General features: G+C 38.5%; 12 protein-coding genes, 2 long non-coding RNA genes and 1 pseudogene across 17 annotated transcripts; 11 read left to right on the top strand and 4 right to left on the bottom strand.

Moving 5' to 3' along the window:
• Window positions 1-1,672: 1,672 nt before the first annotated feature.
• On the bottom strand, window positions 1,673-2,994 carry LOC133715769 (E3 ubiquitin-protein ligase ATL4). The gene has a single exon (XM_062142405.1). The coding sequence runs from the start codon at window positions 2,925-2,927 to the stop codon at window positions 1,926-1,928; it is 1,002 nt and encodes a 333-aa protein (XP_061998389.1). The 5' UTR covers window positions 2,928-2,994; the 3' UTR covers window positions 1,673-1,925.
• Window positions 2,995-10,326: 7,332 nt separating this feature from the next.
• On the bottom strand, window positions 10,327-12,631 carry LOC133715948 (uncharacterized). 2 transcript variants are annotated; one of them, XM_062142653.1, is made up of 2 exons: window positions 12,342-12,631; window positions 10,327-11,196 (listed from the first exon to the last, which is right to left on the bottom strand). In XM_062142653.1, the coding sequence occupies exon 2, from the start codon at window positions 11,184-11,186 to the stop codon at window positions 10,545-10,547; it is 642 nt and encodes a 213-aa protein (XP_061998637.1). In that variant the 5' UTR covers window positions 11,187-11,196; window positions 12,342-12,631; the 3' UTR covers window positions 10,327-10,544. The 2 variants fall into 2 exon arrangements, with proteins under 2 accessions (XP_061998637.1, XP_061998636.1); XM_062142652.1 differs by having other exon boundaries at window positions 10,336-11,152.
• A 1,206-nt stretch (window positions 12,632-13,837) lies between these two features.
• Window positions 13,838-17,602, top strand: LOC133718128 (10 kDa chaperonin 1, chloroplastic-like). The gene is made up of 7 exons (XM_062144941.1): window positions 13,838-14,000; window positions 14,103-14,161; window positions 14,245-14,295; window positions 15,904-15,969; window positions 16,068-16,115; window positions 16,293-16,322; window positions 17,365-17,602. The coding sequence occupies exons 1-7, from the start codon at window positions 13,916-13,918 to the stop codon at window positions 17,431-17,433; spliced, it is 408 nt and encodes a 135-aa protein (XP_062000925.1). The 5' UTR covers window positions 13,838-13,915; the 3' UTR covers window positions 17,434-17,602.
• An 814-nt stretch (window positions 17,603-18,416) lies between these two features.
• On the top strand, window positions 18,417-21,640 carry LOC133716508 (probable LRR receptor-like serine/threonine-protein kinase At3g47570). The gene is made up of 2 exons (XM_062143212.1): window positions 18,417-21,072; window positions 21,179-21,640. Exons 1-2 carry the CDS (start codon window positions 18,417-18,419, stop codon window positions 21,565-21,567), a joined length of 3,045 nt encoding a protein of 1,014 aa, XP_061999196.1. The 3' UTR covers window positions 21,568-21,640.
• A 1,309-nt stretch (window positions 21,641-22,949) lies between these two features.
• Window positions 22,950-28,496, top strand: LOC133716507 (probable LRR receptor-like serine/threonine-protein kinase At3g47570). The gene is made up of 5 exons (XM_062143211.1): window positions 22,950-25,506; window positions 25,604-25,928; window positions 26,891-27,077; window positions 28,036-28,073; window positions 28,433-28,496. The coding sequence occupies exons 1-5, from the start codon at window positions 22,950-22,952 to the stop codon at window positions 28,494-28,496; spliced, it is 3,171 nt and encodes a 1,056-aa protein (XP_061999195.1).
• Window positions 28,497-53,428: 24,932 nt separating this feature from the next.
• Window positions 53,429-60,142, top strand: LOC133715981 (uncharacterized). Of its 2 annotated transcripts, XM_062142706.1 has the most exons (9): window positions 54,445-54,695; window positions 55,178-55,267; window positions 57,055-57,315; window positions 57,430-57,686; window positions 57,830-58,003; window positions 58,104-58,211; window positions 58,693-58,762; window positions 58,856-58,954; window positions 59,812-60,142. In XM_062142706.1, the coding sequence occupies exons 3-9, from the start codon at window positions 57,274-57,276 to the stop codon at window positions 59,902-59,904; spliced, it is 843 nt and encodes a 280-aa protein (XP_061998690.1). In that variant the 5' UTR covers window positions 54,445-54,695; window positions 55,178-55,267; window positions 57,055-57,273; the 3' UTR covers window positions 59,905-60,142. The 2 variants fall into 2 exon arrangements, with proteins under 2 accessions (XP_061998689.1, XP_061998690.1); XM_062142705.1 differs by lacking the exons at window positions 54,445-54,695; window positions 55,178-55,267 and adding an exon at window positions 53,429-54,419.
• A 1,358-nt stretch (window positions 60,143-61,500) lies between these two features.
• Window positions 61,501-62,256, top strand: LOC133716506 (uncharacterized). The gene has a single exon (XM_062143210.1). It carries the CDS (start codon window positions 61,501-61,503, stop codon window positions 62,254-62,256), a length of 756 nt encoding a protein of 251 aa, XP_061999194.1.
• A 6,337-nt stretch (window positions 62,257-68,593) lies between these two features.
• LOC133716505 (probable F-box protein At1g44080) lies at window positions 68,594-76,542 on the top strand. Its single transcript, XM_062143209.1, has 3 exons — window positions 68,594-68,822; window positions 75,790-76,088; window positions 76,219-76,542. Exons 1-3 carry the CDS (start codon window positions 68,594-68,596, stop codon window positions 76,540-76,542), a joined length of 852 nt encoding a protein of 283 aa, XP_061999193.1.
• A 688-nt stretch (window positions 76,543-77,230) lies between these two features.
• On the top strand, window positions 77,231-80,758 carry LOC133716504 (putative disease resistance protein At1g50180). Its single transcript, XM_062143208.1, has 4 exons — window positions 77,231-77,802; window positions 77,847-78,330; window positions 78,749-80,572; window positions 80,691-80,758. The coding sequence occupies exons 1-4, from the start codon at window positions 77,266-77,268 to the stop codon at window positions 80,756-80,758; spliced, it is 2,913 nt and encodes a 970-aa protein (XP_061999192.1). The 5' UTR covers window positions 77,231-77,265.
• Window positions 80,759-81,444: 686 nt separating this feature from the next.
• On the top strand, window positions 81,445-82,384 carry LOC133714797 (uncharacterized). The gene is made up of 2 exons (XM_062141054.1): window positions 81,445-81,573; window positions 82,020-82,384. Exons 1-2 carry the CDS (start codon window positions 81,541-81,543, stop codon window positions 82,290-82,292), a joined length of 306 nt encoding a protein of 101 aa, XP_061997038.1. The 5' UTR covers window positions 81,445-81,540; the 3' UTR covers window positions 82,293-82,384.
• A 13,080-nt stretch (window positions 82,385-95,464) lies between these two features.
• LOC133714798 (uncharacterized) lies at window positions 95,465-98,242 on the top strand. Its single transcript, XR_009848819.1, has 2 exons — window positions 95,465-96,150; window positions 96,617-98,242. It is a non-coding gene; the product is annotated as an uncharacterized LOC133714798 (long non-coding RNA).
• A 530-nt stretch (window positions 98,243-98,772) lies between these two features.
• On the top strand, window positions 98,773-103,372 carry LOC133716503 (putative disease resistance protein At1g50180; annotated as a pseudogene).
• Window positions 103,373-104,648: 1,276 nt separating this feature from the next.
• On the top strand, window positions 104,649-109,876 carry LOC133714795 (putative disease resistance protein At1g50180). Of its 2 annotated transcripts, none has more exons than XM_062141053.1 (6): window positions 104,649-105,875; window positions 106,305-108,173; window positions 108,288-108,510; window positions 108,938-109,144; window positions 109,226-109,405; window positions 109,830-109,876. In XM_062141053.1, exons 1-3 carry the CDS (start codon window positions 104,774-104,776, stop codon window positions 108,353-108,355), a joined length of 3,039 nt encoding a protein of 1,012 aa, XP_061997037.1. In that variant the 5' UTR covers window positions 104,649-104,773; the 3' UTR covers window positions 108,356-108,510; window positions 108,938-109,144; window positions 109,226-109,405; window positions 109,830-109,876. The 2 variants fall into 2 exon arrangements, with proteins under 2 accessions (XP_061997037.1, XP_061997036.1); XM_062141052.1 differs by having other exon boundaries at window positions 108,938-109,149.
• Window positions 109,877-111,083: 1,207 nt separating this feature from the next.
• LOC133717846 (uncharacterized) lies at window positions 111,084-113,602 on the bottom strand. Its single transcript, XR_009849969.1, has 2 exons — window positions 111,366-113,602; window positions 111,084-111,250 (listed from the first exon to the last, which is right to left on the bottom strand). It is a non-coding gene; the product is annotated as an uncharacterized LOC133717846 (long non-coding RNA).
• Window positions 113,603-132,251: 18,649 nt separating this feature from the next.
• On the bottom strand, window positions 132,252-133,645 carry LOC133716502 (protein FAR1-RELATED SEQUENCE 5-like). The gene is made up of 2 exons (XM_062143206.1): window positions 133,396-133,645; window positions 132,252-133,234 (listed from the first exon to the last, which is right to left on the bottom strand). Exons 1-2 carry the CDS (start codon window positions 133,643-133,645, stop codon window positions 132,252-132,254), a joined length of 1,233 nt encoding a protein of 410 aa, XP_061999190.1.
• Window positions 133,646-142,024: the final 8,379 nt, after the last annotated feature.

Below are 142,024 nucleotides of genomic sequence, written 5' to 3'. Positions count from 1 at the left end.
ATATAATGTAAATTAAAGCAACAGCTATTGTCATTCAACCATAACATCTATGAATGAATAAAGATATGGGTTTCTAATTTGGTTATTCTCATCAAGGAAATCTTAGTGAGAGATTTCTTTCTAGCTAAGACGAAGTCTCCGGTATAATATCTAACTATATCCACGAGTTAGGACCATAAATGTGAATCATTTTGGAATTACTAAAATAGCATTAGATTTTGAAAATTAGGATTACGGATGAGTCAACATCATAGTTAAACTCTACTTAAGAGTAGGTCAATAGTCAAGATAAAATTACTGTGTCAAGTGTTGTAACTTATAACTGAAAATGTTATTAAAGTGACTAACATGAAGCTCTAAGTATGCGTTAAATTCTCAGCTTAGAAATACTCTCCAGTTTCTTTTATTGGAATGCAGAAATGTTTCCCACTTAGTAAGTGTGGATAGCAAAATCACTAAAAAAAAACTGAGAAATGGTAACAAACCTTGTTACCCACGATCATCTTTTGATGAAATTTGGATGCATTTTACTCTTAGCTTGCCACGAAATGATATCATGTTCTTGCAGTTCTAGAACTTGCATTGTCGTGAGGCTAAACTCGCTTTAGAGTTGTACTAAACTTCAAAACGTTGGAATGAATGCCACATCATTGTGTTTAAAGAACTTCATTATACACCAAAATTTCTCAAAGCTTGAGATGTAAATGCAAGAAGCTCTTTGGTGATAAAAGCTTCATCTCCATCATTATGTACTTTTTGCCCCCAAATTAGCCGAATAAAATTGCTACGTCTAACTACCATAAAGTTAAAGTTAAACACCAAAATGGATCCCTTATCACAAGTTTGAATATAAGGAAGGATTTGCTCCACTAAAATATAGCCTAGAGCTCTCACCATCAAAGCTTGGTTTTGTTTCATCACAGGATAAGACATTCACAACAAGACTAAAAGTTCAAGTCAAACTATAGTGTCTTATTACCCATTGGATCACACATTTTTGGACCACTCTACTTTCTTGTGCAACTAAACTACTGCTCTCAATAGTTTATCTCAAATGTTGCAAGCCAATCCAAACTGTACTCGTCATAATTGCCACTTGAAAATTGGGGGAAGCTAAATCAATGTTGCACATAAGAGGATAGAAAGAAGGAAACGAAGGAAAAGCTTTTAAAGCACTCGTAATCGCCTATCTTTGGAATATTGGAAAGCTCTAGCATACCCCGAATCTTGGTCTCTTTGTTGCATCATATTTTCCTTTCCCCCTTCCTTTGTTTCCTTCTTTTTTCGGTCACAATTGCAAGCAAAGCAAGGATTCCAAAACAACAACCAATCCACATTTGCATATTTGGATTTCGGCAGTCAAATTCGGAATAGAAGAATATCAGATTTATCTACCAACATGTAAGAAAATAAACAGAGCGGTGATCTAACTCTTAACTACACCATTTACTACCCCCAAAACAGGGCAAACTCCACATTCTGTTTTGTCATTTTTGGCTTTCGACTCCGAACAAAACGATGGCATATTGAACACTAGTAAGTAGTAAGTTGCAGAATTAGTACACTGACAGTCTTGGCTCTTGTATAGTTAGACACAGATGTGACTGAAAACTAATGAGGGCTGGATGAACTCAATAACTATGATTGATCTATCAAAATTCTACACCGAACCGATCACGAAAACAATTTTCTATTTCGACCAAGAACTAATTTCCCCGACATTTCAATCGCACAGTGTACATGAACTCTGCTTGAATAGTAGAACTCTAGCTCTAATTTTGATCCCACAGACATAGAACAGGTAAAAAATAAAAAATAAAAAATAAAAATTCTGAAATTCTGATTTGCTAGCCAAAATTAATCCAAAATGTTGATATTCTAATAAGAGTGGAGTATTTACGGTTCTTAATTACCTACTACTAAAATCATACCTCCGATAACCACCGGAAATACTCGGAGAACTCGACGCCGACTTGGCCGGACTCCGATATCCACTCTCCCGTGCCGCCTATCTCACTCCGACGGCTACTGCCGGTAAAGAATCTGCCGGAGCTTCGTAGAGAAGAGCTGGAGAGTCTATCCACGAATTCCTTGAGCCAGCTCCTTCCCGAGGCCACGTCAGCAGCTAGACTGGCCTCCGACGGCAACGGCGGCGGCGGGAGCTCGCCGAGAACGACAATCACCTCTTCTTTCCGATCAGACGAGCCGTTTCTGGCATTGGACAATTGGACCTCCGAGTCGTCGTCGACGAGGTAGTCGAAGGATCCGATGGAGTAGGAGCGGCGCGCGCTGGAGTTGGACGTCGTAGTTGTTTGGCGGCGGCTGACGTTGCCAATCTCGAGTCGGAAGCTATCGCCGCCGCCGCCGCGGGCGGAGGAGCCTGCATTCTCGACCAGAGTCATGAGCTCGGAGTCCGACGCGGAAATCGGCGACCGGCAGAGCGGGCAGGTCTGCTGGGAGTGGAGCCATGTGTCGATGCACGAGACGTGGAAGGCGTGACAGCAGAGAGGGAGCAACCGGAGCTGATCGTCGTGCTCGAACTTCGAGAGGCAGACGGCGCAGTCGGCGGCCACGACGGCGGTGGAGGAGGCTCGGCGGTTCTTGATGGCGGAGAAGGCGAAGACCGGGAGCGCGGCGACGGGATCGGCGGCAGCGGATTCGGCAGGAGAGACTCGCCGGCTGGAGGTGCGGGCGGGTGCGTCGTCGCCGGAGGAGGGAGTGACGTGGCGGAGGAAGCGGTTGTTGATGCAGCGGAGGATTCGGCAGAGGGAAAATGAAGCCACCACGGTGACGACGACGATGAGGAGGATGATGAGAATGCTCGGACTTAAGGTTTTCACGGTCAACGAGCGGTTGTTGTGAGGTGGCGAGGTGGTGGAGGTTGATAATGGCGGTGGCGGTGGCGGTGGTGGTGGTGCTCCGGACATGGTTGACGTCAGAGAGAGAAGAGAGGAGAGGGGAGAAGAGGAGGGGGAGTTATAAATGTGTTTGTTTGGTTTCGTATGTAATAGCAATCAGAAAGAAACAATGGGAAAGAAGAGGGAAATATGGGGGGAGGGACACGTGATAGAGGGGAGCCTCGCACGTGGGAATTAAGCGTGTGACTCGCACGTGTGGGGTTCTCTCTGTAGCGGTGATGGTGGTGGACGGGGTGGTGGTGATGCTGAGAAGACGTGAATGGGACTACTGCAGTTAATATGGCAATTGCTGGTGGTGGTACAGAGTCTGCAGAGACACCGAGGGTGGTGGTGTAAATGCGGAGGATTAAATGCGCTACTCTTGAAGAAAGGCTCGGTGTGAATTACTACTATATCCCTAGAGACATCAAAGTTTCATATCTCTGTCGGCAACCTAGACTTCACTTAACTCTTTGATTCGAACTGTTTCACTATAAAGCATTAAACTCTAGAGCATATAGTCATTGGATTAGCAGCTTATTATGTAAGACACACAGAAAAAATGACTAATTTAATAGTTCTCGTGCGGAAAGTATAAAACTTTTGCTTTAATTACTGCTATATCCCTAGAGACATCAAAGTTTCATATCTATTTCGGCAACCTAAACTTCACTTAACTCTTTGATTCGAACTGTTTCACTATAAAGCATTAAACTCTAGAGCATATAGTCATTGGATTAGCTTATTATGTAAGACACACAGAAAACAATGACTAATTTAATAGTTCTCGTGCGGAAAGTATAAAACTTTTGCTTTAATTAGTTCCCCCCCCCCTCTTACTGTGAGGTATTAGGTTATGGGGAAATTACGGTTTTGTTTGTGAATTTCTTGACTATAATAGCCGAACTCAAACTTCTTATATATAAAGGAGAGACTTATGCCGCTAAATTAAATAGTCGTGGACGTGAATTTGACAGTTTCTTTAAGTATGCAGTATACGACTACAAGAGCCGAACTCAAACTTCTCATTTATAGAGGAGAGACTTATGCCGCCAAATTAAATAGTCATGGATGTAATTTTGACAATTTTGGTTCATGTTTGTGAAATTAATAAACTCTGATTGGTTGTTGGAAACAAACTAATTCAAATTGGACTAAAAAATTATAATTCATGTTATGCAAATTATTTCCTAAACGCTTACTTGCAAACCCAGAATTGAATGAGAACAATTATTCTCTTTATTTGATTAGCAAGAAGTTTCAGAGACTTAATTTCTCCACATTAATGGAGCCCTCCCTAAGAAAATAAGAACCCTGTGAAAATGAGGTGGTGGATTAAGTATCACCAAGACGACGCCGTTTCCCACTCTCCCCAACTCCACAGGAACAGGTCAATGAGATCCAGATCAGTTTTTCAGGTAAACTGACTTAACTAAAGCAATGGATCGATCTAGTGGAGCAAGCATGTGATTAGTTAGTTGTTTAATCTATTGACTAACAAATTAAATTAGTATTTGACATTCTTTTTTGGGTACTTGAAGGTCATTAATAACAACAAAACATTATCACATTCTTTTGCAGATAACATGATCTGAAAATGGGAATGATGCAAATATTAGTGTACTATGTGCTATTATTGTAATGGCATAACCATAGCATTACCCTTTTGATTAATGCTACGATATCTTATACTATATAAACTATATAAAAAGTGTACCCAAATCTAAGTTATGTAAGTACAGCACTATCTGTTTAGGTCATTTTATTATTGTCACACTTCTGTTTCTCTCTGTCTTTCTGGCATGGAATTACTTCTTCCACACTCTTGGCTTGCAGGTTTTTTTAAGATGTAGAAGTGCATATAAATATTCGACCAAAAAAAAAAAGTGTATATAAATATGGGATGAAATCTGCTGTCCCCAAAAATACTGTGTCAAACCAGTCCCCATGCATTCATTGGTCCACAAAGAATAAAATATGGAACAAAAGATTAAGAAAATATTTTCTTAATCTTTATGGACCAATGAATGCATGGGGACAGATTTGGCACAGGGTATTAGGGACAGCAGATTTCTTCCCATATAAATATAACCTCTTCCCAAGGGAATTGCATTATTGTTTTGAATGAAGGTAGTTGGTTTTGTTGGGTGGATAAAAGAAGGTGGTTTGTTTTGTTAGCATTGGGCAGGAACATTGATCATCTTAATTTGTATTGGATTTATATTGTGTATATTTTGAATAACATTTGGTGTCCTCAGATGTTTGAATTTGGTGTGCTCATATGTGGTTTCCTCTTAAACTTGAACTACCCAGTGGTGTTGAGATCAAATTACCGAGGAGACGTCGATTTTCTTGTGCATTTTACTAGTCATGTTTTTGGTAACAATTTTGGGCACTATGATGGAGCATAAATTCCCATGATATTTTATAGGGGTGGATAGAAGCTAACCCGTACAATGAAAACCGACATACCCGACCTGAACATATATAAGATAGAAAATAAAGAACAACTACCTAATTTGAATAAAAGCGGTTTGAAATTGGGCAAGATTTTTAAACTGACCGAATTTATAGCCGTTTTTTCTTTGATGTACTTTTAGCCGCTTTTTCTCTTTCTCGTTGAGAAATAACCTCTCCTCTTTCACAAGGGAAATATCTCACCGCTCTAATGATAATCCGGTGTTCTTATTTGTGAATTCTTATTCAATTTGGGTAAGGTGTTGTCTATTTTGTTCAATTTATTTGCTTTTTGGATTGAGATTGGATAGGATTTATATCTATTATGATTCACATATAATTTATAATTTCTAAATTATATATATATATATATATATATATATATATATATATATATATATATATGCAATCCTAGATTTGGAGGGGTTGAGTGAACTCAGATCAATGGTGAAACGGCCCTGAGATTAGTGGAATTGTAGAATTTTACAAGGTGAAAGTCATATATCCGACATGCTAAGCACATAATATAGAAAGAGATAATGGGTTTAACGAAGACTTTACAAAGTGTGAAATTTGAAAATCACATAAGTGGAAGCATAAAAATTAATGTCACAGAGCGTCGATTAGTTGACCCTCCTCGGCCAACCCTAATTACACCATTGCCAATTAATTAATCATGCATGAAGTTTCTCTCGAATGTATTATCATAATAAACAAGATTTTCTCTTTATTCACGAGAAAAGCATGCCTTACCAAAATCCATCACTTCACATGAATGTATTATCATAATGGAAAAGCAGATCCTAGCTCTTAATTTCTTGCGGAATAAGTCAATTGACAGAAACAATTGGTAGAAAAATTAGAGAGAAGCTAGTATTATCGAAATCGATCACTCCATTTCCGACTAGGCTCCAAATATGCTCTTAATTTCTTGTGGAAGTCAATTGATAAAAACCAGTATAAAACAAAGTAGATACTCCTCAAAAAAAAAAAAACAAAGTAGATACAGATCCCCAAGACTTTCATAATGTGAACTCCATGGGGATAATATAGTTTTTCTTTTTCTTTTTCTTCTTCATCTTCTCCAAACTGCAGGTCTATTTACCCAAAACTTGCAGAGAAATTTACACAACGTCCTTTCGTTCCCATATATATGTAATCGCTGACATAACATTATATGCAGTTACGTGTAATTCTCATCCTAATTTTGTTTACTGAATTAGATTAATGAAGCATCGACGACCTTATAAATTATATAAGCAGTCAATTAAGCTCCTATTGTGTTTCTGAAGGTGATGATGGAGATGACTCAGATGAGTAAGAGAGCAACTATGTCTGCGCTTGACCTTGACCTAAACGACCCAAACACAACCACACACGACATGCGCATAGAGTCAGAAGATTTCCTAACAAAACAAAATAGATAAATAATGAGAGAAGAGACTAAGAGCAACTTTAAGTGCGGACAATTCTAGCTTTAATAAAAAAAATTTGTCGCATAAGGCACCAAATTAGTTCATATTTTATTCATTTTCTTATAGATATTTTCTTCTCTTCTTCCATCTACACTGGCCCTCGGCTCGATTTCACCCATTTTGAAAGTAATTTTGCTTTCCTTGTGATGGATATCACCTAATATATATGAAATGGCATGAAGATCGAAAACCAACAAAACTGGAGACATATGTCACTTAACATTTTTCTCATACGTCCTCAACTTTTTCCATCATTATTCTCCTCACTAATTTAGAATTGCTTAAAACTTGAATCGTCTTTTTTAGGTTACCAATGCCTAGTACTTATCAAATCAAAACTTTTATAGTCATCCAATTAATTTTATCAAAATTACGGTTTTGATTATGACAAGTACTCGACTACTTCTCTAATATGGCTGAATGATTAAATGGTTTTCGAGATGAATAATGATGATCAATATCTGCTTTGCTAACTATAATACATTAATACTACAGGCAGAGAAGAATAAGAAAGAGAAGGTCGGACAAAAACTTACTAGTATTCTTGATTGATGAATTTATTTAACAAACAGAACATTAAAGGGAACACAACAACACGGAAAGTACGTTTAGGGAAATTTTCAAGGGGATAAGATTCAAAATGAACTAGTAAGAAGAGAGACTATTACTTCAACCCTGTCATTCTCAAAAAAGAAAGAAAAAGAATACTTCAACCCTGTCGATATATCTAGAGATTACTTGGCAATAACAAACCCTTCTGAACTTCCACAAAGATTCTTATTAATCTATCAAAAGTCTTGACTCCTCCTAACTAATAGCGATATTTTTACTGTGAAGAGCTATATCAAATTTGATCGACAAGAGAATGCAACTCTACGTAGATACTAAACAATCACTATATACACTCTAGCTATTTGATGACATCAAAGTATATATATATATATAATTAATACGAAGAATACGAAGAAGAAATAATTAAGTAGGCTTTGAAATTAGAATATTATAATTCATTACTAAAGTAATTCTAAATTAAGTAGGCTTTGAAATTAGAATATTATAATTCATTACTAAAGTAATTCTAAAATAGAAAGCCAAAAATAACTTTCTCGTAAATTTTAATAAAATTGTGTTAATTTTGGCCACGAGATGCCACCAATAAATGGACTCTTTATCACTATGAACTCAACTTGAAGCATTAAGGTTGTCTTTCTGCTCCTACTTCTAATTTGGTGAGTGCTAAGTGAGCTTTATCGGTACTTTTCCAATGAACTAGAAATGCACTATTAGAGCTCATGTTAGCTGATCTGATCATAAATACTTAGGTGGTGGTTTACCAAAAAACATTAATATATATATGCTTGTTCTTAACCGGTTGCTCGGTGTTTAAGTTGCACTAACTCATTTCCTACTTTCCTATCCCTCAAGTCCTCTTTCCTCTTTCTTTACACATCTGCTAAGACATTATTATTAACAAACCAAACCTTGTCCTACATGTCTGCAAAGTTTAAGTTTCCGAGCTAGCATCGTTGCATTCATATATGAAAGGATCAAGGGATTAAATGACTATAACGTACTACTCGCCGAGAAAAGTTTCACAAGAAACAACCAGCTAAGCCAATATAGTTACATCGAAACTCTTTATTATAAACTTATGATTGTATAATTTATATTACTTGTAACGATTTTTCGATAATAATGAATTTAATTGATAAAATAATTATTATCTTTGGAGAAACAACCCATTCAAATCCATGTGCTTATAAAGTTATAAGGGATGCATGTATATAACCTTTGTAGTTTAAATGGCATATATATATATATATATATATATATATATATATATATATATATATATATATATATATACACACAGATATGAATACATTAGGATCTAAAAACTGAACGGCTAAGATGTAAAAATGTGATCGGAAAGTGGGTCAAAACTGGAAATCCGCACCTGAGCAAACTTCTATATATATATATATATATATATATATATATATATATTATTCTCACTCTCACCAAGTCGTCTTCTTCTTCGTCTTCTCCATAATTTACTAACCAGAAAGAAAATGGTCTATGTCGTTGTCCTTTTTGGGTCCTTGGGATCCTGAATCCTTGACCTCCGCTCATGCTGGCTTGGATTCACAGTCATCATATGCTAGCTACCATATACATTTACTATTAATATTTCAAAAAAAAACATGCATTAATCTATTACATACAAAATTTCCTGTGTCAATTCTTCATAACATAATTGCCTCTACAATAACCACGAAAATACATGCGGATAGGAACTTGTATATGACTTTCAGGACCCGAGGATAGCGATTGTAAATATAATGACCTGGCAATATGAATGTTCATCTCTAAGAACCTTGACCCATGACTTTTGCTGGGTTGCTTCTTTGGGAGGCCAAGTGTCTGACCTCTCGCCTGGTTTGTCTCTATTGCAGTTGGTTTGTTTGGACTTATTGCTTGTTCTTCTTTTCCGTTGGCCACTGTTGAGTTTTTGTTGTACTTCTTATTTCCTTGAAATTATGATTCATTTATCAAAAAAAAAAAAAAAAAAGAGTCAAGTAACTCCATCCCGATTTGTATACTAACATTTTAGTTTGAAGGAATTAACTCCACAGTATGAAACTAACGACGATATTTGATTACTTGATCTACATATTTAGGGACATGAATACAAGTGACTTTACCTCCATTAGAGAGTAGAGACGTAGTGAGCAGTCACACATGGCCAACTTTTTGTCTTAAAACGAAAAAAATAACTATATTAATTGTTGGGTGTTCTCTAATGTTTAATATATCAATTCAACAATATGTTTTAGGAGTTAAATTTTGTAGCTGATGTTTTTGTTCATATGAAACACTCAATCATTGATACTAAAAGTATGAGAGAACTCTCTCTCCTCAATATATTTGCTCAATGCTTTAAACTAAGATAATTCTCAGAATGATTAAGGTGTTTCAAGTTGTAAACTTGTAATTAGTGCTTGTACTCTACAAAAAAAAATAAAAATAAAAATAAAAAAAAGTTATAAGAAGCCCCAAGCACTAGAACAATGTCATAGTCTTTACTTGGAGCTTGGGTATCCCGCCCAAACCCAAAATAACGTGAACAATGCCATTGTCTTGGTTGAACTGATATTGATTGAATAGATTTCTGCTACCTTACAACCTTACAATACAAACACCATGCATAGTTACAAAATCAGAGGCCTCTTGACTCTTGTCTCAGTATAATGGTCGGTATAGTGCTCGAAATTAGAGTGAATGGTTTTTCAGGGGCTTAGGATCTCCTATTGATTGAGAAGAAAACATAAAACACACTTAAATGAGTGATATTCTTGTGACATGGGGACATTGGGTGCAGTTTGCAATATGTACTAGTTCCATAAGAAAGAGAAGTAATTTATCTATTTGGCAGCATATTAAAGAGAAATGAGATTATCTAAAGCAGATACGTGCTTTGCAAAGTTGCAGAATAAATAGATTGAAGCTAGGCATTTCGAACCTTTTAGGGTCTATACCTCGACAAACTGACATGAAGAAAATCCAAGAAGAAGATGAAGGATAAAAGCAGAAACATACATTGTAAATCAAAAACTTTTTGTCTGTCTAAGTGTCTAACTATCTCTCACTACCCTTTTCTTGGGTAAACTTGTAACAAACATTTGAGCATTGTCTAGTGAAACATTTCAAATTATCATAATAAGTTGAAGTACAACTTTTGCAGAAGATGAGCACAAAGAAAACCTATGATCATAACATTGTTGAAAATCACAGAACCAGCTTTAATCTTTTGTCCTGCACTGCAAGGGATGCTGCTTCCACTATAGCAACCTTTCTTCTGCTGAATCCCCGCACCCCGATTTTCTAGAACAAATGTAGAGTTTGTCTTCCCACTACTGAAGAGCACAGTCCAAAAGAAGGGCCCTTTGTGAACCCCAACCATACCTACTCCCACCTCATTATGTGACTTATTCCGAAGAATTGACAAAGCCATGTTGTTTCCAACAAGAACATTTATAAAAGCTAATGATGGCTCTAGATACTTGGAGTGACAACCCACCATGTATCCAGTTATGGTGCCGAAAGTGGGTAGCTCAACGCCACAATTTGGGGCAAACACTTCGGTGAAGTCGTCTTCAGATGGCGTACAGTTGATAGTGCCATTCCTACTACAGTTTCCCTTGCATGATTTAGCAAATTGCAGAGCCATACACCCAAGTCCAGGACTGTCATTTAGTTTGGAAAGTTTGTGAGACGTTCGATTGTTGTTGATAATCTCAACAAGATCATTTGCAGGGTTTCCTGAGGGACAAACCACCACCAAGTCACCCATCATATGTAACTATCTATAAGATAACATAGTATCACAGGGAATATAGTTATACAAACATGTAATCATTAATGTTGCAAAATACTAGAATCAGACATATACACTGAATAAGAATGTTAAGAACATGAATGTTGAATTTGCCAAGTTAATTTCAACCACATCTACTTTTCATCTTGCAGAATATATAATTATATTCTCATCAAGCACCAAGCAGGGTCAACTATAAAGGTAATACTCAGATATTGAGTTGGATGCCACTGTTTCCTACTATCACCAAGGAATCTGAGAAGTAAAAAACAAAAATGCCAAGGAAAAGTGTGACACAATGCTATAATTCCTACTGTAGAGAACCAAACTTGGCATCTCTAAAGGACCTGATATTCAATGTCGAAAACAAAATTTCTTTCGAGGCGTTTGAATTTAGATGGATTAGGATTTGGGCATACAGTGGAAAGTGAATGGAAACCATAGATATACTCTTTCTGTGCAAATGTTCGAAGGTGCAGAAAACACAGGCTCTTAAAGATCCAAAAGTAGCTCCCCATACAAAGGAGAAAAATGGGAGGAGAGGAGCCTACTTTTGACAATGTCTGATGTCATTCATACTTGAAAGCATTCAATGTAGGCATGGGACTCACCTGATGCTATTTCACACTTCAAAGCATTCAGTAGCAGGCATGAGACTCCTAATCTCTCTAGAACACTATTAGCAATTTAGCACCCTAGTCTGCCCACAATGGCAAAATGATAAATAAACTAGAGATATATGATAAGTCATCTCTTAATATTCTCATCTGAGAACAGTAATTTCTCTTAGCCCACCCATCTCTCCCCAAACTTATTTTTGCTACTTGAGAAGCCAATACAACAAAGTAGAAGGCAGGATTCAGCAAATTGATACTAATCTTCCACAGCTTTTAGACATCACCACAAAAAAGTCATCAAATCTACATATTATATGCACTATAATCTAGGCACGTACATAATATTGAAAGCTGCTACTAAAAGTGAAAATGTATATGCATATGTTTCTACAATAGTGAAATCTTAGTTAACAAAAAGATCAAAACGCTAAGAACTTGGGGGAATCTGCAGCAAATTGCAATAGCTTCAGAAACCACAAGTAGGGAAAGACTAAAAATTCAGAGTTACAGTAGTTACCATGGTGCTTGGAGGAAACAAGAGCTGCTAGCAGTAGACAGCTACTAAAAACCAACCACCCAGAGCAACAAAGTCGCTTCACCATTTTCACTTCTGAGAAGAGAAAAGGGTTTTGCTTTACAAGGAATCTGAGTAGGAAAAACCAAAGAAAAAGAGGTTGGAGAAAGAAAGCAAAGCTAGTTAGGAGAAAAGGGTAGTGATTAAACAATGGTGGGAATGGGAAATGGGATTGAAAGCAGGGATCTTTGCAGGAGGGAAAGAAATAATGTAGGGAGGTAAAGTGGGGAGACTGGAGAGTAGTGATGAAGTGTTGCAGAGTTTAAAGACAAAAAGATGAGAGGTGGTGGTGGACCCATTGAGCCGTTTTGTGTTTTGTGCCTTGGGTTTCTTTTTCTTAAGAAATGGTGCGGATTTTCAAAAGCTTTGGAATTTTGTGGGCCCATTTTGGCGGATTTTATGGACAGATTTACTCTCTACACCCATCAATCTTATTGGTATACCCAAGTACCCAACTTTATTTTTCCATATGTATTTGTAATCTTTTCTTACATTTTTTTTTATCAGATAAACAACTCAAATGCTACAACTAGTATTTCATGAGTCGAACTCACAACCTCCTACTTACGGATAAGAGACAATGCCACTAGACCAAATGGTGCTGAGTTTTTCTTAAATTTTTTGGCTTGATTATTTATTTATTTTATTTTATCAGAACTCATATATTTTGTTTATGTAGCTCGGCAAGTGGGATTTTTTAGTGACACCCCATATCAACTGTGGTTAGTAGGTCGCTTGTAGCTGACTACTTTACTCTTTTGTCAATATCGTCAATATGTTTGGCACCGTTGGTATGATCATTTTTATCAATTTAAAGTTAAATTGTGCAGGGTCGATTATTAAGAAAAATAAATAAAATGAGCAATCAGGTGAAGAGATGTACCTATCTAGGTCAAGGACAAAGTATTATGTACATCAGAGTCTAAACTTTTGAAACAACTCAAGTACTCAACTCATTGCACAAAGTCATCTATTTGTTTCATGAGAGAGTATTCAATGCACCGATGTCCGCTTGCACAAGCAGAAATGGACTGCTAGATAACATCAATTATATTTTCGATTATTAAAAATTATTTATAAATATCATAGGCTAAGATCTATTGGATCTGCTGGTTTTCTTACACCATCAATGCATAGAAGAATTTTTCTTGTTTCACCCATAAATTAGAATCCAATTTTTTAATCACTACTTGATAGCGACACAATAGAAAATCTTGACCATTTATTTTTTTTCAATGGTGGGTGTGTTGATCAAATTTTATGGGGAACAGTGTTCGAAGCTTTGGGTTTGGGCCACTCTTTGCAGACCAAACAGACCGAACCATTTCATTTCGTATCACACAACGCAACAACAGAAAACGTTGGTGAGGCGAACCCTCTAGAACTCAACTAGTTCCTTATCTCTCACAAGTCGCATAGGGTTTAAGATATCACTCCCACTTCTTCTTCTTCTTCTCAGCATAACATTCAATCTCCGCAGCTCTCTCTCTCTCTCTCTCTCTCTCTACTAAACCCACATGGCCTCCACTTTCCTCACACTCCCAAACCCTTTGGTGTGCAGACCCAACACTTCGTCTCTGTCCAGCCAGAAACTACTCCCAGGTATTGCACAAGTTCCCTCCTTTCTCAACCCCCTTCTCTCTATTCCTATCGTGAATTTCCAAATTCATCTTATCTTTGTTTTGCTTCATGGGTTTTATACAGGTCTGCGAAGAAACTCATTGAGAGTCAACGCAATTGCCAAGAAATGGGAACCCACCAAGGTTTATTTTTTTCTTATATTTTTTGGAATTATTTATCTGGGTATTGATTTTTATGCTCACTTGTGATAATTTGTGAATCACAGGTGGTTCCCCAAGCTGATAGAGTGCTTATTCGTCTTGAGCAACTCCCTGAGGTAATTTTTGCTGGGTTTTAGTAACACAAATTGTGTTTGGATGGTTTAAATTGGTATTATAAGCTGCTTGTTTCTTGTTAATCAGAATGCCAAAATAATATTAGTTCACTGTTTGGGCGTGTAGAATGCCAAACTTGTGAAAATCTATGACAGTGCCAACTGCCTTATTGTGTAGCAAATAGTATATTTGACTACAGTTCTCTGACAACTTAGCACTAGGACAAGGAGTGAATTTGAATTCTTTGTTGAATCTTTGCTTCAACATGTAGTCACTCTGCGTAAACCTAATAGTATGATTAGTTGCATTTGTTCTGTATTAGATGCTCACGGTGGTGTTGTATCATTGTGCATTGAAATGCGTAGTACTTGATGCAGAAATTTTTGGTTACATTAATCCATTTTGTGATGGCCTGCAAACGGATATAGTAATTACAACAGACTTTACATTGGCGCAGGTTCTTAGATCATAGTGGAGGGAGATAAGCATAACTATGTCTTTTTGCATGATTTTTCATGATTTGAAAGCAGAGTAGAACAGTTACTGTATTCACTGTCATTGCTTGAATATTATCTTTCATGGTTGGAGCGTGGGAAGGTTTCTGTTTTCAACTTTAATCAAAGGGCAGACCTAGGTACATCAGTCAAACCTTGGTCATCTAGTACAGCTGTACTTGCCAAAACTTGTGGCGGAATAATGGGTTTATTATTTGAATAGTATTGTCCTAACTCTTGATGAGTGAGATCTCTTAATTTGGTTGCCTATATCTGTCAGATTTCTGGTCAAGATTAGTGTAGAAAATTGTCTTGACAGGTCATTTGTCTTGGACTGGTTTCGTTTGAGTCAAACTAGTGACACTTGGACTACAAATAGTTTTTTATATGGGTGATTCCTAGATGTTGAAGTAGTTTGATAATGGATGCTGAAGTTGGATGTGTAAGAGTCAAGCACGTAGAGGCTAATCCAAACATGACCTCGCTCTATGAAGTTCAAGAGCCTTGGTCTGGTTCATGAGTTTTGATTAATTCAACTGGTTTTTTGTTGCGAGAATCATTGAAAGTTTCAGGGTCCATTGAGTTCTTTGCTTTGTACGTGTCATGTTGGAAACTTAGATGCATCTAATTCATAATTGATCAATAATAAGGAGGCGTGGAAAGTATATCCTCTGGGTATCTTCTGGTGGCTGTAATTTGAGATAGAGTGTACAGCTTTTGAAGAGGGGAGTATTTTTCTGGTCTTTGGTATTTAAATTGCTTTCAACTGTTGGTTTTTCTCGATGTAAATTCTCCCTAACTATAGGGAAAGAGAGAACGGGCAAACCCAGTATTATAGCAAGTGTTTCACTAGTATCATTGGACCTGAATGCGTGTCAAAGATACATATATGCTATATAAGATTATTTATAAAATGTTTAAGAGGATCCATGGTACCTTAAGAGGTTTGGAATTGATTGATCGCCATTAGTTGCTTTATAGTGGGGCTCACATGATTCATTTTCTACTCTTCTTTGTTATTAAATGGACCATTTGGAACTCTATATTGGTGAAATATACGTGTACATACTTATCTCTTATAAGAACTCAGCATGATAGTGAAATCCTATTCCACAGAAATCAGCTGGAGGAGTTTTGCTGCCCAAATCTGCCGTTAAATTTGAGCGGTATCTTATGGGAGAAGTATGCCAACTGTTTCTGTCTTGCTATTACATACTTTTTCTTTAGAGTAACAGGTTAAATATCAGGAAAATTAACAAGCATGATTGTGTTTATCTCAGGTTCTTTCTATTGGTTCCGAGGTTGGAGAAGTGCAGGCTGGAAAGAAGGTGAGTAACTAAAATCCTCCAAAATGATGGCGACTATTTTCTGGCATAAATTAATGTTGATTTGTGATACATGTTAGTACGTACATTATAGGTTTTTGGAGGAATAAGGTATCCCATTGTGTAGTTTTAGTTCCAAGTACTATTCAAGTGCTTATTGTCATCTAAAATTCTTTGCAGGTTCTTTTCTCGGACATCAATGCTTATGAGGTAAGTAAAACTAGTTCACACTGAGAGTATCATATTCCTGCTTTTTATTTCATTATCTAAATGATGAATATGCATTTGCTGTCAACACAATCATAAGTTTTGTTTTGTTTTTTTGTTTTGCTTGAATAGGAGCCACTTTTGTAGATCACAATGTGCAAAATAGAATAGATGTGGATTGTGACAAGAAAAATCCTTAGCCAAACAATAAAACAATAACAAGAAAAAAGAGAAAATCACTACGTCATGTGTAGCTAGACTGCTATAAAACCACTCTAGAATTTAGCAGCACATACTGGATTTGTCTGCTAAACTAATAATGTAGTGATGCTATGCCATAGAAAAAAATCAGCTTGAAAAGATGGCACGCTAAACTGGTGAAAAAAAGAAGACAGTTTTGGCTGTCGTTCTCTCACTTGGAGGATACCCATATCAGATCTGGTCGTGACCTAGGCACCAACTAGACACCCACAATGGTCCAAAGAGTACTAGCTCAACTGGGGAAATTCAGTGTAATTGGTTTGCATGATAAGTCTTCTATGTCTGCATGTTTGTAAGGCCAATAAATTTCCTCAAATCAAACCTTCTATTGGAGAAATGAGATTCCAAATTCATATCTTTTGGCAGCAATAGATTCTCAGAATGGGGTAGCATGAATTGTCTAGGGAAATTATAGTCTTCAAAATGTGAAGACAAAGAACCTAATTGCCATCGCTTTAACAAAGCCTTGGTCCATGAGGTAGGTCTGTGCATTTGAGTAAAAAAGGGGGAGCCAACAATGTATGGAGAGAATGATGGCTAAAAAAAAAAAAAAAAAGAGATACACCAGTGTAGCGTGTCATTTCCTTGGCGGTTAGCTTTCATTTTAATGAGCATTGATCCTAGCAGATGATTTTGAATTGCTAAACCCTCCTGTGTTTACTCCTATGAAATGAAATAAGAACCAAGAAGCAGATAGATTCTCTTCTGTCTAAACTGAAGTTTGTGAATACGGTTTTGCACATTGGTCCATATGGTTTATACTCGATGTATTTTGGTATCTCAGGTGGATTTGGGAACAGAGGGTAGACACTGCTTCTGCAAAGAGAGCGAATTGTTAGCCGTGGTTGAATAAGATGTCATCCCTCGACAGTAGGCAGGATCTCTTGAATTATTTTCTGAAATTTTAATTGTTGAGATGTTTTTCCTTGTATGTCTCCAACTCCCCAATTCATTGGATGAATTTTGTAATATTTAGTCATCATTGTACTTTGGAATGTAAGCTGTGTTATCTCTTGCGATGATTTATGGAAATTTGGTAGAAGATGCAGAGTGTAGAGATAAGGGGAAGGAATAAAGACTTTAATTCTTAATCCGAGATTCTTTTATCCTAATAAAAGTAAAAGTAGTACTAATCAGTAAGATGGAGCCATTCTCTTGTGATCAGGTTGGGGAGCTTTTACCTCTCGGAAAAAAATATGGCAGTGGGGAGACGATTCAATGATAATGTGCCAGTGAAGAGGGTAAAATGAGCGTAAATAGCATTACCCAAGGCCAGTAGGTTCTCCCACCATGTGTATGGAAGCATTTTAGGATCGACCTAGAATCATGTAGGGAGTTTTTCTGTTCTGAAACGGTCTTCTGTAGAGGCTGGTTATTGGTCCAGTGGTAATCTTCCCTACACTGAAAAAAGATATAACCCAACAGCACCGGCACCTTATACAACAATACAAGTCAACCAACGGAGTTGACACATTCAATAATAGACGTACATATAAATCATAATCCGATAAGAACCTGCTGCAGTATCTGCATTTCAATATGCTATCTTGTGTGAAAATCTCATATGCAGGAATTCATATTTCAACTCAGATGCTTTCTTTGTCAATTCATTATGCTTAACCAATAGGATTCAAACTTGTGTCTTTAACCAGTTCTAGAACTGCGGCCGGAGACGCATTCATAATGTTTTCTTAGGACGTCCTCAGATAACACCTTAATGTAATGAAGCCCGTGTTTTGTGTTCGAATAATTCAGCATGCTGCTTATAAATTGGATTATTATCAAGTTTCTAGACAACCACTACTTACCAGAATTAAGATTTACAAAACTGAGAGTATGGGGATTTACAGGTTCATTTCAGCTGCGTTTTTCTTGTTAGGTTTTCACTCTTGCCTTTGTTTGACCCTGAGTGGAAATGAGATGGATCGACTGGCCTTGCTTGACATCAAGGCCAGGATAACTGGTGATCCATTTGGAGCCCTGACTTCATGGAATGATTCCGTCCACTTTTGCCAGTGGTGTGGAGTTACTTGTGGTCTACGACACCAAAGGGTCATGAGGTTGGACCTGCAGTCCTTGCAACTTACAGGCTCCATATCACCACATGTTGGAAATTTGAGTTTTGTGAGAGTGCTGTATCTTCTCAACAACAGCTTCAGCCATGAAATCCCTCCAGAAATTGGCCGCCTGCGCAGGTTGCAAGATTTGCAGCTGCAGAACAATTCAATAAGTGGTGAAATTCCTTCTAACTTATCTGGTTGCTCTCAACTTGTTACAATTCGTCTTGGTTACAATTTTCTGGTAGGAAGAATTCCTGAGGAGCTCGGCAGCTTGTCCAAGCTACAAACACTTGTAGTTCCACACAATAATCTTACAGGAACTCTCCCTAACTCTTTTAGCAACTTATCTTCTGTTGAAAAGCTCTATGTATCTTCGAATAATCTGAAGGGAAGTATTCCAGATATTTTTGGTCAAATGACCAATCTTAGTTTCCTTGCACTCGAAGACAATAGCTTGTCTGGTATCATCCCTCCGTCGATCTTTAATCTCTCCTTCCTCACAGTCTTTTCTGTCATTATAAACCAACTCCAAGGGACTTTGCCCTCAGACCTAGGTGTTGCTCTTCCAAATCTCGAATTTTTTGGTATTGATTACAACCAAATTAGTGGACCTATTCCTGTTTCAATTTCTAATCTCTCAAATCTAGCTTCCCTTCAACTGATTGCAAACCAACTATCTGGAAAAGTTCCTTCTTTGAAAAATTTACATAAACTTGAGAGATTAAATCTCGGGGGCAATAATCATCTTGGAAGTGGGGGAATTGGTGACTTGAGCTTTCTCTGTGATTTGACTAATGCCACCCTTTTAGATGAACTGTTTATTAGTGAAAACAATTTTGGGGGTATATTACCTCAATGCATTGCTAACTTATCTTCTCATCTGGAATACTTCTATGTCAATATCAATAAAATAACAGGAAGCATTCCAAATGGGATTGGTAATCTGGTTAACTTGCAAGGCCTATTTCTTTCAGCAAACCAATTTTCAGGTCAAATTCCCTCTGAAATTGGGAAGCTTCAGAAGCTGGTTGAATTAAACTTATCTATGAACTCTTTCTCTGGGAATATTCCTTCCACTTTTGGAAATTTAAGTTACTTATCTAAATTGGATTTAGATGGAAATAAACTTCATGGCAGTATCCCCTCATCTCTAGCAGAGTGTCATGATTTGACATCCTTGTTTCTTGGTCAGAACAATCTCAGCGGTACAATTTCCCAAGAAGTCATTGGTCTGTCCTCCTATATTGAGTTTGATTTATCTCACAATCATTTCACTGGTTCTCTTCCAGAGAAAATAGGAAATTTGATTAATCTGGAGTACTTAGATGTTTCTGGAAACATGTTATTTGGTGAAATTCCGGCAAGTCTTGGTAGCTGTATAGAAGTTGAATACCTATACATGCAAGGAAATTTCTTCCAAGGGACAATTCCATCATCTTTGGGTTCTCTTAGGGGTCTTAAAGAGTTACATATTTCTAACAACAACTTGTCAGGCCTCATTCCAGAATTCTTGGAGCATTTTGAATTCCTGCAATCATTGGATTTATCTTATAACAATTTGGAAGGCATGGTACCAGTCAAAGGAGTTTTTCAGAATGCAACAGCCACATCAGTCAAAGGAAATAATAAGCTTTGTGGGGGCATAACTGAGTTTCAATTGCTGAAATGCGAATTTGGACATCCCAAGAAGAGAGGATTAAGCCGAACCTTGAAGCTGATAATCTGTCTCGTTTGTGGGCTTCTTGGAGTCTCCTGCGCTCTGTCATTTTGGTACCTTCTTTGCTCAAGGAGGAAAATAGTGAAGCACACTGCAAGCGATTCAGAAAATTTTCTTAAGGTGTCTTACCAAAATCTTCTAAAAGCTACTGATGGATTCTCCGCTGCTAACTTGCTAGGCATGGGCAGTTTTGGATCAGTTTATAAAGGAGTTCTTGAACAAGGTCAAACAACTGTTGCTGTCAAAGTACTTAACCTATTTCATCCTGGAGCTTCCAAAAGTTTCTCTGCTGAGTGTGAGGCATTGAGAAACATTAGACACCGTAATCTTTTGAAGGTACTCTCTGTGTGTTCAGGTTCTGATTTTGAAGGTTGGGATTTTAAGGCCTTAATCTATGAGTTCATGGTTAATGGGAGCTTGGAGGAATGGTTGCATCCAACTCAGACAGTTGCTGAGACAATCGAGAGACCAAGAAGCTTGAGTTTTTCTCAAAGGTTGGCCATATCAAGTGATGTTTCTTTGGCATTGGATTATCTCCATCATCATTGTGAGACGCTGATAGTTCACTGTGACCTCAAGCCGAGCAATATCCTTCTCAATGATGATATGGTTGCACATGTTGGTGATTTTGGGATGGTAAGGTTCCTTCCTAGAACTTCTGGTAATCAATCTAGCTTGCTTGGAGTAAAAGGAACTGTTGGTTATGCTCCTCCAGGTGAGTACGTTCTTAGATAATTTTTTTTCCTATACTTCCTTTGAAAGCTTGAGGGTAGAAATTATAATATGGTGTTATGATTGAATTGTTAATTGTGAAAATGCAGAATATGGTATGGGACATGAAGTTTGGACACAAGGTGATGTGTACAGTTATGGCATTCTCCTACTGGAAATGTTCACAGGAAAACGGCCAACAGATGACATGTTTCAAGGAACTTCAAACCTTCATAACTTTGTGAAGGCAGCTCTGGCTGAGGATGTTATTGAGATTGTGGATCCTGTTCTTGTTCACGAAAAAGCGGAAGGGAAGATCATTGCGGACAAATGTCTTAATGAGGATAGCATAAGGCCTCACATTAAAATAGAAGAAAGCTTGATTTCAATCCTAGAAATTGGTGTGGCTTGCTCTGCAGAACGTCCTAGAGAACGTCCAGACATTAGTGATGTTGTATGTGAGATGTACCGAATAAGAAACAAACTAGGTTTGAGCTAATAGGATATGTGAATTGAGGCATGCTGTTAATAATCAGTTATCCATATGTGTGCAGTACTATTTTGTTATATCGACGACTACATTGTTTACTTTTCATATGTCTAACATGTCTAAGCAATGGCGAAGCTTTCCTGTTTAAATTTTCTATTATTGGTTCAAGGGAGGCATTTTTTTTTATCTTACTAATCAAGTTCCATATGTGTGAGGTGCTATATTTGGGTAGACTTTATAAATTACCGAGCAGTCCTCATTGTTTTGTTTGTTTGTAGCATGGTAGCTGGGATTTCATATCTTACAGGTAGATGTCAGGTCTTGGATCAGGCGGCAGATATAGTGGCTTCTTCTTTTCATGGATGGTTGAACTTTGGGAGTATGGTGGGTGATGCTGCTTTGGTGTTCGCAGATATGTCGTAATGGCTTTCCAAGCAAAATTTGTAATAGGTAACATTTGGTTTTTGAAAGACAAATTTCTTGTCCCCTGCATAGTAGGTAGAGCCGTAGAGAATATGTTTGTATTTGTGTTTATAGTTGAGTGTTTGTGGATCTTTGAGATTACACACAATCAATATTAGGAGTAATATCTGCATAAAAAAAAAAATCAATTTGTTTGTATTATTTCATATTTATCTCTCAGCCTAGCTTTTGATGACGTTAATAATTTGTCCAATAACTTGTGTCCAAGTGAAAATTTCCCAGAGATTGACTATATATAAAATTTTAAATGTCCTTCTCAAATGTCTGGTTAGGTCATGCTGCCTAATTTCTTATGCCTGGATAGTATTATCAGAAACAGTCAATGCATCCACATAGAAGGGTTCAAATCTTAGACTAATGGTAGAATTATACCCAACAGATTACTAGGGTTCAACTTGAAGATTTTGTAATAGCAATCTCGTAAAAAGTAAAGGAAACTTGATGCAGCCGTGATGGAACATTTGAACTTTCTTTATCATTTTACTATATATGCTTCACTAGTTAGGATTCCAATACAGGAGAAAAGTCAGAAATTTTTTTTGGCTAGTTGCAGTGCAGGCTTTCTCTGCTCGATAAAATTATTTAATATTTTTTTTCACTTATGTACTTCCACCTGATGATGCCTACTTTTAGGAGACTAATTTTCATGTTATTTTCATAATTTTATCTGTTGGCTTGGTTCACATCCATTGCTGGATGCTGCTTATAAATTAGCATCTCAGTCAAGTTGCCAGCCAGTTAAAGCTAAGCAACCAAAGTTTCACAAAACTGAAGTTATGAGGATTTTCACCTTCATTTCTGCTGTTTTTTTCTCATATGTTTGCATGCATGCTCTTCTTCCTTTTCACTCATGCCGTGGTTTAAGACTTCAAGGAAATGAGACAGATAGACTGGCCTTACTTGAAATCATGGCTAGGATAACTGTTGACCCTTTTGGAGTCTTTGATTCCTGGAACGAAACCAACCACTTTTGCAAGTGGCATGGTGTTTTTTGTGGTCATCGTCACCAGAGGGTCACGATGTTAGACCTGCAGTCCTTGAATCTTGCAGGCTCTATAGCACCACATGTTGGAAATTTGAGTTTCCTGAGGGTCATTTATCTCCAAAACAACAGCTTCAGCCATCAAATTCCTACCGAAATTGGTCATCTCCGCAGACTTCAGGGTTTGCACTTGGAGAATAATTCACTCAGCGGTGAAATTCCCTCTAACTTGTCAGCTTGCTCTCAACTCATCATAGTTTCTCTTGGTTTCAATTTTCTGGTAGGAACAATTCCGGAGGAGCTTGGCACTTTGCTGAAGCTAAGAACAATTGCAATTTACCGCAACAACCTATCAGGAAGTCTCCCTCGGTCTTTTGGCAACTTATCATCTCTTGAAGTGCTTTCAGCGTCTACTAATAACTTGAATGGGAGTATTCCAGATATTTTTGGCCAACTAACAAATCTTACAACTCTTATATTGGATCTGAATAGCTTCTCCGGTATGCTTCCTCCCTCAGTTTTCAATCTCTCTTCTCTAATATTCTTCTCTGTGGTAGTAAACAGAGTCCATGGGTCTTTGCCCTCAAACTTAGGTGTGGTCTTTCCAAGGCTTGAGTACTTTGATATTGCTCGTAACCAATTTCATGGACCTATTCCTGTTTCGTTGTCTAATGCCTCAAACCTAGCTCACTTTGGAATTTCAGGAAACCAACTACATGGAGAAGTCCCTTCTTTGGAAAATTTACATAGGCTTGAGAGATTAATTCTGGGAATAAACCGTCTTGGAAGTGGGAAAATTGGTGACTTGAGCTTTATATGCGATTTGGTTAATGCCACTCGTTTAGAGTACCTGGAAATTAATTCAAACTACTTTGGGGGCATGTTACCTCCATGCATAGCTAACTTATCTTCTTCTCTTGTATCACTCTTTGTATCTTGGAATAAGATTTTTGGAAGAATGCCTAATGGGATAGGGAATCTGCATAACCTGGAGAAGCTTCGTCTGTCTTTTAACCAATTTTCAGGTCACATTCCCCCGGATCTGGGGAAGCTTAACAATCTATATGAATTAGACTTGGCTGAGAACTTACTATCCGGGAATGTACCATTCTCTTTTGGAAATTTGAGTGGATTAAATAGACTATATCTATCTTACAACAACCTTCAAGGAAATATCCCTTCCAGTTTAGGTCAGTGTCTCAACTTGATTCTCTTATCTCTTGCTTATAACAATTTAAGTGGTATTATTCCTGGAGGAATGATTGGGCCATCATATTCATATGTTGAATGGGATCTAGGGGACAATAACTTTTCTGGCTTCCTTCCTGAGGAAGTAGGAAATTTAATAAATCTGGGGACTCTAGATGTTTCTGGAAATATGTTATCTGGTGAAATTCCGACTAGGCTAAGTGGTTGTATAGCGTTAGAGTATCTATACCTGCAGAGGAACTTCTTTCAAGGGACAATTCCAGCATCTTTGGGTTCACTAAGAGGTATTAAATATTTATATCTTTCTCACAACAACTTGTCTGGAGCGATTCCAGAATTCTTGGAGGGCCTCGAAGTTCTGCAGTATCTGAATCTATCTTATAACCATTTGGAAGGCATAGTACCAGCCAAAGGAATTTTCATGAATGCAACTGCCACATCAGTCAAAGGAAATAGTGGACTTTGTGGGGGCATACCTGCATTTCAATTGCCAAAATGCAGATTTAGACATACCAAAAGGCCAAGATTGAGCCTCACCTTGAGACTAACAATCTCCCTTGTTTGTGGGCTTCTTGGAGTTACCTTTACACTGTTGTTTTTGTACTTCTGTTGCATGCAGAGGGAAAGAACAAGGCAAAGTATTTCAAGTAATTCAGAAAATTTTCTCAAGGTGTCCTACCATAGTCTTGTAAAAGCTACTGATGGATTCTCCTCAGCCAACTTGATCGGCATGGGCAGTTTTGGATCAGTTTATAAAGGAGTGCTCGAGCAAGGTGACACAACTATTGCTATCAAGGTACTTAACCTTGTTCATCCGGGAGCTTCCAAAAGTTTCACTGCTGAGTGTGAGGCCTTGAAAAATATCAGACACCGTAATCTTGTGAAGGTACTCTCTGCATGTTCGGGTACTGATTATCGTGGCTGTGATTTCAAGGCCTTAATTTATGAGTTCATGGTTAATGGGAGCTTAGAGGAATGGTTGCATCCTCAGGTTAATGGCGTGAAAGATGAGAGGCAGAGGATCCTAAAGTTTTCTCAGAGGTTGAACATTGCCATTGACATTGCTATGGCATTGGAATATCTCCATTATCATTGTGAGACCCCGATAGTTCACTGCGATCTCAAGCCAAGTAATGTTCTTCTTGATGATGATATGGTTGGCCATGTGGGTGACTTTGGGTTGGTAAAATTCCTTCACAGAGCTTCTGACACTGTTTCTGGAGATCAATCAAGCTCCTTGGGAGTAAGAGGAACAATTGGTTATACTCCTCCAGGTGAATACCATCTTTAATCATTTCAAATTATTTCTCCTTATCTTTATTTTAATAGTTTGAAGCTTGAAAATAGAAATAATGCAGTTTTTAAATGCAGAATATGGCATGGGACATGAAGTTTGGACACAAGGCGACGTGTACAGCTACGGCATCCTTCTGTTGCAAATGTTTACTGGAAGTAGACCAACCGATGACTTGTTTCAAGGAACTTCAAATATTCATAACTTTGTGAAGGCGGCTCTGCCTGCACAAGTTCTAGAGATTGTGGATCCTGTTCTTGTTCAAGAAAAAATGGAGGGAGAGATGAGAAGAAACAATAATCTTAATGATGATAGCACAAGGGTTTCCAACAAAGTTCAAGAATGCTTGGCTACAATTTTAGAAATTGGTGTTGCTTGCTCCACAGAACTGCCTACAGCGCGGTTAGACATTAGTGATGTTGTTGCTGAGATGTGTCGAATAAGAAATAAATATCTAGCAAATAGAACTTGTGAATAGAAAAGCATATATCTTTAAGTACTTGTGTGTGATATACAACCAGAAAGCAAGTAAATGAAGAAGAATCCTTTGACTCTGGGTTATTTCTATTCATACTCGAATTTCTATTGAAAACTCCCAAAATCCCACAAAGAAAAATGGTACTAACATCTAGTACTTCATTGTCATTCTGTTTTCTTCTCTGAAATTTCCTAATCAGCGCAGTGAGCTCCAAGAAAAATAATGTCACGAATATCAGATCGTGTGAGGGCCGATGTATTCAAATTTTAGTTCTTAATTGCATAGTCGTTGAGAATGAGATTCCTTAGAGAAACCTCAACCTCTATCCACTGAGCCTCAGAAAGAGAGGGCCAAATGTGGTCTGGCTTAGCTTTTGGGACAGCTGGCATTAATAACTCCGTTGCCTACTCATTGCTCACATCAAGCGCACGAAGGATCAGAGCAATCCGGTTGAAAGCTGTGTAGGATACAATTCTCTTCAACCAATCATCATAGATGTTGAAGCTGAAAAGATTAACGTCCAGTGGCTGATCAGTATTAATTCTTAGCCTTCAATTTCATCTGATCAATAAACTTCTCAATATTAAGGCAAGCCTGGAAGGGAAGCTTGAGCTCACTTCCTTCCATGACTATATCAGGAAAATCCTGATCAAGCATTCCCTTACTTACGTCCAGAAAGATTTTCTTTGGAGGTTCTCCAACTGGTAATATTTATTGCCATGTATAGAAAAGATGAGTGCTCGAGCTTGTTGAATCCTGACCAAGAAAAGGACCTAAAGTGGCACAAGGTAATTTTTATGGGATATAAATGTCAAGTTGACATAAGATATGAAAAACCAAGCAATAGATTAAAAGTCCATTATCTATTTTGTCTATTTTGATGCAGGTGCTTTGGGGCAGTTCAGGATCTGGATGTAGAGTGGCTAGAATTGCATAAGAGAAAAAGGGATTTGAACTCGAAGTACATGGAGCTCTGTCCATGTACTTCGAGTTCAATCCATTTTTCTCAAGCATATGATAAGTACATTGCTGATAAGCGCATTGAGATCACTGACACTTCGGAAAGAATGCATGTACTCTTTTTTTTTTGTTTCATTCTATCTTAAATTGATAACTAGATTCTTAAGATTTTAGTTCATGTTCATGTACGTTCTTTTTTTTTTTTTCCTAAATACAGCGCTAGAGAACTGGTACTCCTTTATTCGATGCAGATAACATCAATGATGAGAGTACCTGGATATACTATCAATTGCGTAGTAAACGTTGGGTTAAGAGATTAAAGAGTTCTCTACGTTGGGATCACATCCGAAATTTTTTAGAGTTACATCACATTCACATGCTTGAGGTTAGGATTATTTCAATATTGCCCTACTTCTGTTATTTATATATGTCTGATGCTTATTAAATTTATCTGTATTTCTTTGTATCTGATATATTTCTATATCAGATACCATTTATTGCCATGTATCGAAAAGATGAGTGCTCGATCTTGTTGAATCCTGAACAAGAAAAGCACCTAAAGTAGCACAAGGTAATTTTTATGGGATAAAAATGTCAAGTTGACATAAGATATGAAAAACCAAGCAATAGATTAAAAGTCCATTATCTATTTTGATGCAGGTGCTTTAGGCAGTTCAGGATCTGGATGTAGAGTGGCTAGAATTGCATAAGAGAAAAAGGGATTTGAACTCGAAGTACATGGAGCTCTGTCCATGTATATGGCAAGTACATTGCTGATAAGTGCATTGAGATCACTGACACTTCGGAAAGAATGCAGGTAGCCTTTTTTTTGTTTCCTTCTATCTTAAATTGATAACCAGATTCTTAAGATTTCAGTTCATGTTCATGTACGTCATGAGCATTTTTGCTGTATAATACTGTGCCTCTTCTGACTAATACTGTGCCTTCGGTGAGTCCCTGCTTTTTATTTCAATGATATAACTATGTTTCGAACACTGTGAAGAAGGTCCTATTTGTTAGGTGATGGGTATTGCATTTTGTTAATGTTGGTTGTGGCTTCTTGCTTTGCAGGTTTCATCTGGTTCCAATGTTCCATCTCATTCTGAAAGGTGAGTATGATCTGTTCTGATATTAGACTATGTTTCTTGTTGGTTTGTCTTATTGTATCCTTTGTCTCTCTTCTCAAAATTAATATACAGTAAAAATGCTCATGGTAAGTTTTGCATTCAGTTTAGAATAAGGAGGCATTTTTGTTCATTTGAGTTCCACTATTTAGAGAAGCGTTTAAGAAACTAAATTCACTTTTCACCAATTCTCAAGACTTTTTAAGATAGCTGCAGTTTTGTAGTACTTATGTTTTCATCTAAATCCAAATAAAGAAAGTATCGATCGAGTATTCCATCCTAGTATGATAATTTTCAGTAGCATCTGTAAATTATATAATTGTTATGGTTGATTTTGTTCTCAGGTCTCAGATTATTTGTTCTGCTTTAGGTTCTCCCCTTAGGTATATCACTCAATTGTTTGGTTGAATTTGTTACGGATTGTTTTCGTTTGCTTCTTGTATAATCCTTAGCACAAGGCTTTTAGTTCAGATTCAGTGAGCATTGTGCTAGTGTTGCCTTTCATGAGTTGATAAACGCATTGGTTAAACTCACCCTTTTTTTTTTTTTTTCAAGAAACGAACAATTATTTTCTTCTCCTCTTTGTGAAATTACATTTTCCTTTCTAAACAGTTTATAGAGTACACATGATGAACACATAAGTTGCCTTTCATGAGTTGATAAACGCATTGGTTAAACTCATCCATTTTTTTTTTCTTTCAAGAAACGAACAATTATTTTCATCTCGTCTTTGTGAAATTACATTTTCCTTTCTAAACAGTTTATAGAGTACACATGATGAACGCATGAGTTGCCTTTGTTGCTTTTCATGAGTTGATAAACGCATTGGTTAAACTCATCCTTTTTTTTTTTTTTTCAAGAAACGACCAAAGCTGCTACTACCTCTTGTGCTATGTTGGCAGTGTGGATGTTGATCTTCAAGAACAGCTTCCCGTGTTCGGATTGAACATGAAAATAGCACCACTAATGGGGTTTTGATGGATTTTAACAGGGTATACAAACCAAGTAGTTGTTTGAGAGAAGAAAATCTTCACATAGTTTTTGGATATTAAGTGTGGTTCTGGTTCTGTAGCCTTAGAAGAGAACAAGTCCAATGTTGTATTTTTTAACCACATAGTTTTCTTCTGCTTCTTAAGTTGCCTGCAAAGCTGTGTTGATAGCTAGACTTGTTTGAGCCCAAAAATTTGGAGCCAAACAAGACTAATTAAGAACTGTGTATAGAGGGAGGTTATGTTTGAAAATAAGGAAACAATATACATACTGTCCTTGAATCATCAAGAATAAGTTTCCTTATTCTATTGGTAGGATTCTCTAGAATTTATTAAGGGTGCGGCTATTGTCACTCTACCATTTTTTCTTAATTCACCTTACAAACATTTGAACTATTGAAAGACTATATTACCCAAGTGCAAAATGACTAATAAGTATATTAATTTTCTAAAATCTAAATTTGTAAGGAAAACTAAATACATAACCAATTAATTAAATACAAAGACTATTATTTTGACATAGATTAAAATAGACGAACATTGAAACTGAAATAAAAAATTTAAAAAATGAAACTAAATCAGATTGTAATTTTATTAGGAAACTTTAATATATTCTATTTTTTTATTGGTATAAATCAAATGAGAGATTTTTGTTATAAAAAATTTCTTTTTTAAATGGATATTCATATAAGGATATTTTTGAAAAGAGAAATGGGTTTGATAAGTAAATTCAATAATTGAAATTAAAATGTAGGGTGTAATGAGTAAGTAGGGTGAACAAAGAAAATGGTAGGGTGGCAATAGACGCACCCTTTATTAAACACCTTTTTTTTTTTTTTTGAAGAATAGATAATTTCATTACTTATCCATGGCTAGAAGACACGTACATCAGATGCTGTCTTATACCAAAATCATAAATGACACAAGCCGCCAAGCAAAAGACAGGTCCCTCATGGTTAACAAATGCGCTCCATTATTGAGCCTAAAAACAAGAAAACAAATCCTCACCACCTACCTCCCTTTAAGTAGTAACCTAGTCGCCTAGAGACCTCAATTGGTGTACAACTAGAGGAACTAAGATGCAAGTAGTAAAAGACCATACTTCTAGTGATAGGCAAGAAGGCTAGGGAAACTTAAAGCTTCCCTCTGCCCTTGTCTTTAGGGTTAGGATCAATACCAATAACTGCAGGGTAAGAGAGTCGCAAAGTAGCGACATTCGGCTTCTTGCTAGGGCGATGATTCTTGTTCCTACTCCCAAGTAGCTTGCCCGACTTCTTCTTCAACATCACTAGAGTGACATCCATCCAGGTACGAAGGAAGTGAGCCTTGAAGGTCGCAGGGTTGACCGGCCGGCGGGTCAGAGGCTTCCCAATCAGAAAAGATTTGGAAGACCGACGAACAGGGCCGCCACCAATTCTCCCCAGATCAGGAGCACTACCTCCCTCTGCAAGTGCAAGGGAGGCAACAAAGCTAGCGGTGATAGCATCAATGGAGGCCATGTGGCTGAGTGAGGATTGAGGATGAGAGACGTAGAGAAGAAAGCTAGGAGAAGAGGAGGCGAGGGGCCGTAGAGAGCTAGAGTGAGAGAGAAAATCTCTCCTAGGGTTTTGATTGAATTTATTGAACACCCTTGTTTATTTCGTGTATGTAAATATATTATATATGAATCTTTCTACTTTCTGATATATGTCTTTCTCGAGAGCCGCCGTATCCACATTTTCGTTATTTTTTGCATAGTCTGAGAGAATGAGATTATTCAGAGCAACCTCAACCTTCACCCATTGAACCTCATAAAAAGAAGGCCAGAAGTGTTCCGGTTCAGTTTTTGTGCCATCCAACTCTAATAACATCTTTGCCTCCTTAATGTTCACATCAAATGCGCGAAGGATCAGAACGATCCTGTTGAAAGCAGTGTAGGATACAATTCTGGTTTTAATTCTCTTTAACCAATCATCATAGATGTTGAAACTGAAGAGATTAACCTCCTGTGGCTGACCAGTACTATTAGCCTTTAATTTGATCAAATTAATGAATTCCTCAATCTTAAGGAAAGCCTGCAAAGGAAGCTTGAGCTCACTTCCTTTCATGACTATGGTAGGGAAACCCTTCGGTGGATGATCATGCATTCCCTTACACATGTTCACAAAGATTCTCTTTGGATGTTCCCCAACTGGAACTGAACGCAAAAGCGCAGCTACCTCTTGCCTTGTGTTAGCAGCATGGATATTGGTCTTCAAGAGCAGCTGCTCGGTGCGCGGATTGAATGCGAAAATAGCACGACTAAATGGACTTCCATTGATTGTAACTGGATACACATTGGCTGCCTCGTGCACAAACCAAGTCCTTATTGGATAGAAGAAATTCTCCGCATAGGTTTTTGGATGACAAGAACAGTTCCGTAGGCTCCGAAGAGGACGACTCCAACAGTCCTTTCTTTATGTACTCACTCAAGACGTTCAGAGCTGGGTTTAACATGAAGTCTCGCATCTGCAAAGCCAAGAGAGTGAAACCTGGGTTTGACTTCATTACTTTCCCTTCCTTGATTGCAAAGCTGTATTCGACTTCTTCATAGTTCACCCTAGCCAGTTGATCCACAACAAGCATGGAGTTAATAGCTAGACTAATTAATAAGAACTTATGCTAATAAGTGATGGATATATATTTGCACTGTTTATAGGAGGAGAAAGACCAAGAGAGACATGTTTCCTAGTGTGACACTGAAACCATCTAGAATAAGGAAATCTTTGTGCATTTTCTATACGGATTTGATGAGGATACCTTGACTTCTTGACTTTCCTTATACATTGATGAGGACAGCGTCGTTTAGCCACGAGCGAATATATGTTAAGGATCAGACGGTGGGCATTGAAGATACGGGGTAGTGACCCATGCAGTTTCGTCTTTTAATTTTCATTGTCTGCATTGACCCAAAACCTAACCAGGTACGACGCAATTGCAATCGGCCTCCGGCATTGTACGGGAAAGTCACTGAATATTCTCAGGTACATCTGCTAAATTACTTTGATGCCCTTGATTAAGTTTTTCTTCACATCACGGTTTGTGTAAACGAGTAGAAGTGAGGTGTTACCTGAAAACCTACAGACCCGGCCTTCTTTCATGATCAACTTTAAAACCCACCCACTTGCTCTATCCCTTTGTTGACTACATACTTAATTTACTTGATCGCAGCTCCTTCTTTGGCCAAGTGACCAAGTCATTAGTGGACATGAGACGGATAAACTGGCCTTGCTTGAAGTACAGGCTAGAATAATTCACGACACTTTTGGAGTCGTGAGCTGCTGGAATGGAACCAACTAATTCTATTTCTGCCATTGGCATTGAGTTACATGTGGTCACTGGCTGACGGCATTGGACCTTCAGTCATTGAAACTTACAGGCTGTATACCACCAAATATTGGGAATTTGAGTTTTCTGAGAGGCATTCATCTCCAAAACAACAGCTTCAGTCCACCAGATCGAAATCGGCCACCAGCATCTGCAGATTGCAAGATATACTTGTTTAATACTTCACTAAGCGGTGAGAATCCCTCCAACTTATCAGCTTGCTCAAGATCTTGGTTACAATTTTCTAATATGAAGACTTCCAAAAGAGCTTGGCCCCTTATCAAAGATAACAGTAGTAGTTCAAACAACAACCTTACAGGAAGTGCCCCTCACTCTTTTTTGCAACTTATGGTCTCTTGAAGCGCTTGCTTTAAATTTTAATAAGTTGAATACGAGTATTAATTCCAGTTACGTTTGGCCAAATGACCAATCTTTATTGGTTTAAAGCCGACGTACGTCAATAGGTTGTCTGGTAACATTCCTACCTCATTCTTCACTCTCTATTTTAATCACAGACTTCTCTGTGTATTAACAATATATAAGGGACTTGCCTTCAAACTTGGGTATGTCTTTCCAAGTCTTAATGGTTTGGTATTGATAAATAACCAATTTGGGGACATAATCTTATATCAGTGTCTTAATGCCTCCATATCTCATCACCTAGGAATGCACACTACATGGAAATGTCCCTGCTTTAGAAAATTTACATAAGCTGGAATGATTACTTCCCCCTTCTATGCTCCGTCGTTGGAATCAATGACATGAACTTTCATTGTGATTTGGCAAATACCACCAATTTTTTTTACTGTATAGTGAGGCTAACACTTATGTCAAACTTGTATCCCAAATGACATGGCATATGCCAACATATCTTTTCTTAAATGTCTAACATACACTGATTTATATTTATTATTTTCTTACTAAACACTAGGCTAAAATACAAGAAATTTAATTGTGATGGATATGAGGTGATTAGAACCAAGGATAGTGAATAACTGAATGTACAATAAAAACATGTAAATACAGAGCTAGCTTAACTTAATTATGTTAAAAAAAAAAACTAATTAAGAGCGAATCACATACCAAATCATTAATAGTCAAGCCTTTGATTAAGATATATATATATGCTTTCTGCAGTACCTAAGAAACAATGAAGGAAGAAAAATAGTAAATATTTTGATGCATTACTGCATCTCATGCAGGGCCGGTCCTGAGATTCTAACGGTCTGAGGCGAAGATTTAAAATGTGGCCTCCTATTGTGTGTGTGGGTGTCTATATATATATATATATATTTTGTGCCAAATAACAGTATAAAATCATGTATTTTGAATAAAAGTAAATATGAAATCAATAAGGAGAAGAAGGAAAGGAAAAGTTTATATGGAAAAGGAAAGGAAAAATAAAAAATAAAAAATGAGGCTGGGCCACGGGTCCAAGTTTAAGGGATTGAATGAAGAAAAAAAAAAAAAAACTGAAAGGGAAGCTGCTGCCTGCTGGGCCCCACACTGCCACTCAATTCACTTAATTGATTGAAAAAAATTCAAGAGAGAAGTGGAGCAGGACATGACTCGAACCTTGGTGGCCATGGATAGAGTCTGACTTCTCTTCCGCTGGAGCAACACGCAACCACATGGTTATGGCAACAAACTGTAATATATATATTATCTTTAACTTATATACATAAATTTCAAACTCCGGAGGCCCCGGGGAGCCGGTGGCCTGAGGCGGCTGCCTCAGGCGGCAGCCCTCAGGGCCGGCCCTGATCTCATGCTATCTGACTTATGAGAGTGCTTCCTTAGATATCATTTACCTTCAATCTGCAAGGTTATGCATAAAGACTACAGGCCTCGATCAGTTGCGCTCCGCTGCATCATATTTTTGATTTTTTGCTACTCTTTTATTTGTCCTCCTTGAATCTAAGCAAGAAACTTACAATCAAGGGGAGAATTCTTGAGTACCTTGGTGTTTGCCATACCCGCATTTTGTTAAATATTTTGGACCATTGGATTAGTAATATATCTAATGGTTCAAAATATTTAACAAAATGGTAACTTGTTTAGCCCTTAGCCTTTCTAATTTTTTTGGTAACACAAACTACTAATTGAATTGAAAACAATAAAGATAGTGAAAACAATAAAGCCAATTAATGTTTGATTATCAATTGACAATTGACAATTATGATTTTTCCTTTTTCAAAAAAAATTAAAAGAACCTTCTATCCCAGGTTCACCGAATTACTTTTAGTTAAATAGTCTATATTACTAACTAATTTTATTATGGGTGCGGCTATTGTCACCCTACCATTTTCTTAGTTCACCTTACAATCATTTAAATTATTAAAAGACGATATTACCTAAGTGCAAAATGACTAATATGTACACTAATTTTCTAAAATTCAAATATGTAAGGAAACATAAATACATAACTAATTAATTAAATACACATACTACTTAATTTCTCATTGGATAACATTAATCTTCATTTTCTCCACTCAAATGTGAATTTATTACTATTTTTCGTCTTTTTGTTGCATTCTCATCGTTAATTCATTATTCAATTCATAAAACCATTAGTGTGAACTTCATCAAAATATTTGCAGTACCCTTTGTGAACACCGAAAGTAAAAAACTTAAAAATAAAATAAAAAAATAAATCTCTTCTTCATTGCTCATAGTTATCAACTTACTAATATTTTGATATGAATTGAAACAGACGAACATTGAAATTGAAAGGAAAAAAAAATGGAAGTAAATCTGATTATGATTTTATTAGGAAACTTTACTATATTTTAGTTTTTTTATTGGTATAAATTAAATGAGAAATTTAAGTTTAAAAAAATCTTTTTTAATTGAATATATCTTATAAGGATATTTCTGGAAAGAAAAATGGGTTAGATAAGTAAATTTAATAATTGAAATTAAAATATAGGGTGTAATGAGCAAGTAGGGTGAACAAAGAAAATTGTAGGGTGGCAATAGCAGCACCATTTTATTATTAGTGAATTAATGCTTGTTATTAATGGACAATTACACAATTGAAAATTACGTTTTTTCCTTATTAAAAAAAAAAACCTTCTAACCTAAGTTCGCAAAATTAGTATTAGTTAAGTAATCTTTATTACCAATTAATTATATCATTATTAGTAAAACCCGAGAACTCTCTCCCTAGCGCTGCGAGAGAGCACCAAACCCACCAGCGTGTTCCCTGTCAGGCGGCGGCTGTCGATGTAATACCCCGGAAAATCCAAATTAAATTCCGTGGATTTTTAGAAATGATTTCACGATAGTAGGAGCGAGTACGAAGCTTGGAGAAGTGTGGAATTAGTTCGAACGATTTTATTTTCGAAAACGAACGTTTTTAGGGGGTCAACAAAGTTGACTTTTTATACGTTCAAAATTTGGGAATACTTCCTTCATGAAAGTTGTAGAGCTCGTCGATACGAGTTCGTGGACATGTGGAACGCAATATTCGGAGTTCGTATGAATAAGTTATGAACTTTTGAAATTTGGGAATTTTCTATAAATATCGAAAAAAAATCAGAAATTTCATTTAAGGACGAAACAATTTCTTTTTGCGGAACAGTCCCCCATTTTCTCCGTTCTCTCTCCTCTCCCACGCGGCCGACCCGACTGACCCGACCCGGACCCATCTTCGTCCTCCGGCGTCTTCCGGCCACGACCCGGCCCTCCTTGTGATCGCCGCAAGCCGCCCAGTCGCCTGGTGCCGCTGCCTTGCACCGCCGTTGCCCCCAGAGCTGGATCGAAGCGACCCCAGGCGGAGTAACCGACCCGACCGGATCTCAGCCGTGCCGGCGTTGCACGGGCCGATCCTCCCCATTTTCGTGATCTCCTCTTCCCCCTGATCATCCCCATATAGGCCTTGCTTGACGATTTGGAGTGTGGAGTGAAAGATCACGAGTTGAAGATTTCGACGTCCCTGATTCAATCTGGAATCTGATCAGACGCACGAGATTAATCCAACTTCAACGCTTGATCTAGGACGATCTAGGCCGAACCAGGCTTAGCTCCAGGTATGAAAGTCGACCACCCTTTCATTTTGAACCAGTTTGTAGTTGGTCACTTTGCCATCTGAGGTGGTTGACCGGCGTTGACCGCCGCGTTGACCGCCCACTGACCACCGCTTGTGGCGGCGCATCAGACCATATTTCGAGTTTTCATTATCTAGGCGATGATCTATGCATCCATACGAGCGTTTTGATATATAACATGGTCATGTTAGAAAAAGTTGATAAATAGTGGATTTACGTTTTGACGTTACTATTTAACGTTTTTACGTTTATCTTCGGTTTACGATCTGTGAAGATCTGACCATCGGTTTTGCTTCAATTTTGGATATGTTGATCGTATGACTGTCCCGGTGACCTTGTGAGGTCACGGGCGAAGATCCGACCGTTGGATCTTCGTATAATTGAGAAATAGTGATTCGGAAGGCGATTCGTGAGAATCTGACCGTCGGATTTTCATATAATTTTGTGGAGATGTTAGTAAAGGCGATTCAGGAAGATCTGACCGTTGGATCTTCGTGATAATTTTGGAGGATGATCCTAAAGGCGATCCGTGAGGATCCGACCGTTGGATCATCATTAAATTCAGATCCGACCGTTGGATCATCGTTTAATTTGAATCTGAGCGTTGGATCGTCGTTTAATTACATATTTGAGTTGTTGGCTAAGTCAAGATCATTATTGGACTAGGTGATTGACGGTTTGAGTTGGTGGACGATTGTGGATCGTATTTTGAGCTGAATTGAAGACGCAGCGGGATTATCGAGGTGAGTAAACCTCACGTGGTTCATATTACGAACCCAATACAATTAATTGCTTATTTTGTTGCAATCATATGAACTATTGTTGGTGTTACTAGACATTCCTGTGTGAATGTCTATATATATATTATTTACGTGAAATAATATGTATTGTTGGAGTTGTGTTGAGTTATTGTTGAGAAACAATACAGTGTGAGAGGTATTGAGTTTATTGTTGAGAAACAATATATTGTGAGAGGTGTTGAGTTTTATTGTTGAGGAACAATAAATTGTTGTGATCTGTGGAGATCACTAGGTCACGAGGTGACCATGGCATCTATTAGTGAATCACGCTCTCGTACCGGGCTGGTGGTTATTAATAGTATTAAATCGTAATCACGTCTGTGGCCGGACGAGTGGTTACGTTCAGTTAGAGCTCTAGTCTGTCTGCCAAATGTGGAGTGACCTTATGAGTGAAATTGAGAGTAACTCATAAGTGTCAATATATATATGGTAACCTTATGAGGGAAATTGAGAGTAACTCATAAGGGTCTATATATATATATGAGTCTGTCTACCAAATGTTGGGAAATCTTATGAGCGAATTTGAGAGTAACTCATAAGTGTCTATATATATATATGAGAGTGAGGGATCTTATGAGCTAAATTGAGAGTAACTCATAAGTGTCTACATATATATATGAGAGTGAGTGATCTTATGAGCTAAATTGAGAGTAACTCATAAGTGTCTATATATATATATGAGAGTGAGAAAGTAACGTGGGTTTGTGGTAGTCTTGAAATCTAATAAATCAACAGTTCTTTCTTGTTTACTCATACTGGCTGTAAAAAGCTTACCGGGTTTTGTGTTGTTGCAACTCCCGGTACACTATTCAAATTGTGTAGCGGGTAATCCTACAGGACAGGAGAACCAGGACGGTGATCGTGCGGTTAGAGCAATTGTTAGAGTTTTACAACAATTGTAAGTTGTGAGGTGTGTTATGCTCATTTGAGCTTTATAATATATTGTGAGAGTGAATTGTAATAATGAACTCGAAGTTTCGAGATTTGGTTTTTTTGTAATTGTAATTATTCAGGTTTCGGATTTGAATTTATCATTCAAAATCCGGGGCGTGACAGTTTGGTATCAAAGCGTAAGGTGCATATTTGGTGATGTGTCAATACCTTCCGAGTGATGGCCCGTCTGCAGCGGATCCCCATCGTGTGCTCTTCGGTATTGGCTAAGTCATTGGGTATGCGTGAGTGTTGGGAGTTGTTTAGGCCGCTAGGTCGTTTAGGGAACGTGAATACCTTCCCTATAGTATTGACTTGGTTAATATGAATTTGTATTTGACTTATACTGTGTTTTAAGTGTTATACATGTATTAGCCAAGCATACTATACTCCTTAGGTGATGGATATTCGAAGGGGTTGTACTTAGAACCTTACAGTTGTCTTGTAGGTTCGTATGGGAATAAGTTCAGTGGCCGCGAGTTACAATCCTTGAGGAATAGGAACCTCTTGATTCAACTCTGTTAAGTCAACGAGGATTGTTTTATGGAAATGAGGTTCTTTTGATTGTTGAAGTGTTTGGTTGAAGGCATGGTGTGGACCTATGCTCGTCTGTAATGTGGATACGAGTATTAATCGATGGTAATTTTGCCTTTTTAAGTTGAATATACTAATGTTCTTGAATAGATTCTTGACTCATGTGGAGTTGTGAGTAGTGTTGCGGTTAGGGAAGGAATTATTGCGGTTACTTCTTCCTTGTGCTTGTAAGTTGTTAAGCAGGGTTTAAGGTGCGAGACAAGAATTTTATTTTGTGCTCGATGGTTAGAGATGAGAGACCATTGTTTTGGGTTGTCGTTGAGTACTATAATTCCTTCAGAATCAAGATTGTTGGTAGAATTGGAATTAGTAGTAGTTTTGGTGATTCTGAATTTGAATTGAGTTCGCGAGATGTGTCTTATATACGTGGTTGATGTTGCTTGCATCATTTTGGAACGATACGTTACGATTCACAAGGAAAACTGGATTTGAAATTTATTCATTTGAACACCATGGGTTGATGACCTGACCGTGACTTGTGAATATAGTTTTGTTCAAGTGAATGAAATTGAATTTTGTGGCCTTTGTGTGGTGAACTAGTTTTCTTAAGTTTTGGATCGTAGTATGGAGATGGGCTGCAGTGAATTTGAAGTTGTTGTGTGTTTTAAGTTTAAGTAGGCGGGACACTTAAAGTTTTGCAATGGAGTTGATTTTGGTGTAATTAATTGGGAGAGTTAGAATCAGTTCTTGTGAATGATGTTGGATGAGAGTGTGTGCCTTTGGTGATTGATTTTAGGTGTTATAGTTAAACGCAATTTCGGATATTGATTTTAGTGATTTTGTTAGGTATCCATAGTGGTTCAAGTGAATTACTATGTGATATGGAGTTTGATTTGATTTCTGAATCGCTAAATGTTAGGGATTGAATTGTGGTGAGTTTTTGTTGAAGCAATTGATAGATGGAATTATCGAGATTCTATAAGAGTTGTAAGAGTAACTCTAAAGACGTGGGTTTTTCCTAGCTAACTCAGGATGTGTTTAGCTTTATAAATCCCTAATCCTATCGATGAAATTGTTGTGTTTGGTTTGACTCAGAGGATACTAGCTAGACCTCGATGCGACTTAATTGATTGTTGGATTCTTTTTGAGTGATTGTTTTTATTGCATCATTATGAAAGATGTGTGCAGTAGAGTTGTTTATGGTTTTGAAAATAGTATTGGGTGACCAAGGTTCGATCCTTGGTGTTGTTGTTGGTTAAACAAACAGGAAAGAAAACATGCACACCATCTTATTGAGTTTATATTACAAAAAAAAAAAGAAAAAAAAAAAAAAAAAAAAAAGGAAAACGAGGACTATGCTGTACTAAGCCTAGTCAGCAGCTCCGGATGGGTTGAGGCTGAGCTCAAGAGAAACTGGAGATCCACGGTTGTAACCGCCTGAGCCACCGAAATAGTAATCATGTGCACTACCTTCCTCGGAAGTAGTCTTCAGGTTACCAAAGACGTCCTCGCCGTGCACGGGGAACAGAGGAAGAGTTTGAACCTCCTGGTGATCTCCTCCTCGTTGTTGCAGGGATGTTTGTCCTCCTGTTGTGCCAAAAGAGTTGTACTAGTATTAGTGTTGAAGTGTGAGGAAGAATATGAAACAGAATTTAAATCAAGAAATCCTTCATTACCAGTAGAATAGGTGGAACCAAAGTTGAGATCAATGGATCTACCATCATCAGTAGAACTAGTGGACCCAAAATTGATGTCAATGGATCCACCAGCTGGCCCAAAATTGATGTCGATGGATCCACCAGCACCAGTAGAACCAGTGGACCCAAAATTGAGATCAATGGATCTACCAGTACCAAGAGAACTAGTTCTCATGGGCACTGGAGCAGCCTGATTACACCTATTCATCTGCTTCTCTCGAGCCCTGACGTTCTGGAACCAAAAGTAAATGTTCTTACCCTCAACATGCCCATACTGGTTCAGCTGGAGACAGATCTCGTGAATCTGCTCTGTAGTTGGGCACTTAAATCCCTTGACATAGTAAAGATCCTTGAGGATTCTTATTTGTTCTGGAGTAGGAATCCACCTGGTACGGCTTCGCCAGAAATCCATGTTGGCACTACTTCCAGCTGCTTGGGTGTTTCCTCCCTCCTCTGTTGGTTGCTGTTGTTGTGGTTCCATTTGTTGCGGGGTTTGGAGCTCCATTAGTTGCAGAGTTCGTGGCTCTTGGGTCATGGGGTGAGAGGATGTGGAAATCGAGGAATACATGGTTTAGTGTTTGAGGGAGATTTTGTTAGAAGGATTGGAGTTGTTGAACTGGTGATTGGAGATCTGAGATTCTCAGAGGAAAGATGAGATCGAATCTTCAAATGGAAGAAAAGATCTGAGAAAGAAGGATTGAAGATTTGGAGGAAAAGATTGAAGATCTGAAAGTTCAGAGGAAAGATGGGATTGAATCAACTAGATGGGAGAGAAGATCAGAAGAGAAGGATTGAAATTGATGAAGAAAGGATTTGAGTTTCGAGAGGAAGGCTGCAGAGTTTGAGAGAGAATGGCTGGGGAAAATTTCTTTTCTTTGGTGTGAACAGTTTTTCTCCAGGATGCACCTATTTATAGAACGAGGTGAGCAGATCTCCACCGTTGGATGGACGATCTCTGAGATTCAATCCACGCGTTGGATTAAAGTCGCCCCGAAACCCGGAAAAGCTGTTGGCGCGTGGAGAGCGTGTAAGGGGACCGAGGGAATCTCGAGGCGCTGTGGCAGACAGCTGTAGCCGAAAGCAGATTTGACTGCCGTAAATCACGGAAGGGATAAGCCGTGACACAAGTGGGCCGTACTTGGGCCTGTCTCGGATCAAGGCATCACTGTAGCTGTGGGTGGAGGCCTGATGGGCCGAGTTTCAGAAACAGTTTTGGACATGATGGGCCGAGTTTCTGAAACAGTTTTGGATGAGTTGGGCTGGATTTCTGTAACAGTTTTGGATACATTGGGCTGGGTTTCTGCAACAGTCTTGGATGTTTTGGGCCGAATTGTTTAAACAGTTGAAACAGTTGGTTTAAATAAAAGGATTTGTATGGATAATAACGTGAGCAGCCGTGCTCGAGTGGTTGAGTGTACAGTTCGTGTACAAGAGGTCTGAGGTTCGAACCTCGCCTCTCGTTTATTTTTATTATGTTCGTTATGACATAATAAGTATAAAATTTGTACACATTATATTAAGCACAGCTTGTGCTCCAGTGGTTGGGGGACAAAGGTTTCGTGCGGCAGGTTGAGGTTTCGAACCTTGCCTCCCCCGTTATTTTATTTATGTCGCTTATGACATAATAAATATAACACGTGAGCATATATTAATGAAGGCAGCTCTTGCTTCAGTGGTTGGGAGCAAAACCTTCGTGTTTGAGGTCGGGAGTTCGAACCTTACCTCTTACAAATATTTTTGGATCTCGTATATGCTTGATATACGACGTATATACGGTATGTACGGTATACATACGTATATACGGTCTGTACGGTATGCATACGAATATACAGTTGTACGGTATGCATACGTATATACGATCTGTACGGTATGCATACGTATATACGGTATGTACAATTTCATACCGTAGCCGAGCTGGAAGTTGGTGGGCCGATTGGTAGGCCCAAATCGTAAGCCCAAATAGTAAGCCCAAATAGTAAGCCCGAATGGTAGGCCCAAATGGTAGGCCCAAATGGTAGGCCCAAATGGTAAGCCCAATTGTTCGGCCCGAATAGTAGGCCCAAATGTTAAACCCAAAGTGGTTTGGGCCGGTTCGAAATGTGGATGGTCCGATTTCTTCAGGCCCAAATGGCCAGCCCTAGTGCTTAGCCCAAGGATTGAACAAGCCCAAGTCATCGTCACTGGGTGACATATTTTATTGGCGTGCTTTTGGGGATGATTTGTTTTGAGTGATGCATCTCTATTGTTGTGAAGAATGGTGCATGCTTGAGTTTTACTATAGAGATTTACCGTGATGCTAATTGAGTAGCGAAACACTTTGTGGGAGTGTTTACTGTGCTTGTATGCCAGTACAGAGTGAAGATCTATGTAAGGATCTATGAGATGATCCATGTGATGATTTTGTGTAATTGATGTGGAGTGATGTTGAGCAGTTGTGTTGTGCGTTTACGTTTGTGATGAAAGGATTTAGTGGCCATAGGAATGTATTTTTATACAAAGGGCTGAGGCTTTGTAGATTACTACAGATTTGGAAAAGATGGAGATTCTATAGTTAGGTCAACCTTAATCGAGAGGAATTGACTTACGCTCAAATTTCGGGACGAAATTTCTTTAAGGAGGGTAGACTGTAATACCCCGGAAAATCCAAATTAAATTCCGTGGATTTTTAGAAATGATTTCACGATAGTAGGAGCGAGTACGAAGCTTGGAGAAGTGTGGAATTAGTTCGAACGATTTTATTTTCGAAAACGAACGTTTTTAGGGGGTCAACAAAGTTGACTTTTTATACGTTCAAAATTTGGGAATACTTCCTTCATGAAAGTTGTAGAGCTCGTCGATACGAGTTCGTGGACATGTGGAACGCAATATTCGGAGTTCGTATGAATAAGTTATGAACTTTTGAAATTTGGGAATTTTCTATAAATATCGAAAAAAAATCAGAAATTTCATTTAAGGACGAAACAATTTCTTTTTGCGGAACAGTCCCCCATTTTCTCCGTTCTCTCTCCTCTCCCACGCGGCCGACCCGACTGACCCGACCCGGACCCATCTTCGTCCTCCGGCGTCTTCCGGCCACGACCCGGCCCTCCTTGTGATCGCCGCAAGCCGCCCAGTCGCCTGGTGCCGCTGCCTTGCACCGCCGTTGCCCCCAGAGCTGGATCGAAGCGACCCCAGGCGGAGTAACCGACCCGACCGGATCTCAGCCGTGCCGGCGTTGCACGGGCCGATCCTCCCCATTTTCGTGATCTCCTCTTCCCCCTGATCATCCCCATATAGGCCTTGCTTGACGATTTGGAGTGTGGAGTGAAAGATCACGAGTTGAAGATTTCGACGTCCCTGATTCAATCTGGAATCTGATCAGACGCACGAGATTAATCCAACTTCAACGCTTGATCTAGGACGATCTAGGCCGAACCAGGCTTAGCTCCAGGTATGAAAGTCGACCACCCTTTCATTTTGAACCAGTTTGTAGTTGGTCACTTTGCCATCTGAGGTGGTTGACCGGCGTTGACCGCCGCGTTGACCGCCCACTGACCACCGCTTGTGGCGGCGCATCAGACCATATTTCGAGTTTTCATTATCTAGGCGATGATCTATGCATCCATACGAGCGTTTTGATATATAACATGGTCATGTTAGAAAAAGTTGATAAATAGTGGATTTACGTTTTGACGTTACTATTTAACGTTTTTACGTTTATCTTCGGTTTACGATCTGTGAAGATCTGACCATCGGTTTTGCTTCAATTTTGGATATGTTGATCGTATGACTGTCCCGGTGACCTTGTGAGGTCACGGGCGAAGATCCGACCGTTGGATCTTCGTATAATTGAGAAATAGTGATTCGGAAGGCGATTCGTGAGAATCTGACCGTCGGATTTTCATATAATTTTGTGGAGATGTTAGTAAAGGCGATTCAGGAAGATCTGACCGTTGGATCTTCGTGATAATTTTGGAGGATGATCCTAAAGGCGATCCGTGAGGATCCGACCGTTGGATCATCATTAAATTCAGATCCGACCGTTGGATCATCGTTTAATTTGAATCTGAGCGTTGGATCGTCGTTTAATTACATATTTGAGTTGTTGGCTAAGTCAAGATCATTATTGGACTAGGTGATTGACGGTTTGAGTTGGTGGACGATTGTGGATCGTATTTTGAGCTGAATTGAAGACGCAGCGGGATTATCGAGGTGAGTAAACCTCACGTGGTTCATATTACGAACCCAATACAATTAATTGCTTATTTTGTTGCAATCATATGAACTATTGTTGGTGTTACTAGACATTCCTGTGTGAATGTCTATATATATATTATTTACGTGAAATAATATGTATTGTTGGAGTTGTGTTGAGTTATTGTTGAGAAACAATACAGTGTGAGAGGTATTGAGTTTATTGTTGAGAAACAATATATTGTGAGAGGTGTTGAGTTTTATTGTTGAGGAACAATAAATTGTTGTGATCTGTGGAGATCACTAGGTCACGAGGTGACCATGGCATCTATTAGTGAATCACGCTCTCGTACCGGGCTGGTGGTTATTAATAGTATTAAATCGTAATCACGTCTGTGGCCGGACGAGTGGTTACGTTCAGTTAGAGCTCTAGTCTGTCTGCCAAATGTGGAGTGACCTTATGAGTGAAATTGAGAGTAACTCATAAGTGTCAATATATATATGGTAACCTTATGAGGGAAATTGAGAGTAACTCATAAGGGTCTATATATATATATGAGTCTGTCTACCAAATGTTGGGAAATCTTATGAGCGAATTTGAGAGTAACTCATAAGTGTCTATATATATATATGAGAGTGAGGGATCTTATGAGCTAAATTGAGAGTAACTCATAAGTGTCTACATATATATATGAGAGTGAGTGATCTTATGAGCTAAATTGAGAGTAACTCATAAGTGTCTATATATATATATGAGAGTGAGAAAGTAACGTGGGTTTGTGGTAGTCTTGAAATCTAATAAATCAACAGTTCTTTCTTGTTTACTCATACTGGCTGTAAAAAGCTTACCGGGTTTTGTGTTGTTGCAACTCCCGGTACACTATTCAAATTGTGTAGCGGGTAATCCTACAGGACAGGAGAACCAGGACGGTGATCGTGCGGTTAGAGCAATTGTTAGAGTTTTACAACAATTGTAAGTTGTGAGGTGTGTTATGCTCATTTGAGCTTTATAATATATTGTGAGAGTGAATTGTAATAATGAACTCGAAGTTTCGAGATTTGGTTTTTTTGTAATTGTAATTATTCAGGTTTCGGATTTGAATTTATCATTCAAAATCCGGGGCGTGACAGTTTGGTATCAAAGCGTAAGGTGCATATTTGGTGATGTGTCAATACCTTCCGAGTGATGGCCCGTCTGCAGCGGATCCCCATCGTGTGCTCTTCGGTATTGGCTAAGTCATTGGGTATGCGTGAGTGTTGGGAGTTGTTTAGGCCGCTAGGTCGTTTAGGGAACGTGAATACCTTCCCTATAGTATTGACTTGGTTAATATGAATTTGTATTTGACTTATACTGTGTTTTAAGTGTTATACATGTATTAGCCAAGCATACTATACTCCTTAGGTGATGGATATTCGAAGGGGTTGTACTTAGAACCTTACAGTTGTCTTGTAGGTTCGTATGGGAATAAGTTCAGTGGCCGCGAGTTACAATCCTTGAGGAATAGGAACCTCTTGATTCAACTCTGTTAAGTCAACGAGGATTGTTTTATGGAAATGAGGTTCTTTTGATTGTTGAAGTGTTTGGTTGAAGGCATGGTGTGGACCTATGCTCGTCTGTAATGTGGATACGAGTATTAATCGATGGTAATTTTGCCTTTTTAAGTTGAATATACTAATGTTCTTGAATAGATTCTTGACTCATGTGGAGTTGTGAGTAGTGTTGCGGTTAGGGAAGGAATTATTGCGGTTACTTCTTCCTTGTGCTTGTAAGTTGTTAAGCAGGGTTTAAGGTGCGAGACAAGAATTTTATTTTGTGCTCGATGGTTAGAGATGAGAGACCATTGTTTTGGGTTGTCGTTGAGTACTATAATTCCTTCAGAATCAAGATTGTTGGTAGAATTGGAATTAGTAGTAGTTTTGGTGATTCTGAATTTGAATTGAGTTCGCGAGATGTGTCTTATATACGTGGTTGATGTTGCTTGCATCATTTTGGAACGATACGTTACGATTCACAAGGAAAACTGGATTTGAAATTTATTCATTTGAACACCATGGGTTGATGACCTGACCGTGACTTGTGAATATAGTTTTGTTCAAGTGAATGAAATTGAATTTTGTGGCCTTTGTGTGGTGAACTAGTTTTCTTAAGTTTTGGATCGTAGTATGGAGATGGGCTGCAGTGAATTTGAAGTTGTTGTGTGTTTTAAGTTTAAGTAGGCGGGACACTTAAAGTTTTGCAATGGAGTTGATTTTGGTGTAATTAATTGGGAGAGTTAGAATCAGTTCTTGTGAATGATGTTGGATGAGAGTGTGTGCCTTTGGTGATTGATTTTAGGTGTTATAGTTAAACGCAATTTCGGATATTGATTTTAGTGATTTTGTTAGGTATCCATAGTGGTTCAAGTGAATTACTATGTGATATGGAGTTTGATTTGATTTCTGAATCGCTAAATGTTAGGGATTGAATTGTGGTGAGTTTTTGTTGAAGCAATTGATAGATGGAATTATCGAGATTCTATAAGAGTTGTAAGAGTAACTCTAAAGACGTGGGTTTTTCCTAGCTAACTCAGGATGTGTTTAGCTTTATAAATCCCTAATCCTATCGATGAAATTGTTGTGTTTGGTTTGACTCAGAGGATACTAGCTAGACCTCGATGCGACTTAATTGATTGTTGGATTCTTTTTGAGTGATTGTTTTTATTGCATCATTATGAAAGATGTGTGCAGTAGAGTTGTTTATGGTTTTGAAAATAGTATTGGGTGACCAAGGTTCGATCCTTGGTGTTGTTGTTGGTTAAACAAACAGGAAAGAAAACATGCACACCATCTTATTGAGTTTATATTACAAAAAAAAAAAGAAAAAAAAAAAAAAAAAAAAAAGGAAAACGAGGACTATGCTGTACTAAGCCTAGTCAGCAGCTCCGGATGGGTTGAGGCTGAGCTCAAGAGAAACTGGAGATCCACGGTTGTAACCGCCTGAGCCACCGAAATAGTAATCATGTGCACTACCTTCCTCGGAAGTAGTCTTCAGGTTACCAAAGACGTCCTCGCCGTGCACGGGGAACAGAGGAAGAGTTTGAACCTCCTGGTGATCTCCTCCTCGTTGTTGCAGGGATGTTTGTCCTCCTGTTGTGCCAAAAGAGTTGTACTAGTATTAGTGTTGAAGTGTGAGGAAGAATATGAAACAGAATTTAAATCAAGAAATCCTTCATTACCAGTAGAATAGGTGGAACCAAAGTTGAGATCAATGGATCTACCATCATCAGTAGAACTAGTGGACCCAAAATTGATGTCAATGGATCCACCAGCTGGCCCAAAATTGATGTCGATGGATCCACCAGCACCAGTAGAACCAGTGGACCCAAAATTGAGATCAATGGATCTACCAGTACCAAGAGAACTAGTTCTCATGGGCACTGGAGCAGCCTGATTACACCTATTCATCTGCTTCTCTCGAGCCCTGACGTTCTGGAACCAAAAGTAAATGTTCTTACCCTCAACATGCCCATACTGGTTCAGCTGGAGACAGATCTCGTGAATCTGCTCTGTAGTTGGGCACTTAAATCCCTTGACATAGTAAAGATCCTTGAGGATTCTTATTTGTTCTGGAGTAGGAATCCACCTGGTACGGCTTCGCCAGAAATCCATGTTGGCACTACTTCCAGCTGCTTGGGTGTTTCCTCCCTCCTCTGTTGGTTGCTGTTGTTGTGGTTCCATTTGTTGCGGGGTTTGGAGCTCCATTAGTTGCAGAGTTCGTGGCTCTTGGGTCATGGGGTGAGAGGATGTGGAAATCGAGGAATACATGGTTTAGTGTTTGAGGGAGATTTTGTTAGAAGGATTGGAGTTGTTGAACTGGTGATTGGAGATCTGAGATTCTCAGAGGAAAGATGAGATCGAATCTTCAAATGGAAGAAAAGATCTGAGAAAGAAGGATTGAAGATTTGGAGGAAAAGATTGAAGATCTGAAAGTTCAGAGGAAAGATGGGATTGAATCAACTAGATGGGAGAGAAGATCAGAAGAGAAGGATTGAAATTGATGAAGAAAGGATTTGAGTTTCGAGAGGAAGGCTGCAGAGTTTGAGAGAGAATGGCTGGGGAAAATTTCTTTTCTTTGGTGTGAACAGTTTTTCTCCAGGATGCACCTATTTATAGAACGAGGTGAGCAGATCTCCACCGTTGGATGGACGATCTCTGAGATTCAATCCACGCGTTGGATTAAAGTCGCCCCGAAACCCGGAAAAGCTGTTGGCGCGTGGAGAGCGTGTAAGGGGACCGAGGGAATCTCGAGGCGCTGTGGCAGACAGCTGTAGCCGAAAGCAGATTTGACTGCCGTAAATCACGGAAGGGATAAGCCGTGACACAAGTGGGCCGTACTTGGGCCTGTCTCGGATCAAGGCATCACTGTAGCTGTGGGTGGAGGCCTGATGGGCCGAGTTTCAGAAACAGTTTTGGACATGATGGGCCGAGTTTCTGAAACAGTTTTGGATGAGTTGGGCTGGATTTCTGTAACAGTTTTGGATACATTGGGCTGGGTTTCTGCAACAGTCTTGGATGTTTTGGGCCGAATTGTTTAAACAGTTGAAACAGTTGGTTTAAATAAAAGGATTTGTATGGATAATAACGTGAGCAGCCGTGCTCGAGTGGTTGAGTGTACAGTTCGTGTACAAGAGGTCTGAGGTTCGAACCTCGCCTCTCGTTTATTTTTATTATGTTCGTTATGACATAATAAGTATAAAATTTGTACACATTATATTAAGCACAGCTTGTGCTCCAGTGGTTGGGGGACAAAGGTTTCGTGAGAATCTGACCGTCGGATTTTCATATAATTTTGTGGAGATGTTAGTAAAGGCGATTCAGGAAGATCTGACCGTTGGATCTTCGTGATAATTTTGGAGGATGATCCTAAAGGCGATCCGTGAGGATCCGACCGTTGGATCATCATTAAATTCAGATCCGACCGTTGGATCATCGTTTAATTTGAATCTGAGCGTTGGATCGTCGTTTAATTACATATTTGAGTTGTTGGCTAAGTCAAGATCATTATTGGACTAGGTGATTGACGGTTTGAGTTGGTGGACGATTGTGGATCGTATTTTGAGCTGAATTGAAGACGCAGCGGGATTATCGAGGTGAGTAAACCTCACGTGGTTCATATTACGAACCCAATACAATTAATTGCTTATTTTGTTGCAATCATATGAACTATTGTTGGTGTTACTAGACATTCCTGTGTGAATGTCTATATATATATTATTTACGTGAAATAATATGTATTGTTGGAGTTGTGTTGAGTTATTGTTGAGAAACAATACAGTGTGAGAGGTATTGAGTTTATTGTTGAGAAACAATATATTGTGAGAGGTGTTGAGTTTTATTGTTGAGGAACAATAAATTGTTGTGATCTGTGGAGATCACTAGGTCACGAGGTGACCATGGCATCTATTAGTGAATCACGCTCTCGTACCGGGCTGGTGGTTATTAATAGTATTAAATCGTAATCACGTCTGTGGCCGGACGAGTGGTTACGTTCAGTTAGAGCTCTAGTCTGTCTGCCAAATGTGGAGTGACCTTATGAGTGAAATTGAGAGTAACTCATAAGTGTCAATATATATATGGTAACCTTATGAGGGAAATTGAGAGTAACTCATAAGGGTCTATATATATATATGAGTCTGTCTACCAAATGTTGGGAAATCTTATGAGCGAATTTGAGAGTAACTCATAAGTGTCTATATATATATATGAGAGTGAGGGATCTTATGAGCTAAATTGAGAGTAACTCATAAGTGTCTACATATATATATGAGAGTGAGTGATCTTATGAGCTAAATTGAGAGTAACTCATAAGTGTCTATATATATATATGAGAGTGAGAAAGTAACGTGGGTTTGTGGTAGTCTTGAAATCTAATAAATCAACAGTTCTTTCTTGTTTACTCATACTGGCTGTAAAAAGCTTACCGGGTTTTGTGTTGTTGCAACTCCCGGTACACTATTCAAATTGTGTAGCGGGTAATCCTACAGGACAGGAGAACCAGGACGGTGATCGTGCGGTTAGAGCAATTGTTAGAGTTTTACAACAATTGTAAGTTGTGAGGTGTGTTATGCTCATTTGAGCTTTATAATATATTGTGAGAGTGAATTGTAATAATGAACTCGAAGTTTCGAGATTTGGTTTTTTTGTAATTGTAATTATTCAGGTTTCGGATTTGAATTTATCATTCAAAATCCGGGGCGTGACAGTCGATGGCGCCGGCTTCGGCCGCATCGCCTTTTTGCTGGCTGCCGGACGGGCACTTCAATGCCCTGGGCTAAGGTCGAGAGCGGAGGTGGCTATGGCTTGTGGTTTGGCGGCCTGGTTTTTTACGGCAACCGTGGGCGCACTTTCTGGGCGTCTGGGGTAGTTCTTCTGTGCAGGGATGGCGATCCGGCGGCGGCGATTCGTGGGCTGTTAGGCGACGACGCGGCTTGCGGCGTTCGGGGCTGAGCGCTGGATCTGCAGTGGCTTGGCTCTCGAGGCGGTGCTGGCTTGTAACGAAGCTAGACGGAGCGGCTCATGGCGGGGCTGGTTCACGGCGGGGATCGTGGCATGGTTGGTTCGTGGTGGGGTTGCAGAGGCTGCTGCAGGCATGGTGGAAGGGTGACTGGGCTTGGGTCAACCTGGCTTGCTGGACCTTGAGTTGGGCCTTCTCTGTTGGGCTGCCCATTGGGCTTTTATTTTAGGCTAGGGTTGTTTTAGCCCTAAGCCTTTTCTATGTTTTTAGTTTTGTCTATTTACAATAAGGTTCCATTTTCAGGGACAGTCTAGGCACCTTTGTGCATTTAGTTTTTTGCATTTGGTCTGGTCCTATCAACTTAATTCTCAGTGGATCTAGGTGTACACCAATTGAGGTCTCTAGGCAGCTAGGTTTATTGGTTAAAGAGTTAGGTTGGGAGGGGCGGATCTTTCTAGCTAGCGCCTCTGGCGTAGTATCAAAGGGGGATTCCCGCTAGTCTACGTATTGATTGTACAATGAGTGGGTCTATTTTCTATGTATCATTGTGGGTACTATCACTATCTTCTTAGAAGGGTATGTAATGGCCTATTCTGGCTTTTGATGAATATATATTCACCCTACTGGCTCGATTAAAAAAAAAAAAAAATTATATCATAGTAGTTTTTTTTCTTTTTCTTTTTGAAAGGATCATTAGTAGTTTTCTTAACCAAATATAATTATTTTTTCATGCATTTTACGACAACGACAACAATTAGTGTAAAAATAAATAATATTTGTTTTAAATGTAGTCAAATGAGAACCTACTTTAGGACTTATTTACTCAAATGAGAATCTACTTTACTCTAATGAGAACCTATTACAATTACCACTTTTAGGACTTAATTACTCAAATGAGAACCTATTTTTCTCTAACGAAGACCTTATTTACTTTAATGCGGATTTTTTTTCTAATTACCACATGTGTCCTCAAAGTGGTTACATGAGTCCTCAAAATGGTAAATATTATATGAAATAGAACATGTATGAATCTTTATGTTTTTATCATTAGTGAAATTATTACTACAATGACTACACATTTTATCACAACCCACAACACTTGATGTAAAAGAGGTAACTTTTGTTCTATTTGTAGTAATTACTCCACCTAAACTAATGTACTAATTTATAGACAATTTAACAAGTATGACAACAAATTTGTTGTCAGAGTGGTAAATCTTTATGTTTTTATCAATAATGAAATGATTACTACAATGACTACACATTTTACCACAATCACAACAATTGATGTAAAAGCGGTAACTTTTGTCCTATTTATAGTAATTACTCAACCTAAACTAATGTACTAATTTATGGATAATTTAACAAGTGCAACAACAAATTTGTTGTCAAAGTGGTAAATCTTTATATTTTTATCATTAATGGAATAATTACTCAATGACTACATATTTTACCATAACTCGCAACTATTGGTGTAAAAGCGATAACTTTTGTTTTGATTGTAGTAATTACTTCAAAAACTATACCATTTACAAGATTACCAACCATTTTACAATTCCGACAACATTTGTGTTGTAAACATGGTAAAATTAAAATTAGACCAAAAGATATGTAACAACTCAGTATTGTAAGGAGCTTCTCCACTTGATAATCAAGGTTCTAAATTTGATAAAAGTTGTCCAAATATGATATTTACATCTTTGACCACTCAATTACAACAACCACAACAACTGTTGTCATAAGTCGTAATTGTAGTTCAACTATGTGTAATTTATTATTTTGACAATACTTGTTACATGATTTTTAACAATGTTACATATCAAGAAAAAGTGTGTTGTTAATATGGTAAATTTTATTTTTAAAAATGACACATGTCGATATTTAATTGGGTAACCTGTTGACCAGTTCAGTAGGTTTCCACTATATTAATTTACTAAAAGTAAAAAAAATAAGGGTATGGCAAACACCAAGGTACCCAAGACGACCCTGTTTGGCTCCAGTTTTCCTTGACGTGCCTTGTCAGGCCAAAATGCTCATTTTGGGTCCAAACAGACCCCTAGGAAAGTCTTAAAATTTGCAATTATATCTTTTAATATAAAAAGCTAGAAATTACTTGGGTATCTGTTCTACATTCTTCTCTGCAATTCGTTGTTTCTTGAGAATCAAGTAGTAGTACTAGTATCCTCAGCCTGAGCTCCAGCAAGAATAATGTCACGAATAATTTCGGATTGTGTTAAGGCCCATTCATCCACAACATTGTTCTTATGTGCATAGTCCGACAGAATGAGACCCCTCAGAGCACCCTCAACCTCCCGCCATTCACTAGTACAAAATCGAAAATAGACAACGTTACCTAGATAACGGTTTAATAAAAAACGTTGTAGTTTTTTTTTTACAACGGTATAGTCAAAACCGTTATCTATAGATATTAAAAAAGTGTTGATCCCTTGGTTAGAAATTTTCTCATTTTACTTGTACAACGGTGTGGTCGAAACTGTTATCTATAGATAGTAACAAAGTGTTGGCCCCTTGGTAGAAATTTGTGAATTGAACTTATACAACGGTATGGTCAAAACCGTTATCGATCTAAAAATATTAAAAGTGTTGGTCCCTTGGTTAGAAATTTGTAAATTTAACTTATACAACAGTAGGATCAAAACCGTTATCGATCGACAAATATTAAAAGTGTTGGTCCCTTGGTTAGAAATTTGTAAATTTAATAAACAACAGTACGGTCAAAACCGTTATCAATTTGTAATTATTAAAAGTGTTGATCTACGATTAAAAATTTATTTAGTTAAAGAATTTTATTCTAATTCATCAAATCTAGGAAGTGAGAAACAAGATCCCAACAAGATCAATCCTAAGCTGTCATAAAAAAAAAAAAAAAAAACAAGATCCCAAGCTATTGCGTTTAATTATGCTTTAGCTGGGCTTCAACAAATTAAAAAGAAAAAATAGGGCATGGTTTAATTAGCTAGGCCTGAAGTCATCCACTAAAAAACAAAAGATAAGGCATAAATATAAAAAAGGCATAATTATTATGCTTTAGTTGCCACCTAGTAGCCTTAGCTTAGGCGTGATAGCAAACAATTACAGAAGTTAAGAGGTGTAAGAAGGAACAACTTTCCAGAGCCAATTGATATATCGAGATGGTAGCGGCGAAATTGGCCAAAGCTAATAGAGCAAAAGACGAGGCTTTGCAGTAGAATGATGAGATTAAGAATCAATTGGATGACTTCGTTCTGGAGAAGGATGGGTTCAAGGCTGAGATTGGGAATTCCACGCATATGCTCATGTCTGGGATTGTTAAGATTTCAGGTAAAGTTAGTAATTTTAAGAATTTGGCTGCCGGGGATTGCCAGAGGTCGAATAAGCATATGGGGGTTGTCGGCGGTGGCTTATGGGGTAGAGGACGAATGAGATTGAGGAAGTTAGATAAATTGAGGCCACTGCCAAGTCTAGGAACGAAACTATGGAGCAGATGGATAAGAGGAACTACGAGATTTCGCAGTTGGATGTCACCATTCCTTATCTAATGTGCGAGGAATTGCCATGGAAGGTGAGCCACCGGCCTGCAAGACCTCCCTACTTGAGGTAAGAATTTTTGCTTTCTCAATTTTTTTTTTGTTCAATTGCTTTCTCATGAAATGGGAGGCAATACTTATAAATATAAACGTGTTTTGATCGAAGATATATATAATGAAATTTTCCCTCCACATCTGTTTAGTTCCCTCCCTTTTTTTCCGTTCCCTGTTTCTATACACGATCAAACACACTACTCTTTATGCTCCTCTTGCCTATCAGTTAAGAAAAAAAAAAAATTTCCTCTCGTCTGAATCAAAAAGTTCTCCCGAGTAATTGTGTTTCAATTGAAGGCTAATCTGGGATTGGGTATGTATGTTTAGAGTTTGGTTTTCAATTTGGATTGAATAATGTTGGCTAAACTATTAAATATATAGTATGGTTTAGGGTTTACTAGTTGTCTGCCACTTTATTTGATTGACATTATTTGTTTCTATGAATATATTGAAAGTTTCTTTGTTGCTATGAATTAATTGAAAAAGTTTCTTTTGCAGGTACAATATGTTCTTTGTGGGGTTTACCATTTGACGATGCCAATGGATTAGTTTAGGATTCTGGAATCGCTTATTTGGATTTTGCTTCAGGTATGATTTTCTGGCTTTGTGTTTTGTTTGTTCTCTGTTTCTATTAATGATGTTGATAATGAGAAGCTTCGTAATTCAAACTTTGGGGGAGTAAGATTGGTACTAGTTTGTAAGCTTATGGGTTCACATCATCCCTAAAGTAGATGAAAACGACACTAGAAAAAAGAAAAAGATCTGGAAGGGATGATGCCAATGCTTAAATGGCCACTTGATAATATGAACTCGGGTTATACTTTAGTTGAGGAACCTTAGTTGGTAATATGGTATTAGAGCAGGGATTAGAATCTTAGGGAAAGTTACCTGTGGTGGCTGAAAAAACTGGTGGTAGTTCTAGAATTGTAAGAATATACTGAGTAATTATGTTGACCCCTTTGTTTTCATGGTTCAGATGTTTGCTTCTCTAACATCTGTTAGTTTTATGGTTGCAAAGTATAATTTAGGAAGGGAAGGTGGTAAGACTAGTAGCTATTAGTAAGCTACTGGTAGTTCTAATGTTGCCTCACTTTTTCTATATTGCTTAATTGATTTTGCTATGCTTTAGGTTTTGTGTGGTTTGATTTCATTTGAGGGATTAACGTGTCAACAATTAGACCTTCATTTTAAATCATAGAGAAGAATGTTCTGTTTAGGGAATTTTCAATCTTGATTTCGAAATTTGCATATAGTTTTCCAAGTCCTCTTTAGTTAGGGAATTTGGTAATGAACAAAGTGTGATTGATTAAGAATTTCTAAATTCGAGGCACAGGCTACTGTTCTTGTCAATGTAGGTTTGCATATAAGGCTCAACAGTAGTAGATTAGATAGAAGTGCTGATATAATATCCAGTTGCCATTTGTTTTGGTGTTTTGGCATATTTTACTGATAAACTGTAGGATGGTTGATTCAGGTGGATATGAGTATGGATACGGTGGGATTAGAGTGATAAAATATTAAGAAATCGATTGCGTTTAGTGTAGTTGGAATGTTAAAAAAAGAGTCAGGAAAGGGTAGAGGAGATACCAAGCCTTCAACAACGCTTTATTTATCTAAAAGGCTCTACAGTGGAGACTTCTGGTTGGACTCAAAGGCTCTAGTTTAAAAGCTGGACAATGGGCTTAGAAGAGGTTACTTCTTTCTTTACCAATATGTGGCAGTTGGCTACTCTTTATCTTTTTTTAACTTGATTTAGTAAAGTATAGAGCTGTAGCAAGTATAGAGTCATCTAATTCACTGTGTTTAAGGAGTTTGGAAGTTTGAGTTTAAGTTTTCTACAGTTTGTTAACTCAGCTTTAGTTTAGAGTTAGAACTGGCTATCTCTTCTGCACTCTTAGGAGTAGAAGAACTCGCCAAATGGTTGACAAAAGATGCAGAACCACAACAAGATTTGTCATTTGAATTGTTTGTCGTAGAAGCGAATTTACCATAGGAGTTGCCAATTGGTTTTCCCTTGCTTGCAATTGCAATGTATTGTTTTTATATGCTTCCTCCATTTGGTAAGCAATCTAGAGTCTGGACAGCATCATTCCTAGTGTAGATTGTGCTTGCTGCTAACCTGAAGAAATATGAGGATTCAATCCCTTGCGGTATAGAGGTATCACGTTGCCTCATTCCCATCTGATTTTGTGGCCAGGAACCGATTGGTGAATTCTTCAACTGATAGAGCATCATTCAATGAATTGTAAGTGACGTCATTGCTGCCAGTTAGTTGGTACAATGTTGAGTGCTCTAATTAGTTCAAACTCAGTAGGTTTTAAGACTTGGTAGGAGCTGACCTTTAGTAATATAATGCATTTGTTTTGTTCTTGAAGGGAAAACCATGCAAGTTAGCTGTCGACTTGGTTGATAATATAGTTGCGCGTGGTACCGTACTAGAAATTGATGCAACCAACCCAACCATTCATGGTGTTCCTTTAGGAAAAGGCAACGAACGGGTTGTAGTTGATATAGTTATAGACGCTGAAGCATTTTTGCCTTTCCCTATTAAAGATGATGACATATTCACTGTAGGCCAAGCTGTAGGTTATGTGATGGCTTGGCCTAAACATCTAGTCATATTAACAGGAGTGGAGGTGATTAAAACAGTTTGGTTTTATTATTGTTATATTTTTTTTTGGAATATATATACACATGCATGTTTTGTTATTTACCAAGAATTCCTAATATATTTTCTGGTGTCACTGTAGATTCCTAGAAAGCGTAAGCATACTGTTGAAAAACTCCCTAAAGCCCCAGAGGTGGACTTTCATGGAATGCCAAAATCATTGAAAATATTATGCCGTTATGCACAAAATATGATCAAGATGCATGGGAACTGCATTGTGTTTGATATGGAAGAGAGAGTATTTGGGTCACCTCGACCCACTCACATCTTGAATGAAGATATCTTACAGCTTGGAGGCATGGAGAAATTATCAGCCACTTGCATAGTAATTTATATGAGGTGATCTGTATATATATATATATATATATATATATATATATATATATTGTGTGTGTGTGCGTAGAATTTAACTTACATGTTTGTTCTTCATCTTTTATTTTGTAGTTTGTTTATGGAGATTATTTGAATTTGAAACATTGTAGGTACTTATATACTGTGCTTGAAGAGTTAGACATGGTAGGCTCTGTTAGTTTTGTTGATCCTGCTGTAATCTCTGCTCCATGGTGTGGGACAAGTTTTGTAAGATCTCGTAAGTTAGCAGACCGATTCAAAGGAGCACAGAATGATCAGATGTTCTTTATCCCTTACAACTCCGGGTAAGAAATAGAGAAACATGCTTTATTTATTAACAATACTACTATTTTTAATCACTAGTCATATATGAAGTTCATTACTATAAGGAGTTTTGTTATGTAGTGATCATTGGATGTTAATGATTGTCCATCCAGTCAAGGAGACGATCTATTTTGTTGACTCATTTTATCAGAGCATAATTGACAGTGAATGGAAACATGTTGTGAATGAGTAAGTAATTTCTTACTTCGCATTTAGAATCTTGAGATTCAGTTTTCTGATTATTCCCTGGGTATATACATGAGTTGATTGGAAGATTATATATCATACATACATTGATAATAATACAAGGCAACAAGGCAACCAGACAATATAGCAGCTAGAGACTACTCTGCTTAGCTTATATCCTAAGTAGTTGATTATAAAGGTTCTACTCAGAATGAAGTCTACGCATATCTTACTTACCACCTTTAATAGTTTACATTAACTTCTTGTTTGACCAATGAAGTTGATTATGAAAAATTGTAGCTCTGAAACTGCGGATAGGGGAAATTAGGGAGCTAGTTGTTTTGATTTGTCAAAAGATATATAAAAAATCAGGACCTTAGCTTGTTGTGAGCCTTAGCTAAGTTAAAAATTTTCATGAACTTCCTGTCCTGCATCTCATTAAATTAGCATGCATGTGTGATTCATGTTTGTTATTTTTTTGAAGTGCCATTAATATATTCAACCGGCAAAGGAATAAGCAAGGACGTAAATCTCCACTATGGAAAATCCTGATGGTATGTTTTAATTTAGAATATGCCTTCTTATTAAATGAAATTTAGAAGTGTTGATTTTGGGATATTAATAGATTCTTGTTACACATCCTCTAGGGTGCTCCAAGACAACCGACAAACAAAGAATGTGGCTATTACGTCATGCGCTTTATGAGGGACCTAATCCTTGAAGATATTCAAGGTGTACTAGCTAAGGTATATATATTCATTGTTTAAGTTGTTCAACGTTTGCTGGCATGATCATGTGGTAGCTTCAATTGGTTGCTTGGCCTGGATTGGTACTCCATCTTGCTGCATTATGTCCTTAAAAGAAATTTAGTTTAGCTTCAAGGTTTCCGTTTGAGATTGTAACTTCTGGCATGACTTCATTGTTTTTTAGGTAACTATTGCATGATTAATGCATCTTGTGTGAGAAATTTGCATTATGTTTCATTTATATATTCAGAAGTAATTCATTATATGCATAGTAACAAATCTGGCATAGGGATAATTTCCTAAATCTCTAGATATCTATATGATTATGAAGAAAGGCTAAAAGCTTAAAGAACATGATAGTCATCATGATTACTTTTCCCCATTAATCATCTTTAGAAATTTTACGAACTCTGACCTTCCCAGCAACAAATATCTGCTCTAAAGAGCTGCAAACATAAAATAAAATCTTTAGGAAAAGAATATTTGGCAGAAATTGACATACATGTGCAGGTTACAGTAACATTAATCCACAATGCCATATATATATATATATATATATATATATATATACAATAACATTAATCCTTCTTTTTTTTCAATAGACATAATATTAATGAGTTGATAAATGCCTTATTGCACAAAGCGCATGCATTTGTTTTAATTTTGGTGAGGAATTGTGCAAAATTGAAACAACTATCATCTATGTCGATCTATGGCATTCAATGGTGTCTCTTTAGGTTGGATTTGGCTATCATCATCATTTCTTGGAAGGTCTGTATATGATTCTTGTGGTATGGTTTATACTATGGTCTTTATATAACTATGGCCAATGTTTAATAATTTTTTTTTTTCCTTAGTGGGAAGGACCTATGGAGACCACATATCTTCAAGAAGAAATCGATGAAGTCCGTGATGAGTGGGCAGAATTCGTTAGCGACAAGTATCTTTAGACTCCTCAGTTCTATGGTTTAACTATGTACCTAGTGAAACTTCTTTAATTTGTTGCAAAATTTACATTTTCCTCTATATGAGAGCTAAATACATTTATGACAGCTAGTACTATTTATGTTTCTTTTACTTTTGCAAACTTCACTCAAAAAATTTCAATTGAGAAAGCATAGTAAATGTGATTACTTGAAGTACTCTTCTATATATTAATATATTACAATTTCATTTCAATTTCCTGAATTGATGCAGTAGATCATGGTTGAAAAAAAATCGTCGTCTCTCTGGCTAGTAGACAATGGATTTATTCTAGAAATCGTTGTAATTTACTATCTTCATCATCACCGACAACGTTGTCAATTTAGAAACCGATGTAACAGTCTCTAAATGCCAACGTTTTTTACGAGAAAATGTTGTCTAATGAAGTTGGAAAATATTTTTCAACTAAAAACCGATGTATACAATCCTTGAAGTCAACATTTTTTTGGTAACAACCGTTGTGTATGAAAGTTGTTGAAGGCCAAAAGTGATGTGTTAATTATATTACCGCATCGGTATCTGAGTGAAAACCGTTATTGAATAATTAAATACACAACGGTGTATTTAGTGCTAACGGTATGTGGTAATTATATCTACAACGATTTCTAACTAAAAGCCGTTGTACTTTATTATGTTCAACATCGGTGAAGTACCGTTGTGGAGTGAAGCGTAAAAAGACAACACTCACCTAGACAACGAAAATATATTTTTTCAGACAACGGTGCAGAACCGTTATCTATTATCGATTTTGTACTAGTGATTCATTATCAGAAAGAGAAGGCCAGATGTGGTGCGCGGGGTTATTAGTTCTTATTTCAGCTGCCTCCAATAACCTCTTTGCCTCCTCATGGTTCACATCAAGTGCACGAAGGACCAGAAAGAACCTGGAGAATGCAGAATATGATGATTTAGTCTTCGACCACTCATCATAAACTTCGAAAACAAAAGGAACATCGTGCGTTTGATCAGTATTGATCAGCTCACGAAAATTTTCAATCTTTAGGAGAGATTGGAATGGAAGCTGCACCGCACTTGATTTGATATCCGTGTTGGGGCAGGATTGAGATAAATCAGCATGCAGTGGACCAATCAGCATTCTATTGCTGACAATAATTTGCTTCGGCTGTTCTCCAGGTGGTAAAGAACTCACAAGATTTGCAACCTCTTTGGCCGGTTTCGCAGCGTCATGGAACTTGAGGAAAAGCTGCCCAGACCTGGGATTGAAGATAAAAATAGCACCATCAACGGCGGTGTCGTCGACCAGCCAAGTAACGTGATAGCTGATAATCATCTCCATATAATTCTTGGATGACAAGGATGGTTCTTGTTCTTGTTTCCGTGGAGTTGTTGTTCTTGTGGTAGGTGGAGGGAAGTTTGACAATATTGCCTGCAATTTCGAGGAATAGGGATAAGTTTTCCTTATCCTCGTGGAATAGGGATAAGCTATATTAGCTACATATATAAAGACCTTAAACCACAATTAGATCCATCTCCCTTATTATTCTTAACTATCAATATATCGATATATCAGTAGTTCCGAGCCGGCCACCACAATATACACCATGAGACTTGTTACTTGGTTCCATGTTCAGCAAGAAATCAAATCCTTCCCAATCGAGGCAAGCTATATACTGATGATATTTGAGTTCGTCAAGATCACCGCAAGCCAACGTGAGATTGATCATCCAGGAGACTTTAGTACTTATAATTCTCCTCAATATCATTATTTGCATGATAAAGTATTGAAGGTGAATCCCTTAGTCAATAGGACAGCGATTCTACGGGATTATATTGCTTGGCTTCTTTCCGACTCTATACGTATCACAGAAGATGACCAGTCAGCTATTATTGAAGGAGTATTTAAGGTCCTTGACGACCCCATACGCGAGCTGCCTATTGTTGTTTCTGTGGCAGAATTTACTCTGCACATATTGGATGGGAACGATGATATCATTGAGAGGGTTGCAACGGAGTCCTTGGAAACATTTACTCCCAAGCTTCTTCCGGCAACTAAATCATCTATTCAAAATTTGGAGAAAGTAGGGCTTGATAGTTTGGAAATAAAATCTACTATGGAACTGACACCCTCTTGTGTTATTTGTATGGAGGGCCTTGATTACTCTGATGATGATGCACCGGATGAAGAGGGGGTAGTTGATCCTGATCATAAACGTCGTGACATCGTGATCACTCGCATGCCATGTTTACATTATTATCATGAAGATTGCATTGTCCGTTGGCTGGAGATCAATCACTGGTGTCCCATTTGCCGATACCCAATGCCAATCGTGGAAGTGAGCGGCAGCCATGAAAAGTAGAAAACCCTAACCCTAACCCTAAGAAGAGAGCTAGCTAGACTGCATTAATTAGCTTACAATGCTGCTGCATCAAAACCGTAATTGGTTTTTCTTTTCTCATGTTATTTTTTGTCGTGGGAGCTTGTTGTTCTCAACCACATGGTTTAGCTGAAACTAATAGTTATTTTGTATTCAAATTATGGAGGTTTATATGGTTTATCGATCCAACCATAATTACTTCTCCACCAAGATCGAGGTGCATATAATCTTCGTTTCTGGTTTTCGTTTTAACTGGCGGAGTCATCATGGTACATTATACTGTTTTTTTTTTTTTGGTCTGAGTACAACACATATCATAACTGCCATTTTACCTAAAACTCCAACAGAAATTAATAGTGTTTAATTTGATATCTTGATGGCATTTTCTGATCCAATAGTTGCTATGGAAATTGTAATACCCCGAAAATTCAAATTAAATTCCGATGACCTTTTGGAAATGATTTCGTGGTCATGGACACAAGTACGAAGCTTGGAGGAGTTGTGGAATTAGTTCGAACGATTTTATTTTCAAAAACGAACATTATTTAGGGACTCGCGAAAGTTGACTTTTTATACGTTCAAAATTTGGGAAACCTTCCTTCATGAAAGTTGTAGAGCTCGTCGATACGATCTCGTGCATATGTGGAACGCAATATTCGGAGTTCGTATGAATTAATTATAATTTTTCGAAAAAGTTTCCAGTTTTGTATAAAGCTTCCATTTTCGGAAATTCCAAAAATATTTTTTTTTTTTTCATTTTGGAAACTCAGTTCTCTTTTTCTCTCTCTCGAGCCGCGTCGGCCTCTCCCCTTCGCCGGCGTCTATCTTCCTCTTCCGGCCATCTCTGGATGAGCAACCACGTCCAGCAGCTTCGCCTCACTCCTCTGAAGCCATCTGTGGCAGCCTTGCATGGCGGCGCGGCCTGTACCTGCGGCGGGGAGCTCGACCCGGTTTGATGTCGATTTTGAGTCAACGCCGATATCTCGAGTTTCCGCCCACCAATCTTCAAGATTCTTGGCTTGTTGAACTCGCCTCAACCTTCTGATCATCCTCCGAGAAGGATCGCATTTGGGGTGAACGTTTTCACGTTCGTCGGAGCTCGCCTCGATTTAGATCGAAAATCACGTTTTGATCCGTATATCTCGAGTTACAGACCACCTCTTTCGGTGATTCTTGAAGCAGTGAGTTCGCCTTGAGTTGCTGAACGAATCTCCAGAAGGAACCGAAGCGATTTGTTGAAGTTTTTACGTTGATCGGAGCTTCGCCGGTTTCTGAAAAATTTCAGGCCAAACCCAACTGTTCTAGGTAATTTCCGACCACTTCCTTTCGTTTTCAGACTTCATGCTAGTTATGAAAATGGTTAAGCTTGTTGAGATGAAGAAGGGCAGCCCGGCCCCGACACCATTGGCGGTGGTCGGCGGCGGCTCTGCCACTAACTCCGGCGGCCATTTCCGGCCACCTCCGGGGGTCAAAAATATGGTTTCTATACATTTTTAGATTCTATATTTCAATACGATCATTTCGATATATTATACGCAATTTTTGGATATCGTATAATTAAGTTATGAATTTTTACGTTTCGATCGATTTCGATCGTTCGATTCATGATCTGTGAAGATCGGACCGTCTGATGGACTCTTAGTTTTGATATGATGATCGTATAACTGTCCCAGTGGCCTTGTGTGGTCATGGGCGAAGATCCGACCGTTGGATCTTCGTATAATTGCTAAAAAGTGATTAGGGAGGCGATTCGTGAGAATCCGTCCGTCAGATTTTCGTATAAGTTTGTGAAGATGTTAGTAAGGATGATTCAGGAAGATCCGACCGTTGGATCTTCGTGATGATTTTTGGAGGATGATCCTAAAGGCGATCTGTGAGGATCCGACCGTTGGATCATCATTTAATTTCGATCCGACCGTTGGATTGTCGTTTGAGTATGTTTTTGAGTTATTGGCTAAGTTAAGGTCATGTTTGATTAGGTGATTGACGGTCTCCCTTGGGTGAGCGGTTTCGGTGTGTATTGTGTTGAATTGAAGACGCAGCGGGAATATCGAGGTGAGTAAACTCACGTGGTTCATATTACGAACCGAGTACTCTTAATTTCTTTAGTTTTGTCGTAATTGTGTGAAAATATTTATGGAATAAATATTTGTTTTAAATCATATGGACTTGATCAACTACGGTCCATAGGTAAGTAAAACGATTTGAATTATATAAAATGAATTTCACGATTTTCTTGTGTGAACTATAGTTGGTATTAGTGGTCATTCCTGAGTGGGTGATTACGTATATATATATTTACGTGATTATACGTGGAATGGTGTGACATTGAAGAGTGTGGAATTGTGATGATTTAATTATTATGGATTGAGATGTGATTTACCATATTTATATGTGATGATGATGATTGATGAGTTCATGTTGATATTCATGGTTGACATTGTGGGATGTATAGAGGTGGAGAATGTAGTGCTCTGAGGACAAGGGAAAAGTCCGAAGAACGCCGGTTAAATAATAACCGAGATGTAGTGCTCTGAGGACAAGGGAAAAGTCCGAAGAACGCCGGTTAAATAATAACCGAGATGTAGTGCTCTGAGGACAGGGGAAAAGTCCGAAGACCGTCGGTTAAATAATAATCGAGATGTAGTGCTCTGAGGACAGGGGAAAAGTCCGAAGACCGCCGATTAAATAATAACCGAGATGTATATCGTTTACTTGAACCTTGGCCGAGGTGACAGGTAACGATGTAGTTAGAGCTCTAACGTGTTGTTGGGATGGACCAAAGTGGTGATATTGTGGTTAGAGGATTGTGGAAATGTATTCCTTGTGGATTTCCGTGTGTTGTTTGATGTTTCCTTGTAAATGTTGAGATTGTTGGTTGTTACTTGAGTTAAAAGTATTGTGTTATAATAAATCAACCGTTCATTTCTTTTTACTCATACGGGCTGTCAAAAGCTTACCGGGTTTTGTGTTGTTGCAATCCCGGTACACTATTCAAACGGTGTAGCGGATAATCCTGCAGGTCAGGATAATCGGGACGGAGACCGAGCTGGTTAAGGGGGGGGCAGCACTTACTTTAATTCCTTCTTTTGTGAGGTTTGTTATGCTCAATTTGAGCTTTACAAATTTACCACGTGTGAGTGAGTTGTAATAATTAACTCGAGGTTTTCAAGATTTGGAAATTTGAGTGGCGTGTGGTGAGGTTGTTTATGAAAAAAATTTAGAACGTTTATTTGTAATTGTTATTATTATTCATGTTTCGGATTTGAATTGATTATTCAAAATTCGGGGCGTGACAGTTTGGTATCAAAGCGTAAGGTACATATTTAGTGATATGTTAATACCTTCCGAGTGATGGCCCGTCTGCAGCGGATCCCCATCGTGTGCTCTTCGGTATTGACAATGTCATTGGGTATGTGAGAGTGTTAGGAGTCGTTTAGAACGTTAAGTCATTTTAGGACTTTGAATTACCTTAGATGTGTTAGTGTCTTGGATAATATGTACTTGTATTGACTTATGTTATGTTTTAGTGTTATACAAGTATTTACCACGTATTGTTTTGCTTCCAAGCTAATGGACAAATTGAGAGGCATAACTAGGGGTTGAGGTAGACCCAGAGGTAGAGGTAGAGTCCGATGTAGGGACATGATCTTTCTATGGAGACAGTTGAGGATGAGGTGGAGGCATCAGAGGTTGAGCTGCCTGTTTCACCTGTAGTTGATGTGATGGATGTTATTCTTGGGTTGAAGTGATGAAAGAGATTGAGAATCTAGGAGCAGTTGGAAGGAGAATTGATCTCACCAACTCAAGATGATAGGAGTGTGAGAGATTATGAGGCAGAATTCTCAAGACTATTGGTTTAGGAGACAAATGGATGCAAAGAGTTTGGCCATGAAGTTTCAGCTGGGGCTGAATGCTTCCCTTTAGCATGACGTAACCATTTGATAGAACGTATTCTGGTGAGGGTGTTAGCCATTGAATAGGATTCTTGACTCATGTGGAGCTTGTGGGTAGTGTTGCGGTTAGGGAAGAGATTGTTGTGGTTTTCGAGCTTAGTGATGTAATTTGGGAAATACTTATGTTACCTCTAAGGAGGGTAGTGGAGTTTGTTATTGAGGTGATACCAGGTATGATACCTATATTGATAGCACCTTATCGGATGACACAAACTGAACTTATGGAGTTGAAGGTTCAAGGTGAGAGTTTACTTGAGTATGGATTCATTAGACCTAGTACTTCTCCATGGATTATACCGTATTGTTAAAGAAGAAGAAGAAGATAGTTATGCTCCTCCTTTAAGGTGAGGTGTGATCAAGGTGGGATTTTTGTGCTAAGGAACTAGGATTATAGTGACCATGTCTTGAGAGGACTTTGTAGAACCCTTTTGGGACATGTGCTTATACTCTAGTGGTGGAGAGGTTAGAGTTGATCTCATTACGTTTGTCTGGAGGGTTATAAGTGTCGAAGACTAGGAGCTTAACTCACACAAATGTATCGATTTGTCTAGTTGATAGCTGTTGAGGAGTTGGCTCATATGTCCTAGTAGGGATTGAATTACGAGATTAGGGAGAGAGTGGTTCCTTTACAGCTGCCTGCCATGGCAATGAACCTTGCTAGTGCTTGGGCAATGGAGTAGGAATTTCAGACTTCTTTTAGGGAGATGACAACAATGTGGGATTCCCGAGAAGGAGGGAAAATGTAACTGTAGAGAGAGCAGTAGTACATCAGGTACTCAGTGTGGGTCATGGAAAAGGCAGATGATCATTAGCAGGCGTCAACATTCGTTGGGCAAGCAGCGCTATTGTGAGGTTCTGAATGGGAGGTCTTAACTGTTATTCGTCCTTGACTTTAGTGAAGTATTACGTTCCTTCAGATTTGTTTTGTGTTTGGTTTGGCTCAGATGATTCTAGCTAGACCTCTGTGTGACTTGATTTATTGATGTGTTTTGAGAATGATTGTTGGTGATACATCTTTATGAAGGTGTGGCAGCTTTTGTAGCAGTGCTTGTGTGGCAGCCTTTGTGGCAGTGCCTTTTGTAGCAGCTTTTGTAGCAGTGCTTGTGTGGCAGCCTTTGTGGCAGTGCCTTTTGTTGCAGCTTTTGTAGCAGTGCTTGTGTAGTGCTTTTGTAGCAGCTTTTATGACAGTACTTGTAGTGCTTGTGTGGTAGTACTGGGTGGTAGTCTGTGTGACAAAGATTGTGTAGGGGCTAGTTAAGGCTAGACTTTATCTTGATTGTGTTCTGAGATGGTAGGACACTTGTTGTGTAGTGATGCATGATTCATTGCTACTATGATAGATTTTGTGTATGGTTTGACATATGGAAAGATTGATATGACCTCGTGATAGGATTGACTGTGAAGAGACATTATGTCGACGTATGAGCTGAGGTGATAATGTTGTTTTCAACCCTAAGAGTGCTAGTGTTGTATTATCAATATATGGGGCCAAATACTGTTGTGAGGACAGGATTCTGAACTGTGATGTGGTTAGTGTAAGGTACTACAATTTCAGAGTTAAGACTCACGAGATGTTGGGTTACCACCAAGTGAGCAGTGATGTGAGTCGTAGGTGAGATACTGAGTGCTGTACCAGTATCGATTGGTGGATCTAGGTATGTCTTACATAGGAGTGCAGGCTATTCTAGAAAGTTACGATGAATTACTCAAAGTGCGAGTACAGCATTTTATCCGCAGATTGTTGGACGGATTGAGCGAGTGGATCAGGCATTAGAGATCAAGTTGAAGGCGTGCGTTTTTAACTTCAAATGTAAAGCTAAGACTAAAGTCTGTTAGACCTGTTGCAATTGTATCGAGAGGTGGAGATTCGGTGTTTAGTTTTACCGTATCTCCTAGAGTATGGTGGCAATGAACGTATAGATGTGACTAAACTAAAGAAAAAGAAGGTTATGATGGGTCCAGAGCAGGGAATTGAGGTTTTGTTGAAGTAAAAATTGGTACAACCATCGTTGGTTGTGGGTTTCCTTTTAGACGAGATTACAATACAACATTGAACGAAGGAGTTGACTGGTTTAAAAGAGATTGAATCAAGTGATGGAAGATATGTTGAGAGCTTGTGTTTGGACTTCAAGGGAGTTGGGTATACCACTCCTGCAGGAAGATGGCTTCATATGAGGCTCTTTACGATAGGCTATCTAGGACTTCTATCTGTTGAGCGGAAGTTGGGGACAAGGTGCTATTGGGTCCTGAGATTGTTTGGAAGACTACTGAGAAGATCACAATTATCCGAGACAGGATTCGTGCGGCACAGAGTAGACAGAAGAGTTATGCTGATTTGAAGAGAAGACCAGTGGAGTTTGAGGATGGGTGACCATGCGTTCTTGAAGGTTTCACCTATGAAAGGTGTGGTGAGATTTGGCAAGAAGGGAAAACCAGCACCAACGTATGTTGGACCCTTTGAGATTCTGGATAGGGTTGGAAACTTGGCATATCTTCTTGCTTTATCTGTTAGCATGTCTGAAGTACACACTGTCTTCCCTGTGTCTATGTTGAGGGAGTATATTCAAGACGAGTCCCACGTGGTCAATCATGGTACTAGCGAAGTAAAGACAGATGTAACCCTAATCGTTGAAACTGTTCGTACCATGGTTAGGTCAACAAAATAGCTTCGAAGGATGGAAGTTAACTTGGTCAAGGTATTGTGGGGTCACCATGATGAGGGTGATGCATCTTGGGAGTTAGGGATCAGATATGAGATCAAGATATCCACAGTTGTTCGACGATAAGCATGCTAGAATTTCGGGACGAAATTCCTTTAAGGAGGGTAGATTGTAATACCCCGAAAATTCAAATTAAATTCCGATGACCTTTTGGAAATGATTTTGTGGTCATGGGCACAAGTACGAAGCTTGGAGGAGTTGTGGAATTAGTTCGAACGATTTTATTTTCAAAAACGAACATTATTTAGGGACTCGCGAAAGTTGACTTTTTATACGTTCAAAATTTGGGAAACCTTCCTTCATGAAAGTTGTAGAGCTCGTCGATACGATCTCGTGCATATGTGGAACGCAATATTCGGAGTTCGTATGAATTAATTATAATTTTTCGAAAAAGTTTCCAGTTTTGTATAAAGCTTCCATTTTCGGAAATTCCAAAAATATTTTCTTTTTTTTCATTTTGGAAACTCAGTTCTCTTTTTCTCTCTCTCGAGCCGCGTCGGCCTCTCCCCTTCGCCGGCGTCTATCTTCCTCTTCCGGCCATCTCTAGACGAGCAACCACGTCCAGCAGCTTCGCCTCACTCCTCTGAAGCCATCTGTGGCAGCCTTGCATGGCGGCGCGGCCTGTACCTGCGGCGGGGAGCTCGACCCGGTTTGATGTCGATTTTGAGTCAACGCCGATATCTCGAGTTTCCGCCCACCAATCTTCAAGATTCTTGGCTTGTTGAACTCGCCTCAACCTTCTGATCATCCTCCGAGAAGGATCGCACTTGGGGTGAACGTTTTCACGTTCGTCGGAGCTCGCCTCGATTTAGATCGAAAATCACGTTTTGATCCGTATATCTCGAGTTACAGACCACCTCTTTCGGTGATTCTTGAAGCAGTGAGTTCGCCTTGAGTTGCTGAATGAATCTCCAGAAGGAACCGAAGCGATTTGTTGAAGTTTTTACGTTGATCGGAGCTTCGCCGGTTTCTGAAAAATTTCCGGCCAAACCCAACTGTTCTAGGTAATTTCCGACCACTTCCTTTCGTTTTCAGACTTCATGCTAGTTATGAAAATGGTTAAGCTTGTTGAGATGAAGAAGGGCAGCCCGGCCCCGACACCATTGGCGGTGGTCGGCGGCGGCTCTGCCACTAACTCCGGCGGCCATTTCCGGCCACCTCCGGGGGTCAAAAATATGGTTTCTATACATTTTTAGATTCTATATTTCAATACGATCATTTCGATATATTATACGCAATTTTTGGATATCGTATAATTAAGTTATGAATTTTTACGTTTCGATCGATTTCGATCGTTCGATTCATGATCTGTGAAGATCGGACCGTCTGATGGACTCTTAGTTTTGATATGATGATCGTATAACTGTCCCAGTGGCCTTGTGTGGTCATGGGCGAAGATCCGACCGTTGGATCTTCGTATAATTGCTAAAAAGTGATTAGGGAGGCGATTCGTGAGAATCCGTCCGTCGGATTTTCGTATAAGTTTGTGAAGATGTTAGTAAGGATGATTCAGGAAGATCCGACCGTTGGATCTTCGTGATGATTTTTGGAGGATGATCCTAAAGGCGATCTGTGAGGATCCGACCGTTGGATCATCATTTAATTTCGATCCGACCGTTGGATTGTCGTTTGAGTATGTTTTTGAGTTATTGGCTAAGTTAAGGTCATGTTTGATTAGGTGATTGACGGTCTCCTTTGGGTGAGCGGTTTCGGTGTGTATTGTGTTGAATTGAAGACGCAGCGGGAATATCGAGGTGAGTAAAACTCACGTGGTTCATATTACGAACCGAGTACTCTTAATTTCTTTAGTTTTGTCGTAATTGTGTGAAAATATTTATGGAGTAAATATTTGTTTTAAATCATATGGACTTGATCAACTACGGTCCATAGGTAAGTAAAACGATTTGAATTATATAAAATGAATTTCACGATTTTCTTGTGTGAACTATAGTTGGTATTAGTGGTCATTCCTGAGTGGGTGATTACGTATATATATATTTACGTGATTATACGTGGAATGGTGTGACATTGAAGAGTGTGGAATTGTGATGATTTAATTATTATGGATTGAGATGTGATTTACCATATTTATATGTGATGATGATGATTGATGAGTTCATGTTGATATTCATGGTTGACATTGTGGGATGTATAGAGGTGGAGAATGTAGTGCTCTGAGGACAAGGGAAAAGTCCGAAGAACGCCGGTTAAATAATAACCGAGATGTAGTGCTCTGAGGACAAGGGAAAACTCCGAAGAACGCCGGTTAAATAATAACCGAGATGTAGTGCTCTGAGGACAGGGGAAAAGTCCGAAGACCGTCGGTTAAATAATAACCGAGATGTAGTGCTCTGAGGACAGGGGAAAAGTCCGAAGACCGCCGGTTAAATAATAACCGAGATGTATATCGTTTACTTGAACCTTGGCCGAGGTGACAGGTAACGATGTAGTTAGAGCTCTAACGTGTTGTTGGGATGGACCAAAGTGGTGATATTGTGGTTAGAGGATTGTGGAAATGTATTCCTTGTGGATTTCCGTGTGTTGTTTGATGTTTCCTTGTAAATGTTGAGATTGTTGGTTGTTACTTGAGTTAAAAGTATTGTGTTATAATAAATCAACCGTTCATTTCTTTTTACTCATACGGGCTGTCAAAAGCTTACCGGGTTTTGTGTTGTTGCAATCCCGGTACACTATTCAAACGGTGTAGCGGATAATCCTGCAGGTCAGGATAATCGGGACGGAGACCGAGCTGGTTAAGGGGGGGGCAGCACTTACTTTAATTCCTTCTTTTGTGAGGTTTGTTATGCTCAATTTGAGCTTTACAAATTTACCACGTGTGAGTGAGTTGTAATAATTAACTCGAGGTTTTCAAGATTTGGAAATTTGAGTGGCGTGTGGTGAGGTTGTTTATGAAAAAAATTCAGAACGTTTATTTGTAATTGTTATTATTATTCATGTTTCGGATTTGAATTGATTATTCAAAATTCGGGGCGTGACAGAAATTGAGTGTAGCCCTTACATTTGAAGTCAAATAGAGGGTTATCAAATGGGATCTTGGAAGAAGTGGCATTACGTGTACCATATCGTACAAGTTATACTCATTCTTTAATGTACAAATGGAATCCCAACATTTTATCGGATGCTTATATATTTTTGATTTGAGTGTATTTATTTCTTATATTGATGTATTTTACGTGATAAATAATATATTTGACTTATCATTGGGCATATTGTCATAAGATTTTGTGATTCAACTTTCTTGAAAGAACTATATTTTAACAGTTCACTGTAAAAAATCTCTTTTAATTTTTTTCTTTTTGCATCTTCAACGTTATTAAATCTCCATTACATATGTTATGGCTGCAGCCAGTGGCCGATCCAAGATTTGAGACTTGTCTAGGCTTAATTAGAACAACCACTATTTTTTTTTTTTTTTTTTTTGCATAAACCCAGACACTATCACTAAAACTCTAAAAAAATTCTCTAATCTGCAACACAAAATGCACATCTTTAAATAAAAAATAATCGCAACATAATCAAAAACCAAAGAAAGCATCAAGAAATTCCAAAGCCCAACAAAAGCTTGACTGCTTGAGCTAAAAAACCAGTCCCTGTTTGATGTTTCCAAACACCCACCAGAAATAGTGTACACAAACAAACCCAAAACCGATAGCCCCCAACTCACCAAGCAAAACCAATAGTCAGAGCAGTCCCAACAATCCCAATCCTCAACTTATACATAAAAGCCCAACTCACAATTACATATCCGCCACTGGTAGCAAACAGAATCGGCGAGCTTCTCATTCTGCAATTTCTTTAAGAAAACCCCATTGGGAAAAACAGAGCAGGAAGAAGAACAGAGATGTATCAAAAATTCAAAACAGGAGAGATCAATAGAATTTCATACCTTGTTTATGAGAAAGCGAAAGAAAGATTGTTGCTTTGGAGATTTCTTGGTCTGCGTCGCAGACTGAGGCTACTGGACAACAAGGGGTGAGATTTTCCACAAGAAGGGAACTTGGGTGTGGATTGCTTGAGGCATTTCGCTTTCGAAGATAAGTTGTGTGAGGCTCTATCAAAAGAAAGATTGTTGCTTTGGAGATTCCTTGGTCTGCGTCGCAGACTAAGGCTACTGGACAACAAGGGGTGAGATTTTCCACAAGAAGGGAATTTGAGTGTGGATTACTTGAGGCATTTCGCTTTCGAAGATAAGTAGTGTGAGGCTCCATCGAAAGAAAGATTGTTGCTTTGGAGATTCCTTGGTCTGCGTCGCAGACTGAGGCTACTGGACAACAAGGGATGAGATTTTCCACAAGAAGGGAACTTGGGTGTGGATTGCTTGAGGCATTTCGCTTTCGAAGATAAGTTGTGTGAGGCTCTATCAAAAGAAAGATTGTTGCTTTGGAGATTCCTTGGTCTGCGTCGCAGACTGAGGCTACTGGACAACAAGGGGTGAGATTTTCCACAAGAAGGGAATTTAGGTGTGGATTGCTTGAGGCATTTCGCTTTCGAAGATAAGTAGTGTGAGGCTCCATCGAAAGAAAGATTGTTGCTTTGGAGATTCCTTGGTCTGCGTCGCGGACTGAGGCTACTAGACAACAAGGGATGAGATTTTCCACAAGAAGGGAATTTGGGTGTGGATTGCTTGAGGCATTTCGCTTTCGAAGATAAGTAGTGTGAGGCTCTATCGAAAGAAAGATTGTTGCTTTGGAGATTCCTTGGTCTGCATCGCAGACTGAGGCTACTGGACAACAAGGGGTGAGATTTTCCACAAGAAGGGAATTTGGGTGTGGATTGCTTGAGGCATTTTGCTTTCGAAGATAAGTAGTGTGAGGCTCTTTGTTGCTTTGGAGATTCCTTGGTCTGCGTCGCAGACTGAGGCTACTGGACAACAAGGGGTGAGATTTTCCACAAGAAGGGAATTTGGGTGTGGATTGCTTGAGGCATTTCGCTTTCAAAGATAAGTAGTGTGAGACTCTTGTTGCTTTGGAAATTCCTCAGTCTGCGAAGCAGACTGAGGCTACTGGACAACAAGGGGTGAGATTTTCCACAAGAAGGGAATTTGGGTGTGGATTGCTTTAGGCATTTCGCTTTCGAAGATAAGTAGTGTGAGGCTCCATCGAAACACACAAATCTGACCTACTGAGTAGTGTGCGGCTGTGAGCTGCTGTGGGAGACTGGGAATACACGCAACTTCTGTAAATATTTTTTTTTTCTTTAGGCTGGTATGGGCTAAAGATATATATATATATATATATATATATACACACACACACACACACACTTAAGGGTTTTTGACCTAAAATATTGTCTAGGCTTAAGCCCATATAGCATTCTTCAGCCCCTGGCTGCAGCTTACAATAGAGGTAAACATGGCTTTCAAAGTTATGGGGCTTATTATCTGGTGACTGAAAAAGAAAAGTGTGGTCCAATTAGAATTTGAGATTAAATACGCCAGCCCATTCTCATGACAAATCAGGCCTTTGTGGTCCGAGCGCACAACCTGGAAAGCCCAATGAAATGAAATCGTGCAGCGATATGGTGTCGGTGACGGCAATGCATGACTAGGTTCCGGTAGGGCTTAGGGCAAGTCACCGGCGTTGATTGGAGGCGGAGGATATGAACCAGTGAGGACGGTGACGCCGGATAAATTTCTTTCCCAGGCTCAAAGGCTAGGCAGGATTGTATTTTTATTCCAATTAGCGTATCTTGTTATGACCTGCCAGTCTAATTGGATAGTGATGAAGGTTTGGTATTCTGACTAGAAAATGAAAATCTGGGTTGGGGGTGCATGTCGTTTTTGTGTGAGGAGTGGGCTGAGATGGGCAACGAAATGTTTGTCGTTTATTTGCGAAAAGTCAAGTGCACTTGCTCTGCTCACTTTGCATTGAGGTGGAAGGGGAGGTAAGCATCGATACAGTAAGATTCTGTTAGATGGTATTGTGTGGAAGGAAATAAAGGTTTGAAAATTCTGACTAGAAGACAAAGAGTGCCAGTCAAAATTGGAGACAGATGATTAGCGTCCAAACTCCAAAGTTGATAAGCCCACTAAGACCATCTCCAACCGATGGGTCATTTGCCATGTGGAAGCCCAACGATTACTTTTGACAGCCCAAACTGTTCTCCAACAGATATGTCTTTTCCACGTGGATTTGACATAAGCCTTTCTTCTGTCAAATTTGACAGCTTCCTCTCTTTCTGTCTTTTATTTTTTTATTGTTTCTCAGTGGTCTCTCTCTTTCCTTCTCGCGTCTTTCTTCCTTCATCTCACCCAGAACTTCAAAATCTCAGAGAAAGAAACACTTTTCCTCTCTTCAAATTTCTTCTCTCTTCTTGAATATCAAGAACATGGATCAAATGGATACCTCCCAAGTCACGAGGCTACGTCAACAATGGATATCACCGTCCACTGGTCCAATCTTCCAGTCGAGCTCTAGCCACTGATCGGAGAAAAGCTCGAACTGCGCATCCAGTCTCTCCAATTCCGCAGCGTTTGTCATTCATGACGTTCTTGTGCCTCGCTTCCACCCTTCACTTCCTCCGAAATTCCCTCTCCCATTCTCCGATGGACCCACCTCCTTCCTCTCCCAAAACACCGTCTACCTCCTACAGAGCCCCTCCACATCATCACTGGCGCCGCCGTCGTCTGGAGGTTGGTTGGTCAAGGTCGAAGAGTGCGACATAGAAGAAATCCGATCACCTCCAGGCGAATCAGGTACACAAATGGCCCGTCGTCGTCTCCTGAATGTTTTAATTTGTTGGAGTTTAAAATGATCGAATTAGGGAAGTCGTATTTTCTGAGATACATCCTTGGCTCTAGTTCTGTTTGTGGTTTAAAGAAAGTGATTTAATGCCTGCTGAGATTGTTGATTGTGCTATTCTGGTTATCTCTGATAAGGGAAATTTGGGTTTTGCTAAAAGTGGAGATGAGAAACTCACATGGTTTAGTAATGGAGGTTTTGTTTTTGATGATGTTATTGTTTATAAGTGTCAGCCATATGTGGTGGATAGCTTGGGTTATGTTTTTAGGATTGATGTGTCTTCAGAAGTGATGGTGAAGATTTCGTCGAAAGTGATTGGTTTTGGTGGGAGGAAGCATTTGGTAGAGTCTTGTGGAGAGCTTTTATGTGGTCGATATGTATTTTGATCAAGAACAAAATAAGCAAGAAGGGGCTGGTGTTGAGTTAGATTTTTCTTTATTTGTCCGTTGGCGTCGTGGAAGACACCAAAGATATCAGTCTGGTGAACTCAAGGTAGTTGATTTTAAGGTTTGCAAGTTGGAACTGTTGAATGGAGAGTTGGGCAGATGGGTTGAAGTGAAGAGCTTGGGTGATCGAGCGTTTTTCTTGGCTATGGATTGCTGTTTCTCTGTTTCGGCCCAAGAATTGGCTGGGTGCAAAGGGAATTGCATTTACTTCTCAGATGAAAACAATGTTAATCTTGCTCTTAGAGAAGTAACTAGACCAGAGAGTTTCATGTTCTACTTAGAGGACCATAGCATTCAGAAGTTGGGATCTTCCCCAGGCGGTTCCCAGATATTTTGGCCACCTCCAATTGAGCTCGGCTCCACATGTTTGTATTCTCTGGATTGATGCAAGTATGATTTGTTGTTGTCATAAAATTCTATAATTGGTGTCTCTTTAAGTTGCGTTCCTTTTCCATGTTTAACTTCATATTTGGAGTAAGTTAGATGATTTATTTGTAGAGTGGTCTACGTATCTCTTGTGTTGTATACTTGATGAATGTTGTTGTTGATAAGATGATAAAGATGTTTCTGAGCTGAATCACTCTCATGTAATTTCAATCCCATTGCAGCAGCAGCACCTACAGACTTGCAGACCAAACATGTAACAAAGCAACCGTGCTGATGCGTTTCTGCAATTGGTTAAGCAACACAAATAGAATTATATATATTAAAATAATATTCAAATTTGACATCTCCATTGGAGCTAAAATTAGTCAAAATGTTAACATGTCAATTTTGCCATGTCATATGTCAAATTCAAATTTGACCAAAACCAAAAGACAAAGCCATTGGAGATGCTCTAAGATCACAAAATCTTTGAACGACTGGAAAGACAGATTCCCGCTGTACAGCTACCTCTCCGGACAGTGACTAGTTGGAAAAGTACCACCATACGTGGTTGGCTGCACCTTATCTTCACGTTTACAATGTCGAATTGCATTATTGGAGGTAACTCCTAAAAAGCATCTTTATATATAGAAGAACTCTTGTTTTCCATCCACCGCTAAGAAGATTAATTTCACCAACTCGAGAGAGAGAGAGAGAGAAGTGGAGAAGCAAAAACAGAAATATGGCTGAAGGCGTTGTTACAGTTGTGGCTGCAGGGATCAAGCCCCTTGGAGAGTTCATCATTCAGCAAGCGAAATTCTTGAGTGGAGTCAGCTATCAAATTGAGCTTGCGCAGATCGAGCTACACTTGATCCGGGGATTTCTGAAAGACGCAGATACGAGGCAACAAGATGAAGAACTAGTACGCATTTGTGTTAAACTTATCAGAGATGCTGCTTATGACTTGGAGGATGTCATTGAATCTTTTTACTTGAAAGTGACTTCCAGGAGGAGAGGAGGTACTGTGAAGATTGTTCTCAAAAGGTTTGCCTGCATCTTTAATGAAGGACTTAATCGATACAAGATTGGGTCCGAAATTGAGGATATTATGACCAAACTTTCTCATCTGAGGTCAAGTTTGCAAAGTTATAACATCAGGCAAATAAGTGGGGCTGATGGTGTCGCTTCTTCTTTTAAGAGGCAACGAGACCGAAGGCTAACTTACGCTCATCAAGTTGAAAATCACATTGTTGGCTTGGAGGAAAGCACAGATATACTGGTGAAGGAGTTGTGAGAGAAGGAAAGAGTCACTGTGTTGTTTCTATTTGGGGGATGGGCGGCTCCGGAAAAACCACTCTTGCAAAACAGGTTTTTGTTTTTCTTCAAAATGAAGTTAAGCGTCATTTTGATTGTTTTGCTTGGGTCTGTATATCTCAACAATGGGAAGGAAAGGATGTATTGGAAGAGATTTTAATTAAACTCACTTCCCCAACATCAGAGAAAAGGAAAGAAATTTCCAAAATGAAGAAGGATGAAATAGCAAAGGAGGTCTGTAGTATCCAACAAGAAAAGAGATGTCTGGTGGTCCTTGATGACATATGGACTCAAGGGGCTTGGCATTCGATAAAAGCTGGATTCCCAATCAGTGAGGAAACCGAGAGCCGGATATTACTCACTACTCGCAAGAAAGAAGTTGCCTTGCTTGCATCCGGAAATGATCATCATATCCACCAACCTCAACAATTAAATGACGAGCAAATCTGGGAACTGTTTGAAAAGATAGCCATCTGTGAAAGCGACAAAACAGGTATTATTTTTCATCCAACTAATACTGTACTTTTCTAGCCTAAGGAAGTGTAGCATTCTATAGAACACAAAATCTTGACACCCTAGTGGTTTCATATGCAATGGTTACTAACTTTTTGTTTCGACATTATATGCATGTTGTAAATGTTAGAAATCACATGCAAGAACAACAATATTTTTATGTTCAAGCACATGACATTACACCTACTTAAAAGTAAATATTGGAAAGAAACACTGTGAAAGGGCTCTTTCACTTGTTCTTCAAGCACATGATATCGATTAAAAATGGTTCATTGTATAGGAAGATTCTTGATTGGAGGAACTTTTACTTTGATATATAATGTTACCACTGCGAATTAATCAGTTTTCAGTAATGACTAAATCTCTCTTACTGAATTACTGTTTCTTTTCTTTTCTAGACAGGGAAGTTTATGAAAAGAAGAGAAAATTAGGTGAGGAGATGCTTAAACATTGTTCAGGTCTACCATTAGCCATCAGTGTGCTCGCTGGTCTTCTTAGTAGACGAGAGACGGTTGATGAATGGAAGACAGTACTTGGAAATGTTAATGTATACATAATGAGAGGCACAAATGTCCCTGAAAGAGAAAAGACAAGTCAGGAGTGTGGTGTTTCAGGTGTCTTGGCATTGAGTTATGATGACTTACCATCTCACTTGAAACTCTGCTTTCTGTATTTAGCCCAATATCCTGAGGATCATGAGATACAGGTAACAAGATTGACTCAATTATGGATTGCAGAAGGGTTTATACCTTCAACATCAGAAATACATGGTTCAATTGAATTAATGGAAGATGTATCATATGGTTGCCTAATTGAACTGGTGGAAAGATCTATGATTCAAGTTGTAAAATCTGGTTTAAGTGGGAAGGTGAAAACTTTCCGTCTCCATGATCTTATGCGGGACTTGTGCTTGCAAAAGGCAAAAGAGGAGAACTTTTCTGTTGGTCCGGTATCTAATGCAACACTGATTGGTAAGGTTCGAAGACTTGCCCTCTATTTGGACGAAAATATTAAATATGAGTTCAGCAGTAAGAATGGAAGAGATGGCCACATCAGATCTCTATTATACTTTGCCCCAAAATTCTTCAAGCAAGAGTGGAACAAAAGAATAATACGATCAGTATTCAATGACTTCAAATTGCTTAGAGTCTTGAAGTTTGAAAATATAGATAAAGGTTTTAAGTTACCAAAGACAATTGGGAATCTAGTCCACCTGAGGTTTCTGAGTCTGAAGGATAGCGCATGGCGTGGCTTATTGCCATCATCTGTATCTAATCTAGTACTCTTGCAAACTCTAGATCTGCGGGATGGATATGGGTTTTCCAAAATCAGAAATTTGTTTTGGAATATGGAGCAACTGAGGCATTTGTATTTACCAACTACTTGGTACGATGCCGGGGGAAAACTGTCATTTGCAAGGCTGTGCAATTTGCAGACGTTGGTCAATGTTAGAATTGAGAAGTGTGATTTGAATGGTCTTGTTCAATTAAGCAATCTGAAGAAACTACGCATAAAGCGAACAGTGTCGAGTGAGTTGGAAAAGCTGAAGGACAAGTTGATATCAAGGAATAGAACATATAAACATCTTCGGTCTCTATCTCTGCAGGCAGAAGATTTAGAGGATATTATACCAAGTGATATAGTATTAAGGTGTCCTCATCTATACAAGCTGCGACTGTATGGGAGAATGACAGCGTTACCGAAAGAGCTCCCAAACCTCACCAAGTTGACGCTGATTAGAACAAGACTGAAGGTTGACCTGATTGAAATACTGGAGAAGCTGCCCAACTTAAGGATGCTTTACCTCGATCATCGTTCTTTGGAATCAGAAACAATGGTTTTCTCCCAAGGAGGCTTTCCTCATCTGGAATTTCTTACCCTTGAAGGTTTGCATGACTTGAAGGAGTGGAGGGTGGAGAAAGAAGCCATGCCTAGTCTTCAGAGATTGCGCATTATTTGGTGCGGAGGATTGCGGGCAGTTCCAGATGGGCTTCAGGAGATTACTACCCTCAAGGAATTAACAATTGACCACATGCACAGTAGATTCTGCAGTAGGGTTGGGGAAGGAGGAGAGGATTTCTACAAAATCAAACATGTGCCTTCTCTTATAATCATAAATACCTGGGGCCACGAGGAGCCAGAAATGGAGGAAGCAGCAGGCGCGTCCCAAGTAGTAGTTACGGGTCCAGTCGGTGACTCTCATCAGGAATTAACTGTGGATGGTATGTGACTAATTGAATCAATCCCGGATTATTTATTGTGTGATCAAATTAAAGATTTTATTTACTGATTAGTGATCACTCCTCTAAGTTTTATTAATATATTATTGATTATGACCAGCTTCTCCTCCTGCTCCTGATGAGAAAACAGAGGAAATACAACTTGCATCCACTTTTTTCCTCAGTTAAATCCACAAGCTGCTGGTTTATCAATATTTGGGCTAGCCCGTTCTATGTTCTTTGGGCTTTATCCTATATGGCCCGCCTATAATTCTTTTCCACCTAATTCTTCCCTCTCTCTTCCTCATTCCTGTCTGCTAGTGGTGGCTTCAGATTAGGTTTGATTACGTTTCTTGTTTATCCTTCAAATTTGATTTTTATGGTATAATTACTACTTTAGGTTTTGTTTTCGAGTGAGTATTGTTTAATTTGTAATTTCTGATTAGCTTGACTCGTCATAGTTCATACTGAAATTTTGTACTGACTATCCATCATCACCATCATTTCACAAAAGTTTTTAGGATTGTTTTTTGTCCTTTTTAACTGTACAAAAGAAGAAGATTACAATATAGAGGACCAAGTAGTTGATCATGTAGAATGATCTTTAATGATATGGAGAAGCAACTTTTGGTACCCACATGTGCGGGTTTTGCAGTCATGTTTGCCGTCTTGTAATTCCGAAGAACCTCACTAACAAAAAGATGGGTTTTTATAATATTTCAGCAATTCAGCTAAAGGATGGATTTAACTGAAGAAGAAATTACTGAGGCTTTATCGAGTTCGAAAAACAGTGATGCATATGCTGAAAGATCGGGATTATCTAATTGTAGATCATGATCTCAACTGTTGTTGGTTCTTGTGTACCAAATTTATGTGTTTTTCCCTGATAAACCAAAAATAGGGGTCAAGACAATCAAGCATTACATCAAACGCTTGGTTCAGGAGGATACAGACAGTGCTTCATAAGTGAGATGAGATCAAAGTACTACTTGGAGGTTTTCCAGGTGAAGTTTAAAATTGCTTAATTTATTGTTTGAATTGACTGTTCTTGATATCTCGTGAATGTCGTTATCCTCTTTTAACTAAACATATGGGCATGTAAGGTACCAGAAACTTGGTATCAGAAACGTGCAGACTATAAGATGACAGGTCTATGGTGGATAGCCTGCTTAGTTTATTTGTATTCCAAGGCCTCTTAAGGTTGACAATTAATGTCATCACTTGCTTAATATTGTTCTTCTGATGAGAAGGTTTCACCCTAAATTAAGAATTTCAAATTGGACGCATAGATTCTATATAGAGAGTCCGAACCAACAATAGTTGTACTCGAAGATTTGCTGGTGTGGAAACATAACATTTGTTTATATATGACTTCTCTTTAGTATGCATGGACATTAAATGAAACGTTAGTTATTCTGAATCTGTTCTTAGTTAACTGTTAATGGTTCAGGAGGCAGAATTGTTGGTTCAAGAAAATGTTCTAGTTCCTGAGCATAAGGATCTTAAAAATGAGGAAACGAAGACATTGCTGGAGAGGTCAGCTGTGGAAGAAACACTGTTAGTCCTGAACAATGCTAAGATATTTGAATACTACTCATGTTGGCCTCAAGTTAGATGTATATATGCGCACACTAACAATGTCCTACTCGCCTATTTACTTCATTTATCAAATTGTTTCATGGGTGAACATATTATCTTTGCTAGAAAAGTTTCAACAGCTTGACTAGAGCACTCAAAATGTCTCAAACATTCAACCACTATGAGTAGGCCTATTGCTTCTTATCAAACTCAAGCAAGTGACTCTGATGATGTAATGAACTAGTGGATGTAGATGGTATAAGTTGACAATATCATATCTATACATACTCGTCATATAGTTAATACATTAAGAGTTTATGTATTTACCTTTTCTTATTTCTCATACTTATTTAATTTAATGTGCACTAATTTCTGGTGTATTTTGATTATCAGCTCTCCCTTCTGGTATTCGAAAGGCTGCAGCGAAGGAACAACAAGTTTCGTTTGATCTCAGCTCCAAGGTGTTGTCTCTCAGCGCAGACATGAGTTACAGAATGGTGTTTGGGAAGAAGCTAGTATATGGTTGAGGAGTTTAACAAGAGGGGTTTCAATAGTCTGTGATTCAATGGTTGCAATTGAATAGCAAATGTAGTGGGAATGGAGAGAATGGTGGAGGAACCAGACTTGGAGAAGTTGTAGTCTTCTTGTAGATACCCAAAAATGTATGGGCAAATTGGGAGAGACCCTAATGCTTGAATTGGACGTGACAGAGGAGTTTGGAATCTCGGTTCCAAGGGCCAAGCATCTAGTAGCTATTCCATCATATCACCTTCACTAACGATCATAATGCATATGTAATGTTTACTTTCCTACTTGTGGATTATCTTGATTTTCTGCTTTTCTTTTATACATTATCATTCTTGTTTTTCCTTTCTTTTGTAAAGAAGAAGCTAATTATATTGGTTTAAATAAGTTTGGGAGGGAACGAGGGATGTTTATTTCCATTGCTGAATGGTGTTGCTTCGTATGTTTAGAGTTCCGTGAGTTTAAATAAACTGCTCCCTCTAGAAATTGGTGTAGTTGGGTAGATTTTTTGAACCAGGATCCAGAGTAAAAGAGTGAATATCTTTTGCCTGTGGTTGAGTAAATTTGGAGGTGACTAACAAAAGTGTTTGCATGTGTATATTTATATAATATCTATATTGTTGTAGTATATATGAGTCATGTTGTATGAGTCATACTATAAATGTCTATATCATGTAATAGGTATTTGAGTGTATAAACATAGATACTTTTTTTTTTTATTTTTTTTTTTTGACTCTGGACGACAATGTAACTCCCCACCCCACCCCATCCCAGATGTCAGTGAGATTTGAACCCGTGACCTCCACAATATTAGTTAGGCTGGCTAACCAACAGGTCACGGCTCATCGACATAGATACTTGAGTGTATGAAGAATTGTGTGGCATAAAGTTTGTAGGAAGACAACAAGCATGGCAATTGTGATCATTGCAGCAACCATGTGGAGTAGCAGCTGTAACTAAGTAGTCATCAAATTGGTTTTCTCTTAGAGCTTTGTATTCCTATATAAACCTTCCATTGTGAGAAGAATAAACACACATGAATCTGAATTCACTCAGCAATATTACTTTCTCCCTCTCTCTGTCAATTTATGCTCATCCTCAAACACGTTATCAGCACGAAAGTGCTCTAGAATTAGAATCGAAATTGAAAAGAGTAGAGGAAGTTCATAATCCGATCAAAGTCATTTTTCCAAACCTACAAAAAACCTCCAAAACCTAGCACATATCAAAACCCCGGATTCCAGAAGCTCAGAACCGGCCTCAGAACCTCAAGAACCGGCCGGAAACTGCCTGAACCGGCCACCGAAAAATTTGAACTGCTGCCGAGCAGCTGCCGAGAGGACCTGCCGAGCCCCTGCCGAGAAGCTGCCGAGCAGCTGCGCTAGGGCTGGGTTCGGATCGGTCCGGTTCGAAAAAGTTGAAAACCGAAACCGAAACCGGCACTATCGGTTCGGTCCGGATCGGTCTTTTGAGCATGTTAAAACCGATGAGAAACCGACCCGAAAACAATCGGGCCGGTCTTTCGGTTTTTGGGGCCAAGAAACTGATTTTTCCAGATTTCACTCATTTCAGTCTAGGACTCTAGGTAACTTGCTTCCAATTTTCATAATCCCAGATAAAAGCTATAAGCTAATGGAGCTGCACAAAACATCAGAAACTCTGCAAAACTGTGCTTACTGTACTTACTGCAGAATTGCAGATTCACACATACACACACTGCATAATGCAGATTGAAGCAATTTTGAACAAATTATGAGTTGCAAATTTAATGCAAAATATGAATTATGAAGTAGCAGACTATCGAAAGTTGCAAATAAAGCAGTAAAGCCATCCAAATGGACCAAATATGCACTGAAACTAAAGCCATCCAATCCAAGTATCCAACTATGCAAACTTAGCCAGTTAAGTCATCCAAATGGACCAAATATGCATTGAAACTAAAGCCAATAAGCCATAAACAATCACTAGAATGCAGTTCAATATTTCAATAAAAAACAACACTTATTAAAAGTTTAAAACTTCAAGGCTTCAAGCCATGTCTTGCTTGACTCTTGAACCCTCAACGACAAGGGCAGAAACCAGGAAGGCAGGAACTTCATGAATCATGAGAGTGATGATTTTTATTGATTAAACTCATAGGACTCCACCCTGCATAAAAAAGGGGCAGTTCAACGCAAATAAAAAATATGCAGAAACAATATTTGCATATCATCAGCTAACAGCTATATTCAAATGATGGTTCAAAAATCAAAACTTCAAATGTTCAATACTCGAAATCACATTTGACTGAAGTCTAATAATGCATAAATTCTTAGAAACTGACCAGCTATATTCCACTTCATAAGTTCATATAGTTCTTCATTTTTTTGGCCTCTTGGAAACTGTCTTTTTTGATGTTGGAACAACTTCTTGCTTTTTTGTTGATGGAGCTGCTCCTTTCACTCCTTTCCCTTTGGCGGATTTGACTTGTGCACTATCAGCTGTGTCTTTAAGCACATGGTCTACGAAAGAACAGTTCACATTATCACGAAAGTGCAAACTGTAAAGTCATTAAACAGAAAAAACTGAAATATTCAAATTGTACCTCTCTCAACTTCTTCATAGAAGTACATATCCTCAACTGTTGGAACATATTCGATGCTTTGAATGCTTTCTGACCTCAACCAATTTTGGAAGCATATCAATGCTTCAACGGTTTTTGCAGCTAGTGAACTTCTGAATGGATCGATTACCCTCCTCCCCGTGCTAAAACAACTTTCACTAGCAACTGTGCTTACTTGAATTGCAAGCACATCCTTGGCGACTAATGCAAGATTGGGGTACTTAGAACCATTAAGCTTCCACCATTGCAGAAGCTTCCAATCTTCATGTTCTGGAGGGTCTTCAATAGGGTCCAGCAAGTATCTATCCACCTCGTGTGACACCACAGTCTGATCTGAGTCTTCCAACTCTTGTTTCCAATCAGCTTGCATGGCAGCCATCTTCCCACTCATTTGGGTTCTTGTACTTTTTGTGCTAGAGCTGCCGGTACCACTTGTTGTAGCTTTCTCAGCCTCATTGCCACTTGGTCTCGTCTTTTTGGTGCCCAAAGATGATGAATACAAGTCTGTGAGGTTCACCAGCAATTCCTTCAGCTCGGCAGACCTATGCTTGATTGTTGCAGGATCAAGTTTAAGCCATATTCTACATACCCTCTCAAAATTGCGAAGCTTGTATCGAGGATCTAAAACCAAAGCCACCAAAAGCAAGTGATTCATGTCATCGAGGCTTGCAAAATATTTTTTAAACTTGCCCCTCATCTTCACTGCCATCTCAAACAATATCTTTTCTGTATTGCTTCCATTACACATCTCAGGCCGGTCAAAGAGGTCGTCAATCTCAGCTTCAATTGCCACGATATCATGGAATGCTTTTTGAGCTGTGGGACTGTTTATGGCCGATATCCTCATTGTCACATCATAGAATACCTGCAAATGTACCATTATAAAAAAACAGAATTTATTAAAGTAGCATGAAACTGCAAAAAATAAAACAGAAAATGTAGAAACTGAAAGTTAAGAATATGAAAAGCAGAAACTGAAAGTTAAATGCAGAAACTGAAAGTTAAGAATATGAAATGCAGAAACTGAAATGCAGAAAGTTAAATGCAGAAAATGAAATGCAGAAAATGAAAGTTAAATGCAGAAACTGAAAGTTAAGAATATGAAATGCAGAAACTGAAATGCAGAAAGTTAAATGCAGAAAATGAAATGCAGAAAGTGAAATGCAGAAAATGAAATGCAGAAAATGAAATGCAGAAACTGAAATGAAATGCAGAAAATGTAAAGTGGCTGATTACCTTGAGGAAATTGACAAAAACAGTAGCTCTTTCCCAATCAGTTTCGACGGGTGGCCCTACCCTTTTCATCTTCTCTTTTGTTTTGTTTGCAGCTTCTGTTTCTGCCCCTTCTAACCACTCATCATCTTCAACCTCTTCCTCATCAAAATAACCCTTGTATTTCGTGTCTTCCTCTTCTGCCATGCGATCAAACCCTTTCCGAAGCTCAAGGGCAACATCCAACATTAAGAAGGTGGAATTCCACCGAGTTGGCACACCCAATATGCACACCTTCTTGCAGTCCAATTGTTCTATGGCAACACATCGCTTAAAAACATCAAGCCTTGCTGACGAACTCCTAACATAACGAACTGCATTTCTAATCGAAGCCACAGATTTATCCATCATTCTTAACCCTGATTTCACAATCAAGTTGAGAATGTGAGCTAAACACCTCACATGAAGCCACTTGCCTCCTAAAACAGGCTGTTTTTTCCAAGTGAGCATCTTTTTCCTAATGTAATCGATAGCAACTTTGTTTGCGGATGCGTTATCCACCGAAATAGTCAACACTCTCTCGATTCCCCATTCAAGTAGGCATGTTTCTAGCAGCCTTCCTATGGTGTTCCCTTGATGATTAGGAATTACACAAAAGTTAAGAATTCTTTTGTGTAAATTCCAGCCACCATCTATGAAATGAGCCGTAACCACCATGTAATTTATGTTTTGCACCGATGTCCACGTATCGGTGGTTAAATTAACACAGTGGCTAGCTAGCTCCTGCCTAAGTTTCTTCTTCTCAACATCATACAACTTCCAAAATGTGGTTACAACTAATCTCCTAGAAGGAGTCTTAAACCTAGGACATGCAACTTTACAAAACCTTTGAAACCCTTCCTTCTCCGGGTGACTAAATGGCAGCTCGTCTATTACTATCATCTCAACACAAGCTCTTACGCAAGCATCTTGACTAAATGCCCTCATAGTTAAAGAAGGTTCATTCAAGTTCCCACCAGCTACAAACACTTGTTGAAACTCTTCCAGATCTATCCTACCAGGGTATTTTTTACACACAACCTCTATATGCCTCTTTAAGCTGCTGGTGCCATTATCATATGGATTACAAGCAAGGTCTGTAGAACAATACCTGCATTTTGCCCTCTTCGTAGTCCCAACTTGGACCTTCTTTCCATCTTTGAACTCATACAATGGCTTGTCAATCTTCTCATAGTGCTCCCATACCATCGAACGCTCCCTCGACCCTGTGGATGTACTCTTCCTCGGTCTCTTTTTGGGTTTTGGTGGCCGTGCCGATGTCATCGTAGATGGAGTTCCAGCAGAAGATGGTGTACCAGTACTTGCAGTTGCAGCAACGATAACATTCTCAGCAATTTCTGTGTCGGGATCAGACTTGGAATTGGAGTTTGCATTACTCGATTCCGAATTTGAATTGGGATTGGGATTGGGTTTGTGGTGTCTTTGCAGTGGTTAAATCCATGGGTGATTGATCGACACTCGACAGTCGAGAGTGAAGAAGAATTGAAGAAGTGAAGAACAGAAGAAATGAAGTTGGGTGATGAGGTGATCGTTTTCTCGAACTGAAGAGGACGGCTTGGAGGTTGGAATGGGGTTTAGGTCGAAGACTGGAAATGAAATTGGGACATTGGGTGATTACCTGCAAGTGAGTTTAGGGTATCCTCTATAGACTCAGCTGATAACCAATTAAAATTGGACACGTAGACAAGTACGAAGAATCGGTCCGGATCGGTCCTAATCGGTCCCTCTAATATGAAAACCGAGCCCGACCCGAACAACCCTTTAATCGGTTCGGTTTAGCCCGAACCGAGAAATGCAGCTATCAAACCCGACCCGAATGGTAGGTTTCGGTCCGAATCAAACCGGTTTCTCGGTCTATCGGGTGAAAACGCCCAGCCCTAAGCTGCGCAGCAACTGCCGAGACACCAACCGAGCACCTGCCGAGCTGCTGCCGACAGATCTGCAAGGCAAGTTTCAGACGACTTTTCCGGCGACTTTTCTCGACTTTTTCCAGCGACTTTTCCGGTCACCTCCGACAACTTTTTCCGGTCAAATTTTCTGGCAACATTATTTCAAGGTATTATTTATTAAGAGTTCCCGTTTTTGAGTTTTTACTCCCTTTTTTTTTCCTCCTTTTTCTTTTTCTCGGGAACTTACAATTAAAAGCGAAATTATAGAAATTCACGCTAAACGAACTAAGAGCGTTCGTAATCATGAACTAAGAGTATTCATAATATTCGGACTAAGAGTGTCCGCAAACATCATTGTTTTGGTCTAAATATTATTGGAAATTGATTTCTTGGTAGCATAGCTCGGAAATCTTATCATTTTAGATTTCGTGGAAGTTTAAACTCCGAAACTAATATATCTTCTCTTCTTATCTTCAGGATGTCGAATGAACCTAGACTCGACTTTCAAATGCTTAACTCAACGGGTTCGGAATATCATAGTTGGGTAACCGACGTTGAGAACCATCTCACTTCAAAAGGGATATTGCCCATAATACAGGCACCTAACCAGGGCCTTGTGTTCCAACGAACACCCACAAAGCATGCACAAGCTATTATCTTGATGCGACGCCATATGGACAAAGCACTCATATTAGAGTACATGTCAATCAAAGATGCCAGAGACCTATGGGTAGCGCTAGAAGAGCGTTTTGGTAATATCCAAGATACCCTCCTCCCTGACTTGAAGGTTCAGTGGAACAATATACGCTTCTCCGACTTCAAGTCTGTTGTTGAATACAACTCAGAAGCTCTTCGCCTCAAAGCCATGTTGAGGTTCTGTGCAAAGCCTCTCACAGAAGAAGAACTAATTGAGAAGACTCTCTCAACCATCCTCGTCTCAGCAATTGTGATATCAAAGCAATATTGCACTGAAGTCAATGCTGGACGAATTACGAGGTTTAATGAGCTCATCAATCTCTTGTCGGTAGCTGAAAAGCACGACAACATCCTCGTAAAGAATTATCATTCAAGGCCCATTGGAACCAAGAGCGTTCGTGAGGCAAATTATAATGCACCCAAAAGAGGGCGCAAGGAGCGGTACCCTAATAACAGGCGACAAGAAGGACGAATGGGTCCATACAACCGCCCTAATAAAGAGAGAAACCGCAACTTTAGAGTAGACACACGTAATGGCAACTCCACACGTGGTGGCCACTCCACACGTGGGAGAGGTGGATACAATAGCAACATGGGCCGAGGATATGATAACAATATGGGCCGTGGAGGTCGCACCATGAGACATGGTAGTAGCAGCAACCCTCCTAGGGAATATCCACAACGTGGACAACCTGCACCTCAAATGAAAGGAGGCAACCACAATGACATGTGTCATCGGTGTGGATCAATCGAGCATTGGTTCAAGCAATGCCATGCAAGTACCCAACTAGCTGAAAGTTACAAGGAGTATAGGCAATTCAGGGAGCAAGAAACCAACCTTGCCGAAGATGAAGATAGTGAAGATGTCAATCTCACCATAGAGGACTTCAAAGCTAAACAAGTGCACAAAGATGCCGCAGACTTTGATTAGAATAGTCCTTTCTATTTTCCAAGAATGGCAAATGTGCCTTAGTCAATAAATGACAATTGTATTAACTCTTTCTCATGTGGCGCATCAAATGAAGTATGATGTCTAGGAAAGTAATTGAGATCGGGGTACTTAAGCGAGCCTCGCTCCACCAACATCTCTCTCTACTTTCCTGGTCATATTTCATTGGAGTTACCAAACGGATTGAGTGACTACAATTTGTCTCAAGTTTGATTTATTTTTGGAATAGACTTTGGAAAACCTTGATGTAATCACTGGCTATTTTCCTCATTAATAAAAGTATCGCATTATCACTCAATGTCATGGACATGTGTTAATATTCCGAACTTTATTATTCTTTTCAGTATGTTTTCCGGAGAAATGGAATGCCTTCTTGATAGTGGCACCACACATACTATATTGCGACATGGGCAATTATTTTTATGGATGACGCCTAGTCGATCTTCAATAACTACGATGGCAGGATCATCACAATTGATTCATGGTCGAGGACCAGCTCAATTTTTGTTGCCAAATGGCACAAATATTAATATCACCGAAGCTCTATATGCTCCTAGGGCTGGAAGAACCCTATTGAGTTTTAAAGATATAAGAGCCAATGATTTTTATGTGGAAACACATTGTGAGAATGGACAAGAGTTCCTTTGCATCACCTCTAATAACTACGGAAATACACGAGTATTAGAGAAACTCATGTGTCGCTCTAGTGGATTATATGCAACCACTATCAGAGTAATTGAATCCAACCATGTCATAAATGAAAATTTATGGGATTCTGACACATACAGACTTTGGCACGACCGCTTGGGTCATCCAGGTCATGATATGATGCTCCGTATATTAAAAACTTCACACGGACATCCATTCTTCAAAACGAAAAGAAGTACGAACCAAAGATTGGTCCAAAGAGTTACTTCATATCATTAATTTGCAAAGCTTGCTCTTTAGCAAAGTTAGGATTGAGACCATCCTATGCAAATGACACTAAAGAAAATATACCATTCTTGTAAAGAATACAAGGTGATATTTGTGGACCTATCCAACCAACTTGCGGACCATTTAGATATTTTATGGTGTTGGTTGATACATCGACACGTTGGTCACATGTCATGCTCTTATCCACAAGAAATGCTGCATTTGCTAAACTCCTAGCACAAATCATTAAATTAAGGGCTCACCACCCTGATCATCCTATTAAGTCAATTCGTCTTGACAATGCTGGAGAGTTTACATCAAAAACTTTTGATGATTATTGCATGTCCATTGGGATCGAGGTTGAACACCCTGTCCCTCATGTACACACCCAAAATGGTCTCGCAGAAGCTGCCATTAAGAGACTTCAAATGGTTGCTAGAGCATTGGTTATGCGCACCAATCTCCCTATTTCTGCTTGGGGCTATGCAATATTGCACGCAGCCGTGCTTATTCGTCTGAGGCCCACTGCCACCCAACCATTTTCTGCGTCCCAGATGGTAACTGGGTATGAGTCTGATGTCTCACACTTACGCATATTTGGGTGTGCAGTCTATGTGCCAATTGCGCCGCCACAGCGCACCAAAATGGGTCCTCAAAGACGATTAGGTCTTTATGTTGGATATGACTCTCCAATCATTATCCGCTACATAGAACCCTTGACAGGTGATCTATTTACCGCTAGATTTGCGGATTGTCACTTTGATGAGACAGTCTTCCCATCGTTAGGGGGAGACATGAACACTAATGTTCAACAGAAAAGACAGGAATTGTCGTGGTTTGTCCCCACTTTGTCTCATCTTGATCCCCGAACCGCACAGTCTGAAATAGAAGTGCGAAGAATTCTTGATCTTCAGAACGTAGCAGAATCAATGCCTGATGCGTTTTCTGATATCGCTAAAGTGACGAGATCACACATACCTGCTGCAAATGTGCCTGCAAGGATTGATGTCCCTAACACTAGAGGACATGATGCCATCTCAAAAGTACATGAGAATGGCGCCAACGTCCCCTATATGGGTGACGTAGTGGCTAGGCCCACGGCTCCTGCCAGGAAGCGCGGGAGGCCCATAGGTTCGATGGATTCTCGCCCAAGAAAGAAAGTGAGTTTGGCACAAAATAATCCATTAATCATCGATACAAATAATCCATCTCATGAGAATATATTCCGGATTATGGTTATGTCCAAGAGACATCATTGGAGGACGCTCCAATGACAGGACCAATTCCAGAGAATAGAGAGATCTCCATAAATTACACTAGTATACATGTGATAATGGATAGAAATTCTATGACTATTAATGATGCATTTGCATATCATATTGCAAAAGGAATTATAGAATACGATGATATCGAACCTCGCTCCGTTGAAGAATGTCAACGAAGAGCAGATTGGTCTAAATGGAAAGATGCGATCCAGACTGAATTGGATTCACTAACAAAGAGACAAGTATTTGGGTCTATAACGCTGACACCACCTAATATAAAGCCTGTTGGCCATAAATGGGTCTTTGTTAGAAAGCGTAATGAGAAAAATGAGGTTGTTAGATACAAAGCCCGCCTTGTGGAGCAAGGTTTCTCACAACGCCCTGCAATCGACTACGAGGAGACATATTCTCCCGTAATGGACGTTATAACGTTCCGCTACCTTGTCAGTTTGGTAGTTTCCGAAAAACTTGACATGCAGCTTATGGATGTGGTTACAGCATATCTCTATGGGGATCTAGATTCAGAGATATATATGAAGGTTCCAGATGGACTTCAATTACCCAAATCAAATGGCTCTAAACCACGGAGCGCGTTTTCAATAAGATTGAGACGCTCACTATATGGATTGAAGCAATCCGAACGGATGTGGTATAACCGTCTAAGTGACTACTTGATTGGGAAGGGATATATTAACAATGAAATATGCCCATGCGTGTTCATTAAAAGGACAAGTTCAGGATTTGCAATTATAGCAGTTTATGTCGATGACATGAACCTAATTGGAACTCTTGATGAGTTAAAGGAAACTGCTAAATACTTGAAATCCGAATTTGAGATGAAAGATCTTGGGAAAACACGGTTTTGTCTCGGAATAGAACTCGAGCACCGTAGTGATGGGATTATGATCCATCAGTCAGCATATACTCAAAAATTACTAAGGCGCTTTAATGAAGATAAAGCAAAGCCTGTGAGTACTCCCATGATCAGCAGTAGTCTTGAGCCCAGAAAAGATCTGTTTCGTCCAAAGGATGAGGACGAAGGCTTATTAGAGGCTGAAGTGCCATATCTAAGTGCAATAGGTGCATTATTGTACTTAGCTCAATGCACAAGACCAGATATCTCATTCCCAGTGAACTTGTTAGCTAGACATAGTTCTGCGCCAACACGCCGTCATTGGATTGGTATAAAGACAATCTTTCGATACTTGAAAGGTACAATTGAAATGGGCTTGTTTTATCCCTACAGAGAGAAAAGAAAAGACAGAAGCATGGGATCAGACCCCACAAGGCAAAAAGCCACCTTCCGTAATATAGACGCCGGCGACACCATCCATGGTGGCCGACGTTCACCTCCTCCCCTCCATTAAAATGATAATGATGTTTTGATGGGCTTTGCTGATGCAGGGTATCTCTCTGACCCTCATAAAGGTCGCTCCCAAACAGGTTATGTCTTTACCATGGGAAGCACCGCGATATCTTAGAGATCCACAAAACAGACCCTTGTTGCTACTTCCTCAAATCATGCAGAGATTATTGCTCTACATGAAGCTGTGCGTGAATGCATATGGCTAAGGTCTATAAATAGACACATTCGAGGAACTTGTGGTTTGAAGTCTACCACAAATGAACCTACATGCATTTACGAGGATAATGCAGCTTGTATTGAGCAAATGAAATTAGGTTTCATCAAGGGCGACAATACCAAGCATAAATCGCCAAAATTCTTCTACAATCAGCAACAACAAACACTTCTAAATATTGAAGTAAATCAAATCCGATCAGAGGATAATATAGCGGACTTATTTACTAAATCGTTACCAAAATCTCCTTTCGAGAAACATGTGAAGAGCATCGGATTGAGAAGGTTATCCGAACTCCCACGATCTCTAGGGGGAGTCTAAATCAGGGGGAGTATCCAGAAACATACTCCACACTCAATGCGTATTGTGCTCTTTTTCTCTTTCGACCAATGTTGTTTTTTCCCACAGGGTTTTATTACTTGGCAAGGTTTTTAACGAGGCAACTCAGAAGCGCACGGCCTAGACAATACTATTGGCATGAAATATCCAAGGGGGAGCATTGTAGTATATATGAGTCATGTTGTATGAGTCATACTATAAATGTCTATATCATGTAATATGTATTTGAGTGTATAAACATAGGTACTTGAGTGTATGAAGAATTGTGTGACATAAAGCTTGTATGAAGACAACAAGCACGGCAATTGTGATCATTGCAGCAACCATGTGGAGTTGCAGCTGTAACTAAGTAGTCATCAAATTGGTTTTCTCTTAGAGCTTTGTATTCCTATATAAACCCTCCATTGTGAGAAGAATAAACACACATGAATCTGAATTCACTCAGCAATATTACTCTCTCCCTCTCTCTGTCAATTTATGCTCATCCTCAAACATATATATATTTATACAACTGGTCCATCTCAGGATCTCCCATTTATAAAGAGAATATTTATGTTACTCAACCAAAACAAAATAAGAAACTTATGAAAAGTAATTCTAGCTAGTATGTATAAACTCAGATTGTCTGTTAGATGGTCTTGTGTGGCAGGAAATTAAGGTGTGAAAATTCTGGCTAAGAAACAAAGAGGGACAGTCAAAATTGGAGACAGATGATTTGCGCCCAAAGTTGATGAGGCCATTAAGATCACAAATGCTATCTACCCCGAAAGTGACTAGTTGGGGCTGGGGCAGATCATAAAAGGAAAATGAGAAGTACCACCCACATGGTTGGCTCCACCTTTCAGCCTCATCTTCATGACATCCACAATTTCAAATTTCATTAATGGAGGTAACTACTAAGAACCATCTTTGCATATAGAAGAACATTTGTTTTCCACCCATTTCTACGAAGATTAATTTCACCAATTTAAGAGAGAGAGGGAAGCAGAGAAAGAAGATCAGAAATATGGCTGATGGTGTTGTTACAGTTATGGCTGAAGGGATCAAGCTGTAATACCCTGAAAATTCAACTTAATTTCCGATGACCTTTTGGAAATGATTTCGTGGTCATAGGCACGAGTACGAAGTTTGGAGAGGTGGTGGAATTAGTTCGAACGATTTTATTTCAAAAACGAACGTTATTTATGGGGTCGTGAAAATCGACTTTTTATATATTCAAAATTTGGGGAAACTTTCTTCAGGAAAGTTGTAGAGCTCGTCGATACGATCTCGTGCATATGTGGAACGCAATATTCGGAGTTCGTATGAATAAGTTATGAATATTTGAAAATTGAGATTTTTCTATAAATAGGAGAAAAATCCGAAAATTGCAAATGAGGACAGAATTTCTGGAACTCCAGAAATTTCTCCCCATTTCTCTCCCGAGCCCAGCCGCGACCCCTCCCTTCGTCACCTTCGTTCTTCCTCCTCCGGCGACCGATCGGCGCAATTCCAAAGGGAATCCTGCTTGCCTCAGACCCCTCTACACGTATGTGGTGGTGATTCATCCTGGGAAGCACCGTACACGGCAGTATAAGGCCGAGAAATGGACTACAACGTCAAAAATTCCAGTTTTCTGGGCTCTCCTTTGTCCGGCCATATCTTCCTCCACAGGCCACTAATCGACTTGATTCCAAAAGCAATTTTTCTCACCGTGAAGTTTTCTACAACTTTCCAGAAGACATCGACTTGAGATAACCATCGTGGTGGCCGCTAGAAGGCCGAGAAGCCGCACAGCCCGAGCTGGAAATCGCCTTCCTTCGCCACCTTGGTTCTCACTCCTCCGGCCACCATAGCTAGTGATTCTTGGGGGCTTTTCTAGCCCAGAAGGCGTAGATACTCTCCACAAAATGATTTGCAACGATTTGATTCGTGGAGATCGAATTTTGAAGTTTTTGAAACTAGGGTTCATAGGATCCTTCGACTTCCAAGGTAAAATTAGATCTTTTGGCTCATAATCTGACTTTGTTGTAGTTATGAAAAGTGAAATTGGAGTTGAGATGAAGGAATTTCATGTTGTGAGTTTTGTCAAATTTTGACTTTGGATGGGCGGCGCCGCCGCCACTGTGATGGTGGTTTCCGGCGACCTCCGGCCACCCCAAGGACAGTTTCTGTCCATTTTTGTGTTCTACTTGTCGATACGATCGTTTACATATATAATTCATAATTTTTAGAGATCGTATGATTAAGTTATGAATTTTACAATTTCGATCGATTTCGATCGTTCGATTTGTGATATGTGAAGATCGGACCGTCCGATGGACTTGTAGTTTTGATATGTTGATCGTAGGACTGTCCCGATGACTTTTTGTGGTCATGGGTGAAGATCCGACCTCTAGATCTGCGTATAAGTGCATTTTATGAATTGTGCGCTAAGTTAAATATCGTATTTGGTTAGGTGATTGACGGTTTGAGTTGGCGGACGATTGTGAATCGTATTTTGAGCTGTTAAGAAGACGCAGCGGGAATTTAGAGGTGAGTAAACCTCACGTGGTTCATATTACGAACCGAACACTTAGAGGTGAGTAAACCTCACGGGAATTTATTTTGTCGTAATTGTGTGAAAAATATTTATGGAATAAATATTTGTTTTAAAATATATGGACTTGATCAACTACGGTCCTTACGTAAGTAAAATGATTTTAACTATACAAATGAATTTCACGATGTTTATGTTTGAACTATAGTTGGTATTAGTGGTCATTCCTGAGTGGATGATTACGTATATATATAATTACATGATTATATATGGAATGGTGTGACATTGAGGATTGTAGAATTGTGATGATTTTAGATATAATATGGATTGAAATGTTTTGCGCCATATTTATATATGATGATTTTGATGGATTAAATGATATTTGAAAATCATAGTTGATTTGATGGGTTGTTTAGAGGTCAAATGATGTGGGGTTCTGAAGACCAAATGGTCTAAGGTCCTTCGGTTTAACGATAAACCGGAGTGTATGTGTTTGAGGTTGTGGGAAAGATCACATGCAATGGGAATAACTGTAGGTTGTGGGAATGACCACATGCAGTGGAAATAACTGTAGGTTGTGGGAATGACCACATGCAGTGAGGATAATTGCAGGTTGTGGGAAAGACCACATGCAATGGGAATAATTGTAGGAAAGACCACATAGGTGATATTGAGATTAGGGGATTGATATGGAATGGTGTGACATTGAGGAGTGTAGAATTGTGATGATTTTAGATATAATATGGATTGAAATGTTCTGTGCCATATTAGTATATGATGATTTTGATGGATTAAATCATGTTTGAAAATCATAGTTGACTTGATGGGTTGTATAGAGGTCAAATGAGGTGGGGTTCTGAAGACCAAATGGTCTAGGGTCCTTCGGTTTAACGATAAACCGGAGTGTGTGTGTTTGAGGTTGTGGGAAACATCACATGCAATGGGAATAATTGTAGGTTGTGGGAATGACCACATGCAGTGGGAATGACCACATGCAGTGAGGATAATTGCAGGTTGTGGGAAAGACCACATGCAATGGGAATAATTGTAGGAAAGACCACATATGTGATATTGAGATTAGGGGATTGTGGGGATGTATTCCTTGTTGTTTCCTGTGAGTTGGTTTGACGTTTCCCTTGTGGATGTTGAGATTGTTGGTTGTTTATTTGAGTTAAAGGAAATGTGATTTAATAAATCAACCGTTTATTCTTGTTTACTCATACGAGCTGTCAAAAGCTTGCCGGGTTTGGTGTTGTTGCAATCCCGGTACACTATTCAAATTGTGTAGCGGGTAATCCTACAGGTCAGAAGAATCAAGGCGGTGATCGTGCGGGTTAGAGAATTTGTTTTAGTTTTACAGCAATTGTAATTGTGAGGTGAGTTATGCTCATTTGAGCCTCACAATATATTTTGGTGAGAGTGTGCTGTAATAAACAAATTTGAGATTTGGTTTATGTAATCGAGTGATGTGAGGTGTGGATGTTTTTGAGAAAAATTTTCAGGTTGTATTTAAGTGAGTTGTATTAATTCATGTTTCGGGTTTGAGTTGTTATTCAAAATCCGGGGCGTGACACAAGCCCCTCGGAGAGTTCATCATTCAGCAAGCAAAATTCTTGAGTGGAGTCAGCTATCAAATTGAGCTTGCGCAGATCGAGCTACACTTGATCCGGGGATTTCTGAAAGACGCAGATACGAGGCAACAAGATGAAGAACTAGTGCGCATTTGTGTTAAACTAATCAGGATGCTGCCAGGCCCAGACTTGAGATTTTGAGGCTTGAGGCGAAAATTAAAAAATGGGCCTACATTTTTTATAGAAAAGAAAAAAAAAATTTACAAAAAAGATATTAAAAAGAAAAATAAAAAAAATAGAAAGAAAAATAAATACACAACCGAAAGGGGATTCAAACCTAGACTAGGGGTAACATAAATGAAAGGAATGCAACTTGCCAACTAAACGAATCTTATTGTTTAGTAAGAAAACATACATTTTATTTACTTAATAATTTTTTTAAATACCCTCAGAAAAAAAGGCCCGACGAGACATTGAGCCTGAGACGGCCGACTCACGAGCCTCATGTCAGGTCCGGCTCTGGATGCTGCTTATGACTTGGAGGATGTCATTGAATCTTTTGCCTTGAAAGTGGCTTCCAGGAGGAGAGGAGGTACTGTGAATATTGTTCTCAAAAGATTTGCCTGCATCTTTAATGAAGGACTTAATCGATACAAGATCGGGTCCGAAATTGAGGATATTATGACCAAACTGTCTCATCTGAGGTCAAGTTTGCAAAGTTATAACATCAGGCAAATAAGTGGGGGTGATGGTGTCGCTTCTTCTTTTAAGAGGCAACGAGACCAAAGGCTAACTTATGCTCATCAAGTTGAAAATCACATTGTTCGGTTCAAAAAAATTACAGAAACACTGGTGCAAAAGTTGGTGAGAGAAGGAAAGCGTCACCTAGTTGTTTCTATTTGGGGGATGGGCGGCTCCGGAAAAACCACTCTTGCAAAACAGGTTTTTCTTCAAAATGAAGTTAAGCGTCATTTTGATTGTTTTGCTTGGGTCTGTATATCTCAACAATGGGAAGGAAAGGATGTATTGGAAGAGATTTTAATTAAACTCACTTCCCCAACAACAAAGAAAAGGAAAGAAATTGCCAAAATGAAAAATGATGAAATAGCAAGGGAGGTCTGTACGTAGTATCCAACGAGAAAAGAGATGTCTGGTGGTCCTTGATGACATATGGACTCAAGGGGCTTGGCATTCGATAAAAGCTGGATTCCCAATCAATGAGGAAACAGAGAGCCGGATATTACTCACTACTCGCAAGAAAGAAGTTGCCTTGCTTGCATCCGGAAATGATCATCTCCACCAACCTCAACAATTAAATGACGAGCAAATCTGGGAACTGTTTGAAAAGATAGCCATATGTGGAAGCGACAAAACAGGTATTATTTTTCATCAAACTAATACTGTACTTTTCTAGCCCAAGGAAGTGTTGCATTCTATAGAACACAAAATCTTGATACCCTGGTGGTTTCATATGCAATCGTTACTTTTTGTTTCAACATCATATGCATGTTGTAAATGTTACAAATCATATGCAAGAACAACAATATTTTTATGTTCAAGCACATGACAGTACATCTACTTAAAAGTAAATATTGGAAAGAAACACTGTGAAAGGGCTCTTTCGCTTGTTCTTCAAGCACATGATATCAATTAAAAATGGTTCATTGTATATGAAGATTCTTGATTGGAGGAACTTTTACTTTGATATATAATGTTACCACTGCGAATTAATCAGTTTTCAGTAATGACTAAATCTCTCTTACTGAATTACTGTTTCTTTTCTTTTCTAGACTTGGAAATTTATGAAAAGAAGAGAGAATTAGGAAAGAAGATGCTTGTACATTGTTCAGGTTTGCCATTAGCCATCAGTGTGCTTGCTGGTCTTCTAAGTGGACGAGAGAAAGTTGAGGAGTGGGAAACAGTACTTACAAATGTTGATCAATACATAATGAGAGGCACAAATGTCCTTGAAAGAGAAAACACAGGTGAAGAGTATGGTGTATCGAGTGTCTTAATTGGCATTGAGTTATGATGATTTACCATCTAACTTAAAACTCTGCTTTCTATACTTGGCCCAATTTCCTGAGGATCATGAGATACAGGTAACAAGATTGACTCAATTATGGATTGCAGAAGGGTTTATAGTTTCAACATCAGAAATACAGGGTTCAGTGGAAATAATGGAAGATGTATCATATGGCTGCGTAACTGAACTGGTGGAAAGATCTATGATTCAAGTTGTAAAATCTGGTTTAAGTGGGAAGGTGAAAACTTTCCGTCTCCATGATCTTATGCGGGACTTGTGCTTGCAAAAGGCAAAAGAGGAGAACTTTCTCGGTATTGTTAACTTTTCTGTTGGTCCGGTATCTAATGCAACACTGATTGGTAAGGTTCGAAGACTTGCCCTCTATTTGGACGAAAATGTTAAATATGAGTTCAGTAGTGAGAATGGAAGAGATGGCCACATTAGGTCTCTATTATACTTTGCCCCAGAAAGGTTCTGGCAAAAGTGGAACAAAAGAATAATACGATCAGTATTCAATGACTTCAAATTGCTTAGGGTCTTGAAGTTTGAAAATATACATAGAGAGTTCGAGTTACCAAAGACGATTGGGAATCTAGTCCACTTGAGGTTTCTGAGTCTGAAGATCGGATAGTAAATTTTGTGCCTTGCCATCATCTGTATCTAATCTGGTACTTTTGCAAACTCTAGATCTGCGGTCTAGTTTTGTAGGTGAAGGATCTTGTTTTGGGAGAACGAGGGGGACCAAAATCAGAAATGTGTTTTGGAATATGGAGAAACTGAGGCATTTGTATTTACCAAAAGAGTAGTGTCAGTGGAAAACTGTCATTTGCAAGGCTGTGCAATTTGCAGACGTTTGTCAATGTTTCAATTGAGAAATGTGATTTGAATGGTTTTGTTCAATTAAGCAATATGAAGAAACTAAGCATAATGGCATCAGAGTTTAGTGAGTTGGAAAAGCTGAAGGACATGTTGATATCAAGGAATAGAACATGTTTGGCTCCAATTTTGTTGCAGCTGGTCAACAGTCTCTTTTCTGCGCGGGCGTGCCAGCACCGTTCGGGTGCGGTCGTCGGGGGTGTCCCTTGACCTGACTTCTATCAAGCGATTGTAGACGAGGAGAGCACCAACCTCGTCGTGGGATTCTTTGTGCCTCGTGGTGAGGACTTTGCTGAAGTTTCTTCTTGTTCACAAGTCGATACTCAATATTGCAGATTGAGCAGAGCGAAATCACCGGGAAGTATTGAGATCTTGCTAAAGCATGACTTTAGCTTGGCTAGGTTGCTAGGGCGTTACCCTTGCTTGGCTGGTTCTGTAACCGTTGTGGTCGCGGCACTACCGTCGGCTCCCGAGGAGACTAGGACCGAAGTACGTTGACAGAGGGTTTGGTGGCACTGAAAGTCGGCTTCTGAGAAGACTAGGACTAGGAGTGTGATCACCGATAAGAGAAAGAGAAGGAGAGGAGTTGCTCTTAGAGAGGTTGCTCTAGAGAGAACTTAGATCATCTTAGAGATGTTGTTGAATTGTATACGAGGGCGTTACCCTTGCTTGGCTGGTTCCGTAACCGTTGTGGTCGTGGTACTACAATCGGCTCCCGAGGAGACTAGGACCGAAGTACGTTGACAGAGGGTTTGGTGGCACTGAAAGTCGGCTTCTGAGAAGACTAGGACTAGGAGTGTGATCACCGATAAGAGAAAGAGAAGGAGAGGAGTTGCTCTTAGAGAGGTTGCTCTAGAGAGAACTTAGATCATCTTAGAGATGTTTTGATGAATTGTGTTGTTGTTTGTTTTTTGGTCGCGGCACTACCGTCGGCTCCCGAGGAGACTAGGACCGAAGTACGTTGACAGAGGGTTTGGTGGCAATGAAAGTCGGCTTCTGAGAAGACTAGGACTAGGAGTGTGATCACCGGTAAGAGAAAGAGAAGGAGAGGAGTTGCTCTTAGAGAGGTTGCTCTAGAGAGAACTTAGATCATCTTAGAGATGTTTGTTGAATTGTGTTGTTGTGTTTTGATACTTGTTGTAGCCTCTATATATAGGCTACCAAGCAACACTATTTGGCCTTAAACAACTCATAATGGGTTAGGTTTTAGCACTTAAACATTAATGGAATGTTAGGTTTAAGCACTTAAAACACTAATGGAATGTTAGGTTTAAGCACTTACTGCTCCCTTATCCTTCAATTTTTATCTCCACTACGAACTCAGATTCAACCTTCGATTTCTTCATATGAAATGATCCACCATGAATATAGATTATTGTGGTAAAATTTCAGAATTTATTTCCATGTGGTTGGGCCGGAAATGCTGCTGGACCTCTTACAGGTCCAGTTTTCCAGTTTTGCTTCTGCAGAAAATTGGATTGATTGTTTGAAGGCTTTCCACTCGAAACTAGCTCTGGCACTCTTCATAAGAAATGATCCTTGGGCTGTCTAGAATGGATCTGCAGAGTTTCAGCTCATTTAGAGTTCATTTGCTCAGGCGGCCGCTCCTTCTGTTTAGCTCGGTTTCTCCTAGCCGAAGTAGGAAAATGTGCTATAGTTGACTTTTCATGCTTCCATAGTAGGCTTTATTTAGCCTCTAAATATATATTTCGAACTTGTCGACAATATATAGCTTGAGCTACTGACATTGGCTCAATTTCTCCAAGACGTGCCTTGTCAGGCCAAAATACTCATTTTGGGTCCAAACAGAACATATAAACATCTTCGGTCTCTATCTCTAGAGGTAATCGGATATGGTGATGGGGATTTTATACCAAGTGATATAGTATTAAGGTGTAGGGCTAAACACAGAATATAGAATTACTGATTTAGTTCGGCATACATCTAGTTTCCAATCTGCAGAATGTAGTTACCTTAGTGATATCAGACTCTTGATGTTAGGTCGGGCCTAGTAGTCTGTCAAGTTCAGTCTGGATTGTCTTTGCAGCTCTAGTTGTTCTTCCAATTAAGTAGTTCAGTTCTTCTTACAGTAGCATTATCTCTGTTGATTTTTTCAAGTGTGAATCCTTGGCAGCTAGTGTTCTGCATAAAATCAAACATACAATAGGCTAATATAGATGAGTGTTTGTCTTTTCAGGCTGAATTAATTGTCAAAAAATGACTCATATACTGTATTATTTAAAATAATGGATTATGAAAATTAGAACAGTGAATCAACAATCATTTCAACATCTCGTCAGATCTTGTAGTAATAACAATGAAAACAGGTCTCTTTTACTGTGATTTTCAAATGCAAATACAACATCATTGATGCAGTGTTTCAAACCAGTTCTCAATGCTTAATCCTAGTAATGTTTTGCTGTACATGCATCATGGTATTGGACTTCATATTGAATCAACTTTTCTGTTTTTGATTTTTATAAAAAATGAAAAGCCAAAGTATCACACTCTTCAGTGATGCATTCTATTCATTAATTTTTCCAGTTCAAGCAAACATATAAACATAAGGACCAAGATAGCTTTCCAAAGTAATATAAGCAAAATTTGTGTATAACTAAAGCAAGCAGAGGGTGGTAAATTTAGGAAAGTTGAGTGGATTAAGGGTAAATTTAGGGTGGTAAAACAGAGGTAAACAGAGATTTTCTAAAAGAGAATGTTTAAGGAGATTATTTTCTGGTGAGTATTGAAAAAGAAAAGTGCATTCCAATGAGAATTTGAAATTAAATACAAGCCCATTTTCACGACAAACCAAGTCTTTATGGTCCGAGCCCACAACCCGCCAAGCCCAATGAAATGAAATTAAAGACAGATGGACGCGCGGAACGACATGGTGTCGGTGACGGCAATGCATGGCTAGGTTCCGGTAGGGCTCAGTGCACGTCACCGGCATCGATTGGAGACGAAGGATATGAACCGGTGAGGACGGTGGGCACGTTGTCCACCGCCGAGCCGGCTATGCAAATTGGTCGGAGATGGTGGTTGTTAGCTTGGGTGGGTTTGGGGTGAGGAGTGCGCTGGGATGGGAAAAAGAGTTGGGGCAGAAATGTTTGTCGTTTATTTGCAGTAAGTCAACAGAGCAAGCTGCACCTCACTTTGCAAGGAGATGGAAGTGGAGGTAAGCGTCGACAGAGTAAGATTCTGTTATATCGTCTTGTGTAAAAAGAAATTAAGGTGTGGAAATTCTGGCTAGTTAGTAGACAAAGAGGGACAGTCAAACTTGGAGACAGATGATTTAATTTGCGTCCAAAGTTGATGAGCCCATTAAGATGATCACGAAGGCTAGCTATCCCGAAAGTGACTAGTTGGGGAAAATGAAAATACCATCATACATGGTTGGCTCCACCTTTCAGCATAACTTCACGACGTCCACAATTTCAGATTGCATTAATGGAGGTAGCTACTTCGACATTAATGGAGGCAACTACTCAGAAGCATCTTTGCATATAGAAGAACTGTTTTCCATCCACTGCTAATTAAGAAGATTAATTTCACCAATTTGAGTGTGTGTGTGTGTGAGTGAGAGAGAGAGAGAGGATCAGAAATATGGCTGATGCTGTTGTTTCAGTTGCGACCGAGGGGATCAAGCTGCTCGGAAACTACATCCTACAGCAAGCAAAATCCTTGAGTGGAGTCAGCTATCAAGTTAGGCTTGCACAAGTCGAGCTACACTTGATGCGTGGCTTCCTGAAAGATGCAGACTCAAGAATTGGAGAAGATGAAGTTGTACGCATTTGGGTAGAACTCATTAGAGATGCTGCTTATGATTTGGAAGATGTCATAGAATCTTTCGCCTTAAAATTGGCTTACAGGAGGAGAGGAGGTACTGTGAAGATTGTTCTTAAAAGGTTTGCCTGCATTTTCAGTGGAGGAGTTGATCTTCACAAGATTGGGTCGGAATTTGAGGATATTATGACCAAACTTTCTCATCTGAGGTCGAGTTTGCAAAGTTATAACATCAAGCAAATAAGTGGGGGTGATGGCGTCGCTTCTTCTTTTAAGAGGCAACGAGACCAAAGGCTAACTTATGCTCATCAAGTTGAAAATCACATTGTTGGGTTCGAGAAAATTACAGAAACACTGGTGCAAAAGTTGGTGAGTGAAGGAAAGAGTCACCGTGTTGTTTCTATTTGGGGGATGGGCGGCTCCGGAAAAACCACTCTTGCAAAACAGGTTTTTCTTCAAAATGAAGTTAAGCGTCATTTTGATTGTTTTGCTTGGATATGTATATCTCAACAGTGGGAAGGAAAGGATGTATTGGAAGATATTTTAATTCAACTCACTTTCCCAACACCAGAGAAAAAGAAAGAAATTTCTGAAAAGGAAAAGGATGAAATAGCAAAGAAAAGGAAAGAAATTTCCAAAATGAAAGAGTATGAAATAGCAAGGCAGGTCTGTAGTATCCAACGAGACAAGAGATGTCTGGTGGTCATTGATGACATATGGACTCAAGAGGCTTGGAATTCTATTAAAGCTGGATTCCCCATCAATGAGGAAACAGAAAGCCGGATATTACTCACTACTCGCAAGAGAGAAGTTGCCTTGCTTGCATCCGGAAATGATCATCTCCATCAACCTCGACAACTAGATGAGAACCAGAGCTGGGAACTGTTTGAAAAGATAGCCATTTGTGGAAGAGACAAAACAGGTATTATTTTTCATCCAACTAATACTGTACTTTTCTAGCCTAGGGAAGTTTTGCATTTCATAGAACACAAAATCTTGACACCGTAGTGTTTTCATATGCAGTTGTTACCAACATTTTGTTTCAACCTCATATGCACGTTGTAAATGTTACAAATCATATGCAAGGACAACAATATTTTTATGTTCACCCACATGACATTATATCTACTTAAAAGTAAAAATTGGAAAGAAACACTGTGAAAGGACTCTTTTGGTTGTTCTTCAAGCACATGATATAGATAAAAAATGGTTCATTGTATGTGAAGATTCTTGATCGAAGGAACTTTTACTTTGATATATAATGTTACCGCTGCGAATTAATCAGTTTTCAGTAATGACTAAATCCCTCTTACTGAAGTACAGTTTTTCTTTTCTTTTCTGGACTTGGAAGTTTATTATGCACAGAAGAGAGAATTAGGAAAGAAGATGCTTGTTCATTGTTCAGGTTTGCCATTAGCCATAAGTGTGCTTGCTGGTCTTCTAAGTAGACGAGAGAAAGTTGAGGAGTGGGAAACAGTGCATAGAAATGTTGATAAATACATAATGAGAGGTACAAATGTCCTTGAAAGAGAAAACACAGGTCAAGGGTATGGTGTATCGAGTGTCTTGGCATTGAGTTATGATGATCTACCATCTCACTTAAAACTCTGCTTTCTATACTTGGCCCAATTTCCTGAGGATCATGAGATACAGGTAACAAGATTGACTCAATTATGGATTGCAGAAGGGTTTATAGCTTCAACATCAGAAATACAGGGTTCAGTGGAAATAATGGAAGATGTATCATATGGCTGCCTAACTGAACTGGTGGAAAGATCTATGATTCAAGTTGTAAAATCTGGTTTAAGTGGGAAGGTGAAAACTTGCCGTCTCCATGATCTTATGCGGGACTTGTGCGTGCAAAAGGCAAAAGAGGAGAACTTTCTCGGTGTTGTTAACTTTTCTGTTGGTCCGGTGTCTAATGCAACACTGATTGGTAAGGTTCGAAGACTTGCCCTCTATTTGGACCATAATGTTAAATATGAGTTCAGTAATGAGAATGGAAGAGATGGCCACATTAGGTCTCTATTATACTTTGCCCCAAAATTCTTCAAGCAAGAGTGGAACAAAAGAATAATACGATCAGTATTCAATGACTTCAAATTGCTTAGAGTCTTGAAGTTTGAAAATATAGATAGAGAGTTTGAGTTACCAAAGACGATTGGGAATCTAGTACACTTGAGGTTTCTGAGTCTGAAGGATAGTGCATTTCGTGCCTTGCCATCATCTGTATCTAATCTGGTACTTTTGCAAACTCTAGATCTGCGGGGTAAATATTTAGTTGATGGATCTTGGTTTTGGATTGAGTGGGACAGGGATACCAAAATCAGAAATGTGTTTTGGAATATGGAGCAACTGAGGCATTTGTATTTACCTTCTATTTACACTGTCAGTAGAAAACTTTCATTTGCAAGGCTGTGCAATTTGCAGACGTTGGTCAATGTTAGAATTGAGAAATGTGATTTGAATGGTCTTGTTCAATTAAGCAATCTGAAGAAACTAGGCATAAGGTCATCAAAGTCTAGTGAGTTGGAAAAGCTGAAGGACATGTTGATATCAAGGAATAGAACATATAAACATCTTCGGTCTCTATCTCTGGAGACTTATTATGGGGATATTATACCAAGTGATATAGTATTAAGGTGTCCTCATTTATACAAGCTGCGACTGGTGGGGAAAATGACAGCGTTCCCGAAAGAGCTCCCAAACCTCACCAAGTTAACGCTGATTAGAACAAGACTGAAGGGCGACCAGATTGAAATACTGGAGAAGCTGCCCAACTTAAGGGTGCTTTACCTCGGTGATCGTTCTTTGGAATCAGAAACAATGGTTTTCTCCCAAGGAGGCTTTCCTCATCTGGAATTTCTTACCCTTGAATTGTTGAAGGATTTGAAGGAGTGGAGGGTGGAGAAAGAAGCCATGCCTAGTCTTCAGAGATTGCGCATTGAATGGTGCTTGGAATTGGGGGCAGTTCCAGATGGGCTTCAGGAGATTACTACCCTCAAGGAATTAACAATTAACAGGATGCCCAGTAGATTCTGCAGAAGGGTTGGGGAAGGAGGAGAGGATTTCTACAAAATCAAACATGTGCCTTCTCTTATAATCACAAATATTCAACCCGACTTCGATGAGGAGCCAGAAATGGAGGAAGCAGCAGGCGCGTCCCAAGTAGTAGTTACGGGTCCAGACGGTGACTCTGATCAGGAATTAAGTGTGGATGGTATGTGACTAATTGAATCAATCCCGGATTATTGTGTGATCAAATTAAAGATTTTATTTACTGATTAGTGATCACTCCTCTAAGTTTTATTAATATATTCTTGATTATGACCAGCTTCTCCTCCTGCTCCTGATGAGAAAACAGAGGAAATACAACTTGCATCCACTTTTTTCCTCAGTTAAATCCACAAGCTGCTGTTTTGTCAATTTTTGGGCTAGCCGGCCCGTTCTATGTTCTTTGGGCTTTATACTATATGGCCCGCCTATAATTCTTTTCCACCTAATTCTTCCCTCTCTCTTCCTCATTCCTGTCTGCTAGCTTTTAGTGGTGGCTGAAGGTACTTCTCTTTTCTTCTTCTTCTTCATATTAGGTTTCAATACGTTTCTTGTTATCCTTCAAATTTGATTTTTACGGTATAATTACTACTTTAGGTTTTGTTTTAGAGTGAGTATTGTTTAATTTGTAATTTCTGATTTGCTTGACTCGTCATAGTTCATACTGAAATTTTGTACTGACTATACATCATCACCATCATCTCACAAAAGTTTTTAGGATTGTTTTTTGTCCTTTTTAACTGTACAAAAGAAGAAGATTACAGTATAGAGGACCAAGTAGTTGATCATGTAGAATGATCTTTAATCATATGGAGAAGCAACTTTTGGTACCCACATGTGCGGGTTTTGCAGTCATGTTTGCCACAATTTTTGTTCCTGTAATTCCGAAGAACCTCACTAACAAAAAGATGGGTTTTTATAATCTTTCAGCTAAAGGATGGATTTAACTGAAGAAGAAATTACTGAGGCTTTATCGAGTTTGAAAAACAGTGATGCATATACTGAAAGATCGGGACTATCTAATTGTAGATCATGATCCAACATGACAATGTTGCCGTTTCAAAACAAATATGGAGAGAACATGTATATAAAGGGATGAGCTTACTATCAATAGAAGGAAGCGAGGTCACGACTCTGGTCAGGTATTTGATGATGCTATTTAATGTGGTAGAATTTGTGTTGTTCAGCTTCTAACTGTTGTTGGTTCGTGTGTACCAGATTTATGTGTTTTTCCCTGATGAACCAAAAATAGGGGTCAAGACGATCAAGAATTACACCAAACGCTTGGTTCAGGAGGATTCAGACAAAGCCATCGTGCTTATTCAACAAAATCTGACTCCCTTTGGAAAGCGCTTCATAAGTGAGATGAGATCAAAGTACTACTTGGAGGTTTTCCAGGTGAAGTTTAAAATTGCTTAATTTATTGTTTGAATTGACTGTTCTTGATATCTCGTGAATGTCGTTATCCTCTTTCCACACCAGAAACTTGGTATCAGAAACATGCAGACTATAAGATGACAGGTCTATGGTGGATAGCCTGCTTAGTTTATTTGCATTCCAAAGCCTCTTAAGGTTGACAATTAACGTCATCACTTGCTTAATGTTGTTGTTCTGATGAGAAGGTTTCACCCTAAATTAAGAATCACAAATTGGACGCATAGATTCTATATACAGAGTCCGAACCAACAATAGTTGTACTCGAAGATTTGCTGGTGTGGAAACATAACATTTGTTTATATATGACTTCTCTTTAGTATGCATGGACATTAAATGAAACATTAGTTATTCTGAATCTGTTCTTAGTTAACTGTTAATGGTTCAGGAGGCAGAATTGTTGGTTCAAGAACATGTTCTAGTTCCTGAGTATAAGGATCTTAAAAATGAGGAAAAGAAGACATTGCTGGAGAGATAAGCTGTGGAAGAAACACTGCTAGTCCTGAACAATGCTAAGATATTTGAATACTACCCATGTTGGCCTCAAGTTAGATGTATATATGCGCACACTAACAATGTCCTACTCGCCTATTTACTTCATTTATCAAATTGTTTCATGGGTTCATTGCTAGAAAAGTTTCAACGAGCTTGACTAGAGCACTCAAAATGTCACGAACATTCAACCACTATGAGTAGGCCTATTACTTCTTATCAAACTCAAGCGACTCTGATGATGTAATGAACTAAGAGTTTATAAAAGTTGAACTAATAACATTATACAAGAATTATTGCTCTTATATTTTGGATTCAAGTGTGTTAATTTGTATACTAATGTATAAAGCCTCACTTACTCCCCTCTTGTATCATCAAACCGGCACCCATTAATACAACACCAACATTATTTGATCCAAATTCAGAGCAATGCCTGTTGTACTATCTTCAAATTACTATATCAAGACCATAAATACGAGCAATGCCATCTTTCACTTGAAGTACAATACCGATATCTAAAATCTTTACGTCTCGGTTATACTAGAAATTGTGCCCGCACGTTGCCGCAGAACATACTCTTATCAATGAATTGAAGTAAGTTTAGCTTAAGTGATTGGTGGAGATTGTTTAGGAGAGTAACTACTTGTATAGACAACAAACACTGGAATACCAATTATTACATCTTATTCGGATAATTGAAGGAAGTTTAGCTAAAGTTATTTGGTTTGATTTGTATAGTAAGAGGTTATTTTGATAATACCTTTGTAACTATACTACCTGATCATCTTAACACTACCTGGATCTACCCTACTTATAGTCTTTCGTACTTATAAGTTCAAATCAAAGACTAAAAGTAGTCTGATGATCAGGTAGTATGGTAAGAGGTTGCGGGAGTCTCACTTGCAGTTTACAGACATTGATCTCTCTCTGCAGCTTGAATTAAGCCAAGTTAATCCAAATTTGACAGAGGGAAAATAATTTGATCACGTAGTGTAAACATGATGCAAATTAATGTTTCGAAAAATGATCTTTGACATAACATGCTTCAAACAAAAGATTAAGTATCAGGATCAATGTTTGGATGACGTTGAAGAAGAATATGAAAAATATAAACATGAAATGAGAATTATTACCACTATCCAACTTTGAATTAGATAAAAATATGATAAACTTTATTCAATATACTTGACAGAACAACTGACTCAGGCAAAACCAAATGTACGCGAAATTTAAGAAGTGCAATGCCTTAGATAGAAGGGAACTGTTATAGGAGGAGTGCAAGCTATGCTTCTACAGGTACTCCCATTGTGCTTGTCTCTGTTTTTGCGCATAAACAACAGAATATGAAATTGGTGTAGGGCTAAACACAGAATATAGAATTACTGATTTAGTTCGGCATACATCTAGTTTCCAATCTGCAGAATATAGCTACCTTAGTGATATCAGGCTCTTGATGTTAGGTCGGGCCTAATAGTCTGTCAAGTTCAGTCTGGATTGTCTTTGCAGCTCTAGTTGTTCTTCCAATTAAGTAGTTCAGTTCTTCTTACAGTAGCATTATCTCTGTTGGTTTTTTCAAGTGTGAATCCTTGGAAGCTAGTGTTCTGCATAAAATCAAACATACAATAGGCTAATATAGATGAGTGTTTGTCTTTTCAGGCTGAATTAATAGTCAAAAAATGACTCATATACTGTATTATTTAAAATAATGGATTATGAAGATTAGAACAGTGAATTAACAATCATTTCAACATCTCGTCAGATCTTGTAGTAATAACAATGAAAGCAGGTCTCTTTTACTGTGATTTTCAAATGCAAATACAACATCATTGATGCAGTGTTTCAAACCAGTTCTCAATGCTTAATCCTAGTAATGTTTTGCTGTATATGCATCATGGTATTGGACTTCATATTGAATCAACTTTTCTGTTTTTGATTTTTATAAAAAGTGAAAAGCCAAAGTATCACACTCTTCAGTGATGCATTCTATTCATTAATTTTTCCAGTTCAAGCAAACATATAAACATAACGACCAAGAAAGCTTTCCAAAGTAATATGAGCAAAATTTGAAAACTAACAGCATATATGAAAAAGTCATGGAAGATTTTATGCACACTTATAAATTATAGTAAGTTGTTTATTTATAGTATAACTGAAGTAAGTTTATTTAGTATAACTAAAGCAAGCAGAGGGTGGTAAATTTAGGAAAGTTGAGTGCTTCCAGATTTGAATTGAGTGCTTCACCTTATATTTCAAGTAATTTCAGAATGTCGTATTCCTGTGAAGCTGTTATATATACTATACTTTTATAAATAGGCTTGGAATGCAAAAGGGTAATGCTGGTGCCACTAAACTGTACTTTTATAATTGCAGCACTATATGTATACATTTTTTCCGGTAAGGCATTCACCTTGAACTAAGTTTGCGTTTTCACTTCCAAGTACTATACAGACCAAAATTTGAATACCTTAAATTTCCATTCACTTCCTTGATTATCTCAGCAGTCGACCTAACACCCAACCTATTTTCAATTAAAGTTTGCCTAAGATGCATAAAACTAATTAAGTTTTGATAACACTTTCAAACAGGGTCACTATAATTCCAGGTTGTTTTTCTATCTTCTTTGCAATAGTTTTGACTGCCAAGTTTCAATCACACAAAGAAAAGGAACAAACTTTAATCAAATTCCCAAAAGGATAAAAGGTTTAAGGGTTTACTTCTTTTAAGGGGATTAGAATTGGCAGTTAAGAAATTCAGAGAAGAAAACTCATTCGTGCAGCAGATCGTGCCCTAAATAAAGAAATTACCAATTAACAAAAAAAACACATAAAACAACCATTTGAGCTTATAAACGATCAGAAGAAGCTCAAAAAAAAAAAAAAAAAATACCCACAAAATCTGTCTTATGATGCAGGCTCCGTTCGATGTATACTATATGAACACAAAATCTAAAACAAATGAGGCAAAGCAAAAGAAACAGATGAACCCAAAGCACAGACCACTTCAAATGGCAATCGATTAGAAGAAACTATCAAAGCCAAGCTCAGGACGATGAAATTTTACATAAAACCCTTAATCGAATAATCTCAAAAAGCCGAACCCAACAAAGTTGACCGAAAAATTTATAAGTTAGCTGATACTATAAAGATTGAAACTTTGAATTTGAAACGGAAATTCCCAAATTGGGAACAGACTGAAATCGACCAAGACATCCCTTCCTCCTCTCTACACTTTCCCTCAGCAAATCTTCTTCTTCTTCTGATTGGCAGGGAAAAGTCCCCTCCCTCTCTGTCTCTCACTCTGTCTAAGTCCAGCAAAAGCTCTTGGAGATTGAATCCAATTACAGAATTCGAATCCAGACCCTATCGCTAACCCAATCAATCTCGGTCTCTCTCAAACTCTCACCTAATTCTCAAACGATCTATCCAACCAAAGCTATTTCCTCTCCATTTCAATTTTTTACCACCCAATGTTGCATGCATCGAAATTGAAAACCCAATCAATCTCGGTCTCCAGACTGCGGTGTCTTCTGCTGCGTTAAGACGGATGTAGAAGATTAATAGAAGAAAATTGTAGAAGATTATAGAATGATGGCAGCCTGTAAGTAAAAGAAAACGGAAGGGCAAAACCGCCACTTAATTTCAGGCCAAGATGAACAGTGTACGGTGCCAACCGAACTTTTAGTATATTAAGAATAGCTCAATAAGTTCGCCAATAATATTACTAATTTCATCCTCTGATATGGTTGTTAACCTGCGCCAACTTAGAGCGACTAGGGTCGGTCAATCCTGCCAACTATTACAAAATAGACCGACTTCAAACTAAACACGAGGTCGGTGTTGACTAAGGTTTCAAATTTCTTTGAAACTGTTGAAATGTCAGTCAAAATTTTCATAATTTTGAAGTATCGAAACGAAATTCATATGTTATATCATTTAGAATTAGTGGTGTCAATTAGGAGGATTTCCAATATGGTCAGTTACTGGACACTTTCAGTTATCAATTAATAGACTTGGATCACCAGGCACGCCTTGGAGGAATGTGAATATATTTCCTAGACTAATAATTGATCAACTGAAGGTCTAGGAGCCGATCATATATAGTGGAAATCCTCCAACGAATTGCGCATTAAACTAGATAGGAGGTATATTCCAACACATTAAGTTGACTAGTATATTGAACAACTTGATTTCGTTTTTGATAATTGGAGTTGCTTACTCTGCAAAACTGCCTTGACAATAGTTGGACATTGGTACAGTGATGATATGCTGAGAAGTGTCAGACAAGAAAGAGACGACTAGCTTTGAGCTGATAGAGTATGTGAACAGAAGCATACTGTCGATGTGCTACATAACAAGTAAGTATTGTTTGACTTGTATCCATAATATTACATTATTACATCAATTGCTTTGCATCTAAAATAAGATTGTAAGCTAAGTGCGGTAGATTGAAATCCAAGAGCTTCTCTGATGCATATCTTATTTGATCATAAGCTGCTATCATCAATTCTGTGTTTATACTCTTCCAAGCTAATGCTAGAAGTTGATGTTGCTTGTTCTACAGAGTTGCCTAGAGAACGATTCGATATTAGCGAATAAGAAGCAAACTTGAAGCAAATAAAACTTGTGATTAGTTGCTGACTGAGGTTGCCAAGCAAAGACAATGGTAGCTGGGACCCCATGGACAGCCCCCTTCTCCTTGCTTTCTTGTAGCGTTGTTGGTCTCTATATATTGGTGTCTTTTTTTGTTTCGCATAATTAGCTATCAGACCATCTCCAATGGATGTGTCAATTGACAGATGGCAGTCCAACAGCTATAAATAACCTATGAAAATACTCTCCAACCCATATGTCATTGCCACGGTGGATGACATATTGAAACCAAACTGTCAAATTTGACGGTCTTGTTCTCATCTGTCTTTTAATGCTTTATTGTTTCTCTGTCCTTGTCTCTCTTTCCTTCGCGTCTCTCTCTTCTTCCTACCCAGATCGACCAAAGCAACTCTTTCTTCTTCTCCCTCTTTCCTTCTGGTATCTCTCTTACTAGAGACGATCCTGCACTGAGACGAAACCAAAATGGGGCCGGAAACCAAAGAATTAGAGACGAAAACTGTGACTAAGACGAGGAAAAGTGAGAGAGAAGAGGAAGCGACGATGGGGAAAAGGAAAGCGAGAGACCAGCGCAGAATTAGATAGCCCTTCTTCTGAGAGACATCCTGGGAATCCATTCAGGTATGTATGCCTGTACGGGTAGAGAGAATCAATTCGAATTTTGGGGTTGTTTGGTGAGAGGCTCCGTCACCGGAACCATTTATCCGGAAAACTCTCTCTTCTTCTCCCTCTTTCCTTCTGGTCTCTCTCCCTAATTCCCACATCTCACAAAACTACCTCTTGAACATTAAACCCACTTCTAGAACATCAGAATCCCAATCTGGAACCTACAGATCTCTGTCAAAATCTAGTCTGAAAAACTAGATTGAATTTGTAATCTGAGATAGGATTGCAGAAAGATATGGTCGATGAACTGGTGATCTGAATAGTATTTGTAATATGAGACCTGCGAATTGAGAGAGAGAGAGAGAGAGAGAGAGAGTTGGAGAAGAACAGAGTTTGAAGAACTTAGAAAAACATAATCAAGAGAGAGAAGAAGATAGGATAAAGATTAAAAAAATAATAAAATAATATAAATATTTAACAGATGGGTTGAAGGAAAAATTCTAGTAAAATGTCAATTATCATGTCATCTGTCAAATTCAAATTTGACTCTAAATTTTTGACCTCCAGCAGAGATATGCTCTTAGGCCTCCTTATTTCGACAGGTAATATCAAAAAGGACATTACGCTCTGCATTTAAAAATGAAGTTTCCGAGGTCTTTGGGGAAGAAATCTAGGTATCTTGACTCTAGAAACGTAAAGATCAACTTGTCTGTATTTATAAAATAAAATAAAATAATAAAAAATAAAAAAAGTTGGAAAACTAGCATACTATACTTGACAGAGACGTATAGTATACTAGTTTTCCAATTGAATATTTTTTTTTTGGGAAATGTCCATTTATCCAAATTTGAACTACAATAACCTTATTTACCCAAATATTTTATAAGATTGCCCACGTACCCAACAAATTACATATTTTTTGCCTTAATACCCAATTAATTTATTTTTTTTTTTGGATAATTTTGCCCCCTCTCCCTTTGTCACTTAGAGAGAGAGACTTTGCTGGACTCTGGTCCCTGGAATCCGGTGACTGCCCGCCGGACTTCGGTCAGCGGTAGCCGGAATCTTGTGATAGGAGTCCAGCGTTCGGTTTTATTGCCCCCTAATAATACCCAATAAAATTTTTATTGCCCCCAATAATATCCAATAAACATTTTATTGCCCCCCAATAATACCTAATAAATATTTTATTGCCACCCCAATAGCAACCTTCAGCCAGTGACTGGAGTCCCGTGACCAATGACTGTATTCCCGCGACTGATGACCGGTGACCACTGAAGTCTCCAATGACTTTTTAATTATTTAAATGGCAAACTTGTCTTTTTTACATTTAAATTGAACAAGTGGGCACATAAATCTTTTAGTAGAATAAGTGAGCATTTGTTGGGCCCAAATTGGGTAAATGGTCAAGATCCTTTTTTTTTTTTTTTTGAAAAAAAAACCCAAAAAATGAAGCTCATATTAGTAAAAACTCATTCCTGTTGAAGGAAAATCGACTTTGTGTGCCTTATCAAACTAGGATTAGTTTCATGATTGTAATTGGAGAGAATGTTCTAAAATTCCTAGTCATATTCGGAATAGTATTCCTTGTAACATGTACTTTGTACTCCCTATATATAGGGCTCCTATTATCAATAATAATACACACAATTTGATTACACACATTTCTATGCATGTAATTGTATCTAAAACACTAAAAATAAGTTAATCTTCAAGTCAATTATTATGTAATTAATCCATTTTTATTTATTTATAAGTAATAAGTGGAGTTGCGGAAATCGAGAGAAAATGACAGGAAAATAGAGCAATTCGGAGTTTCCGACAAAAAGACGAAATTGCGGCTCTGGTCAACCATGGTCAATGTCAGCAAGAGAAGTGAAACCCGACTACTTCCTTGATGGTGGGTGCGAAAATATATTGAGATCGCGGACAAGATTATATATATAATATATATTATATAGGGTGATGCTATTCACACCATTTTTCTCTATTCACACACCCCTTCTAATTTTCTATTACTTTAATTCAATTTATTTTATAAATTACCCTAACTACCCTCCCTTGTAAATTGTTGAGTCACAAATTACTTATGCAATTGTGCCCCATAATTATGAAAATCGATTCGTCTTCCATGCTATTTTACCCTTTTTAATCCATTTCCTTTTATTTGTAGGAAACCTTGCATTGAGAATAAAATGACTATTTGAGGCTTGAAATGCGGAGATTTGAAGCTAGGGGAAGAAGACACAGAGATTGGAAGAAAATTGCAAATCGACTTTTCCGGCGATTTCTCCGGTGAACTTTTCCGGCGAGCCGCCACTCATGGAGGGTCCTTTCTCCAGCAAAGGAGGACCATGATTGTGAGAATCTCCCATCACTTGAAATTCAAATATCTCCATACACCTTGTCCTTTTGTCACCTTGCCAATTTGGGACCATTTGGGGGACAATGGTGTAAGAGCATCTCTTGCACACTTTGGGACCAAAGAGGACATACATAGCTGGTCAAAGAGAGGCCAAAGACTCATTATTCAGCATTCTTGACTCCATTCAATCATCTTCATCCTATCCAAGATCCATTTTCTCTCTAGAGAAGACACCACCATTTCCACCACTAAAACCACCATCTCCACCTCTAAAACTTCCATTTCCACCACTACAACCTCCATTTCCTCCACCATTCAACACCACAACTCACCTTAGAGATTCCAAATTTCACTTTTCTTACCAATATCAAGAGCTTGGAGCAAGGAGAAGGAGGTGACTACCACCACATCATGTTCTTGGAGACCCATCTCCACCACCTCTTCCGGCATCATCAATAGTCACCCTTTACTCTCTATCTCTTTATGTATTTGATGTTTAATAGAATGTTAAAACTTGTGTATCTAGCTATGTGTGAGTAGTGAACTAGTTGGGGCTAGGGTTGAAAGCCCTAGCCAAACTTGCTTGTATTGATGCTTTTGTTTATAAATTGATGCAAATTCATGTTGTCATTCTCACATGCTAAGTCAATAGTTGAATGCATTACTTAGACCTAATTAATTTGAGTTATGTGTTTGCCATGACATGAAGTTTTTTCCTAGAGATTGATTACCTTTAGGCAAAAAGGGAGCATGAAAGCACACCATGTGTGCATGTGAGGGTAGTGAGCTAAAATCACCTAGAGATAGGATTGGTTTACTTGCTTCGTTACCTAAACTCTAAGCTTTATGCATTTAGGGGCAAAGGATTGAGACCTATCCGGTAATTGAATTTGTCTCTAGGTAGTTAGCTCTAGACTTATCCGGTTAGAGTTAATAAAATGAAATGAGTTTAAGCCTTAGTAGTCCTATCCGGATGCTAAGAGGGTAGTTGGACAATTAACTTTGCATCATTCATATTCAATTGCTTTAGTGCTTGCAAGGGAGGCAAAAGGTGAAACCCGATGCCCTAACTCCCATCTATTTGATAACAACTTGTTTAGTTTAGCTTAGTTTATATTACTTGCTTTCATTGTTTCAATTTGAATAGAAACCAATCTCAAAATCAAAATCAAATCTCTACACACCATCTTGCACATACTCACCATGAACTTTGGTTCACTTGTGAGCCTTTGTTTGTGATTGTACATTTGCATATTCTTCTAGTTTTTCCTTAGGTTTTCCCTAGCTAGGAAATGATTTGCCAATCCTCGTGGGTTCGACATCCTTACTTAATCCCCTATTCTATAACTTGTACCTCTTGCACTTGAAGGTGACTTCAATGCTAACATAAATATGTTTCTTTTTCTTTTTTCTTTTTTCTATTTGACAATTCAATCATGAATCAAACATCATTATAAAATAAATCAATTTTTTTTTACCTATAAATGAAGGAAAAATAATACGTTTATTAAGTGGAATGACCTGTATTATTAGACAAAGAATATGCTTCCCAGGTCTTCACCAAACTGAATCCAAATTGTAAAGTTTGTCCTCATACTTTGCAAAGTACGAAACTTAATGCTTGTTTGTTTATGACTCTTAATCCAGGCGCATCATCCTCAAATAAAAAAAAATATGGAATCAACATTTTCTCCACTTCAGCCACAAGCTTCCACACTACAGCTGATGACACAAAATTTGGAGATGCTTTACATAATATTGAATGCAATGAGTTGCGATCTTCGTGTGGGGACAAAATTATGTTCTACTAGCATAATCTAGTAGAACAAATCATATTTATAATCATAAGGCCATCATTATTAGGCTGTTGTAAAGTTCCATAGTTGCTCAATGGATTCAAATACACCAAATAATTTCAGTTAAAATCTTACCAGGAATAATGGATTCAAAGGGGCTCGAATGATCGATCATTGAACTCATTTTTTTTTTTCCATGTCTCCATTGCAAATCAAATGTAAAATTTTCTCAAAAGATGGGTCTAAAGTTTCTTGTTCTACCATGATTAAACTTCAAAGCATCCTATTAGAGAGGTAGAATGACTATGCTAGAGAAGTTTTTGATGAAAAAGAAAAGAGTTTTGAAGTCCTCTGTGTCTGCGGGAAAATAAAGGTTTAGGATTTGAGGACGATTGACTTGCCAAATAGAAAAAAGAAAAAAGAAACATAATTATAAAGAAGGGTAGTTAGGGTATTTTTAAAAAGAAAATTAAATTAAAGTAATAGAAAAATAGAGGGGGTGTGTGAATCAAAAATGGTGTGTGAATAGCACCACCCATTATATCTATACTATTATTAAGAGAAGAGGCTTTGTTAGTCAAAACTGAAAATTTTGACAGATTTAACCCTGAAATATTAAAAAACTTTGACAATAAATTAAATCATAAGGGTAAATAGGACAATTATAAAATAGATTTTATTAAGAAAATTGAAAAAAAAATTATCCCACAACCTCCACTTTTCTCTCCCACTATTTTCTCTCTGCAATAACTACCCATTGAATCTATTTTATTTTCTTTTTTTGAAAGGGAATCTATTTTCTTTTGCAGATAACTTTTTTTTTTTTTTACAATTAAAATTTTTCTTACACATGCAGAGCATGTGATTGCAGACTAGTATTATATATTTATAGAGAATGAAGAAATAGAAAAAGAAGAAAAGAAAAAAAACTGATAAAAAGGAGAAGAGTGGAATCTGCTTGTTGCACGTGTTGGTTAATTAATTAAGCAATGGCTTAATTATGCTTTGCCTTGAGCCAATTGGATGCTTACACGTGCAGCTCCAATTTCTTTTTCTCACCACCACGGAAGAACTATCCAGACTCTCTCTCTTCGACACAAATAAAAGGGCAGCACCCATTCTCCTTCTCACCGAACAGTAGCCGCACACTCCATTCGACCCCCTCTCTTCCTTCTCCCCAACAGTGCCGCAGCACACACCACCACCACCACCTCCATTTATCATTCCTTCCCATTTTCTCTCACCCATCACCTCACACTCTCTCCTCTTCCCTTCTTCATTTTTTATTTCAATCTTTCTGGATTGGACACTTAAGGCTTCAAGGAAATCATCATCAAGAGCACACATCCATTTTTGGGTAGTTGAGTGAAGAAATTACTTGGTTCATACTAGCTCATAGCTAGAAGTGACCAAGCTAACTCTCCTCTCTTTTCCTTATTATCTATTTCATAATTTTTCTATGCCTTTGGTGATGTATTTGATAATGGGTTGTGAGTAGTTTAATTTGGGAGTTAGGGTTGTGAAGCTCTAACTCATCTTGTATAAATATTGATGCTTTACTTTTAATAAATGCAATTTCCATTGTGTATGCTTTAAATCCGAATTTATTGGTCCTTAGAAGCATTTTTCTAGGCTTTGTCACCCTTTGAAATTATGTTGTGGGCAATTGTGATGAGTAGATTGATAAATTGACAATTTATTAGTCTTGTGGCATCTAGGATTTAAGTGTGGTGACCATTAGCTAGCTTAATTGTAGCTAAGCTTGCTTCGGTCTCTATTATCTTGCTCTCTAGGCCTCTAATTTTGGATATTGCGGCCTTAACCGGCGTAATGCCCAAATTAGAGAGTTGATTGTGGTCTTAACCGGTATAGTCAATACACCGAAAGGATAATTGGTTTAGTAGCCTTAACCGGTACTAGATACGGGACTCGACACATAAGAAATGCATGCATTTGTGAAATTGGCATCGATGTTTACAAGATAGTTAGTGTGAATCACCCGACACTCCCATATTTCCATTAATTTGAAAATCCAAATTTAATTTCTTGCTTGATAATTAGTTGTTTGCTTTTACTTTAGTTTGCATTTAATTTAGTTAATTCCCAATTCAAAACTCCCAAACAAAATTCTACCTTCCATTGTGCATAACTCATTTGGGCTACAAGTTAGTGGCTTTGATTAGGCTTAGTGTGAGCTAAGCCGAGCATTGCCGAGGCTTGGTGCCTTGTGAATATTATTTTACTTTATTTTATTTTATATTTTTATTGTGTGCTTTTAGTAGTCCTAAAGCCGATTACCTCGTTAGGTCCAACACCTAATCCCCGAGGTACGATAACTAAGGTCCAAATACTTCCCTTACTTGACAGACCCACCGCCCGGGGAAGAGATTGATGATGTTGCTTGGTGCAATGGGTATCACTAAGGAAGACGAGACAAGGCTTGTGCTTCTGGGTCAGAAGCTTGAGCGCGTGCCGGGTCTTCCGATTCACGATTCCTTGGCAATTCCAAATCAAGAAATTCATCTTCCACCAAAGAAGACGAGCTGTCTTCTTCCTCCTGGCCTTAAACGGCTGTGCAGAAACCCTAGAACCCGAGCAGCAAAACCCTAGGTTTCAAAAAGTTTCGATCTAGCTTTTCCATGTAGACGATTCTTAATGCCAATAATTGACTTGATTGCCCACGTATTAGAAACAAGGAATGAAATATCTAGACACGATCACAATTCTACAATTGATCATAGGAATTGTTGGAATCTCTTGTAATAAATTCACAGAGTTTGCTAAAATCAAGTTACTTGCTTTCACTTTTCATTTTTTGGGATTCTTTAACAAAAGAAGTGGATGAGAATGAAATATAGGGTGTCCAATGTTAAGAAAGGTTTCTAGTCAAGAAATAGGCTGAGAGAGAGATAGCCTAATCTCTTTAGGAAATCCCTCGACATGAAATCCCCTCGAGCAGATCTGGGTAAGGCGAAATAGGGTTGTAGTGAAGAAATGGACCGAGAGAGAGGCAGCCCAACCTATTTGGAGAATTCCTCAAGGTGGATCTGGATAAGACGGAATCAATCAACGAAATTGGTCAGCTCGACTGAATCTGTAACAGACAGGAAGCACTTCCCCACGTCATCTTAAAAGTATGTAGCCTTCACTCTTACTCCAATCAGCAAAGTAGCCGAGAAGATCTTCTACCGAATTTTTTCCCATGAACATGAAACTTTTACATTCTCTCTCTTTCAACAATAATATGTGCATTATATGGGTATAGGGCTAGTGTAAATAATGTTAAACGAATATGAAAACTTTGTTGTCAATATAATAATTTTAGTTGAATTATATGTATGAAAAATATAAAAGTGCCATAATCATATTGATCATTAATCATTATATTTCGTACTCTAGCTATGAATGCTAGAACATGCTAGTATATATCATATCTAGAAAGAGAAATCTAAGAACTCCACTCCATGTCTAAGCAGTCATGGAATAGTTTGGCAGTCTCCACGGGTAGGGAATAGGTTGGCCAGGTAATGTTGTTATGTCATGGAAATGTAGTGTTCCAACTTCCAGGTGAAATGTATAGAGTAAAAGCTCGTTCAACCAAAACAAAGAGAACGAGTAAACAATTAAGTATTCTTTTTATTGAAGTGCAGGAAGCTCCATTGCAGCTGCTACAAATTTAGCTACCTAGTAGATACACGTACATCTATTTAATTACAGGGGTGATGATTAGTAGTCTAGTACAATATTGGAGTTGCTTAAAACAACATGATTGGTTGTAATAATATTTTTACAGAGTTGCTCACCTAAAGGAAGGAGTGTAAGGAACAAGTGTATCTGATGACCGATGATAAACACTATGCCAAAAACCTTATCAAACGATGGGAGAAAACTATTTTCTGATTTGGAGTGCCACTGTTGTAGACCGAGACATTCGCTGTTGAAAATTCAGACAACGGTGGTGTTTGGACCAAAAATGAGCATTTTGGCCTGACAAGGCGTGTCTTGGAGAAATTGAGCCAATGTCAGTGGCTCAACCTATATATTGTCGACAAGTTCGAAATATATTATTTAGAGGCTAAATAAAGCCTACCTGCATAATGATGGAAAGAAAAGGAAATGATGGAAGCATGGAAATGAAAAGTCAACTTTAGCACATTTTCCTACTTCGGCTAGGAGAAACCGAGCTAAACAAGGAAGGAGGGGCGGCAGACTGACCAAACGAAATCCAAATGAGCTAAAACTTTCCATATTAATTCTAGACATCCCAAGGATCATTTCTTATGAAGAGTGCCAGAGTTAGTTTTGAGTGGAAAGCCTTCAAATAATCAGTCCAATTTTCAGCAGAAGCAAAACTGGAAAACTGGACCTGTAAGGAGTTCAGCAGCATTTCCGGCCCAACCACATGGAATTAAGCTCTGACATTTTACCAGAATGATCTACACTCATGATGGATCATTTGATATGAAGAAGTCGAAGGCCCATTCTGAATTCTTGGTGGAGATATAATTGAAGGAATAAAGGAGCAGAAAGTGCTCAAACCTAACAATTCCATTAGTGTTTAAGTGCTCAAACCTAACCCATCGTGATTTGTTTAAGGCCAACCACTATGGCTTGGTAGCCTATATATAGAGGCTACAACAAGTAACAATTCACAACACAATTCATCAATCAATCTCTTTGATCATCCAAGCCTCTCCAGAGCAACCCCTCTCTTTCTCTTACTGGTGATCACACTCCAGTCCTAGTTTTCTCAGGAGCCGACTGTCAGTGCCACCAAACCCTCTGTCAAAGTGCTTCGGTCCTAGTCTCCTCGGGAGCCGACTGTAGTACAGCGATCACAACGGTTACGGAACCAGCCAAGCAAGGGTAATGCCCTTGCAAACCAGCTAAGTTAAAGTCACGCTTTGGCAAGTTCTCCCTACTTCCCGGTGATTTCGCTCTGCTCAACCTACAACGTTGAGTATCGACTTGGTGACACAAGACAAAGTCCTCCAGCACGAGGCACAGAAGACCCCCACGACGAGGTTGGTGCTCTCCTCGTCTACAGTCACTAAAAAAAAGTCAGGTCAAGGGACACCCCCGACGACCGCACCCAAACGGTGCTGGCACGCCCGCGCAGAAAAGAGATTATTGACCAGCTGCTACAAAATTGGAGCCAAACAGGTGGAACACAGTTGTTTGAGAAACACACAGGCGACAAGTATGTGTTATAAGTGCTGTGTGAAAGCTCTACAGATGGCTCGGCAGATGCCAGGCGCAGCCCTGTGTAGCAGTTGAGACGTAGCTTCAGACCACACTGCTTGTTTTCAAGCTGTTGTATGTTAAGCTTTTTAGACAACATGCTTTTATTTTGTGTCTTGTCTGATTGATCTTCAAACTTCAGTTCTTGGACTATATCTATTGTATGATTTACTTTTAGGACAACTGAGTTCAATTGCTTCTGTTGTATGATTTAGTTTTGAGACAACTAAGTTCAATTGCTTCTGTTGTGTGGGTATAAACTAATTTGTTATGAACCAATGTGTGATATGAATGATTGCAGTGTGGCTGTACCATTTTTGGCCATTCAGACAACGTTGAGTCGTCATTATATCTATTATGCTGTCTAATCATATGAACATCCATTCCTGAATTAAATTGTGCATTAAATTGGTCCATTTACCAAATGAACAGTAGTTCATCAAATGTAAACATTACAAACACCATCAAATGAGTAATCTAACCAATACTTTAAACTTCAAAAGCAAAAGGGGTGCATTTCCCAATCATCCAAGCCAACATTTAAACTAGAAAAGCATTCTAGTGCATGCCCATCTACTTGGGACATCAAAAGCTGATACACATTTATATTGTTCCAAAACATGGCACATATATGGTGCATGAAAATGTACCATCTACTTGGGTCTCTTTGGGTTTTGTGGTTCTTCTTCTTCACAATCTGCAAATGTTGCAGTAAAGAAGCTTGCTTTTTGAAAATTGAGGACTTGAGTTGTTAAAGACTTGAGCTTTGAGGCGGTTTTGCTCATCTGGGGAAGTGTTCCATACCTTGCCACCACATATGAAAAAAGAAGAACAAAAAAATTATGTAGATAGAAAAAATAAAAATTGTAAAGCACCATAGTCTCCAATGTAACAAAAAAGCAAAAAAAAAAAATTGAAAAAAAAAATAAATAAAGTTAGACATTTGCCGGAAAGTCAAAATAAGCATATTATTTGTAATCTGCAGCAATCAAGGACCAACAAAGAATCTGTTCTTTTTGTTAATTGTATGAGAGCCTTGTAATAAACTACTAGAATGTTGTACATATCTAGAGAGATTCTGAGGATGTCCATGCACAATGATACTAGAAATTTGGGATAGAAACCAATGCAAATATACCATTCCCATGATCAAGGAATCCAAATTCAAGGCATATTTCTAGACTATTTCATATGGAGTGACACTACTAGCTCATTTGATTGACCAAATACGACATTGTTTCATGACATGGAAAAGACCATCAAAGTTAATTATATCCACTTAGTATCTCTACTGTGTTGGAGATATAGACATTTCAATAAGCTAATGAAATGGAAATTAACAATCGATTCAACCAATACTGCCACCAAAAATGTAACATGATGAAAGAGGAGAGGAAACTAGAAAATCCTAGAAAGATAAACAAGCTCAAAACCCCAGAAAATCCTAGAAAATCAACCGCATATCTTCATTTAAGATAAACAAGCTCAACTCCATCAGATTGTTAATTGGTGCTAAATGGATGGGGAAGAATTACTTGTTGTAAAAAATATGGGACGGAATTCCTGTAAAATTAAAATACAAAATAATATGGTAATATCTTGGGAAATAAGAATAATGATATAGATGAGAAAATAAAATAAAGTAAGAAAATAATATAATATATATAGAGTTTTATATAGGAAAACTTATCGAGTCGAGGCGTGCAAGCGCACTGTCCTAAGAGAAGATTCGTCCCCTACTGCACAGGGTTGAATGACGAACTTCCCCCAAGATACAACAACTTTTCGAGCTCCGTCGTGCAGCTAAGAAGCCCCATTGAACCTTAATCACCCGTGCACTCAAAACGGTATATATTTAAAATAGATATATGTATAATATGGAAGAGGACTTTAGATAGCTAGGGTGTTGTGCTAGAGTGGTTGCAAGATGGTGGAGTGCCTTTTCTTCTCACGATATCCCTCATATTTATCCGACCATCTTGATATTTCATATCCGACAATATGTCAAACTACACATGCCTTCCAACCATATGCCCTCCAACTCTAGCCATGTACCCTTATATAGGTCATACTTGCCATGACCATAATTAGCCTCATAAACCATATAACGGTCAAATAATAATCATATATTTAAAACATAAAACCGTTAAACCATAAATAGAGTAATAAACACAAAATGAAAATAACCCCCAAAATAAATAAATAATATATATTTTAATTTTAAATCATAAAATTTCCAACATTACTTACTCTAATATTTCCATGGGATTGTATACGGCAACAAATGAAAGAACTTATAATCACACATGTTATAAACTACAAGAAAGAGGAGGAGCCAGAAAGGAAAGAACTTGGTTGACCAGCCCTGGTCAGGGTGGGCTGACCACAACCACTAACAATTCAACAGCTGTCCATTTAAAAAAAAAAAAAAAATTGGCAAGTTGAAGACGCAAACAGAGAAAACGGTTTTCATTTACCGTCTACCACATCTTTTGTCCAAGCCTCTCTCTCTCTCCCTCTTCCCCCCAATACGGGTTTCCTTCTGCAATCTTCTACTGAATTACAGGGATTGGAAGCTATGGGTATTGGATTGGAAGCGATGGGTATTTGATTCGAAGCGATGTACTGGATTTCTTCAGTACCAATAGGCATTCGACGATGGGTACTGGATCTCTGATTTGGGCGGTATGTTTTAGTGTTCTAATCCAAAGAGTTCGATCATCAATTCTGGGTAATTAGATTTCGATTGTGTTCTCATTTAGCTTCTTGAAACTCTTTCGATGACAAATGTTGGTTACTTGATTCTAATTGGATACTCTGTTGCAGGTTAATGGATGGTGAAATTTGTACTGGCTGGCTCTATTGAAGAACAAATGAGTTTGGATTGCTATATTGAAGAACAAATGAGTCTCTACTATGCGTGTAGTATTCGATGTTTGTTTTGTGATGGTTCAATTTTGCTTTGCAATTTGTGTATCAATGCTCTCAGATTAATTAGAGATTCACATGTATATTGACATCTTGGGATTTTGGTTGTTATCTTTGGGGTTTTGGTTGTTTAATCTTTGGGGTTTTGGTTGTTATCTTGTAAGAATGTTGCAGTAATCTGCATAGCCAATTGTATTCATTATTTGCTTCTGCAGCAAAAACTCAGAGTAGAAGTTCAAAGTGACAGTTTAGTCATTAAAACTTGTTACTGGTTTTCATCCAAGAGGACTTCTAAGACACTTAGTAATTGTCCCAGAGGGAAGATGCAGGGAAATGAACAAATTATGCTTTGAATTCCAACTATCTTTACTCTGTTTTGCAGGTATTGGTATTGGACTTGGTCTAAGAAGATTATTGTGTTGATGAAAGTATGGTTTTAACCATTTTTTCGTACATGAAAAGGGAAGTTTGATACATCTCAGGAAATTTGACATCGTCCCATGAATAACAAGGAAATACCAGAATAACTTGAACTATAAAAAGGACCCTTAAGAAAAGTTAACGGTTGCTAGTTCAATACAATATCAGTTGTTGACTGAATCTTCTATGGACAAATAGGCTTCAGCATTATCCAAAAGCAAGGTTCGAAAAAACGCTAGGCGGTAGTCGGGCGGTGACCCGACGACTAGCTCCTAGACGCTTTGGCGGGAGTCTAGACGGGGACTAGGCGGATTTTATTTGTTAATTATTTTATGATATGAAATTAGTTAATAATAATATTAAAGTCCTATAATTAATTAAAAATAACCAAAATAGGTAAAAACTTAAGGTACATGAACTTATGTGCCTGCTAATAGAAGAAGCACGTGTTGTTGACGTGGTCAAATGAATATGATGAACAGTTTTCTACTATTTTAGATATCTAAGAGGCTGAGACCAATTTCCAAGAAAAGAAAAGGACCAAGAGCTTATCTATATTGTCGTTGTCCTTATTGCTCTAAAACACACAGTGAGATGGAGGAGAAACAAATCAAATGGTGAAAACGACGACCCAGATAACCCACACCGCCATCATCACCATAGACCCATTCATCCTTTACAAACACAACCAGTGAAGAGAGTTTAGTCGGAATCGAGGAGTGATGTGCCGCCAAGAGAGAGTGATCTGCCGCCGTACCCATGTTGTCAAGCTGTCGATTGTGAATGCAAGATCAAGAGACTCTGAGAGAGAGAGAGAGAGAGAGAGAGAGAGAGAGATGGCGATATGTTCTGGGTCAAGATCTTCCTTCTGGGTTTCGATGTCGAGATATCAACGCACCGCCCAGCGCCCAACGCCCATTTCAAGCCGCCTAAACAGTCTAGGCGCCCGCCTAGACCGCCTAGGCTCCCGCCGAATCTCCGAACGCCTATCTCAATCGCCTAGCCCATAGTCGGGGCGTTGTGGGTGCGCCCAACGCCTAGGCAGCCTGGGCGGCCGCGTTTTAGAACACTGTCCAAAAGCAAATAAGCTTCAGCAGGGTCGTCATCCAAAATCTCATCCTCTTTACTCAGCATTCACCCTACGTTCGAGGTCCTAAGTTCCAACCTCACCTTCCTAAACACAGTTTATCAAAGAAACGAATAGTCAACAACAATGTTCTCTCGAGAAATAATGCAACACTGAGAACGACAATGGCCTAGGCATTCCAAGAAAGCATGACAGTAAATATCTATAACATTGCTGGTTTATCCTTTGGTCTAAAGAGACGCTGCTACTGAATAACTTCCAATTCATAAAAGAAAAGTAATGCTCAAGAAAAAACACAACCAAAAGTAATTCTCAGTAATAAACCTAAAGGAAATATTGCAGATGCATGTATATCACTCATTCTGCAATGAAATTCATTGACACTTAACTTCTGCTAGCTAGCAGTTTGCTAGAGAATTATCAATATGGATAATGCATCCCTCTGACTCTAAGTCTGGACCTTGAAAAGTTTTTCGTTTCATCCTTTCAGCTAAAAAAAAGGAGGGCTTTAATATAACATATTTCTGTTCTGCAATCTTCACAAAAGAAAAGAATAAAAGAATCATTATAGCAGATCAAATAATTGAGCTAAAACTCCTCAGTCAACATAAAAGAATCAAATCAGCATAATAGCATAACTCAGGTCCAATTCATACTGGTAAATGCAAGTGTTTAAATATCAGTAGAACAACATAACTTATAATGATATACTATGAAGATGCTCACAAATGACATACAATAAGCCATGAAAATTATAACGATATAATATGAAGATAATGTTCTTACTTGAGTCAAAACACCAGATAATTGAACATCATGTTCACTATTTTCTTGTGTTTCTGAACTGACACCAATGCTTTCAAATTCCTACAAATGGTTTGAGAATAGATGATTAGATGTAATTCATCAAAGTTATAAAGTAAACTCACTTATTCAGTTTAGAAGGATTAGAACTGTACCTGCATGGGTATTTTCCTTCTTGTGGGAGCTTTTGTGGTTTTCTTTAGTACTTTACTCTTTTTTTGTTCAATCGGGTCTTTGAATCTGGTACGTGTGTTTGGCTCCAATTTTGTTGCAGCTGGTCAACAGTCTCTTTTCTGCGCGGGCGTGCCAGCACCATTCTGGTGCGGTCGTCGGGGGTGTCCCTTGACCTGACTTCTGTTGAGCGATTGTGGACGAGGAGAGCACCAACCTCGTCGTGGGATTCTTTGTGCCTCGTGGTGAGGACTTTTGCTGAGCTTCTTGAAAATCACCAAATCGATACTCGATGTTGTAGATCGAGCAGAGCGAGAACCACCGGGAAGTGAGGAGAACTTGCTAAAGCGTGACTTTAGCTTGGCTGGGTTGCTAGGGCGTTACCCTTGCTTGGCTGGTTCTGTAACCGTTGTGGTCGCAGTACTACCGTCGACTCCCGAGGAGACTAGGACCGAAGCACGTTGACAGAGGGTTTGGTGGCACTGAAAGTCGGCTTCTGAGAAGACTAGGACTAGGAGTGAGATCACCGCTAAGAGAAAGAGAAAGAGAGGGAGAGGAGTTGCTCTTAGAGAGGTTTGCTCTAGAGAGAACTTAGATCATCTTAGAGATGTTGTTGTTGTGTTGTGAATGTGTGTTTTAGAATGAGAAGAGAAGGTGTTTATATAGGGAAGAAAAAGAAGAGTGAAATGATGAATGGAAGAAAAATAATGAAAGTGGAATATGAAAGTGATTTGTAAAATATGGAAAAGATAGAGAAATGATGAAATGAAAGCAAGGCATGAAGGTGCAACAACATGGAAGTGATGATGATCTATTAAAGAGATTGTCTTGAAAAATATATCCAAGGAAAAGAAGAAAAACATCTAGCTTTCTTCATGTGGGTAGGAAACATGAACATGTGAATATTGAGCTGGTTTTAGGTCAGTTTCTGCCCCTTTATTCCTTCAATTATTTCTCCAACAAGACTTCATTATATTCCTTCGAATTCTTCATATGAAATGTTCCACTATGAGTGTAGATCACCCTGGTAAAATTTCAGATTTTTATTCCATGTGGTTGGGCCGAAAATGCTGCTGGACCTCTTACAGGTCCAGTTTTCCAGTTTTGCTTCTGTAGAAAATTGGGCTGATTGTTTGAAGGCCTTCCACTCAACAAAAGTTCTTGCACTCTTCATAAGAAATGATCCTTGGGCTGTCTAGAATGGATCTGGAAAGTTTCAGCACATTTCGATTTCATTTGGTTAGTCTGCCACCCCTCCTTCCTTGTCTAGCTCGGTTTTTCCTAGCCGAAGTAGGAAAATATGCTAAAGTTGACTTGTCATACTTCCATAGTAGGCTTTATTTAGCCTCTAAATATATATTTCGAGCTTGTCGACAATATATAGCTTGAGCCACTGATATTGGCTCAATTTCTCCAAGACGTGCCTTGTCAGGCCAAAATGTTCATTTTGGGTCCAAACAACGTGGACGGCCAATTGTAGCTTTTCTTTTAACTCCATGGACAATTGTTGTTTCATAAGCATTAGATTGAACTATTCCCTCAACCTCTTCACTTTCACCCAAAGTAGTATTCACTTCTCTACTATCACTAGAACTTCTCCCCTCTTTCTCAGTGCGATTTTTCTTTATTAACTCTAAGCCTTTGAGCATCTCAACTAAACATTCATGTGCATATCTCGTTAACTCTTCATCATCTGCTGCAACGTACAGTTAAAATATCACGAGAAGTGCGGCACAAGTAGCCATACCGTTTGCCAATCGACTCCTTAAGATTACCGTGAACCTCAGTAGAATGATAACTAGTAATACTCATAATTTTTGCTTCTCTTGTCCATCGCTTTAAAATGTATTGCGGTGGAATCTTCTTCACATTCTTCCTCTCAAGCACTTTTAGTGCATGAGCACACAAAATCCCAACAAAAGTAAACTTTTTACAACTACAATTAACATTTTGTGTTGAAGCTTCATATTTGACCAAGTACTCATTATGTTCAGAACTACATGATACTATATACTCTGATGTCATCCCAGACTTACCAACCTTGTAAGTACTATAATTATGAATTCTCACAAATTCTTTCTGAAAGAGCAAGAAAACCTCTGGAGTATAGACCTCTGCTCCATGTTGCAGCATATGTGCACTTACTGCTAAGACATGAGTTGTTTGTATCATCTTATATTCAGCAATCAACTCTTGATATCTTCGATCAGCCAAAACTCTTTCATAATGTTCGAAAAACCGAAAAAGATTATGCTCTGGCTTCAAATATTTCTTAAACACATTATTCATGCATTCACTTCATTGTGTGCTTTTCATATCGGCAGTGAAAGTATGTCTCCTTGATGCTATATTTCTCAAGCATATCATTCCATGCTAATAGCCACTCATGCTCAAACTCATAGTCATACATACAATTGCTAAAATCATCAACAAATTCTGAAGATCCATGAAAGACATGACTGAGATTCTTAGCAGCATTTTGATAAAGATGCCAAACACATAAGCGATGAGTAGCTTGTGGAAAAACATCTTTTATTGCTCTAGCCATGGCAACAGACTGATCAGTAAGAATGGTTATTGGTTGCTTACCAGACATAGCAGAGAGGAATGTCTCAAATAACCACCTAAAAGATTTGGTTGTTTCATCATATAACAAAGCCGCACTAAACAATGTTGTTTGCTTATGATGATTAACCCCAACAAACGGTGCAAAGGGTCGACCATATTGATTTGTTCTGTATGTTGTATCAAAACAAAGCACATCTTCAAAAAGCCCGTAATCACTTACCGATCGAGCATCAGCCCAAAATATGTTTGTGATCATGTCATCCTCATCAAGTTGGATTGAATAAAAATATGACGAATTCTCAGATTGCATCTTTTGAAAGTACTGCAATATAGCACCTGCATCTCCTTTTTCCATTTTAGACATTCGCTTTCTATGTATGTAATTCATGTAATCCTTCTGTGAAAATCCAAGGTTCTCTGCCCCTCCTACTTCTCTACTCATCAACTCCACAGTTGCTTTTATAGAGAAACCAGAATGTTCAGCATCATCTGCATGTGTTTTTTGTGCCTCAGATATACTTCTATTGACCTTAAGCAAATGCTTCATTGGAGTACTAATCAAGGCATGATTATGACTTTTCTGAAATGAGACAACCTGAAAATTTCCATTCTTCTGCAGTAGGATGGTCAGATGCGCTTGACAACCACATCTTGTAACTGGTTGAGAATAAGATGCATTTGTACGACGCTTGTCCTTTTCTCGAAAACCTTCTTTTGAACAACAAATGAAAGGCTTTCATAAAAATTCTCGTACAATCGAGAATGAAGTTTTCATTCTGTAGATGTCAGATCATGAATTAGTAACTGCATCCAATCTCCAAAAAATCCCAATTGTTTCGAACTTTCTCTTTTTAGAATGGAATTTTTACGGAATCCCCATGAATATCTACTGTTTCTTATCCTCACATTGAATCCATGTTTGCCACCATAATTCTTATAGAACTTATATGCACTCTCAACATCCATAAACTCTTTTCCAAGTATGACCTCTTCAATTGCCTCAACATTGTTTTCAATTTCATTCACTACATGCAAATCATCAGTAGGCTCACAATGAGAATCATCACACTGCTCTTTACCTTGTAAGTCCTCGGAATCACTTATTGGTTGGTTGGCCATGCTTGTACAAATTTCACTATCCATTAACCTGCAACAGAGTATCCAATTAGAATCAAGTAACCAACATTTGTCATCGAAAGAGTTTCAAGAAGCTAAACGAGAACACAATCGAAATCTAATTACCCAGAATTGCTGATCGAATTCTTTGGATTAGAACACTAAAACATACCGCCCAAATCAGAGATCCAGTACCCATTGTCGAATGCCTATGGGTACTGAAGAAATCCAGTACATCGCTTCGAATCAAATACCCATCGCTTCCAATCCAATAGCCATAGCTTCCAATCCCTGTAATTCAGTAGAAGATTGCAGAAGGAAACCCGTATTGGGGGGAAGAGGGAGAGAGAGAGAGGCTTGGACAAAAGATGTGGTAGACGGTAAATGAAAACCGTTTTCTCCGTTTGCGTCTTCAACTTGCCATTTTTTTTTTTTAATGGACAGCTGTTGAATTGTTAGTGGTTGTGGTCAGCCCACCTTGACCAGGGCTGGTCAGCCAAGTTCTTTCCAGCCAGAAATGGAGGAAGCTGCAGGTGCATCTCAAGTAGTTGGCGGATCCAACTACTTGAACCGCATTATGCGCACATTTAGATTGGGCCGGATGAAAAGACATTTCCTCACCTAATAAGGTAGCCTATTCTACATTCTTTGGGCTTTGCTTTCGTCTTTTCCAGCCTTAAATATTTCCTCACACCTTCTCTTCCTCTCTCTTCCTTCTTCAGCTGTGAGTTTTGTCTCCTCCTTCCTCTGCCCTTCTTCCCCTCACTACTTCACACAGACTCAGTCACACAAGTAGGTCTGTTTCTTTCAACTTATGAATTGAGTTACTCAACTAGGTTTTCAAATTTGGTTTGAATACGCTTCTAGTTTTTCCTCTAATCTATAGTTTTTTTTTTGTTGGTTTAATCAGTATTAATTGTAGGGAATTTCGTTTAGAGTTATGTTTACATCGTCATCTCTGAGCTGGAGTTTTCATATTGGAAATTTTTTTTCTTCAGATAAATATGTGTAATAAAATTATCCATTATCTCAGAAAAATTTTCGGACCTTTCAACAATATTACAGAAAATGAGTACAATACAGACTTACAAAGGACCACGGCACCACGCATATGATTTTTTCTTGAGAATAATGACGTATGTGATTTTCTATACCGATTGTAGTTGATCATGTAGAATGGTATGAAGAAGCAACTTTTGGTACCCTGATGTGCAAATATGGATTCTACAGTCATGAATGCAAGACCGTTAGTAACGTTCTTGCAATTTCAAACAACCACACTAGTTGGATTTTGTAATATTTCAGCAAATATATGGTTTTCTAATAATAATAATATCATACATAACATGAGTATGAGTGACGACTAATATTAATTAAAAGTGTATGAGTGTTCAGTATTAATTAAATTTAGTGATTCAGGTCAGCTCTCACGAAAAAACTACATTTTAACGGTTCACCCAAAAGAATCTCTCTGATCTTTTTCTTTATCATCTTGAATGATATTAAATCTCTCCATTACATATGTCATGGTTGCAGCTTACAATACAGGTAAACATGGCTTTTCTAAAGGGAATGTTATCATGGGCTTATTCTCTGGTGACTGAAAAAGAAAGTACAGTAATGAGAATTTGAGATTAAATACACCAGCCCATTCTCATGACAAACCAGGCCTTTGTGGTAGAGCCCACAACCCGGAAAGCCCAATGAAAGGAAATTAAAGGCAAATGGACTCTCGCAGCGATATGGTGTCGGTGACGGCAATGTATGGCTAGGTTCCGGTAGGTTTCAGGGCACATCACCGGCATCGAAGGGAGGCGGAGGATATGTACCTAGTGAGGCCAGCTATGCAAATATATGAGAGGACGCCGGAGAAATTTTTTTTCCAGGCTCAAAGGCCAGTCGGGATTGTATTTTTATTCCAACAAGCTAAGCTTGCTATGACTTATGACCTGCCAATCCAATTGGTTAGTGGTGAGATTATCGAGAAGAGTTGGGCGTCAGAGAGAGTTGAGGAGCTGCAAGTATAAATATTGCGGGAGTGGTTTTACTGGGAAACCTACCTGTCAGCTTTTAATGGTTTTAGACTTTTAGACTTTTAGTATTGGAGGGTGGGAGTGTGTGGCACGCGCCTTGGTGCACAGATTTGGTTTGGCTACGTACGTCACTGTGTAGTCTGTGGAAGACTCACAGCAAACAAGAATGTGCCACATGCATACAGGGACGGTGGGAAAGAAGGGCTTTGAATTCGGTGGGGGATGGTGGAGTGGCACAGTATCACTATAAATATGGCCCGTACAAACTTTAAAAATTAAAATTGAATTGACTACACTGTGTGTTGTGGGGAAGAAGAGTGTGTTTCCACGTGGTTTATAGTCGTATTATAAATGTGGGGGATGGAGGAGTGGAACGGTATCATTATAAATATGGCCCGTACAAATTTTAAAGATAAAAATTGACTATACTGCATGTGTGGGAATGAGGAGAAGAAGGGCTTTGAATTCTTGGGTGGGGTGACCCCGGTGTGGGGGTTCATATAGCCATATAGGTGGGGGATGCCGGGAATCCGGGATGATGGAGTGTTACGGTACCATTATAATTTATAAATATGGCACGTACAAATTTTAAAGATGAAATTGACTATACAGCATATGTTTATTTTTTTTTTTTTTTTAAGAAGGCAGGGTTAATATATTAATTAAAAGAGAAAAATGCAGCTACTCTCCTCAAACTATCATGTTAAGGTCAATTTGATACCTGAACTCTGAAAAGTATTAGTGTGATACCCAACCACATATTTTAACATCAACGTGATACTTCCGTCAAAAATTCCTAACGGCTCCGTTTATTTGTTGACGTGGCAAGCACGTGAGTCCAAAAAAAAAAAAAGAGTTAAATGACTAACTTACCCTTTTGTTTTTGTTTTTGTTTTTGTTCCTCTTCATTTCTTCTTCTTCTTCTAGGATTTTGTTCAAGCCAAACCACCGCAACCTCCGAAGCAAACTCCGCCACCACATTTCCTTACTTACCTGACAACGTCATCAGCCACCAACCACCCACGCCAAAATGATAGCCTCTAAAGCCATCAAAACCCAGAAACCCGAAAACCAGAACCAAGAGAGAAAGAGAGATGGAGCTCTGTGCTCCGTTTTTTTTTTTTTTTAATTAGTTAGTAGTAAAAGACTATTCTGCCCTTGATAAAAATACTACATAGGACCCACGTGCTTGCCACGTCAGCAAATAGACGGAGCCATTAGGAATTTTTGACGGAAGTATCACGTTGATGTCAAAATATGTGTTTGGGTATCACACTGATACTTTTCAGAGTTCGGGTATCAAATTGGCTTTGGCATGATAGTTTGGGGAGGATAGCTGCATTTTTCTCTAATTAAAAGTCAGAAATGTCATTACATACTTTTTCACTGCTATATAAACAGATAAGAATATGTTAATACCTACAGTAGCGCATAGACTAGGTTACTCGGTTGACATTAAATATATAGAAATAGCATGAATCCTCTATCGGTACTACTCCAGTACTCTGAAAGATTTGGTAGAGGCATGAAAGTGCGTAGCTTTCTAAAATACTCAGGGAATTATTGAAAATAAACTAAATTACTAACCTAGAGTTCCCTAAAAAAGATAAATAAAAGAAAACAGTAAAGAAAGTGCTTAGTATTACAGCCCACAGCCCAAATGAGATCACCAACCTAGCTAGACCCAATAAGCTGACCCGGCCCAAAACAACCCCACCAGTAGCACGATGCCAAGCACAAACATACTAGTGTCGCCAATAGCATCCATCCATGCCGCCTCAAAAGTACTCGACCCGAGGGACCAAGTATCCCCGCCGTGCACCAAGATGGAACCGCCGCCATCACCATAAAAGAGTCGCAACCTGCTTTGACCTTCAGCAGGATTGAACATGTGACCAAACCTTGTAGAATCTCCCTGCCTAGCAACACCATCAGAGCCACATGGGCATGGGAACCACTACCTGTCCGGTAGTCGCACCGCAAATTGGCAGGCCAGAGAACAACACCAACACAGCCTCACTGCTAGACGAGTTCGGCGTTAGGCTGCGGAGAGAAACTGCAGCTAGGGTTTTAAGAGACAAAGAATAAATAATAAACTATAGATTCTCATATTCTAAATAAACTGTAAATGTTAATCAATGTGTTGGCCTAATAATAATAATAACTAGTCTGCAATCACACGCTCTGCATGTATAAGAAAAACTTTCGTTATATAAAAAAATAAAAAAGTTATCTGTAGATAGTGGATAGTTATTTGCAAAGAAAATGAATTCAGTGGATAGTTATTTATGGGGTTGGTAGTTCTCCCAGTTATTTATCTATTTCTCTAATTTTTTTCTTTTCTTATTTTTCTGTTTCTATTGTAATTTGACTATAATATCCCTATATATTTTATGAGTATGAAAGTTTATTAATATTTTAGGGTTATTTTGGTATAATTTTTCAGTTTTGGCTAACAAAACTTCCTCTTTTAATAATAGTACTAGCATTTTTCCACACATTTTCTGCATGTGCAAGTTATTATTATTTCTTTTTCAGAAAAAAAAAAAAAAAGGAGTTGGTTATTGCAGAGGAAAGAAAATGGGAGAGAGAAAAGTGAGTTGTGGGTACTTTTTAAATTTTTTTCTAATAAAAATATATTTTGTAAATGTCTTAATTATCCTTGTGATTTAATTAATTTTCAAAGTTTATTAATTTTCTGGGAAAATAGTCAGTACGGTACCCGAACTTTTCCTCCTTATAACTTTTGGTACCTGAACTTTAAAAAATATCAATACGGTACATGAGGTTTTTTTTTTTTTTTTTTTTTTTTGAATAAAGGGCTGGTGCGGCTGCCCGGTACATGAGGTTCTTTGCCCGACTGAGAATTGGTACATATGGCCATTACCTCTGTTACAGAGGTTGGAAGCTGACCATTTTTGAAGGATATTTCTGTCCTTTCATATTTTAAACCTTTTTTTTTTTTTTTTTAAGACTTCTCTTTCCCCTCCACGGCCACTTTCTTTCTTCCTTCTCTCTCTCCTGTTCTTCACTCTCACAACCTAAATGGAGGATCTCGATCTATTGTGCAAGTTTAGTTGAAGGACATCCCTTCTGTTTGATTTCTTACAAAACTTATGGGGTTGGATCTTAATGGATGATCTAGCCTTGCAATATTCCCAACAAGACGTAGCTAAAATTCCCCGACACATCTTTGGCTTTGAGATTGCAGAAGGCTTGAGAATTTTATAGAAATTGTGGACAATAATGAATTCTGTTTGGATATTGAATCCATCAATTGAAGAATCACTTCCTCTAATTAATATACATACAAATACCCACATGTATTCAAAGATTCCAACTTTCAATCAAAAACCCATATTTGCTTGATTCTCATGCATGTGAAGAAAAACCCAGAAGAAAAAAAAAATCATTCTCTCAGGCCTTAATGATTGGGTTTGGAGTGGAGAACAAGGTGAAAGAAAGAGATGAGATGGACTGGAAAGCCTCAAATTCTCAATCTCAATTTCCCTGCAAGCTCAGAAGCATCTAAATGATCACAAATCCGGCCCGACCACCACGGGTGGTTCTTAATCTTACCCCACACAAAATCTCCGATACAGAACTCACGTACTCTATCATCCAACTCTTCTCCCACCCGGTCTTGACCATTTTCACTCGTACCTGCAATGGGAACCTCAAACACCTCAGTTTCCCCATCTATCTCTCCCCCAATTTCATCCAATGACTTCCCATTCTCCTCAACCCCGTCGTTCCCACCACTGTTGGTCTTGTTTTCATCACAACAATTGCCATTCTCCTCATCCCCTGCATTCTCATATGAATTCGTCTTCGAACCAATGATCACCATTCCCCTCTCATCACCTAAACCAGACTCCCCTTTCCAACATCACTGTCCAGTTCTAATATTTTCTCAATTCGGCGAATTGGGTAACAGATTGCTGGCTTCGAATCGTGTCCGGCGACGTAACTTCGGGCTAGAGATCGAGTACGTGCAATTGTGTAAACAATCGAAACTTTGGCCTCCACAATCTTGACCAACTCAACAGACTACCTCACTAGCTCACCACCGGACCCATCCCTCTCTCCTCCACCTTCATCCAGTCCGATTTCTTGGGCATTGTGTTGAATTGACTTTGGGTAGCTCCGATTTCTTTTTCCGTTCATTATTCTTGACTCCTTCTTCCTCATTGTCCTTCTATGTCTGGTAGTGGTGGTGGAGGTCCAGAGGAGGAGGAGGAAAGAACTTGTTGCTGCTGTTAATCGGTGGAGTGGGGACATGGCTGCAATTAGTGAGGATTAAGACATAAAAGGACAGAAATACCCTTCAAAAATGGCCAGCTGGCAACCTCCGTAACGGAGGTAACGACCATATGTACCAATCCTCGGTCGGGCAAAGAACCTTAGGTACCGTATTGATGTTTTTTGAAGTTTAGGTACTAAAAGTTATAAGAAGGAAAAGTTCAGGTACCGTACGGACCATTTTCCCTATCTTTCTAGGGACAATTCTGTCAAAATTTTAGATTTTGGCTAACAAAACCTCTTCTCTTAATAATAGTATAGATAGATAACAACAACAACAACAACAACAACAACAACAACAACAACAACAACAACAACAACAACAACAACAACAATAACAACAACAACAACAACAACAACAACAATAATAATAATAATAATAATAATAATAATAATAATAATAATAATAATAATCATCGACGTGCTTATCTCGTGTCATTTTGTATTTGTGATGAATACTATTTGGTCGGTTTCAATTTACTTTGTTTGTGATTGTGTTACAATGAATCAGCATCGACCTACACTCGTGTTTAATCCAAGTTGATTCACATAGCTTGTGAAATAAGGTTCGTTGCTAATTTATTTACTATAACCGAGAAATTAATGTTGTTTAGGACATGGGGTCTCGACCTACATTTGTTGTCGAAGGGGCCGAAGCTTTTGTAAATGAGTGCTTATATGTGTCTTGACACATTTTGCAAGGGTAAATTAAGCTTAAATCAGACCGAACTCCACTCTTCGTATTCATTCTCAGCCTATATTTAGTAGCCAAGGCCACTGGCGGATTCAAGGGTGGGCAAGATTTAGCAGTTGCCAAACCTCATAATCTGAGACGCCTTGTTGTGCATCTAAGGTTTTTGCAAAACTTATGCAAGAGATGGTGGAAAACCAACTAAGAAGAAGAAGAAGAAGCAGTTCTCCAGTTCTCTTGCACGGCTGAACTTATGTGTTAAAATTTGGACTAATTTCAGTTTATTCCCCTGAGGTTAGAGGTCGTCATCATGTTAGTCCCTCGAGTTTCAATTTAATCAGTAACACCCTTGTACTCTCCAAATTCATCAGCCTTGTCCAATTTTGGGACCTCCGTCCAAATTGGCTGTTAAATCTGTTATGTGGGCCCCACGTAGGGGGTAAAATGGTATTTTTGAGCTCAAATTATAAAAAATATATAAAAAAAATTCTGTTTTTTCCTCTTTTTTTTTTTTTTTTTTTTTCTGTTTCTTCGCTTATTATTATTATTAAATTTTGTCTTCAACCTATACACCACAAGTTATAGTAGGTTTATAAAAATAAAAAAAAATACTCTAGGTGTTTCTTTTTATTTTTTATTTTTATAAATTTTGTCTTCAACCTATACACCACAAGTTATAATAGGTTTATAAAAAAAAAAACTCTAGGTGGTTAAAAAGTCGTTCGCTGGTCTACGATATTTGTGATATATCTCCGATAAAGCGAAAAATTTTAGGATATATTTGTAAAATATATCTATAAAATATAATAGGTTTATAAAGTGAAGAATAATAGGATATATCCCCAATAAAGTGAAGAAATATTTGTAAAATATGATTAAAAAAATAAATACAAATATTTCTTCACTTTATTGGGGATATATCCTAAAATTCTTCGCTTTATCGGAGATGAATCATATTTAATAGATATTTCTTCACTTTATTAGGGATGTATCCTAAAATTCTTCACTTTATAAACCTATTATATTTTACAGATATATCCTAAAATTCTTCGCTTTATCGGAGATATATCACATATATCGTAGACCAGCGAGCGGCTTTTTAACCACCTAGAGTATTTTTTTTGTTTTTATATACCTATTATAACTTGTGGTGTATAGGTTGAAGAAAAAATTATAAAATAATAATAATAATATGCGAAGAAAAAGAAAAAAAAATGGGAAAAAAAAAAATTTTAATGAAAAAAAAAATGCAAAAAAAAAAAAAAAAAACTAAAAAAAGAAAGAAAAAATCTTTTTTTTTTTAAGTTTTTTTTTGTCTTGAAATGACCATTTTAGCCCTCAAAAGTCAAACTTAAC

Source organism: Rosa rugosa, chromosome 6 (assembly GCF_958449725.1).
Source record: "Rosa rugosa chromosome 6, drRosRugo1.1, whole genome shotgun sequence".
Taxonomy (NCBI): domain Eukaryota; kingdom Viridiplantae; phylum Streptophyta; class Magnoliopsida; order Rosales; family Rosaceae; genus Rosa; species Rosa rugosa.
Note: the sequence above shows the minus strand (reverse complement) of the source record. Positions and strands in the feature narration are given on the sequence as shown.

Excerpts from the sequence above, each read along its gene's own strand:
- LOC133715769 (XM_062142405.1), bottom strand. The coding sequence starts at position 2,927 with ATGTCCGGAGCACCACCACCACCGCCACCGCCACCGCCATTATCAACC.
- LOC133715948 (XM_062142652.1), bottom strand. The coding sequence starts at position 12,426 with ATGGTGAAGCGACTTTGTTGCTCTGGGTGGTTGGTTTTTAGTAGCTGT. Across the intron at positions 11,153-12,341 it reads TGTTTCCTCCAAGCACCATG|GAAACCCTGCAAATGATCTT; the intron begins GTAACTACTGTA and ends TTTGTCCCTCAG.
- LOC133718128 (XM_062144941.1), top strand. The coding sequence starts at position 13,916 with ATGGCCTCCACTTTCCTCACACTCCCAAACCCTTTGGTGTGCAGACCC. Across the intron at positions 14,296-15,903 it reads GTCTTGAGCAACTCCCTGAG|AAATCAGCTGGAGGAGTTTT; the intron begins GTAATTTTTGCT and ends CCTATTCCACAG. Across the intron at positions 16,323-17,364 it reads CGGACATCAATGCTTATGAG|GTGGATTTGGGAACAGAGGG; the intron begins GTAAGTAAAACT and ends TTGGTATCTCAG.
- LOC133716508 (XM_062143212.1), top strand. The coding sequence starts at position 18,417 with ATGGGGATTTACAGGTTCATTTCAGCTGCGTTTTTCTTGTTAGGTTTT. Across the intron at positions 21,073-21,178 it reads TGTTGGTTATGCTCCTCCAG|AATATGGTATGGGACATGAA; the intron begins GTGAGTACGTTC and ends GTGAAAATGCAG.
- LOC133716507 (XM_062143211.1), top strand. The coding sequence starts at position 22,950 with ATGGCTAGGATAACTGTTGACCCTTTTGGAGTCTTTGATTCCTGGAAC. Across the intron at positions 27,078-28,035 it reads ACACTTCGGAAAGAATGCAT|GTTTCATCTGGTTCCAATGT; the intron begins GTACTCTTTTTT and ends CTTGCTTTGCAG. Across the intron at positions 28,074-28,432 it reads GTTCCATCTCATTCTGAAAG|GTCTCAGATTATTTGTTCTG; the intron begins GTGAGTATGATC and ends TTTTGTTCTCAG.
- LOC133715981 (XM_062142705.1), top strand. The coding sequence starts at position 54,309 with ATGATGAGATTAAGAATCAATTGGATGACTTCGTTCTGGAGAAGGATG. Across the intron at positions 54,420-57,054 it reads TGGGATTGTTAAGATTTCAG|GGAAAACCATGCAAGTTAGC; the intron begins GTAAAGTTAGTA and ends TTGTTCTTGAAG. Across the intron at positions 58,212-58,692 it reads TGGAAACATGTTGTGAATGA|TGCCATTAATATATTCAACC; the intron begins GTAAGTAATTTC and ends ATTTTTTTGAAG.
- LOC133716506 (XM_062143210.1), top strand. The coding sequence starts at position 61,501 with ATGAGACTTGTTACTTGGTTCCATGTTCAGCAAGAAATCAAATCCTTC.
- LOC133716505 (XM_062143209.1), top strand. The coding sequence starts at position 68,594 with ATGGGTGACCATGCGTTCTTGAAGGTTTCACCTATGAAAGGTGTGGTG. Across the intron at positions 68,823-75,789 it reads GTCCCACGTGGTCAATCATG|AAAGTGATTTAATGCCTGCT; the intron begins GTACTAGCGAAG and ends TGTGGTTTAAAG. Across the intron at positions 76,089-76,218 it reads AGCTTTTATGTGGTCGATAT|GTTTGCAAGTTGGAACTGTT; the intron begins GTATTTTGATCA and ends GTTGATTTTAAG.
- LOC133716504 (XM_062143208.1), top strand. The coding sequence starts at position 77,266 with ATGGCTGAAGGCGTTGTTACAGTTGTGGCTGCAGGGATCAAGCCCCTT. Across the intron at positions 77,803-77,846 it reads AGGAAAGCACAGATATACTG|ATTTGGGGGATGGGCGGCTC; the intron begins GTGAAGGAGTTG and ends TGTGTTGTTTCT. Across the intron at positions 78,331-78,748 it reads CTGTGAAAGCGACAAAACAG|ACAGGGAAGTTTATGAAAAG; the intron begins GTATTATTTTTC and ends TTTCTTTTCTAG.
- LOC133714797 (XM_062141054.1), top strand. The coding sequence starts at position 81,541 with ATGAGATCAAAGTACTACTTGGAGGTTTTCCAG. Across the intron at positions 81,574-82,019 it reads ACTACTTGGAGGTTTTCCAG|GAGGCAGAATTGTTGGTTCA; the intron begins GTGAAGTTTAAA and ends TTAATGGTTCAG.
- LOC133714795 (XM_062141053.1), top strand. The coding sequence starts at position 104,774 with ATGGCTGATGCTGTTGTTTCAGTTGCGACCGAGGGGATCAAGCTGCTC. Across the intron at positions 105,876-106,304 it reads TTGTGGAAGAGACAAAACAG|TTTATTATGCACAGAAGAGA; the intron begins GTATTATTTTTC and ends TGGACTTGGAAG. Across the intron at positions 108,174-108,287 it reads TCAGGAATTAAGTGTGGATG|CTTCTCCTCCTGCTCCTGAT; the intron begins GTATGTGACTAA and ends GATTATGACCAG.
- LOC133716502 (XM_062143206.1), bottom strand. The coding sequence starts at position 133,645 with ATGGCCAACCAACCAATAAGTGATTCCGAGGACTTACAAGGTAAAGAG. Across the intron at positions 133,235-133,395 it reads TAGATATTCATGGGGATTCC|GTTTTCGAGAAAAGGACAAG; the intron begins GTAAAAATTCCA and ends GTTCAAAAGAAG.